The 143248-nt window shown below is 42.9% G+C and overlaps 5 protein-coding genes across 9 annotated transcripts; 3 read left to right on the forward strand and 2 right to left on the reverse strand.

The window, feature by feature from the left end:
* Nucleotides 1–242: 242 nt before the first annotated feature.
* Nucleotides 243–45815, forward strand: CTNNAL1 (catenin alpha like 1). Its single transcript, XM_081152071.1, has 19 exons — nt 243–462; nt 13968–14157; nt 15893–16080; nt 17878–17997; nt 20279–20368; nt 21418–21588; nt 24430–24630; nt 26062–26148; nt 27760–27918; nt 29684–29776; nt 31277–31427; nt 36923–36960; nt 39003–39053; nt 39154–39308; nt 42464–42512; nt 43676–43732; nt 43879–43992; nt 44654–44737; nt 44854–45815. Exons 1-19 carry the CDS (start codon nt 316–318, stop codon nt 44917–44919), a joined length of 2211 nt encoding a protein of 736 aa, XP_081008197.1. The 5' UTR covers nt 243–315; the 3' UTR covers nt 44920–45815.
* A 654-nt stretch (nt 45816–46469) lies between these two features.
* Nucleotides 46470–52129, reverse strand: ABITRAM (actin binding transcription modulator). Of its 3 annotated transcripts, none has more exons than XM_081152073.1 (6): nt 51861–52129; nt 50053–50104; nt 49341–49470; nt 47952–48028; nt 47803–47863; nt 46470–47705 (listed from the first exon to the last, which is right to left on the reverse strand). In XM_081152073.1, the coding sequence occupies exons 1-6, from the start codon at nt 51991–51993 to the stop codon at nt 47568–47570; spliced, it is 591 nt and encodes a 196-aa protein (XP_081008199.1). In that variant the 5' UTR covers nt 51994–52129; the 3' UTR covers nt 46470–47567. The 3 variants fall into 3 exon arrangements, with proteins under 3 accessions (XP_081008199.1, XP_081008198.1, XP_081008200.1); XM_081152072.1 differs by having other exon boundaries at nt 47803–47872; XM_081152074.1 differs by having other exon boundaries at nt 47803–47824; nt 51861–52059.
* Nucleotides 52130–52312: 183 nt separating this feature from the next.
* On the forward strand, nt 52313–108630 carry ELP1 (elongator acetyltransferase complex subunit 1). 3 transcript variants are annotated; one of them, XM_081152069.1, is made up of 37 exons: nt 52313–52396; nt 56222–56384; nt 64550–64702; nt 66279–66360; nt 66676–66756; nt 69770–69855; nt 71176–71272; nt 71630–71720; nt 72773–72896; nt 73856–73949; nt 75448–75678; nt 76769–76939; nt 80049–80148; nt 81838–82020; nt 84532–84638; nt 85154–85257; nt 86360–86413; nt 86502–86607; nt 87636–87751; nt 88116–88189; nt 88891–88969; nt 89056–89135; nt 90304–90441; nt 90637–90722; nt 91016–91164; nt 92607–92730; nt 93624–93721; nt 94220–94421; nt 96973–97034; nt 99490–99552; nt 99936–99996; nt 101374–101487; nt 101982–102093; nt 103191–103318; nt 103790–103941; nt 105148–105223; nt 107331–108630. In XM_081152069.1, the coding sequence occupies exons 2-37, from the start codon at nt 56235–56237 to the stop codon at nt 107396–107398; spliced, it is 3996 nt and encodes a 1331-aa protein (XP_081008195.1). In that variant the 5' UTR covers nt 52313–52396; nt 56222–56234; the 3' UTR covers nt 107399–108630. The 3 variants fall into 3 exon arrangements, with proteins under 3 accessions (XP_081008195.1, XP_081008196.1, XP_081008194.1); XM_081152070.1 differs by having other exon boundaries at nt 52315–52396; nt 56180–56384; XM_081152068.1 differs by lacking the exon at nt 52313–52396 and adding an exon at nt 54555–54612.
* A 3584-nt stretch (nt 108631–112214) lies between these two features.
* On the reverse strand, nt 112215–113540 carry ACTL7A (actin like 7A; the record flags this gene model as incomplete). Its single annotated transcript, XM_081151183.1, has 1 exon — nt 112215–113540. The coding sequence occupies exon 1, from the start codon at nt 113535–113537 to the stop codon at nt 112215–112217; it is 1323 nt and encodes a 440-aa protein (XP_081007309.1). The 5' UTR covers nt 113538–113540.
* Nucleotides 113541–117289: 3749 nt separating this feature from the next.
* Nucleotides 117290–118558, forward strand: ACTL7B (actin like 7B; the record flags this gene model as incomplete). The annotated part of the gene is made up of 1 exon (XM_081150841.1): nt 117290–118558. The coding sequence occupies exon 1, from the start codon at nt 117305–117307 to the stop codon at nt 118556–118558; it is 1254 nt and encodes a 417-aa protein (XP_081006967.1). The 5' UTR covers nt 117290–117304.
* Between the last annotated feature and the right edge of the window lie 24690 nt (nt 118559–143248).

Consider the following 143248-nt stretch of genomic DNA (forward strand, 5'->3'; position numbering starts at 1 on the left):
GGCCGGCCGGGGCGGGGGCGGGGCTCGGCGGCGGCGGAGCGGGTCGGAGGCGGGGCCGTCCCAGGGGCCGGCCGGGGCGGGGGCGGGGCTCGGCGGCGGCGGAGCGGGGCGGGGGCGGGGCCGTCCCAGGGGCCGGCCGGGGCGGGGGCGGGGCTCGGCGGCGGCGGAGCGGGGCGGGGGCGGGGCCGGCCCAGGGGCCGGCCGGGGCGGGGGCGGGGCCCCGGGCGGCGCGGGTGCAGTGCCGCCGCCGCGGGCGGGCTGGCAGGCAGGCGGCGGGCCCGCAGTGGCGCGGCGTCCGGGCAGCGCGGCGGGCGGATGGCCATGGCCGCCTCTCCGGGCCCCGCCGGCGTCGGCGGCGCCGGGGCAGTGCAAGGCTCCGGCCCACCCGGCTTCGGCTTCGACTCAGGACTAGAGATCAAAACTCGGTCGGTGGAGCAGACGCTGCTCCCGCTGGTTTCCCAGGTAAAGTGGCTCCGGGCCCGGCCCCCGTCTCCCTCTGCCCGCGGCCCGCGATGGCGGCGCGCTCGCGCTGCGGGGCCCGGCCGGAGGCAGCCGCTGCCCCACATTCTCGCCCGCATGACGGCGGGGGGTCGGGCCGCGGGTCTGGGTCGGGGACCCGCCTCGGCGGGGGCGGCGGGAGCCGGGACCCTTCGAAATCGCCAGGCGAGGCCGAGTGGGCTGAGCGGCAGTGGGGACCGCGGGGCGCGGACCCGAGCGCCCGGCCAGCAGGTGCGCCGCCGGCCTGTCCCACGGACCCGCCCGGGGCCGCGGCTCGGAGGGTGGGCGGCCGAGCCGGGCCCCGGGAGGCAGAGAGGACCCCGCGGGGGCCCCCCTGGCGCGTAGGGGCCCCCTGGTCGCGGATCTCCAGCCCACTGCCGCTCACGTTGGCATCCCCAGCCCACACCCGGACTGCTGGCCGCTCTGCGGGGCATCCCTGCCCGCCTCCAGGTCCAGCGTGCTCGCCCCGAGGCCTTTGTCCCTTCCCCCTGCCGTGCGTGTTGGCTCGCCGGGCTCCCCTGCACCCCGGGGCCCCGGGCCCCTGCCCCTTAACCTGCTGGCTCACTCCAGGTGGCTTTTGTCCGGCCTCGGAAGAGTGAAGTGAAGGACTGTCTGATAGTTCATCCGGATACACATCTTTTTGCCAAATCCCATTTGGGATTTATGCTTGATTGTATTTGCTGGTCCTGGCAGAAGCCTGGAGTCAGCTAACCGACGCGCTCCGTCGCAGGGAAGTTTTGGTTACGTGCGCCAAGGTGTAGGCCGCCCGAGGGCGCGAATTCCTCGCCCCGACGGGCTGTCCTGCGCCAAGCCGGGGAGTGAGTGCGCCCTCGGGGGCGCGTTGGCGGTGTGTGACTCACAGCTAGATTTGCAGCGTCTTTGATGACTCACACTAATATTGCGAACATTGTAGAGGTAGAGAGGATCTTAAAGACTACCTGATTCTGAATTTAAAAAAAAAATTTTTTTTTCTTACAGCATCCTTGACACCTGGTCGCCAGTCCCTTTTTTAAACCTGTTCATTGATGGGGAGCCCGGAGCTGGTCCATAGAATTTTAAATGCTATCTCTTCTCCATCCCACCCCTGCAGATATCCAAAAACAGCACACATACCCCTAGATTTCTGTTATGCTGATTAAATGAACAGCTCAGTTTTCTTCACCCGGGCTCATTTCAGCCTGGCTAACAGGACAGGGAGTGAACCACACCTGACAAGCCCCCTCCCCTACCCCCTCCATGTCCGACAGAAGCACTGACTGGTGGGAAGGATTTCTAGGATCAGTTAGTAATGTCTGCACTGCTTCCCTTCTCCAAAAGACCCCCCCCCCATACAGCCACAGACCCAAAGGAGAAATACTGGAGTCGTTTTAAGAGACACAGAGATGAGAGCGGTGGAGTTCAAGCCGACAGTATTTTATTCATTTATTTAACATTGGCTATATGCCAGGCCGTGTCCTAAGCACTTTATAAATGTTAACTCATTCTCATAACAGCCCTGTGAGGTGGGTAGATGTTTATTCTCGTTATATGGATGAGGGAACTGAGAAATAGCGAGGTTAAGTAACTTGTCATGGGACCGAACTACAAGTGTCAAACTGGGGTTTGAAGCCTGGCTGCAGAGTCTATGCTCTTAGCTACACCACCTGCCGAGTCCTTTCTAGAAATTAGAAGCAGTGATGAGGTCAGCTAGGAGTAGATACAGAGAAGAGTCTACAGTGGGCAAACAAGCTCTGGAAGGTTATTGTAATCTGAAGAAATGGTAACTTTTCACAGTGTCACTGTTAAAAATGTATCAGTCCTACAGCTCTGCGTTGTGTAATTCTGGGGTGAAAGGGTGGAGAGAGTAGGAGAGTGGGGAGGAACCTATGAATCGCTGCTGAGAGTTAATTAGAGGTCAGTGCCAAAGAGGGAAATGCCAGTTTTTTTCCTTCCCTATTAAAGAATCATTCAGGCCCATGGCTGAGGTTCTGCATCCCACATGTTATGCATCCACAGCAATATCTTTAGCATAATACCGTAACTGATGATCCTAGTGATTGACTGTACTCAACAAGGAAAAAGTTAAATTATCCTTAAAATTTGTTTTAAATGTATAAAGCATGGCTGGAACAGAGAGGAAAATGTGGAGTACAATTAAGAATGGTTTTTACTATCCGGTTTGGCTCAGTGGTTAGAACATAGGCCCATGGACTGAAGGGTCATGGGTTCGATTCCCCGTCAAGGGCATGTACTTTAGTTGCAGGTTCCCCTCCCTGGTCAAGGCTTCTGTGGGAGGCAACCAGTCGATGTGTCTCTTTCACATCAGTGTTTCTCTCTCCCCCCCCCCAACCTCTCCCCTCCCTTCTACTTTCTAGAAATCAATGGAGAAAATGTCCTTGGGGGAGGATTTTAAAAAAAAAAAGAAAGAAAGAATGATTTTTAAGTTTCAGAGAATGTTAGCAGATTAAAACTGCAGCTCTCTAGAAAACATGTCCAGGAGCCTCCTTTTCTAAGGATGCTGCATTGTTACCCAACTCATGCTTCATCACCTTACCCAAAAAAAAAATATTTTAAGCATTTTAAGAAAGGATTTGTTGTGTGCTTACTAGTTGTTGCTCTTCGAGGGTCTTGTGTTCTAGTTGGAAGACAGAACATGTACAGAATAGCACGTGCCAAGTGTCAAATGAACATTATCCAAGAGAAGGCATGGATGAGTCAGGAACGATGCCACGGAGGAGACAGTCTTGAGGTGGACAAGGAGGACTAGCACTGTACAGTTTAGTGAGTTTCTACTCTGATACCATCTAACCTCTGACTCTCCAGGCGAAAACTCTGGGTCACTGGCCTTATTTTAGGAATGCAAGGTTGAGTCAATATTAGACAACTATATACAATTTTCTGCATTCACATATTAGAAAAGATACATTTTCTTATAATTAGAGGCAGAAAAAGCATTCAATTCAACTTCTAATCATGATAAAAAGTACTTGGCAAACTAGTAACAGAAAAAAACTTCTTTAACCTGATAAAGCGTATTTGCAGGAAACCTAAAGTTAACATCAAGGCGACAAGTCAAAAAATATTTTGGCCTAGCCGGTTTGGCTCATTGGTTAGAGCATCTTTCCTCGAACTCAAGGGTCCTGGGTTCAATTGCGGCCAAGGGCACGTACTTCAGTTACAGGCTCCATCCCCAGCCCCTGCTGGGGTCAGGGTGCATGCGGGAGGCAATGTGAGAGATGCATCTCTCACATTGATGTTTCTCTCTGTTTCTCTCTCCCTTCCACTCTCTGAAACGCAATGGAAAAAAGTATCTTTCGGTGAGAATAAAAAAAAAAAAAAAAAAAAAAATTTTTTTGCCTCCCTTACTTACCCCAACCGGGCATTGGGCTGGCAGCCTGGGTATGTGCCCTGACCGGGAATCGAACCTGCTACCTTTTGGTGTACTGGACAACGCTCCAACCAACTGAGCCTCACTGGCCACGCCTCAACAGGATTGTTAAAGGTAGAATTTGATACAAGTAATTCTAAAATTTATATGAAAAAGTAAAGAGCCAAGAATAGCCAGAAGGGAAGCAAGGTGGGTAGACTTACTCTACAAGAATTCTTCTTCTTCTTCTTTTTTTTTTTAATATATCTTTATTGATTTCAGAGAGAGGAAGGGAGAGGGAGAGAGAGAGATAGAAACATCAGTGATGAGTCACTGATGGGCTGCTTCCTGCACGCCCCCGACTGGGGATCGAGCCAGAAACCCGGGCATGTGCCCTGACCGGAATCAAACCCCAATCTCCTGGCTCCCAGGTCAGCTCAACCGCTGAGCCACGCCCGGCCGGGCGAGATTTCAAAGCTTATTATAAAGCTACAGCAAATTAAGACAGCGTGGGTGTAAGAATAGAGATGGACAGATTAGTGGGACAGAATAGAGAACCTAGAAACAGACCCACATGTATATGGACACTTGATAAATGACAGAATTGGCACTGCTGGTCAGTGGGAAAAGGAAGAGTTTTTTTTTTTTTTTTTAAAAAAAGGTCTGGGACAATCGGTTATCTAAATAGAAACATAAAACTGGGTTCATACCCCTAAGAGAAACTCCTGTGTGTGAATGAGAGACATGGATTGGAATTTTGGTAGTTTTCTTTTTTACTTCTAATGACCCCAAACTGGAAACAACTGAAATGTCTTTTAACAGTGGGGTGTTTAAATAAACTGTGCTCTGTTCATACAATGAGACACTGTACAGCAGTGAAATGAATGAAGCACCGGCGTCATCAATAGGGATGAAGCTCAGAAACGTAATGTCGAATGAAAAACAATTAAAGGTTCGACAGCTAGCAAAACCAAACCATCTGTCATTTAGGGACATACCACGTGCAGTAATAAGGGAGTGATGAGCAAACATCGGGACGGTGTTTTTTTCTGGGAGCGGGAGGGAGTGATGTAAGGGGGGACCCACGGGACACGTGTTGTCGGAGGTACTGGCAATATTTTCTTAAGCCTGGTGGCGGCTGCATATGTCTTCCTTTCATTTCTTTAAACCGTACGTGTATATGTTATGCCCACTCATTTGTTTTATATTTTCTAACTCAGTTTTTTAAAAAGCTCTGGGCTAGGTCCCAAACATATTTTCAGCAGAACAACTCCCTACCTTCTTTAATAATCACTTTATTCATCCTGTCAGAGCTCCCACTCCCGGTCTTAAGATGCCTTTGTGAAGGGGGGATCTGCCACTCAGCCCCACCCTAGCCGGGAATGTTATTCCACCACCCACCCGTCCTTTCCTGGCCCTGACAGGCTGACTGCCCTCGCCGCTGGCAGACCCTTACATTTCTGAGCAGCTCGCCCGGTCTTCCCGTTCCTCTCTGCAGAGTCCTGGTGGCTCTTCAGGACCCTTGTCTCACTAAGCTGGAGATACACAGGGTACACAGGGGCCCCCTTTGCTGATTGGTGTATGTGAATATATGTGCGTTTTTAATTGCAGAGGTAAACACGAAATCCAAACACTACAATGGTATAGAAAGTAAGTGAAAGTGCCCTTTTTCTGCCTCTTCAAGCATCTCCTGTGATTTGGTGTTTGTTTTTGTTTTTTTTTGTTTTTGTTTTTCATATTGGTTTCTATAGCCAATGAGCTGATTTTTATGTGTAATAATTTTAAGCATTTACTGATGAGTGACAACGGAAGAATGTCTAGCCTTAAAAAAATTATTATAGGAGTTTATTTGAGTCAAAGTGACGACAATTGGCAGGAAGCAAAATCTCAACAGATTGAGGAAATGCTCGGGAGGATGGCAGTTTTGCAGCTTATTTTATACACTAGAATCAAAGGAGGAGACACAAGGAGGGGGGAGATTGCGTGAAGTCCACCACGGGTGGTAGGTTAGGGAGGTGGGAGAAAGCAGCACTGGGAATCTCTGAGATTAGATAAAAGGCAAAACAGACGCACACGCGGTGGGCCCGGCCAGGGAACGTCTGCAGCGCCGGGAGAAGGCTGGGGGCAGCAAGGCAGCAGAGTGCTGTGCTCCCCTGCGGCTGGCTGGGCCCTAAGGGGTCTGGAAAAGGTAATTCTCACATCCCCAAGGAATGTTATCGTAGACGCGCAAAGACAATAGACAGTTTCAGAGGTAAAGACTGACCTTTGTTGTCTGAGCGCATCTACGAGGACATACCTTGGGAAGGCTGCCCGGGACTACCCTCCGTGGCCCGCTTCCAGTTGCTTCCAGTTGCCTCCAGTTGCTTCCAGTTGCTTCCAGTTGCCTCCAGTTAGGAATCTTTACGTTCAGGCCGCACTGTGGTTACTCTCGGCCTCTGGGTTTCTAAGGCCCGCCAGGCGGCCTTCCCTGGGCTGTCAGGGTGAGTGCGTGGCCCCTTTTCCATCCTCATGAGTTAAGCCCAGAGACAAACTTCTCTGACCTGGGCTGGCTCCCTTCTCCAGGTCCCAGGGAATTAAGGCTTTGTTCTTTTATCTGGGCTGCTGCCTTTTTTTTTTTTTTCTTCCCGGTCTTCGCTTACTTTCTTGCCTCCCCACAAAATAAGTAAGTAAACTGAGAAAATCCATTTCAATCAAGAGATTACTGTCAGTTACTCTAGAAAATAAGAGAACATCACAAGCATGAGGAAAGAACGGATTCTAGAAGTGTCATCGTATAAATTATGTAGTGTTTACTACATACCAGACACTGTTCTAAGGACTCTATTGACATTTATTCATTTATTCCCCACAATGACCTGACGAGATGGGCGCTCAGAGTAGCCCTGTTTTCACAGATGAGAACACTGAGTCACAGAAAGTTTCCATGAGTTGCCACATGGCAGAGCCAGAATCCAAAGCCAGGCAAAGTGACACCAGAGATCACGCTCTTACTTGCAAGGATATACTTTGTTAGAGACTGGTGCTTCATGACACTCTTTGTTAGAAGGTATCAAGTAAGCCCCGGTTCTTACACTTTTATTCCACAGCAGTTCTTCAGTGTGGCAGATTCTCTTTCTTCCCCAGGGGCTCCCTTCTCTGCCCTCTTTTCCGGTTCATCCAGGCATCTCCAGGTTGTGACTCCCGATATAATATGCCTGCTATTTTGCAGACTAATAGCTAAAATATTTTCTGGCACATTATATCATTTACAAGGTACTTTCACCAGCTGTCTTTTTCCCTTGATCCTTAGACAATCCTGGGAGAAAGGAGAAAGCGTAGCAATTAAAAGTGCAGGTAATTTACTGGCTTTGTGACCTCGGGCAAATTCTTAGCCACTTCAGGTTTTAGGTCCTTTATCTGTAAAATGAGGTTGATAATAGTATTTGCCTCATAGAGATATAACCATTAAAAGACTTAACCCATGTAAAACACATAAAATAGTGCCTGCTACTGTTGTGCTTAATGTTAAATGTTACCCATTTTTATTTTTTGCATGATGAGGAAATTGAAGTTTGATCTGAATTTTGTAAAACTGTGTGTTTAAGTATGTTTATGTATAAGACAAGACTGAAAGAATTATGCCAAAATGCTCACGGCATAGTGGAATTAGGGGTGATTTTTATTTCATTAGGCTTTTCAAATTTTCCCACTTTTTTTTTTTTTTTAAAACAACATGTATACTTTTTGAACCTCTCTTTTTCAAAGTTTGAACATCACTTTAGGATATAAGTAGACCTTTTGGTGAGGAACTTTGTAAACTGCCGTGGCTCCTCTCACGGCCCGTTTTACGGGCATGCCTGCGTTTGGACTGCACACTTCCAGGCTGCTCGGAGTAAGGGAAGGCAGCCACCTAATTATGCACCTGGGAGGATCCTCCTAGTGAGAGCAAAGTGTGTGTTTCAGGCCCCAAATACAGTTGGTATTTTACTCTAATTGCAGGCTCTTTTCTTTATGATTGAAAATTTAAAGCTTTATGTAAATAAAGGATTTAACGAACACAACTGAAACTCCTTCTCACGCCAGAGTCTCTTCCTAGGTGGTCGTTTGGGATAATCAGTGGCGATCAAATCACTGTTCTCCAGGCGACATGAAGAGTTCCTAGGCTGTCAGGGGTGGAGGAAAGCTAAGCTGGTGCTAGAGGATTCGTATTTGTTTCCCGGCTTCCCAGCAGCGTGACCCACCGTCATCCGCAGAATTCAACCTTAGCAACCCTTCTTTGACGTAATAACCTAATGGCTTTAGGTAATGTTTTATTTTGAAGAAAATGTTCTGGAACCCTCAAAGGAAAAAAAGAATCAGGAAGATTGAAAACCTCCACTAAAGGAAAGAAAACTGGGTGGACTTTGGTGTCAGACAAACCTGGGTTCCCATTCTAAACCAGGCCAATACTTAATTTCACTCAGCCTGTTTTCTTATCTTTAATAATACCTAACGATTAAATAAGAGCTAATTATAATATACCCGAGTGCTTGCCATAAACTGGGTACTTTGTCAAACACGATATGTGGATCAGTTCATTTAATCCTTTTATCAACGTCATAAGGCAGAGAAAGGCAGTACTGTGAAGTGGTTAAGAGGCTAGGCTCTGCAGTCAGAATGTCTCCTTGATGTCCAATTTCTTTACATGGTGTCCAGATTCCTCTAGGGTTGTATTTAAAAGTATGGCCTTTGCCAGCATTGCCCTATTATCAAAACCAGGAAAGGACACTACCAGGAAAAGAAACTACAGGCCAATAACCCTGATGAATTTAGGCAAAAAATTATTGTCCTGGCCAGTGTGGCTCAGTTGGTGGAGTGTTGTTCCATGTACCAAGAGGTCCCTGATTCCATTCCTGGTCAGGGCACGTGCCTGGGTTGTATCAACAAAATACTAGAAAACCAAATTCAACAGCACATTAAAAGGAGCATGTACCATGATCAAGTGGGATTCATCCCTGGGATGCAAGGATGGTTCAACCTGTGCAAAGCAATAAATGTGATACATCACATTAATAGAATGAAAGAAAAAAGATCATGATTATCACAATAGATGCAGAAAAAGCATTTGACACAATTTAACATCTTTTCGTGATGAAAACTCTCAACAAATTGGGTATAGCAGGACCATATCTCAACATAGTAAAGGCCATATATAAGAAGCCCACAGCTAACATCATCTTTAATGGTGAAAAGTTGAAAAGATTTTCCTCTAAGATCAGGAACAAGACAAGGATGCCCATTCTCACCACACCTATTCAACATAGTACTGGACATCTTGGCCAGAGCTATCAGGCAATAAAAAGGCATCCAAACGGGAAAGTAAGAAGTTAAAATTGCCTCTATTTGCAGATAACATGACCTTATATATAGAAAATCCTAAAGACTCCGCTAAAAGACTGTTAGAACTAATAAATTCAGTAAAGTTGCAAGATTAAAAAAAAAAAAAATCAACATACAGTCAACTATAATTAAAAATAAAATTTTAAAAATAGAAAATAAAGGTAGCATGTCATCCCCTGCTTGAAGATTCTTCTTGGTTCCTATAGTAATGGAAGGGAACTAGACTTTTGGTAGTGAGCATGCAATAGAGTATACAGATATCAAATTATAATGCATACCTGAAATTTATATAATGTTATTAACCAGTGTTACCTCAACACATTTAATTTAAAAAATTAACTTGCAGAAATCAGTTTTTATATGCTAACAACAAAATATCTGAAAAAGAAAGAAAGAAAAACATTCTTTTTACAATCACATCAAAGACAGTAAATTACTTAAGAATAGATTTAACCAAGGAGGTGAAAGATCTGTACACTGAAAACTCTAAAACACTGAAAGAATATAAGAAGATACAAGTAAATGAAAGATAACTCATGTTCATCGATCAGAAAAATTGATATTATTAAACTGTCCATACTACCCAAAGCCATCTATAGATTTAAGACAATCTCTACCAAGATTCTAATGGCATTTTTTTGCAGAAATAGAAAAACAATCCTAAAATTTGTATCAAATTAGAAAAGACCACAACTAGCCAAAGCAATACTGAGAAAGAAGAACAAGCTGGAGGCATCACACGACTTGATTTCAAACTATACTACGAAGCTACAGTAATTAAAACAGTATGGCACTGGCATAAAAATAGCTACATAGTCCAAGGGAACAGAACTGAGAGCCCAGAAATAAGCCCACACATTTATATATATATATACATATACTTTTTATAAGGCAGCCAAGAATACTCACACATAATGGCCAACAGATGCATGAAAGGATGCTCAGCATCACTAATCATCAGGAGAATGCAAATTAAAACCACAATGAGATATCACCTTGCACCTGTTAGAATAGTCTATTATCAAAATGATGAGATATGTGTTGGTGAGGCTGTGGAGAAAAGGGAGCCCTTGTGCACTGTTGGTGGGATTGTAAATTGGCACAGCCACTATGCAAAACAGTATGGAGGTTCCTCAAAAAATTAAAAACAACCACCAAATGATCCAGCAGTCCCAATTCTGGGAATATACCCAAAGGAAATGAAATCAGAATCTTGAAGAGCTATCTGGGCCCCCATGTTCACTGCAGCGTTATTCACAACAGCCAAGCTATGGAAACAAGCTAAGTGTCCCTCTATGGGTGAATTGATAGAGAAGATGTGGTACAAATATACAATGGAATAATATTCAGCCTTGAGAAAGAAGGAAATCCTGCCATTTGCGACGACATGGATGGACCTCGAGGGCAGTATGCTAAAATGAAATGCCAGACCGAAAAGGCAAACACCTTATGACCTCACTTATGGATGGAAACCAAAAAAACCAAACTCATAGAAAAAAAAGTGTGGAATGGTGATTGCCAAGGGCTGGATGGTGGGGGAAATGGAGAGATGTTGGTCAAAGGGTATAAATTTCCAGTTATAAGATGAATAAATTCTAGGGATTTAACATACAGCATGGTGACTATAGTTAACAATACTGCATTATATACTTGGAAGTCAGTAAGAGAGTAGGTCTTAAATGTTCTCTCCACCATACACACACAAAAATTATGTGAGTTGATGGAGGTGTTAATTGATTCTCTTGTAATCATTTGCAATATATTGTGGAAGCATTTGAACATATATCAAATCGTCACATGGTACACAAACTTACACAATGTTTTATGTTAACTATATCTCAGTAAAGCTGGACAAAGTATGGCTTCAGATTATCTGACCGAATCTTGGCTTTACCACTTAATGGGTGTGTGACCTTAAATGGGCATCTTTTAATGTCAGTTTCCTTATGTGTAAAAAGGGCATAAAGTAGTGCCTAGGTCCTAAGATTATTGTGAGGACTGAATTAGGTTATTTATGCAAAACATTATTTCTGCCTGCCAGAGATGCTAATGCTATGTTAATGTACCCCATTTCTCATGCCAGGGATTTAGAGGTCTTCTCTGATAACACCAATCTAATCTATTAAGCAAGTTATGTATATTCAAGACATTCCCCAATTAGTCCATTTTCTTCCATCTTGACTATTGCCACCTTGTTTCAAGCCAGTGTCATCTTTCACCTGGACTATTGCAGCAGCTTTCTAACTGGTCTCCCTGGTCCTACTTTTGCCACTTTAACAATCTACTGTTTCCCCAGAAGAGACTCTTCTTTTTAAAAACTTACATTTGGGATTGCATTAGTTATTTACTGCTGCAAAATAAATTACCCCAAAATTAATGGCTTACAACAACAAGCATTTCTTATTTTGGTTTCTGTGTGTCAGGAATTTGGGCGTGACTCACCTGGGTGGCTCCAGACCACTCACTCGTGTGTCTGTTGGCAGGAGGCCTCAGATCCAATGCAGCTGTTGGTCAGAGGCCTCAGTGCCCGGTCAGGCTGGTCAGTTGTCTTCCCGACATGGCAACTGGCTTCCCCTGGAGTGAATGATCTCAGAGAGAGGGAGTAAGATGGAACCCGAAGAGCCCTTAGCACCTGCCCTCGGAAGTAGCATCCTATCACTCCTGCTTTATTCGAAGTTCAGCCCAAACCAAGGAAAGAGCGATGAAGCTCTGCCTCGAGAAAGGTGAAATATCGAAGAATGTGGACACACATCAGAACCACTAGAGAGTCTCACTTTCCTGCTTCTGTCACACTTCCAGTAAAATACAAGCTCTTTACTCCAACTCGCGGCCCTAATAGCTGGCCCATGCCTACCTGTTGGGTATCGGTCTTACACTTGCCCTCTGGCCCACCGTTCTTTAACCACTTCTGGTCTTACTTCATTCCTTAGGGCACCTCCCCCTTTTTTAAAACGACGTTTCTTCTCCCTAGAATGCTCTTTCCCTGAAGTTTGCCAGCTTGGCTACTTGATATCATGTACATTTCAGCTTAAATATCATTTTCTCAATGAAGAAAGATGAACTAATCGAAGCTACACGTATACTTTCTATCACATTACCCTATTTTAGTATTTTACATAGCATTTATATTAAATTTTTTGTTTTGTTTACCTAGATATGTGATTATTGTGTCTCCCCTGATGCGAGAATGTAAGCTCCATGAAAGCATGGGCCTTTCTTGGTCATTGCTGTTTCATCATTGCTTAGAATTTTTTATTTTTAAATGTATCTGTTGATTTCGGAGAGAGGAAGGGAGAGGGAGAGAGAGATGGAAACATCAATGATGAGAGAGTCATTGATCGGCTGCCTCCTGCATGCCCCCGACTGGGGATGGAGCCTGAAACATGGGCATGTGCCCTGAACGGGACTCCGGCTGTGACCTGGTTCACAGGTCGGCGCTCCACTGCTGAGCCATGCTGCCCGGCTCATTGCTTAGAATTTTAGTTGGCATATGATAGGTGTGCAACAAATATATTTTGTTTGATTGAATTATTGTTGCTCTACTAGACTGCTAACCAAACGGAGGGAGGATTGTAAGGGTTTTTTACAGATGCATCCTCAGGACCTGGCATCTAGGAAATACTTAAAATTTGAAAAACAGTATTTCAGATGAGGAAATTTAGAGAGATTAAATAAATTTCCCTAGGTCATTTAGCTAGTAATGACAGAGTTAAGGCTCACACCCAGGCCTTCCTGATTCTAAACTATTAATACTATAACATATAAAATGCTTGGCGCATAATAATAGTGATTCCTTTCCTCTTCTCTTAATTCTCTATCTGGTCTTTGTTAATATATTTATATAAATCATTTCAAAGTTATGCTCTGTGGAATGTACTATTTGGGATCTATATTTTTTATGTAACATTCTTTAAGTGTTTTTATATGTCAGCAAAGTTCATGTGCTAATTTTGTAAGACATTTGAAGATTTATCTTTGTTTCAGCCACCTTAACTTGTCATGTTTTATTTTAGGGCCTGGAACCAAATGTTCAGATTCTTGGTATTTCATTTATTTTGAGTCCTCAACAAAACTGGGAGTAGCATAAAACATTTAGATTGTAATGGCCATTCTCGGTATCTGTTTAATTCAGTGAACATGTATGGCACACATGCCATTTTGTATAAGCTATGAACCTGCGCCAGGCAACGGAGAGGAATGCAAGGTGAAGGTGCTGTCTCTAGCCCTGGCCGGGCAGCTCAGTTGGTTAGAGCTTTGTCCCGCTAACAATCAAGGTTGCAGGTTCGATCTCCATCAGGGCACATATAGGAATCAACCAACGGGTGGAGCAACAAATCGATGTCTCTCTCCCCCCTTTCCTCTCTCTCTAAAAATCAAGAAATAAAATTAAAAAAAAGATGCTGTCTACTCTCATAGCAGCTCAAGTCATGGCAGAAGAACCTAGACGTGAAGTGCTTTGATTTTCTGTGGACTTTTTGAATGTAAGGATCTACCCTCTCCTTCTTTTCTCCTGTCCTGAAGATTTGTTGAAATATCTGGAGGGCTTCTGGAACTGTTTGCCCCAGATGTCTGCCCTTTCGTGAACTTGGAATTGTTATCAATGGAGGCATTGTCCTGCCTCTTGGTTGAAGCATTAAACTATCAATTTAGTCTGTGGCTAGTCCAGTATGCCAAACTTAATGTACTTGGCCTTCATGATATAGCTTAAAAAAAATAAGATATTGCGATAAAATTTAAACAGATTGCTCTTATTTTTTATTTTTAGATTACCACCCTTATTAATCATAAAGATAATACCAAAAAGTCTGATAAGACTCTGCAAGCCATTCAGCGAGTAGGACAAGCCGTCAACTTGGCAGTTGGAAGATTTGTTAAAGTAGGGGAAGCTATAGCCAATGAAAACCGGGATTTGAAAGAAGAAATAAATATTGCCTGTATTGAAGCTAAACAAGCAGGTATGTGGATGTTGATAGCGAAGCCTGTTTATGCCAGTTGTATTGCTTTGGATATGATGACAAATTATTGTCTCATTTTGAGTAAAGATGTGCACTATGATTTGGCCCTATGATTACAGGTGCCTGGGACATTAAAGGCCAGGATCAGCTTCTAGGACTATTGAACTTCTCGTGGCTCGAGTCTTAAATCTGAAACATTGAACTCTTTCCCTGGGCAGGGTAGGGACTACCACCATCAGCACTGAAATGTGAGAGGTGGAGGAGTGTGAGGCATGGACTCCACTCCGTCTTTGAGGAGCATCTTAGCCTACTTGTCTGAAGCTAAATCGATCATCTCCCATGCCATGCCTTTCTGATTTTAAGTACCTTTGGTTCACAACCTTGTGGCCATTTTTTTCCTTTTCATTTTTCCTTTCCTTCTTGTCTATTCAGGTACTAACTTTATATTTTCTTTTCTCAGTATCTCCCAAATTAACTCTTTATTTTATTTTTATTTTTAAAGATTCCTATGGCTTCCATCCTAGTAAGATCCTTCTTCACACCCACAGTTGAAATAGCTGTCGGATTAGTAGCCTGTCAGTCTTTCCTCTCAGGTCTATTTTATATGCTTCCACCAGGCTGATCATCCTAACCTTGACTTTGATTACCTAGCACCCTGTGCTCTGTCCATTAAAGTTCAGGTACTTTCACTCAAGATCTTTAGCTCTTAGGCGGATTCCTTGTGGGCGCATGTAATATCATTGACAAAGACTGCTTTTGTGAGAAAATCAATCCATTATGCACTCAGCTTTATTTAGGACTTAAAAAATTATCTAGAACATTACAAGTTGATTAAAAGTTGTTGTTTTTTTTAAGTTAAAAGTGAGGTTTAGAAAAAATGTACATGCTGGTTCCATTTTTGAGTGGAACCGATATTGGTATTGTTTTATTGATTGAGCATTGCTATTAAAGGTCAAAAGGTTTTGATAGCAACAGTGAAGAGCTTCTTCTGGAGGGGTGGGAGTTCACTTGGTAGAAAGGTTCATGCTGGGTGTCGTAAGAAATACCAGTTCAAACAGCAAGCCTGAGTGAGGGGCGGCCTGCGGATTGAATTCTCAGGAGGGACGCTTTCCTTTAGCTTTGCTTTTCCACCCAGAGCCCAAGCTGGCCAACAGATGAACTCGCTTATTGTTTCCCTTTGCCTGTGGATGATTTTTCTAGGCCCCCTTTTCACTGAGGATGCTTCTCGTTGGGGCCCAAAGCCCTGTCTTCTCTCCCTGGGTGTTCATAACAACTCAGGTGCCTTTAGGTGATGGAGATGGGCCGTGACACCCCCCACACATCCCCCTCCATCCGCCACCCCGGCCAAAGCCTTAGCAGCCGCTCACTGCTCTACCTTTAGGTTAGTCTTTGGTGACTGGCTCCTGGGGTTTCTCTACTGTTTTGGAGAACAGGAGGCTTTTAAAATCAGGCAGTTTGCCATACCCCTGGAATCTGAAGTTATAATCGTTTTCAAACTTGGTGAAGAGAAAAATTTGTCACGATTCTTAAGAACGTGCTGTTATTTTGTCAGTAGAGAGCTTCATATGTTCATCTTTGTGCTCATCCCGGAGCAGCTGTTTCTTGTTCCTGAAAGAAGACTCCGGAGCTGAGTTTCTGCCCACTGTGCACATTACCTTCGAGACTGGAGAAAAGTCTGGATTTTAATTCAAGTGTAATTACCAATTTGACATCTCTCCCTTGCCTTTCTTGTTAGGAGAAACGATCGCAGCACTGACAGATGTAAGCAGCTTGAGTCGCCCAGAATCTGGAGGCCAGATCACAATTTTTACAGACAAAACAGGAGTTATAAAGGCTGCGAGATTACTTCTTTCTTCAGTGACAAAAGTGTTGCTGCTGGCAGACCGAGTGGTCATCAAGCAGATAATAACATCGAGAAATAAGGTACTTGCCTTTCTGCTGTTTCTCTACCGGATCTTAAAGGGTTGTTCAAAAAGTTTTTTGTTGTTGTTTTTTTAGGTTTAATTGCAGGTAATTTGGCAATGCTTGTCTATTTCAGTTGTTTATAACTAATTGTCTATAGCTTGAAAGTGGTGTTTCTTCTATTCCTGTAATTCCTAAATGATGTGTGTACTGGGCCTAAACATTTTCTTAGAAAACTATTATGTACTTATTGAGACTTTTTGGTGAAAGCCTTTTATGTGTACAAATTCGGAAAGAAAAGCTGAACACCGTGACAATGTATATAGTAGAAACCTAGTTGATAAAAATACTGATTCCTCAGTGCCTTTTTTTCCCAAGTTAGAGAGTAACAATTTTTTAAAAATATGATTTTTATAGATTTCAGATAGAGAGAGAGAGAGAAACATCAAAGATGAGAGAGTCATTGATCGGCTGCCTCCTGCACGGCCCCCATTGGGGATCGAGCCTGCAACCCGGGCATGTGCCTGATCTGGAGTCGAACCCTGACCTCCTGGCTATAGGTTGACGTTCAACCACCGAACCACACCGGCTGGGCAGGAGTAACAATTTATAAGCTTACCCACTCTACAGACTTTCTCCATGCAAAGTCCCTAAATATTACTGAATAATTACAAGACATAGGGAATAGATTTAAACTGTTCCGGCGTCTCAGATCATGGTGATCCTCAGTCAGGGGGAAGTCGGGGGGTAGACAGCCACCTCTTTCCCTGGTAATTCACTAGGCAAGCAGGAAGGCAATTAGCCAGGGAAGGGACAGGCCCAGTAGCATTTAAGGGAAAAGCTACCTGACGGGTGTGGAGTGAATCAGAAGTGTATGTTTAAAGAGAAAAAGAACCTGGAGAGGTGACTGGACCGGGCAGTGCTAGAGGAATAAAAAATAACCTTCCTCCCTTTGGAGGACGGCGGTTCTGCTCAGGGCGGCGACCTGCCTTATCTGCGCCCTCGCCTCACTTCCCGAGCTGCCAGGGCAGATTAACACCCATCACATCCTCATTAAACATGAGTAAACACAGGATATCTGTGTTTTCTTTCCCTCGCTTGGTCCGACTGAAACTAACCCAGTAGTGTTATTTTAAGGAAAAGTGTTTGAGACTATGTTTCACGCCTGTTTACTTTGTGGAATCTAATGTCAAGAATACGCGGGACATGTTCCGTTGCCTCTGCCGCAGGTTCTTGTCCTGTGCGCCCCTGGCTGCCCAGAGCTGCTTGGCAATTAGTTTATCTAACGCTGGCAGTCCCTGTGGATCCACCCTGGTTTCCTGCTCCTGAAGCCCCCCAGCCCCTTCCTCTCCGCGGCCTGCACATCCCCGCCTTCCATGTCCCCGGAGGAACGGGCCTCCCCGGTTCCGACGGGCTCAGCCCCGAAGCTTCTGCCTGCGTCTCCGACCCTCGCCCCCTCTGCCCTCCGAACACTGGGTCACCGTAGCCCTACCTTCTCCAGAGCTCCCTACACACGTGATTTCTTCTCCTGGATCTTTTCTTGTATATGCTCTTGTACATTAGTCGTTTCTTTTACTCTTTTTCCTTTCAGTTTTCAAGTGAGCCCAAGTCTCCGCACCCTGAAAACGAATCACCCCCTCGATAGTTCTCACCTTCGCATCTCCTGCTTCTCCGAGCCCGCTTTCCGTCTTCCTCTCTGACGCCTCCTCTGCTCTCCCCCAGAATTTAAATTTCTCTCTTTTTCCCCCTCTTCTCAGCCTTGGCCTCTGAGTCTTCTTCACGCCTACACCTGATAATAAAATAGTCTCTGTTTTGCAGGTTCTTGCAACTATGGAAAGACTGGAGAAAGTGAACAGCTTTCAAGAGTTTGTCCAAATATTCAGTCACTTTGGAAATGAAATGGTGGAGTTTGCACATCTCACTGGAGATAGACAAAATGTATGTATTTACCACATTTTAAAGTTTTCAAATACATGCTTGCTTTTTTGTGCACATGTGACAGTTCTCTGTTTCCGTCTCACACACTGGGAAAGGTCAGACCTGCCTTCAAGGCCCAACTCAAGTGCTCCTTCTGTTGTGAAACTTGCCATTTGACTCCTTAACCAGGGCTCAGGCAAATAAATAAGTCATATATATTCTTACAGTATTTTGTTATAGATTCGTTATTTTCTTTCTGTGACTTGTTATATATTTTTCTGTTACTATATCTTTCTGTAATTATTTTACATTAGATCAGTAGTAATAACCCAAGCCATTATTTATTTGCATCGGCTACGTGTTAGGTACTTAATATCCACAATCCCCCTTAATTCTCAAAACACCCCTGTGAAGAAGGTATTGTTATTGCTGTTACACGAGAGGAAACTGGACCTGAGAGCATAATAAACTTTCCCAAGGTCACTCTTTTAGCAGATTGAGCTCAGTTATGTCTGATTCTAAAGCCTGTAGTTTTCAAACTAAACCATGATATTAGTTCTTCATAGGTCTGTTCCCCAATTCAGACCGTAAGTTCTGAAGTTTAGGAAGGTGGAGGACCACAGTATATCCAGGGCTGACTTTTCCCTGTTGGGGTCCCCGAGCATGAGTCTATCTAGGCAGCAGGTAGAATATACAATAATTGACCTTTTGTAGATGTGCTCTGATACAGTCCTGCAGGCTGTGGTCTAGGGTGTGAACTTTCCAGTTGTAGCTGGAGTTGGGAGATGGGTATTGGCCTGGAAAGTACCAGACCAGATTGCGATGCTTCCCTTAGTGCTGCTTGGACCGTCTGGGTTTCATGGAAGCCTCCGCTTTGTCCTGTGGACCAGCCCTCTGAGAGATTGAGGTGCCATCTTTTGCTATCACTGGTCATCGCCATACACTACGTTGTAACGCTGGCTTATACGTGTTATATGAGGCGTACACGCGTGATGCTTTGTCAGCTAGACCCACAGGTTGTTTTGCAAAAAGTCCTGTTCAGTATGTTAAAGACAAAGTAGGAATTTTAGAAGTGACCTCAACTTTAATTTTTGATGGATTCTCATGATAGATGATATTCATAGGTAGGAACCATCCTTTGGGATGTGATCTTGGGACATGAATTAACTTTTGGTTTGTGAGCGGTTTCTCCTCTATTGAGGAAAGCTATATTGGGAGGCAAGTGAATGAGCGTGATATTATAGGGATAACTTTGAATCTACTATAGTAATTTACTGAAACAGATAAAGGGCAAATCATTCTCAAACTTTAGGCCTTCGTCATTTGTTAGAAAGGGCTTGTCGCTCAGCTCACACATGAAGAATGACTGACTGATGTGGCAGGCGAAATTTTATATAATTCCGATGCCGATGTCCACAAGTAAAGTTTTGTTGGAACACAGCTGTGCTACTTTGTTCATGTATTGCCTGGGACAGCCTTCACACGACGATCGAATTAAGTAGTTGTGACAGAGACCGTGTGGTTCACAAAGCCTAAAAATTTTATTACCTGGCCTTTTATTGAAAACACATGCTGACCTCTGGCTTAGATGGTCAGAACCAAACTGTTATGAGGAATACTTGGTTCTAGATTTGGTAAGCAACATTCGGTCCTTCTGTGACAGCGCACATTCCGGCGAGGCCGCTGTGAAGAGAAACCAAAAGAAAAAACTCAAACTACAGCTCTTGCTTCAGATTCCTAATCCAGTTGGCAGATGATACATCTATGAAACATCTTAAAAACATTTCGGAGCAGCGTGTTGGTTAAGTTTAGGACAAACAAACCTCGTGTTGAGACAAATAAGTACTTCGATGGGATTAATCAGCTATGGTCCCTGAAAGAGTTGACTTCTAAGTTTCTATTGTGAAAGAAATAATAGCCCACAGGTGCTCAATAAATAAGTCCGTTTTACTTAAGTAAAGCATGAGATGATTGTTTCTGGTTAGGAGTGAGGTGTGTCCCCAAGCGCACAGGAATGCCGGGCGTGGCAGGCCACCAGAATGTGAGCCGCTTGGCAGCCTCCCCCTCGGGCCCGGTCCCTGGCTCTGCCGCCCTAAATTAGGGCGCCTGTTTCATCCGCTCTGTTCTGTTCATGCAGCTAGAGTGAAGAGGGGACCCCTTTATTCTGTCTTTTTTTCACTTTGTCACTTTTTTAACCATGTCACATCATTGTTGAGTATTGTCATTGCCAAGTAAGTGATTTTTCAACAAGCTGGACTGTTCACATGATCCTAGCCACTCAGTGATTTCATTTCCTTCTTAGGATCTAAAAGATGAAAAGAAAAAGGCAAAGATGGCAGCAGCGAGGGCCGTCCTTGAAAAGTGCACCATGATGCTGCTCACAGCCTCAAAGGTAAGAACAGTGTTTGTTTCACTGTTGTAAATTAGAGAACCTGATTCGGTGCATCTGATGTATATATTTTACATTTTCAAAAAGCTCAGAGTGATCAATTGGAATATAGGCCCTCACAGTCCAATCTGTTCTTCAGCAAGAACGCTAACTTTCTTCCCCGGTTCCAAACAGCAATTAATCTATGAGTCTGCTTTTGCTTGGGCACCGAGGCAGAAGCTTTTGTATGAGGTGCTGGGAATGCAGGCCTGTCCCACATGGTCACTGCCCGTGGGGCTTTGCTGGTCTCGCTGGGGAGCCAGCGCACGTATCTCCAGCACAGGCGAGGCAAGTTAGAATCTGTTAAGCAGCAGCGGAGTACTAAGTCAGCCCTTACTTTGTTTATTCTGTAAATTCATATCTCTAATTCCATATCCTACTATAAGCACAACTGTCAATCAAGAGCTTGTAATTCCAAACAGCAGTTGGCCAGCAAATTGGTACAATTCAAGAATGAACTAGTCAACGTCTCCTTAGCCGTGTGTTCAGAATTGCCTTTTCTGCTCAGAATATTGACTCTCTGGGATCATCAAGGCCACAGCAACAGATTTCACTGGAGCCCACTTGGCAGCCTCTGTCTGTATCCGGCCCTTGAGTAGTTCTGCATTTACATCACTTTTTCAAAGCCAAACACACATCCACAGTCATATATCATCTGGTCATTTTTCCGCATTCTTTTTTAGTTCTTACACACGTAAGACAGCATTTAAAAATGAAAACATTTTTAATCATGATAAAGATAGAGGGTTTTTTTTCCCCCCCAAAAAACTTGAAGTAAACTGATGATTGAAGTATAAAGATACAGTTCTGCACTCTGCCTTTTTTCTTAACCTTGCTATCGCTTTTTACTCACCCTGCGTCCACTTTTAGTGAGGAGAAGCAGCTGGGGGAGCCAGGGACCCGGGAGATTTTGGTAAAGAACCATTTTTATTAGCATGACATGTTCTCTGTAAGATTTTGTGTGTTAGGATGCCGATCAGATCTTAAAATAAAAAGCTTCACTTGTTTTGAAGACGTGTCTCCGGCATCCCAACTGCGAATCTGCCCATAAAAACAAGGAAGGGGTATTTGATCGAATGAAAGTGGCACTGGATAAGGTCATTGAAATTGTGACTGACTGCAAACCCAATGGAGAGACTGACATTGCAGCTATCAGTATTTTCACCGGAATTAAGCAATTCAAGGTAAGAGCAAAGAGAATGTATTTTGATTTTTTTCTTTCCATTTTAAAGGAGTATTGCTATATGGAATATCTTTATTTTTGTGTAATATTTCAGAATAGATGCTTCATGAAAGCAGATATTCCTCTTTTAAAAATGCCATGAGGCACAGACTTAGTGATCAGTAACATTTGGCTTAGCGTGGTATATACGAAGAACACTGGCCTTGGGTTACGGCAGCTTCTCTGGCCCCGATTAGCTGTGTGGTTTGGCTGTGGCCTCCTGTCACCTGTTAGAAGCCTGTCCCTAAGCAAGCCTTTGGAGCAGTGCTGCACCATCCATGGGTGGTGACAGACAGCACATCATTCCTGCTGGAATTCCTGCTCTTCCCTGGGCTATAGGATTGATATTTTGAGCCAGTAGTAGTAGTATTTATGATAACTAAAATTTTTAAATGAACAGTAATACATGCTAACATTTGTAGAGCACTTACTCTGTGCCAGCCCTGGTCTGTGTTATTTAAATGTATTTGTATGTATAATCCTCACAAGAACTATTGTTCTTCTACCGTAGGCTGTTGAGGAGACTGAGAAACAGGGATTACATATACTTGCCAGCTAGGAAGTGCCAGAGTTGGGATTTGAAACTAGCAAGTCTGACTCCAGAATTCCCATCATTTAGGTTAGAACTTCTCATCAGAAGTCAGAGATGGCGAAGCTGCTCTTTGGGTAGGAGCTGTGTCTGAGTCAGGAGGGTCCTAGGAAATCATCTGGCACAACCCCGTATTCATCAGATGGGAAAACTAGGGCCCCAGGAAGTTATCTAAGGTGCCTGAGGGTTACCACCTCTCTAGTAGGCCGGGCTGCGACAGGAATGGCGCCGTTTTCATCTCACTGCACTTTGCCTTTTCAGGTTGCTCGGTCTGTAATGCAGTTGTGTTTCCGGTGTGGTCCTGGGAGGAGGTGAGGGTAACTTCCACCTACTCCGCTGCCATCCCGCTTTGAGCTTTAATTGTGTGAAGGTCGAAGCAGGAACATGGGGTGAAAGGACCTTTATTTTTAGGAGCTGTGCTCTTAATAAAGACTTAATCTCCAATTTCCTTTGTAGGTGGATATTATTATACCCACATTTTTAAAAATAATCTTTTTTAAAAATTGATTTTAGAGAGAGAGGGAGGAGGGGGAGAGAGAGAAAGACATCAGTTTGTTGTTCCGCTTACTTACGCATCTTTGGGCGCTGCCCCGACCGGGAACCGGACCCACAACTGCCAGTGGTTATGTTTTCGGCACCTCACTATTTTCTCATGAAGAGTATAATCTGTAGAAGGAAGACTTTTACTGTATTTGGTACTGTGAGTATGTGGGCAGATCTTCTGAAACCATAACAATGAATGGCCTTCAAAAAATAGCGCTAAGTTACTATTTAAAAACGTGTCTATGTTCTCTCTAAAGAGAAATAAAAAAACTTAACATAAATGGTGTGGTCAACTTGGCTGATTTTTATGTTGTAGTTCTGTTCACATTCTCATTCTTAGATCCTCATTGTCCATTTCATACCTCACCTTTATCCATGTTCTTTCCTAGCTTTAAAAAAAGTCCTGTCCACCTGTGATGGAGTGATACTGGAAGGGAAGGGACAGCGGGCAGCGGGCAGGCCCCTGTGGCTCGTTTTTATTGATTTGAGAGAGAGGAGAGGAGAAGGAAGGAGAGTGAGAAACATCAGCTGCTTCCTGCACACCCCCTGCTGGGGCTGAACCCGCAGCCTGGCCGTGTGCCTGGGAATCAAACCAGCGACCTCCTGGTGCCTGGGATGGTGCTCAGCCCACTGAGCCACGCCCGACAGGGACCCTGTGGCTCTTGGTCTTCCTAAATCTTAGTATGTTCATGGGTCACTTGTAAGGATTAGCTTGAAATAGTATATGTGAAGGGACTTCAAAGTGCCAAAGGAACGTAGGCCATTCTACTCAGCACCTTCGTTGTGACCACAGTCTCGGTCATCACCACTTGCTGCCCCCTGGCCCCCGTTGCTTCTGTGACATATGTCATGGGCTAGAGGTTGCATCAGGTTGAGGTGGCACAGTGTGTCTTAGAAACAGAGAGGAAGCTTGCCCAGGGAACACTGTCCCACAGTGAAGGATCTCTAAGCACCAGGTGGCTGACGTGAGTGTGGGGGGACATAGCTTGTTCGAGAGGTGATAAAGGCAGGACCCTGGAGAATTTCTGTGTTTTACAACACAAGTTTGGGCTTAATGTTATAGGTGGTGAGGAGCCCATTCGAGGGAGGTGGCAATATCAGAAGTTTTACCCTTTAAGAAAGGTTACACAGGCCCCCTGCTAAAGGATGTTTTGGTTAGGGAGGTGCCGTTGGGGACATAAGGCAAAATGTAGGGAGACCAGTTTGGTGACTGGTAGGGTTTTGCTGAATTAATTAAGGAAGAATTGATGCCTTTCCCAGTCCTTCCCACACCCTCCACCCTCCACACCCTTCCCCTGGGCTCAGTACATATGCATACTTGGGTGTAGCGTTTCTAGGACTTTGCCTCAGTATTTTCTCAGATGCAGGTCCTTTGCCTGGAGGCTGGTTCATTTTCCTACCGGTTGCTACATGATAATGCTCTTTCTGCCTTTGCGTTCACTGGTCTCACAGGAATGCTGCCTTAACAGCTATGGGAACGAGGCTGTGCAGGGCCATCGGTGGCTCCTGAGCACTGTCCTCCCAGTTAGTGGGGACTGTGGTCATCTCCCCCGAGCCCTCAGACAAGGCAGGGAATTGCTGGCGTCTCCCTGGGCACTGCTGGCAGCTACAGTCCAGTTTGGTGCGGTGGGAACACCGACTCATGTGGATGTGTGTCCTCTCTGTTCTCAGATGAATATTGAGGCTCTTCGGGAGAATCTGTATTTTCAGTCGAAAGAGAACCTGTGTGCGACGCTGGAGGCGGTCTTGGAGCGCACGGAGGACTTCACGGACTCTGCCTACACCAGCCACGAGCACAGGGAGCGCATCCTGGGGCTGTCAGCGCAGGCGAGGGCCGAGCTCCAGCAGCTGACGTCTGTGTGGGTCCAGGCTGTAAGAACCTGTTTTCGTCGGAGTTAATTTTATCCGCTGACTTCCCCCTGCAGCTCTGAGAGATGTGGAGGCTAACCCCGTCACCGGGGACGTGAGTGTGGTCGGAGGGAGGGGAGGCTGTTTCGTTCCTCGCCTCCCTCCTACTTGGCCAAAGTAGCCTTGCGGCCCACCCGGCACTCGCAGGACTTAACATTTCCAGGCCCGTTTCTCATCCTGGCCCAGGTGGAGTCTGCGCCACCGTCACCGTCACTAGGTCACCAAACCCACCTCGGGAACATTCCTCCCCAGAATGCTTCTGCAGAGTGAAGGCAGAGGAGGAGACCCCCACCTAGAGGTTCTCGGCACCCGGGTCTTATGCCGGAGCCACTCAGATGTGCACAGTTCTTAACTCTGAGGACAGCTGATTTACAGGCACGATTTAGAAACTCATTGAGGCCCAGAGGCAACGAAGACGAGGGTAGATCCAGCTGCCTGGTGCAGGATTTCTCACCCTCGCACAGGTTCCTAGTCTGAGATCGGTGGGCAGCCTCTTACAGAGCCTTAAATAGGCTGCTGGCTGGTATGCTTAAAACCTGGGCGCTTATCTGGGTAAGAGTGGTAAAGACCGAGCGTCTTTTATATGCCAGGCACTGGCAGTCTAACGATGACGAAGGTCACATCTTTGCCTGCAAGAATTTTGCAATGTAGAAAAATGTGGGAAGGGGCGAGGCGAGCACAGAGAGCTTTGTAAGTGTCCAGAGAGAAGGTACAGACCGTGTACTGAGAAGCCTTGAAGGAAGATGGATTTTTATTTAGGGAGAGGAATCAAGATGTCTTCCTGAGGATATTGACATTTAACTTTGATTTGTTCATTCAAAGAACTGAATACTTACTACCTTCCCTTTGCTGTGCCAGGTATTGTGGATTCAGTGGCGAGCAAAAGAAATGTGATCCCAGCCTTCACGGAGCTTACCAAGGCCTGGCGGGGAAGATAGACATTAGACAGACAGACAGACAAATCTAAAAGTCAGTATGTGGGACGGTTACTCAGAGCGAAGGCTAGAGGGGGGACAAAGAGGGTCTCATTGAGATGTGCGACCTGAGAGGGTCTGGCTGAGAAAGAGCCGCTTATGTAAGGCCTTGAAGAGGAGTCGCGTTTTATTTTAACTAGGTCCAGAGTGATGAGATAAATAGTTTAGTTTTAGACACAATACATTTTTATTAAAGAAAGTTAGATTTTTAGAAATTAACCTGTTTATAGTTAGAGTGGGAAAATATAACTACTTAAAATTCTATTTTCTATTCTAACCCTAAACAGGTGGATTTTTAAAATCTACTTTTCTTATAGTGCATAGAATGATATTAAAAATTTATTAAGAGGTATAGTGCAAGTAAAGTTGCAGTCACCAGATGAAAAAGATGAGGTAACCCTACACACTTTAAATTTTTTAGCAAAGCAAGAGAACAAAAAGCATCGCCGAAGAGCTGGAACTGAGTATATTGAAAATCGGTCATGGCCTCAATGAACTTAAGAAGGAAGTAAGTATAGTTTGAAATCTAGCCCCTTTTAGTTTTTTGCAAATTTTCATGTTGTATGTGGTACGTAGGAAATGCATTATATGGCCCTGTGCACAGAAAACGGTTTTTAAAGTTTCCTTTGGCCTAGTTATTTCGAAGCCACCGTTTTATCGGTGCCACCAGTCTCAAAGCTTGTGCACGAATGTTCATAACAGCTTCATTTATAACGGCCTGAAATCGGAAACAACCCAAAATTTCATCAGTGGGAATTGATAAACGAACTTCGGTAGAACTAAATTAAATATTATTCAGCAATAAAAAGGCAACAATATGGAAGTCACAGTGTTACACTGAACATAAGAAGCGGGCTGAGTGGCTTTCCACAAGCTTCAATTTTCTTACCTTGGAAATAAGTAGAGCAACATTAACGTAGGATCTTTGTAAGACTTGAGGGAGATAGGCCTCTGCGGCTGCGCGGAGCAGGAACCTCGTGCTGTTCGCTCCTCCTCCCGTGGAGTTGGTAATACATTGTCTCTAGAACCGTTTGTAAAATCTGCCTGACCTTGGACAAGTTGCTCGACCTGCTTCATCGTCTGTGAAATAAAGGGCTGGCATTAAGGATTGTCTAAGGCCCTGGTGGCTAAACAAAATCTTTTAGGATTCTCACGTTTCCAAAAGAAAGGGCGTTTTAATGTCTCTGCTTCTAACTGTAATTATTCTTGCTTCATCGCTGAATGCGGACTACCTATTGTTAACTTTGTAGCAAGAGCTGTAATTTGAGTTGACATTGGATTACCTCCAAGGAGGGGGGGGAATCACCTCATTCAAATAGGCTTAATTCGAGGTCAGATATTTCCTGGGGACAGTGTAATTAAAAGTAATCTCTTTCTGGAGAACCCCCAAATAACCTGACACATCATTCATTTTCTAAAGGCCAGGATAAGGAGATTTTGGAATTAATAATACCCAAAGATATCCACCGTGAGTGAACCATGCTTAAAATCCACTTTAAAGTCAAATGTAACCTTAGGGGTTTTGTTAGCCTTTTATATATTGTTTCTCCTGTGACCCAAGTGTTAAGAGTAAGCTTCTAAGTAACAACTGTAGATAGACAGCAGCCTCCTGAGGGAAGGGTTGTGTCCCACTCGTATGTCCAGGCTCTAACCCAGTGCTTGCCATGATGCACGTATTTAATAAAATTTTGGTGTTTACCTAATTGACCGAATCCCACTTTTTTCAAAAGTCTGATAAAAAACTCACTCACCATCACAAACTACCAACTGATTTTTTTCCCTTGAGACTTGGAATACCAGGCAGTTCCTACTGTTCTGTTCCTCACTACCTTTAAGAGTAGCAGAAGCAGTTTTTGAGGAAAGAGAGAAGTCGTGTGGGAAAGAGCTGATTGATAGTAGCATGAACAAGTGATTGAGTTGGTTTTCTACAGTTCACATCACCCCCGTCCGGGTCCACACAGCCGCTCCCGTTACCGCGGGGAACTGCACTTCCCCGAGAGGTTCCAGTGCGACTGTGTTGAGGTCGCTGCTCTTCGGTTTTTAAAGCGATTCTGAGATGCTTGGTCAGAACGTCTCACGGCCTGTTGTCCTTCTTCCACCCCCTCACCCCCACGTGCAGCTTCACAGCACAGCGACCCAGCTGGCGGCGGATCAGCTGAAATACCACGCTGATCACGCGGTTCTCAAAGCATTAAAACTTACTGGAGTGGAAGGGAATTTAGAAGGTCTGGCCGAATATGCCTGTAAATTCTCAGAACAGAAAGAACAGCTTGTCGAGGTGAGTCATCCGTTTGCTTGTTCATTAAATGGTGGTTTAAGGGTGGCTGTGTATCCTCAGGGACTGAGCGCGCAAATGCCGCTTTGGGATAACTCACGGGAGCGTTTGCTCTCTCCTTTGGAATTCTAAAGGTATTATGTTTATCTGCTCTGTTCTCACCACAGAACAGAACCAAATTGCTAGAGCCCACAGATGCATTTCTTAATCTAATTTTCCTTACTCTCTGAGAGATTAGACTCTGAGCACTGCAGTGGAGACCCACAGCATGGCCTTGTTTCCGTTTGAATCTGTGGGGTCTCAGCAGCAGAGAGATGGCACAAAGTAGGACCATTTAAGGAGGGCTTGATAAAGGAGCTGTTTACAGCGCACAGGCGGGGTGCGGGGGAAACCACGGGACTGCGCTAGCTGGGCTCAGCGAGAGCAGGGCTGGGGCCGTCCCTGAGCCCCCACTGGCAGGGCTCAGTGGTTGCTGGAAACAGGAGGGGCATAGGGTCTCCCAGAGAGACGCCTTGAGAGGTGATTTGGGGACTAGACACAGAGACAGCCCAAGGCGACCCTGCAGGAAAGAGCATGGGAATGAAGGCCCTTCCTCATCCCTGCGGGTCTATTCCTGGGGCTTCTCACTGCCAAACAGAGCTGCAGACCACGTAGGTCAGTGTCCCAGGACAAAGGCAGGCTTGAGAGAGGAGGGGAGTGGCGCGGAGGGACCGGGAGAAGACGCCCAGTACCATACGCCTCCTCTGGAGCAATCCTGTTCCTCCCAAGTCCCTGTTCCGTGTTACTGGTGCTTACCTGCCACTTGGTTATAATTCCAATTGTTAATTGATATTCTAAGCCTTCCACCGACTGAGAATGTCAGATGTGTGATCTGCTAGTAAAAAATATATATATATATGCTTAACCTATGTATACCTCGTATATAAAAGGTATGTCTTAGCCAGCATGCGTATCAGTGCACAACTGTGAACCAACTAGCTATCTTTAGGTCATCTAATATTCCTTGCTCACCAAATCTCAAAGACTGATGGCTGGAGGAACCTGTAGATCAACTGGACTAGCTTCCTCTCCTTTACTCGATTATATCTGAAAATTGCTAAGGAGCATTCTTAAAATGACTGTAGGTACATCCCCTTTTAAAAATAGTTTTGATGCTGTGTTGTTGGCAAACCAAATATTATGACTGTAAGCAAACTTGCTAATTATAGGAATCCTGCAGCAAATCTTTTTAAAAAAGGAAAGAATATATTTTTCTAATGTTCTGTTTTAAGCCTCAGGGTTTTCAATAATTTTCACTGATGTAGGCTCCTTACTCATTACATCGGTCTTGCCTAAACCAGTGTTATCTCCATTGAAAGGTGTGTTAATTAACTGACCAAGAAGGAGAGTGGTTTTTGTTGACAGAATGTGTAGCTTTTATAATTGACCTAGGTTAGCCAAGAGACCTTGGGCAAGTCACTTCTCCGAGCCAAGTATCTCCACACATACACTGTGTGGGCACTGCTAGGTCCTCTCAGAGACTTCTCCTGGTCCTACTAGTCTGTGACCACCTAGCCATGATCAGGTAGGAAGTGAAAACAATACGCCGTACCCTGATTTGTTCCTCAAGAATCTGTTGGTAACCAATAGAGTATTATAATTTCTCCTTGATGTAAAAATGTATTTTTATGGGTTTTAATGTTTTATTGTCTCTATGAATTATAACGTGAGACTGTGTCTTGTGGAGATGAGAATGTGGAAGTTGAACGGTAGAAATGTTTTCTTGCAGACCTGTCGATTGCTGCGACACGTATCAGGGACAGAACCTCTTGAAATAACCTGCATCCATGCAGAGGAGACGTTTCAGGTGACTGGCCAACAGGTACGATCAACAGTAGGTTGTTTCTTCTATATGAAGTCTTATCTGAGCGTCATAACAAATTGTGTGCAAGGAAGGTAAAGTGGTTCTGCATAACTGCAGGCCAAATCTACCGAGCGAAAGGGGGGTGCTGGAATTTTCCTAGGTAGAGTCCGGAACATAGCTGACATTCCACTGGGTTATCTGGTCTCCTGGCCAACCTGGAGATTGGCCCATTTAAGTGAAGCCTAGTTTATATCTATTTTAATGAAGCTGTTTACAGTGTGGGCTGTTGTAACCTGTTTGAAAAGTAAGCTATGATCATGTAACAAGCCGTAAAAATATTCCCATGTTTTGACCCAGTAATTCCTAAGGACATAAGGAGATTCAAAACAACAACAACAACAAAAACCGATGTTTGTTACAACATTACTTCTACTAAGATTCCATTGGAATACAGGGTGGGGCAAAAGGAGGTTTACAGTTGTGAGTACATGAAACAGTTTATTCCTGTATTATTGATTAATCATTGTATCGTTTTCCATATAAACAACTGTAAACCTCCTTTGCCCCACCCTGTACAGCTACAGTGTATCCATAGGCGTGTGCATGTTACTACTCCTCTGCCGCCACCGCCACCACTAACTATGTAGCTACAGCTACTGCCGATGCCAACACTGCCGTGCCAGCACCACTACTGCTGCCCACACCGCCAGTGCTACTGCTGCGACGACCGCCGCCACTGCCGCTAACCGGCTGCTGCCACCGCCTCCCTGCTCCTGTTACTGCCCTGACTGCGGCCACCGTCCCTTTGCTACAGTGTACAGCCCACGCTTGGTTGTCTGAGCATAATGTCGAATTATGCTGTGGAAAGAACTGCTGAGACAGTTTTCCTTGAGTAAAGGCAATTGCTCCCTCGTGCGTTCTCCCTCCTGGGAGCACTCCCGCATCTTTCCCTCCCCGTTCTCTGTCCCCCACAAGCGTGCATCTCCTAAACTCTAAGGGACCCCTCGAGACTGGCAACCAGGGGAGCCATGGGCAGTGGCAGCCCGTCCAGGGTTAACCCCCGGAACCTGTCCCCAAGGCCCCTTTTTCTCTGACGCCAACGAGGGGACAGCAGCCCCACCTTGGCTCACCTCTTTCCTATTATATTTCTAGAGAGACAAAGCAGCCCCAGCTATTCTCTCCTGTTGCTGCTTCTGTCCTAAGCTCTTCCTTGTCGCACTGTCCCCCGCTTTGATAAACGTACTCTCAAAATAAAAAACACACAGAGATAATTGCTCCCTGAAGAAAGGTCTGTGTAGAAGAATGCCTACTGTTTGTAGATAAGACTATAAGGAATAGTAAGTTTCGTTCTACCACGTATCTCCACGTTGGCCAACGTGAGGCTTCCGTGTGGAAATTACTTCATAGCTGTTTATTGGGCTGATTTGGACAGGACACACTTAAGTGTTGGTCTCCCATGTGATTCGAAGAGATTCGAAGATTTTGAAATTCACACCTGTTCATATTGTGTTTCTTCAGATAATTTCTGCTGCTGAAACTTTGACATTGCATCCATCTAGTAAAATTGCTAAAGAAAACCTAGATGTGTTTTGTGAAGCTTGGGAATCCCAAATTAGTGACATGTCAACGTTGCTAAGAGAAATCAACGACGTGTTTGAAGGAAGACAAGGTGAGAGACTGTCCACATATTGAAATATATTATTATTTTAATGCAACTCAGTTTTCTAATTTCACACTTCAGATGCAAAATGAATTATCTTGTCATATCCCAACTGCATTATTTTTATAGTAAAATATCTTCAACAAGAAATCATGAAAATAGTATTTGTCCTTTATTTAGTAACCAAACAGTAAAATTTGTTGTACAACAGCATAGTAGATTTATTTGAATTAATATTAACATTCCTATTGAAATGAAGTCATTTTATATTCTAAATTGTTTTTTAGTTTTAGTAAAAATTTCCTCTGCAGCACAGTGATTATTTGACTTAATCCTACTAATTTCATAATGAAATGAATGTAGTTATTTGATTTTTGAATTGCTTCCTTCCACTTGGATGGAACCTTTTTCCTTGACGACCATCTAATCTTGGACTATTTCCTATGGTGGGTAAGTTCATTATTTCTACAACATGTAGAATAGCACCGTACGATGTCCGGGAAGGCGTCTTTTTTACCTTTTATTTTAACATCAACTGGGAATTTTGTTTATTTCTCATTGTACTGTGTGTCCTGTTATTTATGTTTGTGTTTTTATATGTTTTTCCCTTCCCGCGGCTTCTGTTAGTGTCAAGCATGCTTAGTTTTTAAAATAAAATGGCATTTAAAGTCAAAATAATATCAAATTACCTATTTTTACTGAATATGAACATTTAAACATTTCATATTTTTAAAAATATTATTGTAGAATAATTGCCGATATGCTTAAAAATCAGGGAATGGTGTAGACTTTGTAGATATAACACTATTTGTAAAGTATAATAAAAGTTTACCGCGCTTCTGCATTTAAAGATTCCTGTCCGAATGGTGTGTGGTTGGGATGCTTTGATGAAGTATTATAGTTACATGGCTTATTAGGTGAGACAGGCTTCATAGAGGAAAAGGTAAGGCGATGTAACCGATCCGCACTCACAGAAGAATGATCGCTTAGCCGGACGACCTGTTCCGGAAAGGAAGAGAAGCGGCCTGCCAGCCTTTCTCAGCGCTCGAACCCCCAACGGACAGGCCAGACTCAGAGCAGGAGAAGCCACAGGCTTACGTTCAGACCCCAGGGTCACTGTGGTTTCTTCTCCTCTAGGCTGGAGACTGTGCGAATGACCTGTCCTTTGGGTCTGCTGTAGGTTTGGGTGACGATCCCCGAGAGCGCAGGAGTGCCTTACCCTCCTCGGGGCTGCACGGAAGTTCCTTCCCGGGGGAGGCTGCTGCGCCCAGTCAGTGGGACGCTGGTCGCCCAACCGGTGAAGACGCCCGAGGCCATCATTCTGTGGGGCCGAGGCGGAGCTGCTCGATGTCTGCAGCGCCTTTCTTTCTCTTTTTTCTCGTGAAGCTCGTGGAGCAGCTTTTTCCGCGGAGAAGTCCACCTCCGCGCGGGCCACCCCCGGGCGGGCGGAGTCCCGCGCCACGGCGCCGCTCTCCCTGTGGCGCGTGGCTGTGACAGGCCTTCCTTTCACCTTGCCCCGCGCGCTGCTGGCCCTACGGAGGGCAGCGGGTACCCTGCCCGTCCTGACTTCCCCGCGGCTGCTATGACTCAGGGTGTCACTGTTACCGAAAGGCCTCTGCTGTACTCCAGCCACCTTCGTCTGCTCTGCGTGTCTTGCCTCTCCCAACGGGAAAATGGCCAGATGTGTTCGCAGGTATCACTGAAGCAGGCAGCCAGGGGACGACATGCTAAGCAATGAGGAGGCGCAGCCAGGGGACGACGCGCTAAGCAATGAGGAGGCGCAGCCAGGGGACGGCGCGCTAAGCAATGAGGAGGCGCAGCCAGGGGACGACATGCTAAGCAATGAGGAGGCGCAGCCAGGGGACGGCGCGCTAAGCAATGAGGAGGCGCAGCCAGGGGACGGCGCGCTAAGCAATGAGGAGGCGCAGCCAGGGGACGGCGCGCTAAGCAATGAGGAGGCGCAGCCAGGGGACGGCGCGCTAAGCAATGAGGAGGCGCAGCCAGGGGACGGCGCGCTAAGCAATGAGGAGGCGCAGCCAGGGGACGGCGCGCTAAGCAATGAGGAGGCGCAGCCAGGGGACGGCGCGCTAAGCAATGAGGAGGCGCAGCCAGGGGACGGCGTGCTAAGCAATGAGGAAGCGCCCTCAGTGTTCTCATACTGGAAGTGGGTCTGAGAGCCGGGTCACTGTCCTCCACTCGGGACGCTCAAACATCTCAGCAGGGCCTCCTGGGATTGTTTGAGGAACGCCAAAATCAGCATTTGTCTTCTGGCCCTTTTGTCTTTTTGCCCAAACTTCCAGGGAGGCCACGGTCTTCGTATTAGAAGGGACCAGATAAAAAAGACTTCACTTTCCCTTCGTGATGAATATGTATCAGCACTCGGAACTTGAGATTATTTTCAACAAATAAATGTCAAAAAACCTCCTCTCATAGCTCACAGGCTCTGTCCCTCCTGTAAGGAGGCTGCATTTCCTTTGTTCTCTTTGACCCGTTTGGAGTCCCGTGACTAAGCTCCGTGTTTAAGGTTGTGGGTATCCCTCTTCATAGCTCTGCGCATGACTTATCACTCGGCAGGTGGGATGCGTGGGGTGCTGGTCACGGACGTGGGGAGTGTAGGAAGAGGCACGTGCTTGTGGGCGCATGAGCCTGGAACAGGGGAGTGATCCGTCCAGACGAGATGATGGGGCGATGATAATAGAAATGGAAATAAGAGGACTGAAATGAGGAAAATTTTCCAAATAATATTGGTAGGATTTGGTGATTAACTGACTGTAGACGAAAGGGAGGGTTTGAGGTTGGCAACTGGGTTTGGATTAGAATATTTCATTCCCACTCCTGAGGTTAGCCAATTATCTGCCTCGCCTTTAGTGGTTAGGGATTCAATGCAGGGGGTCTGGGGACATGGGCCCTTTTCTGATTGACCAGGTCATGTAGAGCCCCTCTAGAACCCCAAAGCTAATTAAATTTCTAACAGGGAATAATGCAGCGAAATAACGAGGCTTACATGTCCTTGGGGAATTCATTTTATTTTGTAGAGATGCAGACAAGCTCTGAATATTGGAAATGAGAACAGTACTCCTCAATTAGGTTTTCATAGAAATCATTTTGGAACTCTCATAAGATGAGAGGGCCTTTGGAACTTAATTAATCTTGAGATATAAACTCAGAAGATGGCACAGTTGTGGTTTGATTTAGGGGGTATTAAACAAAGGATTTAGTGCTTTGAAAATAATTCTGTAAATCAAATATCTGTACCCAGTATGTTTTCCCCAAATATTTGTTTTTCCAATTGCTTCTAATGTTTATAACATGTTTTCATGAGAGATGCCTCTTTAATTTGATGTAATAGCAAAACATAATTGAGTCAATATATTCCTGCTCTGCTTCCAATCCATGGCAATAATTAGGCTGATATGGAAAAAAACTATAAAATGATTCAGATTCATCTTTTTGGGGGGTATTTCATCAACTTACTTGGCTATATTAGATTTGGGAGAAAGAGGGACAACTTTGCCTACATAGCATTTGGAGGAAAACTGTCTGAAGAATGATCAGTTTTGCAATGATCTTCAAATTTTAAAGGATTCTGCGTCTACCTGAAGGCTAGAAAGAGGGAGCGAAGCCAAGTACCTGTCAGAGGGCTGCAGGCCTGGGAACTGCCAGGCAATTAGGAGCTGGTGGATGGCAATGTAGCAGACCAGTTGTAGAAAGGCTCTCTTCTTATCGTATTTATCTCTCCCTACCTCCTGGTTTCTTTAACTCTGTTGTATACCTTGGAGAAATAAGAAATACTGAAACAGTTGGCTTTTTTTTTTCCCTTTTGGAGAGTAAATGTGAACATTTCAGGATCATGGGCACTATGGGGATCACAAGGGTGGATAATACAGGATTGCTCACCGAAGCTAATTATACTTAAGTAATGATTATGCCCTCTTCTCAAGCTTATTAAGACCACACTTTTTAAGGGGTGCTGTGGACAGAATTCACACTTTGAATGAAGACAGATGGGGAATTTTGAGGGTCTGAGTGACTTGAAGACAGTCTCCTGTTAATAGTCTCACCCCTAAATCAGGCACTTTTTACATCAGGGTTAGGAGACAAGGCATGGAAATTCCTACTTCCTCCTTAAAGTTTTCTTTTTCTCTCACAAGTCTGATGCCAGAAAACCATTAATAAAATTCCCTTACAACTCTGACATTACGAAGAAATGATTTGAATCATAAAGCTATTCTTTGTACCATGAAGGCTGACCCTTAATGACAGTTTATTTTCTAGATCAGCTCTGTTCAGTGGAAACAGAGTGCAAGCCACATATGGGATTTAAAAGTTATAGGAGGCACAAGAAAAATTTAAAAAGAAACAGGTGAAATTCATTTTAATACTATTTTTTTAACCTGACATATCCAAAATATTATTTCAGTTTACAATAAATATTTTGAAATTATTGAGATCTTTTACATTTTTTTCTTTATATTAAGTCTTCAAAATCCTGTATGTATTTTGTACTTACAGCAGCACATCTCAGTACAGACTGGCCATGCTTCAGGTGATCAATGGTCACGTGTGGCCAGCAGATTCCAGATTCAACAACACAGTTCTAGATGAAATGTTAAGTATGTTATGAACAGGTTTGCCCTGTTCATGTAACAGTCATTCTATAAGGAAGGGCATGATTTAGTGTTTTGACATATTACTGGCTTTGATTAGGTGGAACTATATGAAATTGCTATTTTTGTATTTCAAAGTAGTTGAGTATCAGCAATTTTATATGGTTCCACCTGATATATTATAGCTGCACACTCTCTCCTTGAAATCAAGATGCAATTACTGTTCAAGTCTTATCTTGAATTTTTATTCCAGATAGAATATACTAGCTTTAAAAAAAAAAAGAAAAAAAAGTATCATTCATTGTAATTTGACTTTATACATGACCCAGAAGCCGGAAAAATAAAAGGGCAGTGATGAAGCGGGTGTGACGGGTCTCCTTTCCTTAGTAGCTGTGCTTCCTGCCTCGTGTTAATTCCCAGCCAAGAGCCTGTTGTCTGCTTTATTCCACCTTCCGAATGTCTGTACACTCGAGCTGTCGCCTCCCTGCCTGGGGCAGTGAGCTAGGAGAGTAGCTGTGCATGATTTGGCCCAGGACTTACAGGACACAAGCACCAAAGACTGGTCCTGAAGAGCCAGGTCTCACTAAGGCAGGCTGCTGTGAAAGCGTTCACTGTGAACGAGACTGGTGGGACGTGTGAGTAAATGGCACTGAGACAATTTGCCTTTTTGTTTTCTGCCATTTCGTTGGAGGAGGTGGAGAGTCACCAACGTAGGTAACTTACAGATACAACCGCTCACTGTGGTCACCGATCAAAGTACAGTTTTATTTCTGAATCATATGCAATTAATAGACAAAATTATGAAAACCAATAGACTGACATTCCTGTTTATTTAATATTTTTAAATGAAGTGTGAATCATAGAAAATTTGTTTTAAGTTATATATGTTATTTGTAGGAGAGAAGTATGGCTACCTTTCACTTCCAAAGCCAATGGTAAGTAGAAGAGTTTTGTACATTTCAGAGTGTTTTTTGTTTAGAATTCAGTTATGCTCTTGCTGCCTGTTGCTATCCACCCCCCAATAATTGTCATTAAAAAAATAAGATATTAAATGTTGATTGTTCATAGTTGTTATGCTGAGGGACAATCTAGTTGCAGCCCATACTGTGATTATTCGTGTTGGGTGTGGAGGGTTGAGGGAATAGGTAACAGATGGTATGATTAATAAGCCATAACCTGAAGTCAGGGGGTCTTTTTGTTCCTCATATCTTGGATCTAATTCACAGGGTCATGTGGGAATCATTTTCTACAAGCTAGGGACTTTCTTAATATTTCCTACCTTGATGAAAATATGCCACGCTATTTATATTTAGAGACTTGAAATGCGTAGCTTTATATAACTGAAATTGATGTGTCTGACTGCTTCCCAAAGTGGTGTCCACTAGGTGGCAAGCTTGGGTGCACCGTTACAACGGTTTCTGTACCCTTTCAGGCCCTTCCCTTCCTATCTTCATCAAACACTTTAATAGTAATTTGTAAAAGTAAAGCTAAAAATAATGAAAACACAACTCAGTTTAAAAGAACACATGGAACATAAAATTCTAAATAAAATAAAACCTAAAAACCTGTAGGGTGCTCTTAACTTTCATAAATGCTTTCTTAATAGTTTTGTAGTCTGCTAGACGAAGGGAGAGAATCCAGGTGCTGCGCCTTCACCAGGAGGAGCCAGAGAGCTCATTGATCACCTCCATTTACTTTCTAATGGACATAAGAGGCAGTGTGTGTGTGTGTGTGTGTGTGTGTGTAACCTCACAGTTTCCCTGTACTTGTTTTCTGTCCTTTAACTTCTCCCATTTCTCCTGTAGTTAATGGCATTAGAAAATCTCAAAAGGGCTCTGTCAAATGAGCAACTGTAAACTATGGGGTAGGGAAAAAAGGAAACATTGAGGATGCTCTGTCCTACAGTAAAACTGGTGACACAATAGCTGGTCAGAAGTAACAAGTCATGGTAATAACGAGGCCACAAAAACGGAGGTACACATACACCTAGAGGTACTGGTGATGATCTGCTTCTTAGGCTAAGTGAGCACATGCGTGTTTTATTTTATTGTAATTTATACTTTGTGTACGTGTGTGAATATGTACTCAGTGTGTGTGTGTTTAAATAAATGTTTCCTTAAAAAAAGGTTTCCTGCATCTCCTGGCCCCTTTATGTCAGGAGCCCCAGCTGTCCTGGAAACACCCCCCCCCCAACCATGGGGGTCCCCAGCAGATCTCAGAGTGAGAGGGATGCCCAACCTGGGCTCCCATCTCAGAAGACTTCTGAATATATTTTTCAAAGGCTCACAGCTGTGGGCAGTGCTTTCTATCCTCTAGTTAGTAGGCACCCGTGGGTCAGCCCGGTACCCTGACTAGTGTACAGTGTTTTCTGCTTTCTCGGGGGAAGTAGCTTCTGACTTCCAAACAGCTCACATAGGAACACACTTGCTGTTTCAAAGATAGGGGCCTATCCAACATGTCGTTTCAAATATTAAACCCCAAATTCTAGGTATAAACTCCTATACAACCTGGGTAGAGGACTGGGGATCAGGATGCCAGTGAAACAAGGGTGCTAGAATTTGGCCCTCAAAGGGCACATTGGGCAAAGGCGGTGAATTCCGGAGTCATTACATTAGGAACAGATGGACCTCTACAGATAGTGGCTGATTTTATTATATCATTTCAGAAGAATAACTCACAGAGGGGCCAGAAAGCTTTGGAGGTATACAACTGGGCTCTGGCAAAATGCCGAGGTCCTTACGTCCTTCTGGGACCCCGCTCTGCCCCCCTCGCCCAGGTTTCCAGCTGACTGCCTGCTCCGAGCTGAACGCACATGCTCGCAGTAGCGTGCTTGCAGTTAGTTCTTAATAAATTTTAAGTGTGCACTGCAAATGGTTAGATTAAAATCTTATTACGGGTGTTTTGTTATGCTTCCCATTACTGTCGGATTTCCTCATAATGAACCTAATCTTTCCTCTTAATCTTTTTATTGTCACAGAAGAATAGCACGAACCTGAAGTCATTAAAGCCAGACAAGTCCGACTCTGAGGTAAGACCTTATCTGTGATCACAGTCTTACTTCTACTCTCCCTTTGACATCAATGATAACAGAATCGTGGTGATTAAAATGTTTTCTCCGTATTTTGTAGGAGAAAGCCAAGATTGCAAAGCTTGGGCTTAAGCTGGGTTTGCTCACCTCCGATGCCAACTGCGAGATCGAGAAGTGGGAGAATCAGGAGAATGAGATTGTTCGATACGCACGGAGCATGTCCAGCTCGGCCTACTCGCTGTATTTATTCACCAGGTAAATACAGCTCGAGCTTTTAAAATCAATTTAATATCTAGTGTAGAGAAAAAGTGCCATGTTAAGTCACTGATAGGTTAAAGTCAGTTTCGTATACATGGTAAAAAGCCTATATATGTCATTCTTATGTCAATTAAGTGAATGCAACAAGAAGACATTTAATTAAGATTTAGATGTAGAAGGGATCCTCTTCTAGGTTTGTATCCTATTTTTGGAATTTTGAAATAATTTTGCATTCTGCTTTTTTTTCATTCTGTACATCAGTGTCTCTCCCAGCCCAGCATCAGTAGTTTAGAAAACATGCCTTTTGAATCTTTATACAAGTGGTTGATTAGACACAGATCAGACAATAGAGCCATTAGGCCCAGGACCTCAATAGAGTCCCAAATCTCTGTGAATCAGTATTTATTATGTATCATAGATTTTCCCTAATTTTGCAATTGTCTGACCTACATTCTTTGTCTTGTCCACATCATAAGACTCTGATTAAATGCCTTGTTGAAGTGAATGTTGATCACATTCCAAAATCTTCCATTAAAAATAATCTCTCTCTATGGTATAGTAATGAATATATAGATATGTCATAAATAGTAATGATTATGTATATATGTATGGTAATTCCATATTGCTAAATATCAGTTATCTGCTCATAAATCTGTCCTACAATATTCTTAAGGAATGACTTCAAACTTTCCACTAATTTTCTGAAATCTATCTTTTTCATTTTTGAAAACCTGGAAAATACTAGATATATCCAATGTTATGGCCCCTCTTTTACTCATTTTGAGTTTGAAAATATTATCAGCAGTGGTTCACATCTGCAAGTTGGTTCAGTATTCTGAAATGTGATCCATTTGACCTGGAATCTTAAGCTCGATTCAAGTAGGTAGGATCTTTACAACTGTGTGGACATGGGGGCTGAATAAATAGCACCATTTCCCTACCTAGCTTCTGAACAAAATGAAAAAATAAGCAAAAGAATAGACAGATGGGGGTCAGTCACATTTATACTGAGAAAGCTGATATTGTACAATGTCAGTTCATATCCACAGGCCGGTAGGTTTTTACAAATGATCTCTAGAATTAAGTAATCTTACTCCACAGGGACAGAATGTGTCTCTTAAAACATCTGAAAGAGCAGGTAAATCCCAAAGGCAGCTTTACTTTCAAGAGAAAAAGAAAAGAAAGGGCTACTATATTTTCACAAAGTCACCGGAAAGACTGAGAAAGTAGATAAACGTCCACCTCTTCCATGGGGTGGGGTGAGGGAGAGAGCAGAGGGGGGGATGCTGTGCTGGTGGGAGGAAGATGGGGACTTCGCTTTCGTTTGGAAGAAGCACCATTTCCCTCTCGAGGGTGTCTCCTGCCTCTCCAGGATAAACCGTTCTTCTGGAGGGTGAAGGAGAAATGCTAGTTGAGCGGTTTTGTCTGTGTGGAGCAGTCATTTGTTGACACCTTACCGTATTTTCCATCATTGGTGATCTTTCCTCTCTGGTGGTTTCCTTCCTTTGTTTTTAAATTGTTTGAGCAGCTTCTCCTGGGATTAAGTGTTTCCAGCACTAACTTTGACCTCCTTTCTTAGTTTATATCTTTAAAAAATCTGATGAGTCAAGTCCACAAACGAAAGTAAAATGGAACTCCTTTGTTTTCACACAAGAAACTGTGCAGAGATTAATTGAAGTAACAAAGATCTTTAGTTTTGGCTGAAATCATGCTAGTTACCTCCTGGTGATAAAAATCAGATCTTTACTTTGACTGATAGAAACTGGAGAAATGCATTATTACTTAATGAATATAATCTGATATATAAAATCTTCCCAAACAAAAGTTTCATGAGTAGATTTTTTTCTGTTTGTAATTCCCCTTTTATTTCTTGTTTCTTATTTCAGAATATTTCAGGACGGTATGGTCCCCATTTTTGGCTTTGGTTAGGGATGACATGCGCCCCACAGAGGTGGGAGGCTTGAAGGGTTGCGTTATGAGGGGTAGGAAAAACTAAAGTTCTGGGGAATGAGACTTGTTGCTAGAAGATGGTTATTGGACAGGAACACTGAATTTCAGGACAAGAAAATCGATTCTCTATGATGGATCACACCCTGTGCCATATCAGCAAGTCTTGGTAATAGAATTTGAAAACCTCTGTTTTTTTCTCCAACAATATTTCCTGTTTCCCTTAAGACTGTGATTTATCAGCCTCATAGAGTTGCTTCTTTCTGAGACGCATCTGTTGGCCTTTACAGTATCCGGTTTTGTAGTTTTCCTGGGTAATTTTATAGCTCTTCTTCCAGCTAGTGTTTGATGTTGTCTTAACAGTTAGTTTATATACATTTCTTAATAATTTATGTTTAATTAATTACTCATATTTCTTAATAGTTTATGTATTTTAGATTTTATATTGCCTTATAGTTTAAAAAAAATTCAGTGTTACCAGTGCCTTATAGTTTTTAAAGTGGTTCCTACTTCATAATTTCATTTGTTCCTCACAACAGTATGTCAGAGAACAGGAAAAATTTGCTCACATCTCATAGTTGTTAAGAGGCAGAGCGGGCTGCTACTGGATTTCAGATCTCCTGATTCATGCCTAGTCCTGATTCAGGCATTCGGCGGCTCTTTGTGGTCATTCACTGTTCATTTTAGGGCCTAATTCTCGGTGGTTTCAATCTGATACTCCCTAACCTTCTGATGAGAGGTACACAAATATTATTACAATTATTTTATAGACTCAGAATTGAAACTTAAGTGACACCCTCTTCCCGCCAGAGCTGAAAATGGATTCAGAAATGAGAATTTCCTGACTTTCAGTCTGATCCTCGCCTTTCGGTTAAGACATATTATCAGATTTTATATGTTTAATTTATGAAGCAAAATGGAAAAGGTTAAACAGGAAAAGTAAAACTTAAATATAACTTGTTGGTTTTAAATTTCTTTACATTGTAAAATTAAGATGTATGATGTTTACTTAAAGATTTTAAAAGTGCCCAAGAAGTAATAATTAAAGTTGCTTTAAGGCTACAAGCACAATATTATTAATCTATTCAATATTCTTCAAAAATTGGGGTCTCTTAATATACAAAATGCTCTAAAATTTTAATATTGCAAAACCAATTTCCAGGCAATAACTTCTCCTTACCTCCTTAATAATTCATTTATTTCAGGGGAGAGGGGCCACTGAAAACTTCTCAGGATTTAATTCATCAACTAGAGGTATGTTTTATTTCCATTTACTGAGATAGGGGACACTAAGGGACAGCACCGGATCTAGAAGGTGGAAATCAGGCACTGATTTGCTCAAGTGGAATATGCAAGACTGGTGTCAGGGTAGCTCAGGAACGGGGAGAGAGGTTTGGGAATGGTCAGCTTTGAGGTGGTTTTAAAACCGTGACGCTGTGAGACATATGGATTTTGCCCCCGAGGGGTTTCCAGGCTAGAAGGGAAGAGAAGATACTGAAACAGAAAGTGGTAACGTGGAGTGATGAGGAATTTGTGGGTGAGTGAGTCACTCTGTTTGGTTAGGAGCTAGGTGTAAAACTCACTGGTTTTCCTTTAAAAGACAGGGAAGGGTGCAGAGCACGATTTGACCTTGAGATTGGTTTATACAACGAGAGCAAGGTGTTATGGCTCTTGGGCAGTGGACTAACATTATCCCTAAAATTATTGCCTCATTCATATTCTTCATCTAATTTATTACCAAAACCTGTTTTTTCCCTTCACAAATCATTCTCAGATTCCCTGTTCACTTCATTTTTACTGCTGCCACCTAAAGCCAAGTTTTCATTCCTCTCCTCCCCTGGAATCTTTCACTTATCTGGAATATTCTTGTCAGTCCAACTCATCCGTCACTGCCCTTTCCCATCACCCTGTTCCCCTGCTGAACTGCCAAGCGTGCGAAGACTCAAAACCCAATCTGTGTTGCTCCTCTCAAGGGGCCGGCTAAGGAACGTGCGTGGGTGACAAAGTCTGTCCCGCTTAGCTGGAAGGAGGAAGTTCTAACCCTTTGGAGCTCGTGTTCTAAGATTCATCACCCTTTTATAACTGGGAATATTACAAGATGAGCTTCGGATCCCTTCAGAAGCTCAGACATAATTTATGTGGCTAAGTATATCATACTTAGCCACATAAATTATGGACACCTGCACACCTCTAATTACTCAAAGACCCTCCTCAGGGATTGATGCTGCAGCTGGTTGGGGAAGCCGCCTCGGAATACTGTTAAAATCTTGTGTTTTCCTGGGTACAACAAAATATGTAGGTGTTCCATGGCAGACCTTTATCTTTAGGCTTCAGCTTTTATATTATCTGTGCGTATTTTTCCTACCAACTATCCAGATGACCTACATCTAAAGTAATGGTTTTTTTCTTTCCGCCAGGTTTTTGCTGAAGAGGGCTTGAAGGTTGCTTCAAGTGCACAAGCTTTCTCAAAACAGGTAAGGCAGGCCTACCTGCCTGGTGGTGGTGGTGGTGGTGTCATGGGCACCCGCTTTGGGGGGTATGTTATTAAGGTGTAAAGGTATTTAAAGTTTAAAGATAGAGTTTTGTTGGAGTTGTTATAAGTTCCTAAATTATATTTCAGCTGAAAGATGATGACAAGCTCATGCTTCTCCTGGAAATAAACAAGCTAAGTCCTCTTTGCCACCAGCTCCAGACAATAACTAAGACTCCTTTGCAGAGTCAAGTGTTTCTGAAGGTAAAAGTGAGGGTGGGTTATCCAGGTAGGCTCTTGAGGGATTTTGACACTTTATCAGGTTAGCTTCCAGCCTCTTTCCTTCAAATAAAGGGCTAATAACCACAGAAGAGCAACTTATTTCCATTTTTTTGTGCCATGACTACAAGAGTCACTATCTGCAGTTACAAATGACCCCAGGGAGCAGTAGATTCACCAAATAAATTGGCTTTTTGACATGATTAATTCCATAGCATGAAGCAGCTTCCCTTAAATGCCAGTGTCGTCACATGACTGACTAGGGCACAGACTCCTCAGAGAATGGGCTCTATTCATAGGGAATTGGAGAGCAACAAAGCAGAGTGCGAGGAATCACAAAATAGGGCTTTCACTGCCACTATCTGAAGTACTTAGAGAAGCCCCAAAACAGCCTGAAGTAGAACGGGTTGATTTTCCATCTGTTCTTCTTGGGAATTCATGAACTAGGCGTGAGACCCGGCAGCAATCCCTGCATCTGTGTTCTGGGGCCCAAGGTTATCAAGCCAGCTCATGTGTTCTAATCCATATACCCTTTGAGATCCCTTAGAGTTTCATAATTGTTATCATTTTAAAATTGAATAATGATAAAGTCTTTTGAAGTACCCCTTGCAAAGGAGTTTGATTTGCTCACTTTTTGTCACTATAGGTTGATAAATGTATTACAAAGACAAGATCCATGATGGCTATTTTGGTCCAGCTTCTCTCACTTTGCTTTAAACTGCAGAAGAAGGTGAGACCGTTTTCTATCCTACACTGACATTTTAAAATCTAAAGGACAATGTAAAAGAAAATAGTTATTTAATTTTGCAATCTTTGAGAATAAAGCAGAAATTGTCTTCTTTCCAGCTTCAGATGGAAAACAACAGATGGGCCTCAGTCACAAATAAAGACTCCTTGGATGGTAAAACTTAAGAAGTTTCTGAGGGCAGATCTCCGGAACACCATATGGCAAAGCTGACATTTTTAAAAGCAAAGATCCTTTATATTTTTTGAAATTCAATAATTTTATAAAGAAAACACTGAAATCCTGCTTTATTTTCTGATCATGAAACTGGATTGTTGCTTTTTGACAGCTAATAAATGCTATGGTAGTTGCTAGAATTCTAATTGCAGTGTGATTTTAAAATGAGACATTGCCACCAATATTGTTCTTTAAAAGTCAAGCCAAATATCCCAACTGTCTTAATGACAATTTAATCCAAAGAAGCTATTTTGAATGTATGCTCTCACCTTTGGCATATTTACCTTCCCCTCTTCCGTCTTTTATTTAAGCTTATCACCTAGAACACTAATTTTCAGCAGAAAATACACAGTAGTCTGGTTGAAAGCAGTTTTCCTTAAGCCTGTGGACTCTTCAATCCCTCTGTCCAAGTGTGACCTGGCCTCTTGGCCACCCACTGTCATAGATCATCCATGCAAATTGCACACATCTGTTTTCTAACAAGCATTTCACATAGTGCAGGCCATCTGTTGTGATGCAGATCCCTCTCCCATCCCCAAAAGCAGGGTCATGGAGCTCACTCCAAGGAACCCTGGAGGAACTCACTAGGAGATGGCTTTTAGTTGTAGTTCTAGCAGAGCTGGCCTGTCTGCCCTGAACACTAGCTGGAATCCTAAACCTAACTTACTGGCTTCAAAAAAGTAGTTTTTGAACTGTCTTCAGTAGTGACTGATGGAATGGAAGATGGAAGACAGAAAATGATAGAACTAAGAAGCTGTTTAAAATAAATTTTGAATAATCGTACATTTTATATATGTGCCTTTGGAATGTTCATTTTAAAACAAATAAACATCTTTATTCTTTTTAATTTCAGGGTTTAAAGCTTTTGTTTTTGTGAGCGGGGATTTGATGCAAAGATCTGGTTTCTAGGTCCTGCCCTTATGATACAGTACAATTAACTTTGGACTCCTTTGATAGTGCTTGTATCCCAGTGCTTTGAAATCTAACAGGACACGTCAATTGCCAAATGGCTATAGTTACGCAAGCTTGTCTGATGACTCTTATCTGGGTCAACCATCACAATATGCACAAGATTCCCAAAGACCCACAGTACGACCAGTTAGGTAGTCAGTATTTTATTGAAGGAAACTTGAATTGTATAGGCGTCAGGGGGAAATGGGTCGCACTCAGCTTGGTTAATGATCTTTATGAAAGACTTCCTTATAAAAACCATTTATTCCCTGAAACCAAAATATTCTTTTAAATTGCAGTAGAGATAATGGTGAATGATGTGAGGCAATGTTATATGTAAAATAGATAAATTTGTTTACTATCTGTAGTAGCTTTGTTTTATGACGTCCTTGGGAATCATTGCGCTGCTCAAACTGGGGGCCTGCTGGTTTTTGCTATACTCAGTCCACAGCACTGTCAGTGTAGTTTGTAGTTACTACCTGTATCATGTCTGGTGCACATACCTGCGGACAGTCATGCTGGCACTGAAGAAGTTTTTGTGAGTCAAAAATAATTTTTAAATTTTATTTACAACATACTTTTACATACCTGAAATGAGAATATTCTCTTATTTAACTGCAGGTGGGAGTGGGGAAGGGATAACATGACTTCTGCGTCGTAAGACAGGGAACTAAAGGAATTTACATGCCAAGTGATTTCTTCCATATTAAACAATTGATTTAAAAACAGATATTTAAATGTACATGTGTTATAGCCCTTAAAAAAAATAACAATTTTTAAAGTCTTTTATTTAAAATTCAGTGTAAATATACACTCTTAAACCATAAATTCAGTGTTTTTTCAGTTCAAATGTGAAAACTTTTGTTCTATTCAAAGGCCTCTGTGTCTCTGAATTATAGCAACTTCTCCTTTGCTCATTACCCTGTAACTAGTGTGAGACTGAGGGACTGTACTGTTTGTACTGCATTATAATACTTCCATAAGTTAGGAAAGCCCTTTGTAGTTTTCAAAGCCTTTTCATGCTGTCCCTCATAAGAAGCCGCAGTGTCAGAGTTCTGCTTTCAGAGAGGAAGGCCATCCAGCAGCTTAAGGACCAGGGAAGGTACACGCCACTCACTGCCTCTCCCCTATGACCTAGAAAGGAGTTGGGGCAGAAGCGGTGGGACTAGACTTTTGATAGTGCCACACTGAAGCAGACTGGGTAAGAAAGGCCAGCTGTTGTTTCTTTTACCATCAAACTGATGGAAGTTTGAGCAAAAACAATCATGCCATAACATTCAAACAGAAGTATGTCAAAATGTAGTATTTACTAATGAGTTACAGGATGATGGGTAAATTATTTTTACTTGCTACTTAAAACTTTTGTCTTTTCCAAATTTTCCTCCAAGTGCTCTGCTTGTTTTAATCAGAAAAATAGCCCTTGCTTGTCAGTTTTGAGGAAGAGAAAAGCAAAAGAAGAGCAGAGTGAGTCTATGCAGGTCAGATCTGGGAGGCTAAAGACAAAATGAGAACCCAGGCTTGTTATGCAAGAGAAAGAACACCACGCTTCCTTGCAGACGGCTGGCTGTGAAGTATGCTTCTGCCATATGCTGGGACTTCTTTAGTGCGCTGATCGAATGCCGCATTGCTTTTCATTCCATCTTAGTCCTCATGACGTGGCAGCTGTGGCGTTACTGCGTTTTACCACAACTTCTTCATATTGTTTTTGTGTCAGTAACCCTTCTGTTATGCTTTTACTTTCTTCAAATTTGGGCAACACAACTGCAATGTAACCTTCAGTGGATGGCTAGAAAGGAAATAGGACATTCAGTACTGTCAAATGACCACAATCAGATGAAAAGTATGTGGATGGGATCATACTCCACCCCCAACCCCCTTCTTACCTTCTCTTGAAGAATAGAAGGCCTATGGAGGATATTTTCATTCACTTCCATCAACCGTCCTCTAACACAACTATTGAAAAAAGAACTGTTTTGAAGAAAAATAATACCTCCCTTTTTTCCTCCTAAATTGAGGTTAAAAAGTAACTCACCTAGATACGGTATATTCTTCCCCATCTGAGCAGTAAATCTTACACAGAGGTGCGAGTTCTGTTAGAAACTGTGCCCCCTGATAATGAAAGGGAAGAGGTAATTAACTGATGGACATTTTCACTTTCCTCTGAGAGGCAGCCATTGTTGTTATCATACAGTACAGTCCTGGAATTAGTGTTTTGAAAACTCTGGGCCAGGCACCAACATATGTTCTAGGGGGAAAAGCAAACTAAGACACATATGATAATAGCTAGTTTAAAAATTAAGAATATATTTTATTAACTTTAAATGAGAAAGCTGCATATAGCCAAGTATAAAGATTTCAATAAGGAAAGTTCATCAATAAGCAATAGAATATTCAACATGATAGAGTGTGACAGCAATACTGTGCAAAGTTAATTTCATTAAGATTCCTATCTTCTCTAAGACTTTTTGAAAAAGGGATTTTTTTTTTAATTAAAAAGAAATGAACTTTGAGGAAAATTTGGAAAACAGAAAAGTTTCGAGTAGCAAGTAAGAATCATTTACCCATTATCCTATAACCCAGAAGTAAATACAACATTTTGACGTATATCTGTTAGAATGCCATGGCACATTATTGTTTCATGTATTCCACTCTATGGATATATCTGGGGAGTCTGACAAAAATCTACGAGGAGTGAAGAAAAATCAATACTCACAAGTCATGTTATTAGGGGATTTCAGGCCTACAAAGGGAGTATAAACAAGGGTCTCCTAGAACAGTGAGGGTTATTAGCAGAAATTGTTAGTAGGAACTCAGTAAATGAAGGACCCAAATCATCCTCCATGACGAATCTACTAAAAGTGATACCACCCTTTAATAAAATGTGTCCATCCTGCCCAGAGTTGTAGAGGGTAGAGAGAACATTTTGTACAGCTGAGCATTATGTGGAAGTAGAGGGTGTGGCTATATGAGCATGAAACGCAATGGAAAATGATAAGGAGGAAACACTGTATATTTTTTCAGATTGAATTTTTTCACTACCTCAGGAAATATTTTTAGTTTTTATTTACATGTGGAAATATATGGTAAAGAGTTGATCACCTAAATTTTACAGAGCTCAAAATACTGGTTTAATAAAACTGGAAGAGACAAAATGTCTCATTATACTGTTATTAGTGTTGTCCTTTCAAAGGCCCACCTTCCCCATCCTCCATCCTGGGGATGACAGGGATGGTGCTACAGAACCAGAAATGAGAGATCCTACACCGCCCGAAATACATTTTTTTGGTCTGGGACTTTCTCTAGGGTTAATGTCAAACAGCCAGGGAAGGGTGCTGAACATACATCACTGGATTCTAAAGACTGAGTGGACCTATCATTACTATGACATAGAGGACTTAAATAGAGAATTATAGGAACATACCCGTTTAAATTTCCCAGAGACCTTGTTCTGCAGTCTGCTACAGTTGGTACTGATTTGATATGAAATGCTTTTAATTGTTTTTCCACTTTGAAGAACTGGATGAGATTCTGCTAACGTAATGACACATATTCTAGAAGGAGCAAAAATTGATCCTATATTATTGTTAGTATAATTCTTCCTTGTATAGCACAGTATTCCTACTGACAAAAGAATATATGAACTGAAATTTGTTTAGTCAAACTATCATATCCCTCATTTTCCTCTGGTTACTGTAGAAGGTAATGCAATAATAAAATAGGAGAAAATGGGATTTTATATCCCAGAGAAGGGAAGAGTACCAGGTCTTTAGGTAGCACTGAGGTGGAAGAGAGTAGTAAGGCTGCCTGTATGTACAGGATACCACCTAGGCCTCCACCCTAGCTTTCTCCATGGGCTCTGGTGAGTCAGTGGTTAAGCACAGGCTGGGTACTTCAGGCAGTAGCGGGCTGAGGGCATGGTGGTCCATTTGGATGTTTGGGTAATCAAGTTTGTTTAACGTGAGTAGGCACTGAAAGGCTCATTCTTGTCAACCAAACTTATATAATAAATAATACTATTTCAACACAGTGGAAGATAATCAGTTAATGAATATTTGTTCAATCCAAGACGATACCAGGCTACCATACCAGAAGAAAGTTTTTTTAAAATAATTTAAAATTCCCAATTTGCTTACCGGTTAGAGTGCTGCAGTATACAATGGTCCTCACAGGGTTTTCCTTTGACATCTAGAAGAATGAATGGGTCAGGTGGTAGGAAGTCAATATTTACTACCACTGTATAGCACTTTCTTTGGTCCATAGAGATAGTTAATTATGAAGATTGTACACATACTGATCATTTGTATCCCTTCAATGCTAAAAAAGATATACCTAAAAGGTTTCCTATAAAGAGACATGGCCCAGATGGAATCATTCCATTCATCATTGAAGTGATTTCCCTTCGCTCCATCTTGCTTTATCCTCACTTTAAAATGAGTACACATTATTTCTATTAGAAAAATGCAATTAGCAATGCATTCTTTATACAATACAGCAGTGTATATTTTGTCGGTCAATTTTAGAGGGATCACCTCCTCCTGGTTTGCCTAGAACTGTCCCGATGTTAGGGCTGAAAACCCTCAGTCATTGGTAAACGGGAACAGTTAGTCATCCAAAATTTGGCTAGTAAAACCTATGCTACAATATTTTAAAAAGTGAGTACACCTGTTATCCCTGAATGAAAGGGAGCAAGTATGGGGTTAGAAGAATGTCCCCAGCGATGCTTCCACCACTGATATTTACTGGGTACACAAACAACACAAGAGAATACCTACTTATTAAGTGGCAGATGTATATAATACCTGCGGCTTCTCTTTCAGGAAAACTGTGGGATTCTGGCTCCCTCTCCCTCCCCCCACAGCCATGATCTCCTAAACCCTAAGGGACCCCTGGAGACTTGCAACCAGGGGAGCAATGGGCAGCGGCAGCTAGTCTGACCTGACCCTATCCCCAACGTCCCTTTTTCTCTGACTCCAGTAAGATGACAGCAGCCCCGCCTAGGCTCAATTTTAACAATAAGGCTTCCAGAGAGTCAAAGCAGCCCCGCCTGCTCTCTCTCCCATTACTACTTCTATCCTAGGCCCTTCCTTGTTTCACTGTCCCCAGCTTTAGTAAACCTCCTCTCTCTCTCTCTCTTTCTCTCTCTCACACACACACACACACACACACACAGATTCTGCTTTCTAAATGCCTCTATTCTAACCCACCCTCTTCTCTCCATCCCTACAGCCTCTGCCTTAGTTATGACCTGATCACTTCAGTCATTGTATGTAGTGCCACTCCCTAGAGGACTGTGCCCCACTCCCTTAAGGTACTGCAGGAGACTGCAATCGGGCCCCTGCCTCCCTCGGGGCCTCACCTTAGACTAGGGGACCTCGCCTTAGACTAGGGTGCCTCGCCTTAGACTAGGGTGCCTCGCCTCAGACTAGGGGACCTCGCCTCAGACTAGGGGACCTCGCCTCAGACTAGGGGACCTCGCCTCAGACTAGGGGACCTCACCTCAGACTAAGGGACCTCGCCTCAGACTAGGGGACCTCGCCTCAGACTAGGGGACCTCGCCTTAGACTAGGGGACCTCGCCTTAGACTAGGGGACCTCACCTCAGACTAGGGGACCTCGCCTTAGACTAGGGGACCTCACCTCAGACTAGGGGACCTCGCCTTAGACTAGGGGACCTCACCTCAGACTACGGTCTTGCCGCAAGCAGCCCACCCAGGGATTCGCACAGCTCTCGCCAGCCCCAGAAAGCGCCCTGCTGCATTTCAATCCTCCACGCCTTTGCAAATGCCCATTCCCTCCTGCTTGAAGGCAACAGAGAGGTCCAGTTCCTTCTAACGTGGGGATGAAGGGCCGGGAGGGCGCGCGCGGCTTCTGATGGGTCACCGCAGTCCCTACGCCATCAGGCCAATGCGGCCGAGGAGAGACCGACCTAATTCCCCACTTACCCGCTTTGTACCAGCGAGTGAAGTAACGATCCACAAGCGATGGCACCTCGGACTCCGAGGCCCCCGGCTCGGTAGCCATGGCGACCCCGGGCGCCGCCACCTCCGCCCCCGGAGACGCCGGCGCTTCCTCCATGCTGGCTCAGGCGGGGGCTGTGCTTCCGGCGCGCGGCCAGCGGCTGGCGCACGCGCGCTGCGTACTGGCCCCGCAGGCTCCGCCCCTGACGCCAATCACCGGGCTTTGGGGCTGACGTCAACGTGGGGGATCAAATACAATAGTCTGGCCGCGAGGACAAAGCCTCTCTCTCTCTCTGACTGGAGCGGCCCCGGGAAAAGCCGGTCACGCCCCCTCAGTCTCGTGACGTCTTTCCCGCGCCGCTCGGCTTGCGTCTGGCCTGCTCGCTCGCTCGCCGTCGTCCCACCCGCAGCCTCTCCGCCCGCTTCAGCCGCTACCTACCCCCGGGCTCAGGCGGCCCAGCGGCCCGGAGGCCTTGCGTGCGCCGCCACAGCGCGAGAGCTCGGGAGCCGCGGACCGAGAGGTGCGTGCGCAACCCCGGGGGCTCCCGAGGCCAGCTGCGCGCGGCCCGGGCGGCGAGGGTGGGCGCTCCTTTGTCTGGGGGTGAGCCCGGCGTCAGGTGAGCGTTCGGGGGACTCTTCCTGGGGGCTCACGCGACCCGTGCTGAGGCCGGGAGCCCCCGAGCGCGCCACCTCTGCCTGCTGCAGGCCCAGGAATGGAGGGCAGCGTGACCACCGCTGCCCTCGAGCCTTAAGTTCTCGTTCTGCCGGCGTGTCTCCACCTGGGGCCATGGGGTGCGCGGGGGCTCTGCCCCCCAGCTGCACACTCACCCGGCCTGCTGAATCCTTGCAGGAGTGGCCAGTACCGCTGAAAGCGAATCAATTAGTGCGCGGTGGAAGGTGACGGTTAGGAGAGGTTCGAAAATTGTGGCGGTTCCCTTCTCGTGTCTGCGCCTTTGTCGTGGAGATGTTGTCCCCTGTGCTTCTCCACCTACTGTGGCATATTATGTGGTCCTCTCCACCGTTAAAGCTGTGACCTCCGTGGGGGCAGTGACTCTTAGTCATCTCTTGTCTTCAGATTTGAGCGCTTAGCAAGTGCTCATTCGGTGTTTGATGTGGGCCACAGACCAGATCGGGGATCGACTAGGCGCTTCCTGTGTAAAGGATTCAAGCTGTGTATTGACAGCCTCGGAGGCAACCAGCGAAGAGTTTAACATGAAAAGTGTGAGCAGAAAGCAGGCAGACTGTTTTCAAGTTGGCAAACAGAGTAGAAATGCCAATGTCCCCAAATAGGGAAAACATTTGGGGGGGAAATAGCAAGTTCTTACTTCATTTTCCAGGTTGCATTTGACATGTTTCTGAGACATTCCTGTGATAACATCAGGAGGTTGAAAATGTGGGTTTAGCGTCCAGGATAGGGAGGGTCAGGGCTAGACATTTACATCTCCGAAGCATATTAGTGATCTGCCTGGTACTTGTAGTCAGTGGTATGATAATTAGCTGAGAGACAGATGGGTAAAGGAGCAAGGGAAGAAAATGATGAAGTTGTCAGAAATTTTGGAGAAGATCAGGAATGATCTCTGGTATAGAGAGATGTTTACCACATGTAAAGGCTGAGAAAAGAATCATTGAGGGCTGGGAGTTGGAGATTGCACATGTAAAAGAAAGGGTCCTAGTAAGTTGTGCTGGGGAAGTTTGGAGGGTACTCCTTTCCTATCCTTGCAGAGGCATGGGACACTCGAGAAGGTAAGGGAGTGAGGATGGTGGGTGTGAAAATTCAGAGAAGTTCTTTTTGAGACTGGGAGAGCTGGGGAGGGAGGAGATGAATGATGAGCTCACATTGGCGGGTGATTCTGGAAGGTCAGTGTTTTGAGAACTTAGGTTGTTTGCTGTATTTGTCAGTCAGGGTCCAGTTGGGGAAGTAGAAGCCACATATTATTTGAACAAAATTTAATATGAGGGACTGGTTAAGTAGCTGTTGGAGCAACAAAAAGCAAAAGGGAACAGTGAAGTAGCATAAAAGGTAAACTGATGAAGTAGCTACAACACTTAGCGAGGGCTGGGTCTCAAAACAAGGGAAGCCCTTGGGATTATCACGGCCTAAACTTGGAGGAGAGGCATTGTAAAGCTGGAACTCAGACCTCTGGTGTCAGTACTTCCAGAATTCAGAGGAGGAGCCCTTGTGTTGTTGGATTTCAGAGGTCTGGAGAGGGTCTGCCTGGTTATTGCTGGTGTCTCTGGGGATTGGGTTGATGACGCTGGTCTTGGGAGTGCTAGAGACTGGGACTAAGGGCCCCTGCAAGGGGGAAGCCCCATTGCTGGAGTAGCAGTGATGGGAACAGTAAGATAACAGGAAATAGCCCCTCTCAGGTCTTCCTGCCTTTACCCTCCAGATTCTTATCTGTGGTCGTTCCATGGACCTCAGAGCACCACAGTTTATTGGTGAATAGAATCCAAGTTCATAGGGAGGGAAATGAAGAGAGAGAGATATATATATTTAAATGTTTTTTAAGAGGGAGAGGGAGAGAGAAACAGCAATGATGAGAGAGAGTCATTAATCGCCTGCCTCCTGCACGCCCCCTGCTGGGGATGTATCCCGCAACCTGGGCATGTGCCCTGACCAGGAATTGAACCTTGATCTCCTGGATCATAGGTTGATGCTCAACTGCTGATCCACTCCAGCGGGGCTGAAGATATTTTGATCATCTGATCATGGCAGCAGTGACAGCATGATGATTAGGTAAAGGAGAATGAAAGACAGACAGGAAACTACACATTGGTCCTCTTCTTGCCTATTCTTATCTCTTGCTACTGAAACGCCTGCTTATTCCCCTCTAGCCAGACATGCCAGGCATTCTCTCATCTCAAACCTACCCATATTTCACATCTACCCATCCTTTCAGATCTGTATGTTTAAACAAAGATAAAAAGATGTAATTTTTATAAGCTTTGAAAGGCCTAAACTTTCTGTATAGAATTGGATTTAAGTTTAAAACCTTCATGGTGTCCTGTGGAGTGGCTCAGCAGTTGAGCATCAACTTAGGATCCAGGAGATCACAGTTAGATTCCTGGTCAGGGCACTTGCTGGGGCTGCAGGCTTGGTCCCCAGTAGGGGCGTGCAGGAGGCAGCCAATCAATGACTCTCTCATCATTGATGTTTCTCTCTCTCCATCTCCCTTCCTCTATCTGAAATCAATAAAGACATTTTAAAAAAAATAAAACCTTCATGATATAATACAGGTTCAAATAATTTCTATAAGTTCTTGAATATAAGTATCATCGAAGCTTATAAAACCATTGTTTGCCATGATTTTTTTCCTTGCTTCCTCCATGTATGGTTTTGCCTTTCTTTTGACTCACATTGTATGTTTTATCATTCATATTACAGTTAACATTATCTGCTTATAGGAGAAGGATTAATGCAGCTTTTTCAATTGCAAATGTATGAAATGCCAAGATGAGAGAATTCACCTTAGAATATGGTGGCATTAAGGCCATTGTGGTCTGTATAATTGCAACCCCTAACATAACTTAGGGACTTCCAGTTATAAACTTTAAAGGGATGAGCATGTAAACACCCCACACATTAACATTTGTTTTTCTCCTACTTAGATAACACTGTGCATTACAGCAAGTCTGATTTTGCCAGACTGAAGTAGGTTTCCTATTTATCATTCTTATCTCACCTTTCTATTGCACTGGTAAAAACCAGGCCAGGAAAGCTGAGTTACATGAAATAAATATACCAAGTCATCAAGCTCCCTATATGTTGGTCATCATTTTGAAGTAAACTGTTACAATTTTACAGGTCTTATTTTCTCCCTTAGAACAGTATATACTTTTATTTATTTATTTATTTATTTATAAAATATATCTTTATTGATTTCAGAGAGAGGAAGGGAGAGGGAGAGAGAGAGAGAGAGAAACATCAATGATGAGAGAGTCATTGATCCGCTGCAGCCCGCAACCCGGGCATGTGCCCTGACCGGGAATGGAACCCTGATCACCTGTATCCTAGGTCAATGCTCAACCGCTGAGCCACGCCCGGCCAAGCTATTTCTTTTTTTTTTTTTAATTTTAATGTTTTAATGAAAATGTCCCAATATATAAATAAAAGTACATAGTGATATTAAAGTAATTTTACTCCAGATTTTCTTCAAATATATATATATGGGTTTTACATGATTTTATATTATAAATCTATGTAGCTATAAAGTTATCCTCATAGTTAAAAATAAAATGTTTTTCCACTCATTTTGTTCAACTTTTCTGAGGAAAAACTGATGTTAAATCTTTTTTTCTCTTAGACGTGAGTGCTCCATCAAGGAATCTTTGTACTTTACTTTCAGGAATTGCTTCATCATGAGAAATCTGAAGTTACTTCGGACCCTGGAGTTCAGGGATATTCAGGCTCCCGGGACACCTCAGTGCTTTTCTTTCAGAACTGAGCAGGGCACAGTGCTCATTGGCTCAGAACATGGACTGATCGAAGTGGACCCTGTCACAAGAGAAGTGAGTTATTGATGGAGAATGCGAGCATTTGGCATGACCATTGACTTGTCTTTTTCCAAACTTGCTTCCTCCAGATAGTCTTTAAATTGTACTGAATTTCTATACATCCAAGTAAGAGCTCCCTTTGCTTTATATTGATGTCATATTAGGTGTAACTTAAACAGTAATGTACCTTTAACTTTGCTATTTTAAATCTGAGTTGGCAAAACTCTGACCTTATATTTTGTGTTGGTGCCCTATGTTTTACCCTTTCTACCCTGTACTGTTTGCAACAGTGGTTCTGAACTGGGGATGCAAATGAAAATTGCCTTTTTAAAACTGTGCTTCAGCCTCCATCCCATACCAACTAAATCAGAATCTTCACTTCTGGATCTTGTATATATATATATATATGTATATGTATATATGTATATATATATTTATATCGTGGGTCAAAAGTAGCTTTGTGGTTGTTTATATGGAAAACAATATAACAGTTAATAATAATACAAGAATAAGTTCTGGATGGAAGAAAGAAGGCCAGAGACCACACAGAGACTGGAATAGGAAGGGTGGGTTGGAGAGGTACTTGGGGAGCTCTCAGGAGCCAGGGCCCAAGGGTGAGGACGGTTCCTGGGATAGGGGCTGGATGAGCCAGAGAACTGAACCAATGGACCCCAGGCGCCCACACAGCAACTGGGGGCCCGGCTTCCAGCAGCAAGAGAGCTGAGTGCCAGGCAACAGGCCGCCCACGTAGCAACCAGCGCCAGGCTTCTTAGCATAGGGAAGGAAAACCACTGGGATGGAAAGCCGCTTTTTTTAAGGCCAAGCTCTCAGGAGTTTCCTTCCCAGTTATCCTAGGTTTTGGCAGAGGGGGGGCAGTGTGGACTGGAGGCCCCTGAGGAGAGATGAGGGTGGTGGTGAAAGGATTTGGGGAGAGTGGCAGGGAGGACAACTACCAGCTTACCTGTGCCTCATATTGCAGTGGCCATTGCTTCTGAGACACAAGCCCCTCCCAATAGTAGAAGCCTGGGGAAAGGCAAATACTCAGCCCCAGGAATACAGCTCACCCTAACCTAAGGAATCCTGCTGGCACCACCCTCTGGAATCCAGCACACCACATACTGCACCAGGACCAGAGCTGAGGAGGTAGCAATCTCAGGAAGGTGCAGTCTCAGGGAACATCAGTGGGTGGGTATGGGGCATGGACATTACCCCCACATTCTTAGGAAACTCGCTGGCAATTTCTTCTCACAGGAGAGCTGATAGAAACTCCTGGCTTCTAGTGAACCCAGCTGGCCTGCTTAAGAGGGACTGTGCCCTGCCTAAGAGGGATTCAGCCCTTCTGAGGACAAGGAATGGTCTGGGTATACACCCTCCATCTGCCTTAGAGCCCCATGCTGCTAATAAGCAGGCTTAAGAGCTCAGCTTGGTCCTTTCCACGGGCAGACAAGCCCAGTTAAGGCAGCCCGAAAGTGGTGGATCACTTGAAGCTTTGAACAGTGAGACAAGAGGCAAACTTGGACAGCTGCTGACATTTACTATCACAAAAGTACCTCCCAGGAGGCCCCAAAATCAGCATACAAACAGCCTCAGACAACACAAGAGCAAGATCCAAAGGGAAATCCTAGCAGGCACTAAAATCTGCTGAGGCGAACTTTACTTGGTGGTTGGTTTGTTTTCCCCCATTATATTTTTTCTTTTTTATTGCTTGGGTGTTATTATTTTTTTCTCTCTTGTTTCTTTCATATCTCTTATTTTCCTACTTTTACTGTATTTTTTCTTTTACTTTCTCTTCTTTTCACCTTTTCATAATACTTTTCTTTCTTTTCTTTTTACTGTTTCCCTTTTCATATTCTCTACTGTTAATTTTTCACTCTCCCTTTTCAGAATTTTTTTCTTTCCCTTTTCTAGTATTTTAATTTTATTATCTTTTTCTCTTTTTTTATTGTTCTCTTTCCTCTTTCCTAGTTCTTTCTTCTTTTGGGGTTGTTTTTGCTGTTGTAGGGTTCTTTTGTATGTTTCCTGTTTTGTTTTGTTTTGTTCTGTCAGCACCTGTATAGCAGCTCATATGATGTGTTTGGGGTTGAGCATCACAGCCAGCCTGAGAGGAGATCCTACCCAGGAAGGGAGCAAGAACAGTTAAGACCCAATTACAACAGAAGAGCCCAAATAACCCACATTAGGATCACTCCTAGAGCATACAGCCCAGAAGTTTAAGGAAATCGCACCACTGGGTCCCACAGGACATTTACTACAAAAGGCCACCTCACAAGGACTTGGATTTATGGTCGATATATCTGATACATAGAAATAAACACAAAGATACAAGTAGAATGGAGAGACAAAGAACCCCCAAATGAAAGGAAGAATCTCTAGAATCTCTAGTAAATGATCTGAATGAGACAGAGATAAGCAATTTATCATACATACAGTTCAGAGTAATGGTTATAAAGATGCGCTAGAAACTTAGAACAACAAAAAGCTTAAAGGAAACTACATCAGCATGAAAAAGACAGAGATCATGAATAAGAACCAATTGGAAAGGAAGAATACTGTGTCTAATATCAAGAATACTCTGGAAGCGCCCTGGCCAGTGTGGTTCATGTTAGAGCATCAGGCACTGCACCAAAAAGTCGCAGGTTTGATTCCAGGTCAAAGGCACATACCTGGATTGAGGATTTGTTCCCTGATCGGGGAGGCACCAAAGGCAACCAATTGATGTGTCTCTCTCACATTGATGTTTCTCTCTTTCTCTCCATCCCTCCCTTCCACTCTCTCTAAAAATATATGGAAAAAGTATCCCCGGGTGAGGATTAACAACAACAAAAAGAACACACTGGAAGGAATTAAAATCAGGATTGATGAAGCAGAGGATCGAATCAGTGATTTGGAAGACAATGTAGAAAAGCTTGCTCAATTAGAGCAGCAAAAAATAAATAAAAACACTTAAAATGCATTAGGAGAATTAAGGGAACTTTGGACATGATGAAACAGAACAACATCCATATCATAGGGCTACCAGAGGGAGAAGAAAGTGAGGAAGGGGTAGAAAACCTGTTTGAAGAAATAATGGCAGAAAACTTTCCTAAACTGGTGAAGGAAAAAGTTACACAAGTTAGGAAGCACAGAGTCCCAGTCAAGAGGAACCCAAAGAGACCCACAGTAAGACACATCATAATTATAATGACAGACATTAAAGACAGAGATTCTCAAGGGCTGCAAGAGAGAGATAGTTACCTACAAGGGAGCTCCCATAAGGCTGTCAGAAGATTTCTCAATAGAAGCACTACAGGCCAGAAGGGAATGGCATGAATTATTCAAAGTTATGAAATGCAAGAATCTGAAAGCAACACTACTCTATTCAGCAAGGCTCTCCTTCACAATTGAAGGTGAAATACAGAGCTTGCCAGACAAAAAAAGGCCGAAGGAGTTTATTACCACCAAATCAGCATTGCAATAAATGCTAAAGGAACTGTTGTAAGAAGAAGAAAGAGAGAGAGGAACATAGGCATAAAGAATAAAATGGCAATAAGTACCTATTAATAATAACCTTAAAGATAATGAATTAAATGATCCAATCAAAAGACATAGGGTAGCTGAATGGATCAGAAAACATGACCCATATGTATGCTGACTACTGGAGACCCACCTCAGAACAAAAGACTTACACAGGTTGAAAGTGAAGGGATGGAAAAAAATTTTCTAAGCGAATGGAAACGAATAAAAGTGGGCGTAGCAATACTTATATCTGACAAAATAGACTTTGAAACAAAGGCCATAACAAGAGACAATGAAGGTCACCACATAAGACTAAAGTGATTGTTCCAACAAGAGGATATAACCCTGGTAAACATTATGCACCCAATACAGGAGCAACTAAATATATTTTTAAAAATTGGAGACTGTAAGAGAGAGATAGCAATACAGTCATAGTAGGAGACTTTAACACCCCATGACATCACTGGATGGATCTTCCAGACAAAAAATCAACATGGGAACAGTGACTTTAAACGACACACTAGATCAGCTGGATTTAATTGATATTTACAGAACATTTCATCCCAAAGCTGCAGAATATACATTCTTCTGAAGTGTACATGGAACATTCTTAAAGATAGACCACATGTTAGGATACAAAACAAGTCTCTACCAAGTTCAAGAAGATTGAAATTATATCAAGCATCTCAGATCACAATGGCATCAAGCTAGAAGTCTACAACTAAAAAACCAAAACACTCAAACGTATGAAGGCTAAATTGTATGTTGTTAAACAATAAATGGGTTACTAATGTGATCAAGGAAGAAATAAACTTCCTGGAAGCCAATGAAAATGAACACACAACAATGCAAAATCTGTGGGACACAGTGAAAGCATACCTGAGAGGGAAGTTCACAGCATTACAAGCCCCCCTCAAGAAATAAGAAAAAGCTCAAACAATCTAACCCTACAACTAAAAGTAGAAAGAGAACCACAAGAAAAGTCCAGAGGAAGTAGAAGGAAGGAAATTAAAGACATAGAAACCAAAACCCCCCCACAAAAAACAATACGAAAGATCAGTGAAACCGAGAGCTGGTGTTTCAAAAAGATAACAAGAATGATGAACCTTTAACATGGCTCCTCAAGAAACAAAGAGGACCCAAGTAAAATCGAAATGAAAGAAGCAAAGTAACTACTGACACATGTCACAGATATGCAAAGAATTCCAAGAAAATACTATGTACATCTGTGTGCCAACAAACTAGACAACCTGGGCAAAATTGACAAGTTCCCAGAAACATAAAGTCTTTCAAAACTCAATCAGGAGGAATCATAAAACCTGAATATGTTAATAACAGCTAATGAAATTGAAGCAGTAATCAAAAAACTAGCAAACAAAAGTGCTGGACTGGATGGATTCACAGGCAAGTTTTACTAAATATTCAAAGAACTAACACCTATCCTTTTCAAATTATTCCAAAAAAATTCAAGAGGAGGGAAGACTTCCAAGCTCTTTTTACGAGGCCAGCATTAGCCCAATTCCAAAGCCAGGTAAAGACACTACAAAGAAAGAAAATTACAGGCTAATATCCCTGATAAGTATAGATGCTAAAACCCTTGACAAAATATTAGCAAACCGGATACGGCAATATGTTAAAAAGATCATATACTATGACCAATAGGATTCATTCTGGAAATGCAAGGCTGGTACAATATTCGCAAATCAGTAAGTGTGATGCATTACATAAACCAAATGAAGGATAAAAGTCATATGTTCATTTCAGTAGACTCAGAAAAAGCCTTTGACAAAATGAAGCACCCATTTTTGATAAAAACTCTCAGGTAAATGAAAATAGAGGGAGCATATCTCAACATTATAAAGGCCATACAGTGGAACCTCTGTTTTCTAATGTAATCTGTTCTGGAAGACCGTTCCGAAAACTGAGGGATCCACAGCCAACAGCTAGGCCTCAGGATCTTGCACTCAGCGGAAGCTGTGTGGCATGTTCAACTTCCGAGGCATGTTCGAAAACAAGCATTCCAGGTTTACAGCGTTCGTAAACCAGAGTGTTCGTCAACGGAGATATTTGAAAACCAAGGTACCACTGTATATGACAGACCTACAGCCAACATCATAGTGTGCAAAACTAAAAGTGTTTTCCTTAAAAACAGGAAAAGACAGGGTTGTCCACATTCACCACTTTTATTTAACATAGAACTGGAAGTCCTAGCCACAGTGATAAAACAAGAAGAAAAATTAAAAAGCATCCAAATTGGAAAGGAGGAAGTAAAACTGACATTATTTTCAGATGACATGATACTGTACATAGAAAACCCTAAAGAGTCCACAAAAAAGCTACTAGATTTAATAAATGAATTCAGCAAAGTGGTAGGATACAAAATTAACACCCAGAAATTGATGGCATTTTTATACACCAATAATGAACTCTGAGAAAGAGAAACTAAAAAAACAACCCCATTTACCATTGCAATGAAAAATAAGAAACCTAGGAATAAGAACATAAACTTAACCAAGGAGGTAGAAAACCTATACTTGGAAAACTATAGGTCACTGAAAAGAGATATAGAGGAAGATATAAACAAGTGGAAGCATATACTGTATTCCTGGATTGGAAAAACTAATGTCATTAAAATGTTCATGCTACCCAAAGCAATATGTAGATTCATATCAATCCCTATTAAAATACCTTCAGCATATTTCACAGATCTACAACAAATATTCCAATAATTTATATGGAACCAAAAAAGACCTTGAATAGCCATAACAATCTTGGGACAAAGTTGGAGGGATCATAATACCAGATATTAAACTATATTACAAAGCCAGTGTAATCAAAACAGCTTGGTACTGGCACAAGAACAGGCATCTAGATCAATGGAACAGAGACCCCAGAAATCAACCCATGCCAATATGGTCAACTAATATTTGACAAAGGAGGCAAGAGTATACAATGGAGTAAAGACAGTCTCTGCAGTAAATAGTGTTGGGAAAATTGAACAGGTACATGCAAAAAAATGAAACTAGACCACCAACTTACACCATACACAAGAATAAATTCAAAATGTTTAAAAGACTTAGAAGTAATTCATAGGCAGTAAAATCTCAGACGTCTCACATAGCAGAATTTTGGAAGATAAATCTCCTAGGGCAAGGGAAACAAAGGGAAAAATAAGCAAACGAGACTACATCAAAGTAAAAAGTTTCTGCACAGCCAAAGAAACCATCCACAAAATGAAAAGGGAACCCACTGTATGGGAGAACATATTTGCCAATGATACATTTGATAAGGGGTTAATTTCTAAAATATATAAAGAACTCATACAACTCAGCAAAAGGAAGACAATCCAATTAAAAAATGGGCAAAAGACCTGAATGGATACTTCTGCAAAGGAGACCTACAGTTGACCCACAGACATAGGGAAAAATGCTCAACATCATTAATCATCAGAGAGATGCAAGTGAAATCTACCATGAGGTATCACCTCACACCTGCCAGAATGACTACCATCAGTAAGTCAACAAACAAGTGCTGTTGAGGATGTGGGGAAAAGGGAACCCTAGTATACTGCTGGTGGAAATGCAGAGTGGTGCAGCCACTATGGAAAACAGTATGGAGTTACCTCAAAAAATTAAAAATGGAACTACCGTTTGACCCAACGATCCCACTTCTAGGAATATATCCTAAGAATCCCGAAATACCAATCAGAAAAAATATATGCACCCCTATGTTCATAGCAGCATTATTTACAATAGCTACGATCTGGAAATAGCCAAGTGCCCATCAGTAGATAAGTGGATAAAAAAGCTGTGGTACATTTACACAATGGAATACTATGCAGCTGTAAAGAAGAAGGATCTCTTACCCTTTGAGACAGCATGGACCTATAGATTGTTATGCTAAGCGAAATAAGCCAGTCAGAGAAAGACAAATATCACATGATCTCACTTATGTGTGGAAATCTGATGAATAAAATAAAGTGATGATCAAATAGGTCCAGAGACATGGTAGAATGGAACAGACTGACAGGTCTCAGCGGGAAGGTTTGGGTGGGTTCGAAGAGATTAACCAGAGAACTTATATGCATATATGCATAGCCCATGGACACAGATAATAGTGTGGTGAAGGCCTGGGATGGGGTGGAAGCCAGGCAGAGGGGTCACAGGGGAAGTAAGTGGGGAACATTTGTAATAACCTCAACAATAAAAATAAATTTTAAAAAAGAATAAACTGTCACATATTCACAACTGTAAACCTACTTTTGCCCACCTCCGTATATTTTTAAAAGCTCTTTGAGTTGATTCTAATATCTTCCATTAATTATATTTTGCTACTAATGTATTTTAGGTGATTAATTTATTAGTCCCTTTCCTCCATATAATAGAAATATTAGGAAACCATAGTTATTAGCTTCATGTTTTGTTGGACATTTTTAAAGAGACCAGGCTTAATTTTGTTTTATGTTTGCTTGCCAGAAAGGTTGCATTAAGTATTTTTCTTGTTAAAGATAGGGTTCTGAGAGTCCTAAAGTGAAAGATTTCTAGATTTTAATCTGGACAAAACATTTTGAAAGCTTTTATATTATAAAATAAGCATTAACAAGTATTTTATTTCTGGCAATGTTAAGAATTGTTCTTGAAAATAGAGATTGGCTTAATTTGCTTGTGTGTTTGTTTTGATGAAAGGTGAGAAATGAAATTCGTTTAGTGGCAGAAGGCTTTCTCCCCGAGGATGGAAGTGGCTGCATTGTTGGTATTCAGGACTTGCTGGATCAGGAGTCTGTGTGTGTGGCCACAGCTTCTGGAGATGTCATACTTTGCAATCTCAGCACACTCCAGGTAAGTGTAGGAGTCCATTATGGAGGAAACCTCAAGCATCCTCAAATAAGATCTTATTTTGCGTAGAGGTCCAAAAATTCAGGAGCTGTATATTTAAGCATTTTTCAAATTAGAGTCTTTGCATTGTATATTTCTTTACAAAAAATTGTTGGCTTGGCTTCGGCTATAATTCAGGATTCTTTAAAACTCAGTTTTATGTACTGCATTTGTTAATCAGAACAATTACAACTTGGGGAAAAAATCCTGGACATTCTTGTGTGGGCAGCTCACCTCTTACCAAACTCTAATTTTGAGTTGTAACCTATATTTCTCAATGAGAAAGTCTTTGAAATATTTATTATTGCCAGAGGAGATAGATTTCAACATTAACCTCTTTCTCTACTCTAGCATAAGGTTGACTTTCTGGATTTATTTCCTTACCTTTTTAACAGCAAGAGTTTCACACTAAACCTGTCTGATTCTTTTTAAACTTTTTCGATTCCTCCATTAGTTGTGATCTCTTTAACATTGATCATGCAGTCAGAGTTATAGTATTACTAATAATATAATAATAGTAGTAGCTGACATTTATTCAATATTTACAATGTTCCAGGCACTTTGTCAAGTGCTTTTCATGCAAAATTTTATTTAATATTCACTGCAATCTTATGAGGTATATTGTTTTCCCATTTTTTAGAATTGGAGGAAGTGAGGCCCAGTGAGCTTAAGTAACTAGGCCGAAGTCATACAGTTACCAGAGGGGATATGAACCCTGGCAGTCTAAATATGACACCTTCACTTTTAACCATTCCATTTAGTGCAATAATAAACCTTACTTTTAGTTTATGATAAATACCAAATTCATGAAGTACAACTTAATTAGTATTTCTCATGTTTTAAAGGTATGCTTTTACTTTCAAAACATTTTGTAGCATTTTTTCCCCTGATTATTGAGCTCCTCCTGTCCATTGATTTAATCAAATGGTGCTGATTCTCCATATTTGTGGCTTCTCAGGGTCTGCAAGACAGAACCCATGTTCTTTATAAGACTTCTTACTATCTGTTCCCCAAATCCCTTTTAGCTTCAACCCTCCCCCACCACTCCTGTGTGCATATATATATATATATATATATATATATATATATATATATATATATAGTGCTCTACTTACAGCTCACTTTTATGGCTATTTTTATAATTTTGTGCCTCAATACTGCATTTTCCCCAGATCTCTTTTTCCTGGCCCTATTGTCACCCTTCAAGGCACCTTTCCAGAAAAGCTTTCCTCGACTCTCCTGGGCCACTAGTGATTACCTAATCTGAGCCCCCACTTAGTTCCCAGAAACCTCAGTTATAGTACTGATTTCACTGTAGAGTTCTCTTTTCATCTCCATGAGACAACACTGGGAGGAATGGCGTGTCCATAGTCACGTCCACTTCCTGTGCCCTGTGTCATGTCTAGCGATACTGAATAAATGCTTCTTGAATAAATTCACATTTGTGTGTTTTGCTTTTAATTGTTTTGATTAAGGTTGTAGTAAATATTCACTGAGACAGTGGGGTTTTGAAATCTTTATTTTTCTCTGTCTGTCTCAGCTGGAATGTGTTGGGAGTGTAGCCAGTGGTATCTCTGTCATGAGTTGGAGTCCTGACCAAGAGCTGGTGCTTCTTGCTACCGGTAAGCTTGTGATTGTTCTCATCTGACTTTTATAAAACATGTCTCCTAATATCTTCCAAATTTTTTCTTTGAACAGTTATACCAGCATTATACTTTGGAGAGGACATTTATGTTAGCTTACGTATATAAATAGTGGGGAATAAGCACCACATCAAAAGCACTTTTTTTATGAGAGTCAAAACATTATGAATGAATTCTGTCTGCCTTGTTCTGACATAAACTCCTCCACGCCAGCTCTGTAGCTACCAGTGCCACTGATACCTGTGGAATGGCAAATTTGTTAAATGAAATCATTCTTGTTTGTGCCCCTCCAAGGTCAACAGACCCTGATTATGATGACAAAGGACTTTGAACCAATCATGGAACAGCAAATCCACCAGAATGATTTTGGTGAAAGTGAGTATAGCTTTGTTTGGAACATTCTGTAACCTGAGGTTCCACTCAGGTTTGATCCTTTTCTTGCACACTAATATCCATGTCATAGGCCCAAAGGACTATGATGCCTGATCACCCAGTTCCTTTAGCCCACCCCCTATCGTAAAAGGCATACCTCTGATGCCTCTCGAGTCTCAGAGTTGGCTTTGTCAATAACCTGGGGGATAGAAATCTGCTTGGGGTCACCTAGATAATGTTGCCCAAAACCCAGGAAAAGCTTAGGCTGGAGGTTGATGAAAGGGACTGTACACCAGCTAGAATGAGGAGAGCATTTCTGGGATACGACTTTGGGGACAAAAAAAGAAGTCAGATAGAAGGCTGATTTTTAACTTTTGCTAATGTCTTACCTCATGCCTTCTTGTTCTACCAACTCTGAGAAGTCATTTAGAAAACTGTTACTTGTTTATTCATTCAAAAGTAATTTATTTGTTCAGTAATAACCTTTTGAATAGGTATGAACCCAGCAGTGTTTGGTCCTGTGGATAATTTGGCATTTCTCTTAAGGAGTCCCAATAGTTTAGTAATTACTTGATGTGCAGGTATTAGGGTAGCATAAGGGAAGGAAGGGAGTAATGGAGAGAGAGGACTTCTCCAATGAGGTGACTTGAGCTGAGTCTTGGCTGAATTGGTGTTGGGTAGATGAGGGTTGAGGGCAGGGAAGTGGTCCAAGTAAGTGAATAAGCCCATTCCAAGGCAGGGTGTTTTCCAGAAGCCTTTGACATATGGCTTATTCAGACTATGAATACTTAAGCATTGATACTTGGCTGGACATTGAGTGTGGAATGAAATAAACAGGATGGATTTTGATTAAGTTTGGTAGGGAATTTGGACATTGAGTTACAGGTGATCAACTATTAAAATTTTGATAATGCAAGATAGAGTGATTTATACAGAGGTGATGTGGTAAGAAACTGCTATAGGAATACCGGTGAGGGATAAAGAAGGTGGGTGTGGGGCCAAAAGAGGAAATAAATTCAGGAAAATTTTGATTCTCAATGAGGATGGGAGTACAATGTTTGGAATTATCTGAGAAACTTTTTTGGAATATATGTGTATGGTTCCTCTCCTGCCCTAGCCAGTTTGAGAAATACCAGTTTAGAAAGTGAAATAAGTAGGCTTTGGGTATGTAAGGTGAAGAAGAAAGTTTAATGGGACTCCAGCCAGTAGCTCAGGTGGTGGGAATAAAGATGCCAGGATCTGAGAGGGAAGTTGGGGAAGTGCTGGTCTGTAAGGGGTAGGTGGTGAGTTCTGTTTTGGGTTTGTTTCAGGGCCATATGACATCACCATATGAAGTAGTCAAATAGGAGGGCCTGAATCATTGGCAAGTAGGAATCTACAATCTTGGGAGTAGATGAACTTGCTCAGGGAGCAGGTATGGTACTGGAAGAGTGCAGGATCCAAGGTGGAACTCTAGGCATCCAGCTTTGAGGACAGTCATAGAGATAAACAGTACCCAGAACACCCCTTTAAAAAAAAAAAAATTTTTTTTATTGATTTCAGAGAGAGGAAAGGAAAGGGAGAGAGAGAGAGAAACATCAATGGTGAGAGTGTCATTGATTGGCTGCCTCCTGCATGCCCCCGACTGGGGATCGAGCCCACAACCCAGGCATGTGCCCTTACCAGGAATCAAACCCCGATCGCCTGGATCCTAGTTCAATGCTCAACTGCTGAGCCACGCCCAGCTGGACTACCCAGAACACCTTTGCATGGGAAAGTGTCCTGAGCCTGGCTAATCCCACCCATTTTTTCAGTACAAAACAATCACTTGTGAAATGGTGGACAGATATTTTCCCTCTAACCCAGAGGTTGACAAACTTGCTCTGTGAAGGGCTAGATAGTAAATATTTTTAGCTTTGCAGGTCATGTGGTCTTTGTTGCAACTACTCAGCTCTGCCGTTGTAGTGTGAAAGCAGTAATAGACAATACATAAAGGAAAAGGCACGGCTGTGTTTCAATAAAAGTTGATTTGTCGAAGCACATGCAGTCTGTAGTTTGCTTATCCCTGCGGTAGCCCCATCACTTACTGTCTTGATCCCACTGGAAAAGTTCTCTTGCTTCACACCTTGGCCCTTTGTCTCTCTGTGGAAATTTTGGGGTGGAAGCCTAGGTGTGTGCACAGAATAGCACTGCCATTTGTACCCAGCAGCAAGGTATGCTTTGAGGTGCCAGGTACTTGGATGTGCCCATGCAGAGCAGATAGAAAATAGTCATGCTGACCCATAATTTATAGAAATTATAAACAGCCCCGCTTCATCAGAATCAGGACCAATGGTGGGAAGGAGGTATTGAGTCCTGGACTGGCCAATGCTTTGAGGGACATCTCTGTAGTACCTGTTTGCAGGTGGATACCAGATCCTACTTCCAGGAACAGGGGCTGCATTGTTTCAGCAGTTCTGACTTCATATTTTATGTAAGAGAAGCATTATGATTTAGAAAGAACCTCTCCTGGAAGGCAGATGTCCTGGGTCCTAATTTTCGCCTCTGCCACGAGGGGTCTTAGTCTCTGTCTGTGTGAGGGGTTGAAGTCCATAATCTACAGTCCCTTTCACTACTACCAGGGAGGCTGGAAACATTTAGTGAATTGAATGCTTATAATTGGAATTTTATTCCCAGTTCTTATTTTGAGTTTTATGTCTTGTTATCAGTGGACATATTGTGTAAATTCTTCATGTTTGATTCTTCTTATTGTAAAGTGGGGATGGATTGCTGAGTGTCATCAAGGGAATTTAGAATATAAATGATTGCAGTAAAGCTCTTTCCAAAATAGGGACACTTCAGAGTCTTCAGAATCACATGGCATATAATATGGAACATAAGTTTTTCAAATATTGACTGTTGATCAATTTATTGAGAGGTCTCAGAGCACCCAAGTAATTACCAGTCTCCAACGTCTTAAAAACTAGCAATGAAACTTTCATTTCATTTCATTTAGTGCACTGATTGTCTTGCATGTTCTCAATCACTTGTTCTCTAGGCAAGTTTATCACAGTTGGATGGGGCAGGAAGGAGACCCAATTCCATGGATCAGAAGGCAGGCAAGCGGCTTTTCAGATGCAGATGGTAAGGATGAAGACACTTGAGTGGAACAAATGGAATTTCTGTCACCCACCAGGAGCCCTTGGCATCCAGTTAGAGGCTAATAATAGACAGATGCCTTGTGCTTTAGTAAAACTGAAGCTGTTTAGAAAACTTCAGGGAATGAGTCATCTTAGAAAGACCCTTCTTTCTTTTTTAATGCCAAGTTGCTTCGTCATTTTTTTTTCAGTGTACAGAATAATTATAACCAATGTTCAGTTTAAAAAATAAATCACAGGTAGAAATAAAACACTGTGAATCCCTTCCTAATACAGAGAAGGAATTGTTTTTATACTTTCCCTACATATGTAGATGTTAGGTAGCTTTTCCTCTTGGGTGAAACTTGTTGTTTTCCTTCTTTCTGGACACATTTTGAAGATAGAGCTACAGGATTTATTAATAATAGATTGGGTGTGGGTGTGAGAGAGTGGAATTGAGGATAATTTTGGGCCTGGGCAAATGGAAGCATTGTGTGTATATGTAGAAAGTTCCATGAGCTGCCGCCCTTCTAGGATAAATGAGTCAGTAATACACTGCCTACTATTTACATTTTTCATCCTTCATTATTTCTGGCTGCATTTTGTGACTCGTATTTCATCTCTTAGCCCTGCACTAGAGGAGGTTTGTGTTCTATACGGTGGGGCAGTTTCATCTAGAATAGATCTCGTTAGGCTGCCAGTGTATTCCCTGGTGTGCAGACTGTGGCACTAGCACCAATCTTACTTAGTCACAGGAATGGGATGGTGGCTGCTTGGATGGATTTGTACCCAACCCTGCAGAGTTGGTTTCCATCTTGAAGGCCTTCAGGATTGAGATAAAAGTGGCACTGGAAACCTTCCTTCCTCTTGGACCATGAGCACAGAACTCTTCCGTGTTCTCATCATTGCTGCTGCCTTTATTACCTCTGGCTCAGCTCTTCTGTGTGCTGTTCTGAAGCTTATGCAACAAATAAAACTGTCTCATATTTAGACAGACAACATTTATTCTCATGTTGTACTCACCTGGTAGATTCCTCAACTTACTGGTATTACTATCTAGATCTGTAGCTCTTTTCCCCTGTTGTTTGGAGGCTGCTTAAAATTTTTTTTTTTAATTCCCAAAGAAGGATTATTTTTTAAGTTCTTTTCTGTTCATGATTTCTGCACCTAAGGGTCCTTTTATCAGAAGAGTTCCTGAGGTTTTTATGAAGCTGGTTTTCTAGACAGCTTAACCTCATATAAAAGATTGACATTTAATAGCCCGAGGCTTGTTTGATTCTGGGCATTTAAGGCCCCCAGTGACATTTGTCTTTCATCATCTCTTTAGCTTGAGTCTGCTTTGCCCTGGGATGACCAGAAACCGCAAGTCACCTGGCGTGGTGATGGACAATTTTTTGCTGTGAGTGTTGTTTGCCCAGAGACAGGTATGGAAATAAATTGCAGTTAAAAAAAATTTTTTTTACATTATTAAGTTCAGGAAAGTTGTTTCTCTTTTTCATTGAGGGTTTTCTTTTATTATATATATGAGGTAAAGATACGTTTCTTCAGATGTTAATGAATTTAGAGCTAAGAATCAGAAGAGTTCTTTGAGGCTATTTTATCCAGCCTCCTACCTGTTGGACACAAATTTTTAATAAGATTAATTGGCTTTGTAAAACTATGACAAATAATTTTTATTAATAAGGGAAGTGTTTAAAAAGTCTAACTTGACAACATTTATTGTAATGCTTTAAGTTTGTTTTTCGTTTTGTTTTGTCCTTTCCCCTCTACCTACTGCATAGGGGCTCGGAAGGTTCGAGTGTGGAACCGTGAGTTTGCTTTACAGTCAACCAGTGAGCCTGTGGCAGGACTGGGCCCAGCTCTGGCTTGGAAGTGAGTGGGAGAAGAAAACTCCTTCCTCAGAATTTCTTGGAACTGGGGTAGGGGTGGTGGTACCTGTTGAATCTGGGTGTTTATATAAAACAAAAAGAGAATTACTTTTTTCAAAATTTGGCTGTAAGCCTGCATGTTTCTTTCTTTTTTAGTTCCCTGAAGTCTGACTTCAATTTGAATGGTAGATTCTGAGCTTCTTTACAGATCTCATCATTCCAAGGCCCATTTTGTAGGTTATAGGCAGGGTCTCCATGAAGCCATTGTATAAAACAGAAAACAGTGCTTAGAAGGGCAGTCACAGTCCACACAGCTCTGTAGGGCAGTGGAGCCCTGGTAGGACTAGGAAGAGGGCTTCATTCCTCTGCACAAACTCCCTCACTGAGGGGATGTGTTTGCGAGGAACCTGCAGGCTGGATTCAGGCCTGATTCTCCTCTTGGCCCAGCAGCCTGTGTGGTCACAGCCTGCCTGCAATTGCAGCCGCCCTGATTATAGATAGAAGAAATGTCTCATCCGCTGACTCAGTGGCATCTGTTACATGCAAATCCACTAGGTCTCTAGGTCTTAGACATATTGTTTTCCACCAGTATATGAGTGACAGTTGGATGATAGAGCAAAGAGAAAAATGTAGTTGAATTAAAACCTAGAGATGATGTGATTGAGAAGTCTTTAAAAATACCTGCCTGTGCATGGAATGTTTGCTGAAGTTATCTACTTGAAGGAGAAATAGGTTCCGGTTTTATAGGACATTACACATGGAATAATTTAAAGAATGTATTGTTTTTTTAAAAAGTCACCCAAGTGCAATCTAAATCTGAGGCTTTGTGGACAAATGGAGGCTTTGTGCAAGTTAGGCAAAGGCATTCTTTCCTCTGGGCAGGTATAGCCTCACACTAGGGTGACTGCTTACCAAAAGAAACATGGAATTTAAAACTTCCTTGGATGCTTGTTTTTGTTTTTGCTGAAGAAAAAAAAATCATTTCTCCTAATTTTATCTTGTTTCAAGCCAGCTGCATACACTTGGGAGCCTTCTAATACACTTATTTGCTTTCAGGCCCTCGGGCAGTTTGATTGCATGCACACAAGATAAACCCAACCAGCAGGATGTGGTGTTTTTTGAGAAAAACGGACTTCTCCATGGACAGTTTATGCTTCCTTTCCTCAAAGATGAGGTGAAGGTAGGTGCCTGAGTTATTTCACCATCAAATTTAGAGGACTTTCCATAGCTGTAGAGGTTTATATTTGATATGGGTGTGTAAATAGAAGCTCCAGTGTAAATAGCAATAGAAATAATGGCTTCTTATAACTGAGTTTTATTTTTGTTTTTTTCCTTAAAAAAGAGAGATTCTTTTTCTTAGAGATTTTTAAAGAAAAATGGCATTTCTTTCCCACCCTATATAAAGCATAGACAGGAAATAGAAATGCTAGTTTTTATTGTTTATTTTGAAAAAATAATTTTCAAAATTTTCAATTTTTCCAGTGATAAAGATGCTTGTCATTTGTAACATTTAAACCTTAGGCAGCTTGTGTACCATTATCATATTTGTTGGAGCAGATACACATCCAGTGGTAATCTTTAATTAAATACACTAGAAGTGGAAAGAAGAGGTTAATGAACTCCCATGTACCTGTTATTTGTAAGATACCAACATTTTGCAAAATTATTTTTATCCACTACTCTCTGGCCTACACACATACGCACACATTTTTATTTCCTAGAATTTTTTAAAATGTAGAAATGTATTTTTTGTATTTATTTCTAACAGTTAAGAACATTTTTCTTTAACCATAAATAACCACAATTACGTTATCACATTTTACAAAATTAGTAATCATGCCTCAGTATTATCAAATCTCCAGTCCATGTTCAGATGTTTCTGATTGTCTAAAATGTCACTTGCATTCAGTTGTTAAGTCTCTTTTAATCTTTAAGCATAATGTATCTTATAAAGTCCTCAGCATATAGTGGCATATTACACAGATTTGTTTAATGACTCTGTAGTTAATAATTTACAGCTAGGGGTCACCTCCAGGAGTGGGATTATTTGGTTTGGGAGAGCAGGTAATTCAGCTGTCATAAAGATTTTGAAGTAAATACATAGTTAAAGGACAATGACAGGCCTTTTTTCCCTGCTAGGTAAATGACCTGCTCTGGAATGCAGACTCCACTGTGCTCGCAGTTTGGTTGGAAGACCTTCAGAGGGAAGAAAATTCTACTCTGAAAACCTATGGTAATAACAGCTGCATTGTCTCTGCCTTTTGCCCCATCAAATGTATTTGGAAGTAGAAGATGTGGAGTTGCCCTTACTCCTTCTGCTTAGTCCTGCAGTGGAATCAGAGATGACGGAGGGGGGTAGATGGAAATGGGCGAGTGGCTAGGTTTTGATTATTTATAGTTTCAGTCTTGCGTCAGTTAGGGCTCTGTAGAGAAACAGAATTAGGGCAGGCCAGCAGGCTGGAAATTCAAGTAGGAGCTGATGTTTCGGTCTTGTCTGAAATTTATAGGACAGGCCTGCAGTCTGCAGACTGGCAGAATTCTACATTATGATGCCCACCTTCACAGAGTATGAGCACATAGAACTTACCAACTCACTGCTAGGGAGAAGTACTGCGGTAGCCAGGTTAGAGAACTAGGTTAGATTTGCTGCGATCGCTGAATTAAGAATTAGTGAGCAGGGAGATGTTTAAAGAAAATAAATTTCATAATATAATCAAGACCTCCATTTATATGTGTCATCTGTCTAATAAAGGTTAGTTTTGACATGATTAGGTCTTTTTTTTTTTTTTAGCTTTATTGAGATATAATTGATATATAATTTTACAGTGTATGATTTGATACATGTAAGATCAACTCTCTTAGCAACTTTCAAGTATACGTTACTGCATGGTTAGCTATAGTCACCCTGCTGTACATTAGATCCCTAGAGTTTATTCATCTTATAACTGAAAGTTTGTACCCTTTGACCAACATCTCCCCATTTTCCCCACCCTCCAGGATGAGGTCTCATGCTTTTAATGTATGTTGGAAAAGATAATTGCTTGCAGATCTCCTTTGGACAGCTAAGTCGCAGTTAACACCACAGAACCTTGCACATAAATGCATGAGAGCACCTTGGAGAAAATAATAAGCATCTTTTTTTTAATAAAAAAAATATGCCTTTATTGATTTCAGAGAGAGGAAAGGAGAGAGAGAGAGAAACAGCAATGATGAGAGAGTCATTGATTGGCTGCCTCCTGCACACCCCCGACTAGGGATCGAGCCCGCAACCCGAGCAGGGGCCCAACCAGGAATTGAACTACGATCTTCTGGATCATAGGTCAGTGCTCAACCACTGAGCCGTGCCAGCTGGGCAATTATAAGCATCTTAAGCTTAATAGAATATAGTGATGCTAGTCCAGTACTTTTGGATTGAGTTTTAACCTTTTTTCTAAATCTTTTATGAAAACAAACTCACTAGAACACTGTCTTGTCCTAGCAGCCTTCCATCCTCATGATCATAAAGTTTGAAGGTAGAGGCAAAAATAAACATGTGTTTCTGACCTTACTGAGCTTGACATTTTGTCTCCATGGGAAATTGCCTTTAACAGTTATTGTTAATATTATTTTAATGGAGAGGCTGAGCAGGAAGGGTCATTTGAAAAATAAAAGATTGCTCCGCTCCCCTCTGGCAGGTGATATGAGGTCTAGTCCTCCAGCCTCTGAGTCCTTCCTTTCCTTTTCCCTTGCAGTTCAGCTCTGGACTGTGGGGAACTATCACTGGTATCTCAAGCAAAGTCTGTCCTTCAGCGCCTGTGGGAAGAGCAAGATTGTGTCTCTGATGTGGGACCCGGTGACCCCATACCGGCTGCATGTTCTCTGTCAGGGCTGGCACTACCTCTGTTATGACTGGCACTGGACGACCGACCGGAGCTCCGGGGATAATTCAAGTGACATGGCAAACGTGGCTGTCATTGATGGAAGTAAGCAGCTGTAAAAGGTGTCTGTGAGCCTGGAAGGGGCCCCTGAGCCTGGTTCCTGCACATGTGGTGGCTTGGCTGAAACAATGGGGAACATTTATTTGGTTGGTTGGTTGGTTGATTTTTTACTTATTGTTTTGTTTGGATGGGAATGCCCATAGGTGGGACACACACTCTCCTGAGGACCATAGTCCCTCTTCCCCACACACATCCTCCCACCCCAATTCCTCATTGTGCTGCATCCATGGTCTTCACCTATTTACTGGTCCGGCCTTTGAAGACATTGAAAATTTTGACCCTGTGTAGAAGGGACACAGTATTGTTGTAGCTTCGGGTGTGTTAGCCTTGTGTTTTGCCCGACTTCGATTTTCATTAACCCTTGCATTATCCTACCTGTGTTTATTTGTTTCCTGATGAAAGACTTATCAATTACATACCTCTCCAATGTGTTCACTTCAAGTCACAGACATCTGTCTAGCATGAAGATTGACTTGGTGTTTTATAAGTAGGTTGAGGGGTGTATTTTTTTTGTTATTTTTATTTTGGTGAGGGGGAGGAAATTGGGGAGAGAAGTAGTCACCCAAATAGACATTTTACTTTTTGCTGATAACAGAAAGGAAAACTCGCTTCTAAGATTGTAGTGTGAAGTGCTGGTACTAATTCATGTTCTATGTAGTAGTCATAATACAGATTTAATAATCATATTCTGTTTAGAGGACTTAATCACATATACCTCATTACCAAATCCACACAGAGGGAAGTGCTTTAAGGATTTTAAAGGTATTGATTCCCTTGCTTTATTTGGCTTGGTTGCAGGCCAAAGCTAGAACTCTGACCACTTGACCTTGTCCTAGTCCCTGGCACCTGAAACCTCCAAAGCCAGAGAGGGACTTCTCCAGTTTTGGAGGTGACAATAGCCAGATATATATAGACAGAGTATGTGATACTTCCTTTCCCTCTTACACGATGTTTAAGCTTATTCATGATAAAAACCAAAAATTATTTTGAAGAATTGATGTATATTTCCTACCACCATTTTATAAATTGAACATCCATGTGTCTGATCTTCCTCCTTCGTGTCTCCCACATGCAGACAAGGTATTAGTGACAGTCTTCCGGCAGAGCATAGTTCCACCTCCCATGTGCACCTACCGACTGCTGCTCCCAGAGCCTGTGAATCAGGTCATGTTCTCTGCACACCCTGAGAGGAGTAACGACCTTGCAGTCCTCGATGCCAGCAACCAGATTTCTGTTTATAAATGTGGTATGTTCAAAACTGTTACGAGATGTTCTGAATCAGGTTTCTCCTCTAAAAAGCAAGGTATAATTTGGTGTTGTCTTTGCTCTAGTGTTTCTAAAAATTTTGAAATTTATAATTAATATCTTTATCATTATGATATTTAATTGGCTTGGAGTTTTTTTGAGGAGGTTTCGGTTTTACTCTGGCTTATAAGAGCTATGCCTTTTGCTTTATTGAACTTGAAAGGTCAGTTATTAAAAGTATAACGTTCAACCCTGGAAATAAGATGGTATCTTATTACACCTTTAACGTGTTTTACAGTTTTCATTGCCTTTTCACATATTTTCATTTGATCTCAGAGCACTCCTAGGAGCTATGTCACAGGTGGAGTTTTTCTTTTTTATAGATGAAAGCACGGAATGCCAGAGGGTTTGCAATTTGCTTGAGCAAGAATGGACAGGGAGTCCATCTGAGGTGTTGTAGCTTCTCATCCAGTTGTCTTCCACAGCCCCGTTGCTCTCAGCTCCTAGTTACTTTCCTGATAGACTGGGAAACCTGAAACTTGTTTTTAGTTGTGATTGTATGGTCACGTCATGAATTATACTGGCAAATGGCACTGGTGGCCTTGTTTTCAAATAACTTCTGAATTCTCAGAAAAAAATCTAGATAGTTGCTAGGAGAGAGTAATCAAAACTAACTAATTTGTATTGGAATTCCCTGCTTGCTTATCAGCTTTTCTGTTAAATCAGCAGCCTGCTGTTTATAGTAATATTACAGTGGGTCCTTGTTAAGTTCAATGTCATTTTGTTATAACGTTGATGAGATGTCATAGGAACTTAACTCTTATTTATATCAATTAGCTTATGATAAGATGAATTTCATTACACGTTTTGCTTAAAGTCATAGAACCTATTGATGGTTTTAAATGAGGACTTACTGCACTTGGATATGTCTCCAGCTTCTCTGATTTTAGTTTCACTCTATAAAATGCTTTTAACAGTCCTCCTTAAACTTTCTATTTCTTAATAGTTTTAAAAAATAATAGTAATGCGTTCATTGTTAAGGCAAATCAGAAAAAGCAAAAATTAAATGCTTTTCAAAGTAGATTTTTCTGTCAACCAATAATATCAAAAGTAAACAAGTGATTGCCTTTATATTTGACTACTGTTTGAATATCTTTCTACTGGTTTTGTGAGATGAAAAGAATCAGATGTAGAGTAAGTTTTTGTATGATACTAAAGTTTGTATATCGTTTTTACAATGTACAGAATATTTTGTCCTGCATTCACTTAAAAAAATAGTTTTATTCATACCACTCACCCATTTAAGGTGTACAATTCTATAGTTTTTAGTATATTTACAGAGTTTTACAACCATCACCACAGTCAATTTTAGAACATCTTTATCTCCTTAGAATGAAACCCTATAGCAGCCTACATTCATGGTATTGATACTTACAACTCCCTGAGATCAGATAGGGCAGGTTGAGACCTCTGCTCTCTCTTGGATGATCTATCAGGTATCAGTATGCGGGGTAGGCCATGGGTATGGGCACCTGGAGGCAGACATACCAGTGAGGCTATTGCAGAGTGTGTAGGCAGGAGATGGTGAGAACTTGAGCCAGGGGAGTGCCTATAGAAATGTACAGAAGAGAAAGGTCATACAAAGTCAGGAGCTAAAAGCCTTTGAGAGTTATGGAGCATGTTGTAGAGTGTTTGGGTATAGAAGAATCTGGAAAAAAGTGGTGGGAGTTGTTATTAGAGCATAGGATTTAGAGATTAGCCTTTCAAACACGGAGTGGTCTCATATGATGGCCCTGGTGTGGACAGCTCACATGGAGTTGAAGCTGATGGATGCCAGCATTGGGCACCTGCTCAGGGAGCACAGTGGGAGGGCAGATGGGCGAGAGATTCAAGAGTGCTCATGTGGAAACAGCAGACGTCTGCCTGTGCAGGAGTCAGTGAACGTTGAAGAGTAATCCATTTTATTGAGATCAAAAGGAATGAGAAGAGGAAAGATTGGAAGTTGAGGTCAAAGCCAGGATATTCCAGGTTGAGGTCTTGGAGTGGACAAGTTAGAATACTGATCGAGGCTCAGTGCCTAAGCTGAAGGGAAAGAGCTCTTGTTACAGACGAACAACCTGGAGGTGAGTAGTGGACATCTGAGTCAGGTGGAAACAAATTAGATGCCAAAATTTTCAAAAGAGACATTTGCTGAGTCCCGAGTATTGTTCCTTTTTTCCCCCTCCATGTTTATTGATTGTTTGATGTATGATAGGTTTTATTCTAGTCCATTCCTTTGTGGAGTTTATCTTCTTGTTGGGGAGAAAGATAGTAAGTAAAAGTTATAATCTGTGAGATGGCAAATGCTGTGGAGAAAAATAAGCAAGGTCCCAGTGTGGGAGAGCATGAGGATAAGAGCCAGCAAAGGAAGGCAACTTTGCATTTAGGTGGTCAGGAAGCCTCTCTGTGAAGGTGACATTTAAGCAGAGATCCAGTGGGAATTGGAGAGGGAGCCATGCAAACACCTGGGGTGAGAACATTCCAGGCAGAGTAGAAAGCAGCAGCCAAGGTGCATGTCATGTGTAGGAAATAGCCAGGAGTTCTGGGTGCCTGTAGCAGAGCAGGTGAGGGGAGGGTGGGGGGTGGGGTCAGAGAAGTGACAGGAAACAGCTCTTGTCAGACCTCTGAGGCTCTGGTAAGACATTAGTGTGTGTTCTGTGTGAGACAGGAAGCCACTGGAGGGTTTGGAGCAGAAGAGTGAGGTGGTGTTTTTTAAAGGGTTGTACTGGCTGCTGTGTAGTCACTCGACTGGATCAAGGATGGAAAGAGAATGTCTTTAGATCAAGGATGTGAGGTTGGTTTGAGGTGGTGGGATGGTGGGAGGAAATAGCACTGGGGTGAGAGCCAGGCCCTCCCCCGATCTTGCTGAGGCTTGGTGAGGATTGTAACTGGTGTAGTATGAAGGGAAAGCAATATGAAAGGTAGGCAGAGATTTTCAAAAGAGTTTGAGATGTGATTGTTTTCTAGATTGCTTTATTTGTAAAGTAGTTTGACTTCTAGAACCCCATAAACTTAGTATTAGGAGAGATGTTTATAGTTTACTTGATAGGATTTGCAATTTTGTTTTCTAGGTGATAGTCCAAGTGCGGATCCCACAGTGAAACTGGGAGCTGTGGGTGGAAATGGATTTAAAGTTTCCCTTGGGACACCTCATCTGGAAAAGAGATACAAGTAGGTGGTTCTTAATTATCTGGGACCTCTGGGAACAGAAGGAGCCAGCACTTACTCCTAAATTTACCCGACTGTTATCCTGTGCCTGTGGCCGAGTGGAACAAGTAGATACAACACCGGGTGCTGGTTTTTCAGCCTCACTGGGGAAGCCACTTGCTGTATTCTGAATGTCATGTATGCTGGTGAGTGGCAGGAGAGCCCAAATAATAAATGAACCTAAAACCCATTCCTCTCAACAGCCCTTGGTTCTCTAGGGAAAAATCGCATGGGAAAGTTAGAGACAAAGATGACAGGGCAGAGTTACATTTGCGTACCTAAATGAGGATGTCTAGGTTGTTAACATATGGCTGACCTACCTACTGCAGCCTCATGTCTTTGCCTCATCCCATACTCCAAAACCTCTGGATGCTGTGTCTTGAGGCTCTCAGCTTGGAAAACAGAATGCATTTTCCCATGGAAATAATAATAGAAATGACAGGTTGTAACTGAATGCCTCAAGTACAAGATAGGCATTATAAAATGACCCAGAAGCCAAATTACTCATTATAACGCCATTCCTGTGAGAATCCAGGATTTGAATCTATTTTGTTTGATGAGTCCATGTTCTTAATTACTGCAGTATTCTGCTTCCTGGGAGCATTTATTCCTAAGTTAATAGGAATAATAAACTGGCTAGAACAAATAACTGAACGTTTCTAAAATATATGCACTGTATTTCATAAATGCATATATGTTTCTAATCTGTGTATGATTTGGGGGTTGCCTATATAATACTTCATAGTTTTCAAAGAGCATTGACATGGATAGGTTTATTTCAAACTTGAAACCACTAGAGGAAGAAAGTATAAGGCAATGTAGAGTATAGTTTCATTCTTTAGACATCAAGAGGTTGGCTTCAAGTCATTGAGAGAAGACTTCATGAAGGACATGAACACTTAGCTCAATCCTTGAGGAAGGGCTAGGTTAGGAATGTAGAGAAAGATTGGGAACATTGGGTATGGCGGGCGGAAGAGTGTTGGGGAGAACCAGGTGGGGCTGCTCCTACATGCGGCTGAGTGCAGGGGAGACCGAGTCCTGGGAGAGCTGGTTGAGGAGAAAGATTGGGCTAGTGTAGTGACCCAGCTCCTTCAGTGTGCGCCAGGGGTTTGCTGCTTGAGCTCAAAGGCAGGAAGTAGCCATTATGAGTTCCCTCGTGAGGTGTCAAAAAGTGCTGTCCTGTGGTGTGTAAGTGCTGCAGAAGGAGGACATTAGAGGAAGGGAAATTCTCAAGCTAATTTATTCATTTTGATGGGAGATGCTCAGGAAAGGACCCATTCTAGTGAGATCCAAATATCTGCTGCAGTTTGGCTTGAATGCTGTAAGTGAGGACAGCGGAAAACCTCTGGGGTTTATTAGTATAGGGTTGACCTGAGGCAGGTCATTTTCTTGTGTGGTCAGATTCATGAAGTGTTCTCTTCAAATCTAAAGATCTCAGAATGTAAGAAACAGATAAATAGAAACCACATTTTAGGGCCAGGCAAACAGTATTTTTGAGTTTTTTAGTATTTGGCATCACTTCAGGTTTTGTCCCTCCAGATAACTAGGTGTTGACTGTATACAGGTTGGTTTATTTCTTTTTTTCGTTCAGAAAAATCTCAGTGGTATTAAAGTTTCACTCACGTCTTGGGTGTTCTTCAATATTTAAAACAGAATTCAATTTGAGGATAGTGAAGAGCAAGAAGTGAATCCACTGAAGCTCAGCTTTGTCACCTGGATCCAAGAAGACATCTTCCTGGCTGTACACCACAGTCAGTCCAGCCCACAGTCTGTCATTTACCGTCTGACCGCGATGTCTTCTGAGACAGATGACGAGCCAGGACAGCTCACTATCAGGTTTTCCAGCACTTCCTGCTTGTGCTAATAGATGGAGTTATGCTTTGTCTGTATGAGCAAAGGACTGTTTTGGGCTTCTAGTGAGCTAGGCTGAGGGGCAGTAGCTTCCTTGTTAGACACACTTAGCAAGAAGTTAAGGCTAGTTTTGAGTCGTGTCAAAATACAGGCTAAAAATGTATCAAGAAGTGGTGAACAATACGACAGATACTAGTAGATGAGGCAAAACACTTTAAGATGTGTTAAAAATTTTTTTTTTAATTTAATTTTTAAAAATATATCTTTATTGATTTCAGAGAGAGGAAGGGAGAGGGAGAGAGAGAGGTAGAAACATAAATGATGAGAAAGTCATTGATCGGCTGCCTCCTGCACGCCCCCGACTGAGGATCAAGCCTGCAATCCAGGTATGTGCCTTGACCGGAAATTGAACCGGTGATCTCCTGGATCCTAGGTTGATGCTCAACTGCTGAGCCATGCCCGGCTGGGCGACGTGTTAAAAATTTTAATTGAGCATACACTTGTATTCCAGAAAGGTAATTGCTAGCACATGAGAGTCAGGCACTCTGATTATGTGATTACCCTTGTTAGTTATTAAAATCAGTTATAAGATCTATTTCTGTGTGCTGCATTTTGATGTCTGGCCTCTTTTTTACATCCTTTTTGGCATATGACTACATTTACTACTGGAAAATCTTCTCTATTTTTCTTTTTAATCTTCTTTTCGTTTTTATTTTTTAATTTTGTAGTTTCATTGAGGTATAATCAACATACAACAAATTGCACAAATTGATTTGTACAGTTTGATAACTTTTGACATATGTATACATCCATGAAGCCATACAGTCAAGAAATAGAAATATACTTTCCCCGCACACGTTTCCTTGTGCCCTTCATAGTATATCCCTCCATGTCCACCACCATCTCCAGTCAACCAGAGATCTGTTTTCTGTCATTGTAGTTTGCATTTTATAGGATGCCTCTATTTTTCTTTGCTAAAATTTCACTGCTCCCTGACCCTGAGTTTCATTTTGATTCCCAACTGTGACTTTGTCATGTAACAGGTTCATGATGCTGTTTTCTCTAATGCAAGCCCTGTTGTACAGGAGATAGCATTGTCTGGACAGCTCTGGGAAATCCTTGGGTTTCCAGTGTCAAAATTTGGCACCTTAGGCATACACTGGTATTAATCTCCAGCTTCATTTGTAATGAAAGATCTGGTTAGATTTAAACTCTGAAAACCCTTTTAGCAAAATTAGGAACCTTTCCTTATTGTATAGGTAAACATATTCTGTTGCATCATTAACTCCTAATCTTTGATTCATAATGCTTTATATTTTAAAAAGCTTTTTGTGAATATGTCTGGATGCAAAAAGCGTTGTAGCTACATGGAGTAGCACTTAAAGATAACTAGGGATTTACTTTTGAAAAGCAGAGCAGTTTTCATTAGAAATGCCTAACTTATGCAAGTTTCTGCTTTTCAAATTTTAAAATTCTTTATAGAAAGAAAAGCTAGATGCAGTCATCTCATTTACTGAAAAGGGAATGAGAAGTCATTTAAAATATTCTGTTGCTTTAGCTTTTGTTTCTCAAAAAAAAAACTGGTTAGAAAATGTCAATGTTTTTGATGAATATCAAGTCCCTCAATTAGCTTACTAGCTTACATTTACTACAGCTTGTGCTCTGTAAAAGGCACACTTCTGAGTGCTTTACCCATATTACCTCACTTATTTCTCACAGTACCTCTTTAGAGTATCTGCTGTTAGCATTTTACAGCAGAGACAGCTAAGGAACAGGGCACTTAAGTAACTTGCCTGAGATCTTACAGGTGAAGCCGGATCCAGTCCCAGCAAGTATAGCTCCAGAGTCTGTTCTCTTAACTTACAGATAATTTATCCTCACAAAATTTGGGACATATTGGATATTTCATAGTTTGGTTAAAAACTGAATAAATGTCAGCATTGGCACCATTTGTTTTTATCACTACCTGTTTCACGTCCTTTAAGACATGTCTACTCTCTGTTCATTGACTCAGGAAGAAATATAATGGCAATAGCAGATTCTCCTCTCCCCATGAATGAACCCATGTATTTCCCTGAATGAATATGGTAGCGATAGAGAGTATTCTACTTTTCTGCAGACTCCCTTCTTCATTAATGCAGTTTATATTTTGAGAAGACAGAAATAGTATTGGTACCAGGCATGTCTAATGAAGGTGATAAGTTGTAATAAGTTATAATGAGTTGCTGCCAGAATAGGAGTGATGACTTCATAGTGTAGACACCTGGCTTATTTATATTGTGGAAAATAGTGTGATGTGACAGGTTGCAGTAGTTTATCATTGTGTGTGTGTGTGTGTGTGTATGTATTATGTATATATTGTATTGAAATAAGCAGAGCAGCACCAAAAGGAAATTGCTTGTTTCTTTTTCTATTTTGCAAAATCAGTGAAATGTCACTACTTTTGAGAAAAATGGTCTGTTCACATCCCCTTCCTCCCTTTTTTTACTTTGCCAGTTCATCTGTGACAGTGGATGGGGTCATAATTGGCCTGTGTTGCAATTCCAAGACCAAGACAGTAGCATTGCAGCTGGCTGGTGGCCAAGTACTTAAGTACCTTTGGGGTGAGTATTAAAATGTTAGGAAAGCATGTTTATGACTTATCTGGATGTTTAATTGTTAAAAACATGACATTTCTGTGCCACATTGATTGTTAGGTCTTTTAACTGCCCTGGAAAACCCTAAGCTATAGCATAGAATTGGCAGATGTTTTCCTTTTTTTTAAGATTTTTCATTGATATTTAGAGCGAGAGGGAGGGAGAGGGAGAGAGAAACATCTATTCGCTACCTCCTGCACACCCTCTACTGGGGATTGAGCCTGCAACCCTGGCATGTGCCCTGACCAGAAATTGAACCAGCAACCTTTCAGTGCATGGGATCATGCTCCAACCAACTGAGGGCAGCAGGTGTTTTCTACCTCTGTTTTCTTTTGTAATGAACTGGAGGACTCAGTGAGTTCCCAGAATACATTTGGAAAGTAATCCAAATTGCATGTTAAGTGCTTTAGTAAATATTAATGTGACAATTTCTTACAAAGAGCAGATCAGCTCTTTGTAAACCTCATCTGCCAATCCTGCAGAGTCACCCTCTCCGGTTGTTGAACCCTGGAAGAACCCGGGTGGATATCCTGTTCAAATTCCTTATCCGTGCACACAGACTGAATTGGCCGTGATTGGAGGGAAGGTAAGTGAACACAGGGCAGAAAAGTTCACCACTTAAGTAGTGACCCAGGATCTGACAGCATTAGGTAGAAGGGTAGGCCTTGGAGATAGACCTGAGTCTCCACTAAATCTTGAGTCAATGAGAAGTTATCCATTTCCCTGAACCTCAGCATCTGGCATCTAGTGGTTAATTCCTTTCCTTGGAGGTATAAACTTAGAATACAGTCAGTAAACTTTTATCCCCAGTTGTACAGAACAGTCAAAGTTAGTTTTATTAAATACCTTTTGGGGACAACAGAAATGTAACCTTGAAAACAGTATTCAGTAGGTTGTCATTCATCAAATATTAAAATGCCTATAATTGTGGTGGGTGGTAGGATACAATTGTTATAAAGCAAAGAGCTATTTAACCCCTTGTTCTGGACTTTATAATCTATCAACAGATTATGTAATTAGCCCCTCCATTGGGAAAATGAGGGAAATGAGCTAATTGGAGGGTGGTAGCTGTGAGGATGGGGAGACCTACTTTGGTGGAAAGCTCTATGATGTGGTGGTGCGTGTACTGAGCTGTGAAGAAAGAGAAAGCTACGTCCCTAAGAAAGAGAGTGTTCCAGGGAGAAGGAACTGTACACACCTTGAGCTTGGAAAGAGCTCAGCTTATTCAAGGAACTGAATGGAAGCAGTGTGGCTGGAACTCAGTGAAAGGCCATAGGAAGGAGTGTGGATTTTTTTAATTTAACAAAGGTAGTAAAATTATTAATAATTTGTAATTAGCAGAATAATATGATTTGTTTCATAGTTTGAAAGGTTTTTCTGGCTGCCCAGTGGAGAGTAGGTTGGAAAGGAACGAGAGTGGAAGTGACTGTTGGAGTGGAGGCAGTAAGGGCAGAAAGGTGATGTATTTGAGATGTATGTAGGAGATAGGAATGACAGGGCTTGCTGATGGATTGGATGGCACCATTCTCCATTTGGCCCTGGACCAACCACATCTTACATATCTAAATTCAGTCCTGATTACAGAGACCTAGATGTGAAATCACAGGTCAGTAGAACTGTATAATAAAAAGGTTAGGTTTAACTAGTTTGGTTAGAATTGTTGTAATTTCAGTTTTATTTCTTTTCAGGAATGTGTCCTTGGTCTGACTGACAGATGTCGCTTTTTCATCAATGACAGTGAGGTATAAGGCTTGGTTTGGTGCCAGATACTCTTCAGTGTTGCCTCCAAATAAAAAGCTAAATTCTCCCTTTGCCTCCCTTGCCTTGTAGGTTGCTTCAAACATCACATCATTTGCAGTATATGATGAGTTTTTACTGCTGACGACTCATTCTCATACCTGCCAGTGTTTTTGCCTGAGTGACGCTTCGTTAAAAAGTAAGTTTTCAGTGTATAAAATAGAAAATAGTCCCTCTTCTACTATCTTTTGTCCTTTGAAGTCTTGATGACTTTCAAGTTCTTCACTTACTTTGGCTTTTCACGCCAGAGTCCTAGACTGGAGAAAACCACTAGAGTTCAATTACTTAGTCCCTTATCTCAACATGATACCGCAGTTAAATCATTCTACACCAATTAGCAAAGATTTTCAGAAAAGGAAGTCCTTAAGCAGAATATTCTAAAGTTAAAAATTGTTCAGGAAGTTTTATTATATAATGAATTGAATATTTTACTTTGAGTTACCAGTAAATACCAAACAGAAAACATGCTATGACTTCTTTGTAATCTTCCTTTCCCATTGTGGCCACCTTCCATTGTACCCTCTGAAGGACTCCTCCTCATGGTTTGTAGGAAATTGGCTCTGTTTTTTCTTCTATTCCATGCCCACCTACCCCCACCCACCCCGTGTGTGTGTTTTCCTCATTCTGAAAATCCCCACTTATTTTCTTTGCTTCTGACTTGGAAATGGAGTCATTCCTTGGTATAATTGTAGTGCTAAGAAAGCAAGAAGCTGCCCGGTTGGCATGGCTCAGTGGTTGAGCATCAACCTATGAACCAGGAGGCCATGGTTCGATTACCGGTCAGGGCACATGCCTGGGTTGTGGGCTCAGTCAGTGACTCTCTCTCATCATTGGTGTTTCTATCTATCTCTTCCTCTCCTTTCCTGTCTCTGAAATCTATAACAACAAATTTTTAAAAAAAGAGAGAGAAGCTGCCCGATCTCTGTGTTTTCCAAGTCAGTTGGTAAGTTGAGTATGTGAATATGCACAAAGGATCTGTGAGAGAGGATGAGTTCAAGGGATGAGACTGTTTATCAGAAAGGCTGATGGCCTTGAGGTTGAGTGGGTGAGCAAAGTAGCCTGGTTATTAACTGCTGTCTTCTATTTCGGATAACATGCGGTTTTGGCTGCAATTAATGGAGAGTGGCTGGTGCTGACTGTGATTCTTAAGGCCAGTGGTGTCTTTAGCATTACAGGCGGGTCTGAGCAGCAGTCACACATCTAACGGGGAAACTCTGCGGATGGTGGAGAGGGGTTCACGCATTGTCACTGTTGTGCCCCAGGACACAAAGTTGATATTACAGGTAAGCTGATTTTTCAGACCATGTTTCTGATTGTGATTGGGCAGTCAGTACCACACAATTCTTGCAGATTGTATTTTAGGCTCTCTTATCATTTGCAATAGTTTATACTAAGTATTTCCTTGCTGGGTTCTCTGTTAGCTTTATTACAAAGGAGTGTTCGTACAGGCTCTTCCCAGTAAGGCTAATAGGGAAGCTTTTCTGGAAAGTCAAAATATTGAGGACAGCTAGATTGTGCTAAAACTGTGCTCATGTTACTGTGTGTGGTAGTTCACTGTGAAGTTAGGTAAAATTGTGTATCCTGGGTATTTAAATGTTTTCTATTTAATTAAAAAACTTATTATAATCTTGAATTATTTATTTTAAGATGCCAAGGGGAAACTTAGAAGTTGTTCATCATCGAGCCCTGGTTTTAGCTCAAATTCGGAAGTGGTTGGACAAGTAAGTACCATATATATGACTAGTTAGTTTCTTATGACTTATGTGTGAAGACACTAAGGATCCTTTTAAAGATTTTTAAACTTAAAAGTCTGGAAGACCTGCATCACAGATGTCAATCTGATTCTCAGAGGCTTTTTTTCCCCCTCTTTGATTTTAATACCATATGGCGTAGTAGCCATTTCCAGCAGAAAGAAGCCCTGTAAGTCAGGGCTTCCTAGCCCAAGGGGATCCTGGTGGGCTTTAGGCAGCCTGTAAACCTGGGACATTGTGCACCAAACTGTGTCTGTATATCATTATAGTCGAAGGCCCAAGGCTTTCAGGTTTACATGGGGGCCCTTGACCCAAAGCGCCTGAGCCACTCTTAGGAGGGAAATTACCCATTGTCTGCCTCTGTTTGGGGGAAACTGCATTATTTTGTTAAAAAAGAAGGTAGACCTAAGTTCCATGACAATTTTCTTTCATGTATCTGTGAGGATGCAGTCCTCAGCCTGCCGTGGTAACAAAATTATTCCTTTTAAGAAGGTAAATGGATTTGGTAGCCAATTTTTTTTATCCTGTGGTTTCAGGGTGGAAATCCGTTAGCAGTGGTTTGGTGCTCCAGCTGTAATCTCATTAGAGCTGATTTGTATTATAATGAAAACATGCTGGTTCCAGGGAGCTTAGTTTTTGTGAAATGCCTTTTCTGTCCATTCTCTTCACAGACTTATGTTTAAAGAAGCATTTGAATGCATGAGAAAACTGAGGATTAATCTCAATCTGATCTATGATCATAACCCTAAGGTAACTCTCTGCTGGTCTCCCTGGGCTGCTTTAGATTTGGACTAATGGGACCTGAGCTAAAATATTTTGTCCTTTATTTTGGGTAGGTGTTTCTTGAAAATGTGGAGGCCTTCATAAAACAGATAGATTCCGTAAATCATCTTAATTTGTTTTTCACAGAATTGAAGTAAGTATTTTGCATAATTCATGAGTGCCATACCCTTAATTTTCTCTCTTCTGGTTAAGAAAATCAAATAGGTAGATAGCTAGAGGAGAAAAATCAGTGTTTAGTATTTTTTTTATCACTATAACTCTTTAAATGCCATATGTACTGGATTTTTTCTCTTTTTCCTTTTTAAAAACTGAGACCTTTAAAGTATGGAGGTCAAAATTATTATTTGACTTTCTTCTTAGGTGGACATAAAACTATTTGTTTTTCTTATGAGTTTAAAATAAAATGGTGTCTTCTTATGTCTGCATTGATTTTCTCTCCAACTTTTTAATGAGAAATTTTAAACAGAGAGAAAAGTTTAGAGAATTGTCAAATGAGCATCTTGTACCTCCACCTAGATTCTAGAATTTATATTTTTCTGTATTTGCTTTATCACTACTTACCATCTGTCCACTCATCTATTTTTAGACAAATTTCAAGGTAATTGGAGACATTGGTCCACCTTTATCTCTTAATATGTCACTTTGCATAGCATTTTCTACAGTGCATCGTTTATGTACGGGGTTCCCTCAGCAGATCATATTTATAGTGAAATGCACTGATCAATAAGTGTACCATTTGGTGAGTTTTGATAAGTGTATACTTCTGTGCAACCTGAACCTTTACCAAGGTCCCCCTAGTCCCTTCTCAGTCAGTCCCTGTCCCCTAGGCAACTACTTTTTTGAGTTTACCATTGATCAGTTTTACATGTTCAGGAACTTTATAAATGAATTCATAGAGTACTTACTTTTCTGTGTAAATAAAGCTTCTTTTTCTTAGTGTATATATCTTGAGATTCATCCATTTTGCACGTATACAAGTTCATCTTGCTTATCACTCAATAGGACGCCATTGTATAAATGTACTACAGTTTGTTCATTCCTTCCCTGGTGCACATCTGAACTGTACCTAGTTTGGTCTGCCTGGATAAAACACCTATGAATATTACTGTACAAGCCTTTTGTGGACATGTTTTCATTTCTCAATAAGTTTCCTCATTTTTTACCTTCTATAAGTATTTTTATAATTAAACTGTTTTCCAGAAGCTACTTTATTTATTATCAGCACACCTGGGTTTATGTGAGTGGTTTGAGAGAGGGACACATGTTCAGTTAGCAGTCTTTTAATACACACTTGTTCTTAGGGAAGAAGATGTCACAACAACCATGTACCTTTCACCAGTTCCTGACACTGCCCCACGGTCCAGGGGCCCCGAGGGGAGCAAAGTGGACCTTATCTGTGATGCCATGCGAGCCGCCATGGAGAGCATAGACCCTCACAAGTATGTGTGCCGACGTTCGCAGCCTCTTGTGAATAGCAAGCGCCTAGCTGTCGTTGCCCTAGCTGTCCTTGCCCTAGCTGTCGTTGCCCTGGCTGTCCTTGCCCTAGCTGTCGTTGCCCTGGCTGTCCTTGCCCTGGCTGTCCTTGCCCTGTTCGTTGCCCTCATCCTGGTGGTGCTCTTCGCTTCTCGCCTCAGGTACTGCCTCTCCATCCTCACCTCGCATGTGAAGAAAACCACCCCAGAACTGGAAGTTGTGCTGCAGAAGGTACACGAGCTTCAAGGTAGAGACCCTTTCGCAGACAGTGTTTTATCGAGGCCTCGATGGTCCCCAGACCTCCAGGCTCAGGAGAGCGCACTGACCAGGACCAGTGCCACAGCACAGATTTAACGTTGTGGCCTTTGGGTGGCCGTTTTAAGATCTGTGTTATTCTTTGCAGCGCTGCATGTACAGAAAAGTCAGAAGTATCTATCTATCTATTAGAAAATGTGTTACTTTGTTGTTTTGGTTATGTTGCTATATGTGTGGGCTTTCCTCCAGATGGTTTTGTTTTGTTTTGTTTTCTGACACTGACAGGAAAAGCTCCCCCAGTTCCTGATGGTGTGAGTGCTGAAGAGGCCCTGAAGTACTTGCTGCTGCTGGTAGATGTGAATGAATTATATGATCACTCTCTTGGGACCTATGACTTTGATTTGGTCCTCATGGTAGCCGAGAAGTCACAGAAGGTATGTGGAGTTGCTGCTTTGCCATCTCTGGTTCTTGTTTATATAATCGTGGTAGCATGAATCCTGCTCCTGGTGGTGCTGTGTTCTGCCAACATTGTCCTCTGAGCACAGGCCTGGAGACAGATCTGTGAGTCTTAGGGGCTCACACTTCTAAGCACCGTTCTCTATCGTAGCTCTTTGTTTATCAAAGTGTTTTGATTGCTAGATTGAGCAAGTGAAATAAAATTATGTGGTACTTTTAAGACTATAGGCTGCAGTTCAGAAGCCATAATGTTACTTGAACACTCTCTGTGATCTGTTCCCTGTGTGTCCTCATCTCTTCACGCTGTCCCCTGTTCTCTGCCTGTGGAGGAAAGGCAGTGCTTTTGTCCCAGCCACCATATGCCTTTGCAGATAACATGACTTTTGCCTCCCCCGGGCAGATGGGCCCCCACCGCTCTCACCCTCCTCATTCACCTGGCTAATTCTCGCTCATCTTGGTCAAAGGATGCCAAAGTGGCATCTTCCCAGTAAGCCATTCTTTTTCTTTTTTGGTGCCCTGACCGGGGAATGAGCCCACAATCCCAGTGCATCAGGACGACACTCCAACCAACTGAGCTACACTGGCCAGTGCTCCCAATAAGCTATTCTTGCTTCCCTGCCTACACCCACGGACTGGAGGAGATGGCCCGCTGCGCTTCCACTGCATCCATTGCCTTACCCCTACATCCCAGTCTGTCTCCTCTCTTCAACTGTATCTTTCCTGAGGTTAAGGGTTATGTTGCATTCTTTGTACATAACAGATTCTTACTAAATGTTGATTGAATGTTTGGGCCTGTAGGTATCCCCTACATCACATGGGTGAATATTTGGTGAATATTTACTCTCTCGATTTTTTTTCCTATATTCTCATGCACATTCATCCTGTCTGCCAGTGAAATTGAATTAAGAACAGGAAGCATCTCTTCTTCATGAAGAAAACAATTTTCTTACAGGGCATGGCACTGACCTGGAGATGATCAGTGCCAATAAAAACTTGGTTGGCAGGGCCTCAGAGTTTTATGTCCAACTCAGTATAATCTTGCCTTTGCAAATGGAGGGCTTGAAATGGCATGGAAACAGCTCTAAGCACTGGGCCTTGCACTTTTAGGAGAAACTTGGACTCATTTGTTGAATAGCTTACAGATTAGAACCTTGTTTTCCTTATTAGCCTATGAAATGAGTGGCTGTTGTGACAGTGAGGTAAAAGGAAATCATTATTCCTAATGAAAATGAGTAGCACCGTATGCTAAAGCATTTTCATCAGAAGTTGTATTATGGAGTTTGACTTTTATAAGTTATATAAAAATAATATACCTATTAAAATTTTGTAGCTTTGGACTTACTGCTATAATCATTATATATTTATTTTTATAAGTGAAGATAATCACAAGCAATAAAGTTCTATTTATAATTTTTTTTAGGATCCCAAAGAATATCTTCCATTTCTTAACACCCTTAAGAAAATGGAAACTAATTACCAGCGGTTCACCATAGACAAATACTTGAAACGGTATGAAAAAGCCATTGGCCACCTCAGCAAATGTGGTAAGTATGAGGGTTAATGTGTTTATTTCTGCTTTAAATTTTTTTTGGAACTAGGCAGGGTATAAATTAAAACAAAATGTTAGTTTATAAAGAGACTGATTTCAATTTCCACTCCTGAAATCTTTAACAGTTACATATGTGCACCTTATTTTATATGTTCTGAGAAGCCGATGGTAAAGCAAGTATTTTTTAAAGAACTGAGGAGCTCTGTGGCTAAAGCAACAGAGCAGATCCTTTTAGGGTTAAGAATGATCACCTCCTAAATTCACTTCATTGTCTCAAAATCAGAATGGTAGATAGTTCACTCTTCCCATGGTGTTTGCAAACACCTGTGGGAAACCTGGTTTATCAGGAGCTAGATGTCCCCCGACCATGGCCTGAAAGCCTCAGTCTTAGTCCTTGTGCCAGGTGCTCTGCTCCACCCCGTCCCTGTCCCGGGCTGCAGCCTCTGGCGTCAGCAGTTGCAATTCTTCCCTGAGGGTTGGGATGGGGACAAGGAAGAGTCACCTGGGGGGCTTGTTAAGCTCAGCTTCTGGCTTCCATGGAGAATCTGATTCAGTTGGGCTGGGTAGTACTCGGCGTGTATATGTTTAGTAAGTTCCCTGGGTGATTCTTAGTAAGCAGGTTGAGCAAACTAGGCTGGATGGTAATTCATCAGGGATAGTGTAAAAATTACTGTAAGTCGAACTCTGATCCCAGTCAGTGCTTTTAATACCTCGGAACCAACAATGGTGCTCATTGAAATTCAAGTTGCTGGATTCCACCCTCCAGATCTCTGATTATGCAGGTCTTGAAAAAGTCCCTTGTTTTTGTTTAGGGATCATTGGTAAACGTGAAATTCTTTCTGCTTCCAAAGTCTTAAGCTTGTGTGTGTATGAAACTTATTTCTGCAGGACCTGAGTACTTCCCAGAATGCTTAAACTTAATAAAAGATAAGAACTTGTATAACGAAGCTCTGAAGTTATATCCACCAGACTCGCAGCAGTACAAGGTGCGTTGTGTAAGAACGAGGCTCTCCTGGTTTCGCTTTGTGCCTTAGTTGGAAAGGGGTTAGGGTCCCGAGTCCATAACACTGTCCTTGGTTTCAAGGTTCATCTTCAGGCAAATTAGTTCACCTCAAATTTCTTATCTGGGGCGGTGGCCCTGACTTGTTCCTCTTTTGAAGAACTTGTGCAGGCCGGAAACCTAGCCTTCGTCCTACAGAGGGCAGATTTTTTTCATTTATTTCAGGATAAAGGGATAACATTTGGTTTGTTTGTTTAAACAAACATCTGTTTAGCTTTTCTTATATGTCAGATACTTTGCTGAGTGAACAGATGACACATCATCAGTAAGGTTTTGAGTGGAAGAATGATTGAATTCACTGACTAACCGTAAGGTTTTCCTAAGTAATTCAAGAGTTTGAAGTATAGCGACTAAGGCAACCTACAATGGAGATTTAAAGAGTGATCGTGACCCTTCCTCACCAACCCTATACCTCTTGTCACAGGATATCAGCATTGCCTATGGGGAACACCTGATGAAGGAGCACCTCTACGAGCCAGGGGGACTGGTGTTTGCCCGCTGTGGTGCCCATGAAAAAGCTCTTGATGCCTTTCTGGCAGCCGGCAGCTGGCAGCAAGCTCTCTGTGTGGCAGCGCAGCTTCACTTGAGCCAAGAACAGTTGGCTCGCCTTGGCAGAGATCTGGCAGGTAAACACTGTCATTTTAAGTTCTCCAAAATGAGAGCTTCTCCAGAGATTTTTTGGTTTCTTTTTTTTGTTTTATTTGGCAACTTTGCAAAGAAATTTAGAGCTGCATACCTTAAGGCAGTCTCATACTCAATAAAAGTTAATTTGGAATGGTTTACTAAAGGTTAAACTGCTACAACAGGAGCCCTAAGACACAATGGTATAATAAAGGAAGCACTTTATTTCTCTCTCTTCTGACAAGTCCTTCCATTGTGTGGCTCTGCCATCTCTTGGGCAGAGAGCTGTACCTGCATTCCATTCCTTGGGGAGGGGGAAATCGAAAGTGTGGGCGCACACTTACCTTTAAGTTGGAAATGACTTGGAAATTACACTATCACTTCTCCATCTCATTCACCAAAACTAGCATTATGTGGCCATGCCCTGTATGAAGTGTACTGGGTGGCCATGTGCCCTGTATGAAGGTAAAGATGAATTTTGAGGTGAGGCCATTCAGGTATAGACAACAGGTTATTGGAAACTATAATAGTAATTTCCAGAAATGAGGTAAGAGAAGAGGCCAAATGTATAAGCATTTGCTGTTTAGAAATAAAGGCAGATTAGGTGTTTCAGGGTCTAAGGATTGATTGGACCAGAGGTGTATACTGGAGTCTGATTTCTCAGAGTGGAGGAAAGGTTAAGGTCTGCCTATGAGAAGAGACCAGTAGGGGTCCTGTGCTGGAAGTGATTGGTTGGTATGTTTTCCTCTTACCCTTTTAGGAGACTTGTAAATATTATATCTTTATTAATTATTATCTTTAAGGAAAAAAAGCATTCCTGAAAAAAATTCCAAATTACGTCCTATTAAATGTATATACGTATTCTCTGTAGTTATTTGAATTAGTCTTTTCCTTGGGATCATAGAAACGTGTAAGATTATCACTTTTCTTTTTCTGGCATTTTCTGGTTATTAGATCTGTATGTAGGCTCTTCGATAAGTCCGTTCAGTTTCCAAGCTGAAATCTTTTACAAGTTTGAGAATTTTTTATTTTAGGCCTTTTAGTTATTCATTCTGTCTCCATTGTTACTTCTGCTTTAGAAACTGATGTTATTGGTAGTTTATACCTTCTAGTTCTATGATCAGTGATCTGTGATTCTTTTTTTATATTCTTTACAACTCTTAGCTTGCTGTTTGCCTTACAGTAGAGTACACCTAGTTCTCCCACATATTTAGCAGAAAATGGTGGGGGAGGCAGTGGCCAGAGGTTTTTGAGAAATGTATGGTGGAGTCATTTTGTGTGCACATTAACAGTTAATTTACATAAGCCAGCAAAGGAAAGAAAAGACAGCTGTTTAAATCGTGGAGGTGACCCTACCTGGTTTTGTCAGTGATAACGTGGCCTGGAGTTAGCATGAGATAGGAGCATGAATTTGCCAGCCTCTTAGTCAGCCTTGGGTTCTGTGTGCCTCTCCTAGGGTGATTATCTCAACTGGGCTGAGTATGATTCTAGGATCTAAAAATACTGCCTGACCCCAAACATAAGCCAACTATCTCCACCTAGTGCTCAACCAAGCAAACAGCAGTCTCTCCTATTAGGAAAAAATGGATAAGAGATACTAGGACAGTTACCCATATGCATGCCTATGTAAGCATTTTTCTTTTCTTTTTTTTCCAGTGTTTTTATTGATTTCAGAGATAGGAAGGAGGCGGGAGAGAGAGAGAGAAACATCAGTGATGAGAGTCATTGATCAGCTGCGTCCTGCATGCCCCCTATTAGGGATCGAGCCCTCAACCCAGGCATGTGCCCTGACTGGGAATCAAACCTCGATCTCCTGGATCCTAGGTTGATGATCAGCCTCTGAGCCATGCTGGCCAGGCCCATAGAGACTATCTTGAATGGTAGTTACAATCTAAATTTAGCATGAGATGTGAAAGTCATTTATAGTCAAAATTAGCCATGAAAAATGCTTACACAGCCTGGCCAGCATAGCTCAGTGGTTGAGCATCAACTTATGATCCAGGAGACTGAGGTTCAATTCCCGGTCAGGGCACATGTCTGGGTTGTGGGCTCTATCCCCAGTAGGGGGGTACAGGAGGCAGCTGATCAGTGACTCTCATCATTGATGTTTCTATCTCTCTCCCTCTCCCTTCTCTCTGAAATCAATAAGGACATATTAAAAAAAAAAAAAAAGATAGTCTCCACGGTATCCCTGCTTCTTTCCCTCAAAGAAATTCACAAAGTACGTAGTTTGATACATAATGAAGACATATTAATGAAAAAGTTGAGCAGAAGAGTCTGTTTAACTTTGTTTTATCCAGTGCTTCCCAAACTTATTTGATCTGAGAATGGTGTTTTGGTACTTTTTTTGTTATCCTATGGAATAGCCTTAGTACTTTTGAAAATGCTGTTTTAAAGCAGTTCACTGTGAATGTATACTCTGTGGAGTTCAAACTCCAATTTCTATGAGACCATTTTTACTTAAATAGTATTACCAAAAACCATTTCAACTTGAGTTTTGGTAAAATTGTTGTTAGCAAGCCAACTATGGTCAAATGCTTCTTGTTCTCTTTGCAGGAAAGCTAGTTGAGCAAAGTAAGCACAGTGAGGCAGCCACAGTCTTGGAACAGTATGTCCAGGTAAGCTCAGTTCCTTCCTCTCTTCTAAAACTCTCCCATTAACAAGCAAAGGACTTTGTAGTTGTACCTTATGAATCATGAAAATTAAAAGAACGGTGGGTAGGCCCCGGCCGGGTAGCTCATTTGGTTAGAGTGTCGCCTCAGTACACCATGGCGCATTCAAGAATCATCCAATGAATGCATGAATAATAAATGGAATGACAAATTGATGTTTCTCTCTCTCTTTCTCATTCCCTTCCTCCCTTTCTCTAAAATCAACCAATAGATTTTTTTTTTAATGGAAAAAAAAAAAGTATTGTGTGTGGGTAATTAGGACATTCAGAAATAGTTTGCCCTACAGGTCTTCCATCTTGCTGACTTGACTCGGAAATCTAAATTCAATAGATCTCTGTATAAGTTCTGTGACGTAGAACACCAAAGAGCTTTACTAATCCTGTAATAGTGGTTTGACCTTAGTAGAGTGTACTAAATTAAATCTCAAGGAAGTCGTACTTTTTATGTTAACTTGCCAAGTAGAAACAGTGAGAAAGGACCATTGTAAAACAAAATGATTGAACTTGACATACTTTTTTGGCTTTTCACTTACTCTCTCTGTTGGAAATATCTCTTTTACCTTAGGTAGCCTAGTGGGTTCTGATTTTTTTCAGCAGATTATAAAGATAAGTACTTATACCAACTTTCGATGGAATTGTAGGATTTATTGTGAAAATAATGAAACTATGCACTGACACTGGCCACAGGCTAACAGGACCCATGCACACAGTTGACACCAGAGATTATTGCCTTCTAAAATTTGGGGCCTTTGGTAAGAAAGTGTTTTTACAGGTGTTACTAGTGGGCAAGCTTGCATAACATAATCATACTTTTAAAATACTTTACTGTCTTTTATGTAAGAAGGGTGAGTGAAAAGAGATAACTAAAATTTCATTAGATCCTGGAAAGAAAATATGTTCAGTGATTGGCTGAAAACGACGAGTAAAATATGCATTATATGCATAATGCAGCAAGAAAAGAGGAAAGAAGACTAAATATGAGATGGATTGGCTCCATAAAAGAAGCCATAGGCATGAATCTGCAGGAGCTGAGCAGGGCTGTTCAGGAGAGGACACTGGACATTACTCATTTATAGGGTTGCCAGGAATCGGAGCCAACTCATCAGCACATACAACAAATAAAGAGGTTGCAACAGAAAGATATACCAAGATATACTAAGAGGGTTAATTACATGGATAAGATGTCACCATTTTTTTCTTTGTAAATGAAGATTAATTCATATATACTTAATTTATATATTTATATCTATTTAGTTAGGATGTCGTTTATATACAATGAAATTTACTAATTTTAAATTAACAATTGGGTGAGTTTTGACAAATGTTTACAGTTGTGTAACTACCATTACAGTCACGATATAGAACATTTCTCATACCCCAAAAAGTTCCCTAGCTCCCCTTTTTTCAGTCAGTCTTCTCCCCCCACTCCCCGCCCCTATCAAGAAAGCACAACCCCTCATGTGCTTTCTGTCACTAGTTTTGCTTTTTCTAGAATTTCATGTAAACAGAACCATCTGGTATGTGGTCTTTTTAGTTTGGCTTTCTTCACTCACATAATGCTTTTGAATTCTAACATCTCTTGATTCTTTCTTAAAATTTTTATATTTCTGTTTTATATGCTTCATAAATTCATAAATTTAAAATAAATATATTGGGGTACAGGATCAAAATTTTTACTGGTATGGGTACAAGCATCAAAAATGTTTGAAGACTGTAGGGAGTTTATTATACTTATTTTTCAGTTTTCTGCAGGTTTGAAGATTTTTAAAATAAAACAAAAAAATAAACATTAAAAGAGAAAAAAAAAGTTTAGAAGATTACTATTCCAGTCTTTTCTAAGTATGGATTTGTTAATTCGGGAGCCCACTTAAACCTGCTGAATCAAACCTCGTGGTAATGCTAGGGAAATGGGCTTTTTGGGTTTTTTTTTAATCCTCGCCTGAGGATATGTTTCTTTATTGACTTAGAGGGACAGGGAGAGAGAAACATTGATGTCAGAGAGAAAAACATTGATTGATCGTTTGCGTTCCATACATACCCTGACCAGGGACCTAACCTGAAACCTAGGACCGGAATTGAACCTACAGCCTTTTTGGTGTACGGGATGACGCTCCAACCAACTGAGCAAACCCCACCCCCACCCCCCACCAGAGGGAAATGCATTTTTAACAGACCTGTGTGATAGTTTTGATGCTCAGGGATATAGGGTGATGGTACTTGCCATGTGCTCTTCATTATTTGCAGAATGCATGCCCTCCTTTGTCTTTTGGATCAGTATGAATTGAGCATGTACCCAGGCATGATGCTAGAACTGGGACTGTAGGGTAGTTGGCAAGGCAGAGAGAGGCATTTGACACGCTGGCTCCATTAATCTGCTATTTGCCTTGATGTTCCTTCGTCAGGATTATGAAGAAGCTGTGCTCTTGCTGTTAGAAGGAGCTGCCTGGGAAGAAGCTCTGAGACTGGTAGGAGAACTTTTATAATCCTCCCAGTGTTAGGTGCTAAGCAGAACGTGAGTACAGGAGGGACAGAGTCAGCTGGAGGCCCTTGCCTTCTGAGCCTGTGAAATGAAGTGGTAGTTCAGGTTCCTAGTCTAAGGACAAGCAGTGATTTTGAAACTATTTTAAAAATTTATTCTTGGTGTTGGGAACTAGTTGGTCCTCTAAATGTGAAATGTTGTTGCTTTCTACTGAAATGAATTGCATTTCCATTGGTTGTCTTATAGGAGGTTTACTCTTCTGAAAAACACCCTGATCATCTCTGAGAGGGATCCACTTCTTTCCAAGTATCTTACCTTTCTGGCAACTTGACTTTTTCCTGCCTAAAATCATTATCTTTTTCCTTTTAGGTTTACAAATATAATAGACTGGATATTATAGAAACCAACGTAAAGCCTTCCGTTTTAGAAGGTGAGGGTTACATTTCAATAGAATTTCTCATTTGGAAGCATAGAGATGGGGAGGGGCGAGGTGGGAGAGTGCTCCCTGTGTTATTACACCCTTGACTCCTGTGTTAAATGGAGTCAGTCAGAATTCTCCACTGGTGTAATACTCAGTTCTGACCAGAGTTTTTCATATGCTGACCAGTTAAATGGTAACACATGAAGTATTTGAAGATTATAAAGCTGTGATAAGATAAGATTAAGAGTCTTTGCATTTAGGAATAGTTTGTTAACTTGAAAGGAGTAGTATTGTGTCAATGCACAATTTCCTACATTTAATAATTACGTTTATATTAGATAATATTAAATAATATCTTCATTCTTAAGAGAGAGCAGCTGAAGTATTAAGGAGGTATCATATCTGCAACTTAGTCTCCAAATTTTTCACAAAAATAATGGTAAGAGAGAGTGTGTAGAAACAGAGTAAGCCCAAAATATGTCAAAATGTTAAGAATTGATAAATCTAGTTTCTGTGTGGGGTTTATGTATGTACATTGAACTATTGCAACTTTTATATGGGTTTGAAATTTTTTCAGAATAAAAAGTGAAAGGAAGAGCCTTTGCAAATGAAGTCGATGGTTCCTAGAGAACAGATGAGTGTTACCAGTTCTAGAATACTCTGGTGGTTGCTGTGACCCCTTATAAGCATAGCTGAAAAGGAGGACATGAGTTTGACTTCTAGAAACCTTTGGGAGCAGGGGGCTGACTTACAGCTCTGCCAATTTTAGCACAGCCTACATAGAAATACAGTCTGGCCTTCCTGACATTGACATGTATTCACATTTGTACCCTGCCTGCTCCCTCCTCCCCCATCCTAATGTAAACTGTGGGAGGGTTCTTTCTGTACCATTCACTTTAGGTGCCCATAACTGGGCACTGAACTCATCCTTTCTGGCCCACAGCAGAAATTCCATTAGCCAGCTCTTACTTAAGTATTCTCCACTATAGAAAACCTAGAAAAGTGCTGACAGTTCATCTGCAGAGGCCTAACACCTGTGTTTAGGAAGCATCTCAGTGACTTTCCTCCTATTTTTTGTTAACAGCTTCCTGTACTGTCCTTTTCTGCTTTGGGTTAGATATTAAGTCTTTGTTCAGGTGATTTTGTACATTTAGTGGTAGAGAGTATTCTGGCAGGATGTTGATGAGCTCTAAGGTCTGGAATTTCAGTCTCTAGTTCATTCTCCTAAAACGATGTAGGTTAATACTCATTAAGGAAAAAATCTTGCCTGGAAAACCTAGTAACCTATTTCTTTTTGGTAAATTCCAACTCTCTCACTCCTCCTGCTCTAGTTTTCTCTCTCTGCTTAAACATCATGCTGAAATTATTTTCCATCTGCACCCCCAGCCCAGAAAAACTATATGGCATTTCTAGACTCTCAGACAGCCACTTTCAGTCACCATAAAAAACGCTTATTGGTGGTTCGAGAGCTCAAGGAGCAAGCACAGCGTGTCTACCTGGGTGAGTATTACATAGAAGCCACTGGTGTTGGGGTGGGCGGGGCCAGTGGACAACATCATGCTTTGTCTTAGCTGCTTATTGTGCCTCCTGCAGGGTGCGCACTGTGTTGTGGGAAGTCTAAGGCCTCTGTGAAAGCCCTTCGGGGCTGTGTGTCTGTGTGTGTCAGGAGGGCTTGGGAGCAGGACCAAGCACAAATGGGAAGAACTGTGCCAAACCTTCCCCTCACCCCACCCAATCAGAGTGGTTTACAAAATGAGTCTCCTCATTTCTAAAAGTTCTTTTGCTTTAATAAAAAGGAAGAAAAGACTAAGGAGGTTAGGTACTGGTGTACTGGTATATATAATAACTGTATTTAATATTTCATTTTGAGATCAATTTTGTAATAATTTTCATCTATCCTTAGATATGCCCTAGTTAACTATAATCCACTTACCCCACTGAAAAAAAACCCATATTATCAGGGAGTTTTCTTTCCGCATCTGGTTCTTTTCTAGATGATGAGGCATCCCGTGGTCAACAGTCTGACCTCTTCTCTGAAACAAGCAGCGTCATGAATGGCAGTGACGTGAGTGGCAGATATTCCCATAGCAACTCCAGGATATCAGCGTACGTATCATGTTTATCCATCGCACCTGTCTTGCCCTGGGTCATGGAGAAATGGTGGGTCCAAGTAAATGGTGGGTCGATTTTCCACCAGGACATTGCGGCAGGAGCCGGAGGACATTCAAAGTCTTCTGGAAGTTGTGCAGGGACTGTCCCAGCACATCCAGGAGATTAGACTTGGTGATCATGTGTTTATGCTGCAGCTTCGTGGCCTGTGTGCTTACCCAGTGCCCACAAGGACCTTACACTGCATACTCAGTTTATAACACATCTGATTTTATTCACTTAATAAACATTAAGTGACTTTAATGGATGGGCACTGAAAAAATAAAAAGATTATAAAGAAAAAACATTTTAGGCTTCTGTAATTCAAAATAAGGATTGAAAGGAAATAAATGTAAGTGATCACACTTTTACTCAGTGTAGCAATTTGTAGTATTTATTGAACACACATATGCTAGTTGTAGAAGAGGTTATGAAAAACTTTTAAGGAGATATGAGTTATAAGAGCTATAGCCTTACTTGGGAGACTGAAGAATGCAAGATTATATATTTAAGCTAAATTGATCTTGAGGATGTGCGGGGCGATCAGAAACTACAAGAAAGACAACTAGAACTGGGCTTTTAAGAGTTGGGGTGAGAGAGTCCCAGAAAAAAGAAGTGGCATATTACAGACCTTTGAGGGTGGAAAGAATATGGGATTCATATGTATTTTATTATATTCAAATTCCAATCTAGTATGTCTGTATCTTATTTAAGCTTTATTTTGTTGCCTTTAAACTTGTTTTTTATTATAAAATTCAAGTTCGATGTTCTAGTAATTGTTCCAGCTCTTATTATCATTTTACTTTGTATATTAATTAAAGCATCAAGGCCAGACATTACTTTTTAGGGTTTTCCTTATTCCTGCCTGTAAGGCTTGCCTCTCCCAAGTTTTATTTTTTTATATCACTTTAACACCTCATTACCATTTCTCCCAAATACATATATCATCTGTAGATGCCTGGTTTCTCAGAAAGTTAGTGGCCAACTTGTACATTCATTTCAGTATGTTCAGCACAAGGAGATCTCTTATAAAATATCTCTCTAATTTCTAACAGGCGATCATCTAAAAATCGCCGTAAAGCAGAGCGGAAGAAGCACAGCCTCAAAGAAGGGAACCCCCTGGAGGAGCTAGCCCTGTTGGAGGCTTTGAATGAAGTGGTACAGAGCACTGAAAAATTGAAAGGTATTTACTCAATACTGACTGACGAGTCTTGCCCACAGACAGTTAAGTAAATGGGCAGCCCAGACAGACAGAATTCAGTACATAGTAAAGATACAGTTTCCCCGACTTGAGGAAAAGACCAAAACTGTCAGCATGAAGTGTCATTTTAGGGCACATTCCTGAAACAGCCCTTCCCAGCTGGTAACGTAGAAGCCTTCTTCTTTTGCTCTCCATGTACTCGAGCTGGGAGAGCCTAGAGCTGAAGATAAAGGACTGTGGAGACTGCTTCCTGCCTGGGGCCTCAGTGTGTTTGCTTTTCCTTTTGTGGTAGATACATTGAATGACTCCAGCATTTGGGAAGAGAGAGGGAAATGTGGGAGATGGCAACCGTAGTGTGGTATTAAATGGTTTTCGTTTGAGAGAGAAATTATGTTATGATTCTAGCTTGGAGCTGAGGACACAACACACCTCTCTCACATTTCTGTTCTCTAGACGAACTACACTGCATTTTAAAGGTGCTCTTTCTCTTCGAGTTTGATGAGCAAGGAAGGGAGTTACAGAAGGCCTTCGAAGACACTCTGCAGCTAATGGAAAGGTCCCTTCCAGAAATTTGGACTCTCAGCCACCAGCAGTCAGTTACACCTGTAAGTTTTCCTCAAAGATGGAATGTGCATTTTTTCATCATTTCATACTGTGCCACAGTTCAATTATCCGAGGCTTATGTTGAAGCTGTCACTGAGATTTTATGTTTGACTGTACAGTGACTGTTACACTGTGACCTAGGTGATGTTCACTTTCATTTCTCTCTGCGTGGTAAGCTATCATGCAGAAGATGATATGTTTTGAATGTTAGATAAGAGCATAGATGTAAAAGCATCTTACAATTCATAAAAATAAAAGCAACTAAGAATCATTACCCTCACAAATACTTGAATTTACTGTAATAGGTATTTCCTAGAAGAAAAGTGATCACCTTTAAAACTCTAGTAATTTCAAAGCTAGCAATTTATAGTGCTTCCTTATGCCCTCCTCTGCCCTCCCTTATTCAGATCACACTAACTTCTAAGTCACCAACTTAATGAGTCTTTTAGGGAAAATGACCAGGAATATTGTGGTTTTGCTTTGGTTGCTAAAGTATGGTGATGGTATACGTGCAGGATACCATGAGTCACGAGCACATGCCATTGCTGCTCAGGGTCCCACCAAGGGGCTGCCTGCAATTCACCCTGCAGAACTGAGTGGAGGCAAAGCAGGGGGCCTGGCGTGCACACACTCAGGCTTGTGCAGCTGTGGAATTCCTGTGAAGTCCCTTGTTTACCCTGAACACATGTGCAGAATTGTCATTCTAGTCCATGGTATGTGCCTTTTTATCTTAATATAAAAACTCCCACAAGTCTTTGAGAACAATTTGATATCCTGTGTATTCTATAGCCTCTTGTAAGATTCCCTCTTCCCCACAGGGTCTGCTTGCTCATTTGGAAAGGATCAGGCATATATTGTTGTAGGTTTTCTTTCTTTTTCAGCAAGAGAAAACCAAATTTAATATAGACATACATATCGGAACCCTGCATACATGAGCGAGTCGGAGACCTCACATGCAGGAGAGGTTCCTAGGTTTTCTATTAACCCCCATCATTACCTTGTTCTTTTGATACAAAGGAGATTTAGAGGTCTGAGTTGAGACTGGAGAAACGGGCAAATTAAAATAGGGAAAGAGGATTACTGTGTTCGCCACCATACCAACGAAAACAACGGACTATTTACTGCTGGCAGAGATCTGGCCTTGGGTACTGCAGTCACAGAAGCGTAAGATCGATCATCTTTGCTGATACAGTTTACTTTCTGCTTAGGTTTTGGGTCCCAATTCTACTTCAAACAGCATCATGGCTTCTTATCAACAACAGAAGACTTCAGCTCCCGTTCTTGGTTAGTATTTTTCCCCTCTAAATTATTACAGCACTAAGCAGAAAGTTGTACATGTTGAGAAGTTCAGCAGTATAAGGTGAGATTGGGTATTGACTATAATATTACCTTAATTCTAAGACTACATCTTCAGTAAAATTAGTTTAATGCTTCTAATGTTGGGAAGCTGGGGTGGTGGGGAAGAACATGACATTAAATGTGTAATTTTTTTTTTTCAGTTGTTCTGACGTACACTTCTCAATACACTGGCATATTCTTGTCTATACAGGCACATCACAGTTGAAGTTTGAGTCTAAACAGTTGAATTTACACATACATTTTAAAGATTATCCTGAATCATAATGTTTGCCTACTGGCAGTTACACGTTTGCATCTTGGGGATGTTTCCATAATCTTTAAGAGCTGGACCTGCTTAATCTTTAAGATCAATGGTGTAATTTGAAAGCAAATCCAAAGAACATTAACATTGCATGTGGATTTCCTATTTACTTATACCTAAAATGTTTTGTTAGTTGGCAGGAGGTGATTCTCAGTTCGAATACATATCCATCAAAGTTAAAAGTTGTAAAGGTGCCCAGCCAGCATGGCTCAGTGGTTGAGCATTTACCTATGATCCAGGAGATCGAGGTTCTATTCCTGGTCAGCGCACATGCCCGGGTTGCAGGTCCAATCCCCAGCAGGAGGGGACAGCCAATCAATGATTCTCTCATCATTGATGTTTCTAGCTCTCTGTCCCTCTCCCTTCCTCTCTGAAATCAATAAAAAAAAAAAAAAAGTTAAAAAAAATATGAAAAAGTATCAGTTGTACGTCCATATTTTTAAAAAAAAGTCTTAAAGGCTTTCTTTTGAAAGTTGACTAGAAACTTTTGGCAGATCAATTTGCCATTTAGATGGATTAGTCAAGGATACCAGTCTCTTAGCTTTGAAAAGTTAGCGATAGGTTTAAAATGTTAGTTTTTACTACTGTTATACATTTTCTAGCATGTGACAGACAACTCTCTGAAATTTTTTGTTTAAATGCTGCACTGTAATAGCATTTTGATGCCATTTGAAGTAGACTTTGAGGCTTCAAATTAAGTTTAACTTTAACGGCTTATGTTGCTACCAGGAATAAACTGACTACCTTCCATCCCAGCTAAGCACATATATCTGGACAGTAACTCCTGCATCCCTGGCTCCCCTTCTTCCTGGGAGAAGCCGCTTCCTGGCAGGCTGCTTTTGGTATCAATCCCAAAGCATACTTGTTTCTGAGATGCTGTAAATTCATCTTAGACCTGAGGCAGTTTAGTAATTATTTAGTTTGTAGTGTGTCTAATCCAGTTGTAATTTCTGCCCCAGTTTCCTTCTTGCTGGTATAGGTCAAGTTCAGTCATACCTGTCCCTGGAGTATTCTAGGTGGCTTTATTTATCCAAGAATACTTCCATTTTCCAGCTGAGCCTTAAAGACTCTTAACATTTTGAGGCTCCTCCTTATCTGAGTATGTATTATCAACGTCCGTGTGGTTATAAGATTGTGTAGGAAAAGAGAAGTTCTCATAATCCCAAAACAGGCAGATGAACTACTCACAAAAGTAGTTCCACTCTGATATTCGTCAGCTACTCCTCTCCAGCTAACAGTAGTAAAGTTCACTCCTACATCCAACGCGTGGGACCAGTGACTGATGGGGCATTTTCTCTAATTGTTTCATGTTTACAATGCAGTGTAACATCATGTAGATTGACTACAAGTCTTGCAAAAATGCAGGATTTTAGTAAAATGTACAGATTTTAGGTGTACATAGTTTGATGGGATTTAATATAATATGGCCTTGTAACTACCACCACCCATTTGAAGTATAAGACATTCTTTCCCTTTGAATCACTTGGTGGGCATTTTTCTGCTACTCTCCCATGTGCCTGGAGTTATAATGAAATTCCTCTTCCTGGCCTGGGCCTCCCTGCAGCATTTGCTCTGAGTGGGGGTTATAAGGTAACAGAAACATTAACTCTGCTTTTTATGGTCGTCTTGTTGGTGCAGAGCCCAGTAGCCTAGTTTTAGATTAGAGTTACTGCCTCAGCTCCCACCACCAAGAAAGTGTGTGTCTATCACAGTCTCTTTTCTTTTTATTAGATGCTGAATTTTTGATACCACCGATGATCAACAAAAGAACCCAGTGGAAACTGAGCCTGTTAGAGTGACGGATCCCTGTTAGGAGGGCTCGGCAGAGAAGACCATTTTCTTTACCCCTGACTCCTTGAGACCTGGCTGCCGAGAACCAGGAAGAGTAAGACAGTGATCTACCTTAGCATTGGCCAGAACTGCTCTGTGCAGCAGACCTCTGTTGACACCAAGCAATTCTCTTTTATTTTGCATAGAGTTTTAATTAGCAAAACTTTAATCTTTCATCAGTGTAGCATCATTTTGTAAGATTTACTGATCTTTTATTTAGTGCTATTTGAGAGCATATTTCTGGTATTTCTGGTAGTCAGGAGATGGAGTTTCATTCCCAGTTACAGATCTAATTCATATTGGGACCTTTTATAAGTTACATAGTTAATTTGTGCCTCAGCTCATTGGGAATAATGTTCCATGGCTTCTACCTCAAACATTTTAAATTGCTTTATGTTCCTGGGGAGAGCATTGTACATAAACAACATGGCTATTAGTTCTACCTACATTTAGTCACATTTAATCACTTAATGACTTTTTCACCTTGAACTTAAGCAGAATGAAAAGCAAGATACATCCTTTGAAATTCAAAGCTTTTCCATGCTAACAGCTGTTATTTTGTAATATCATACCTGGTCATGTGCTTCCAGTTATAACTGGGTTGAGCCTCCTATCACTACAATGTCCACAGGGACTATATTGACTGCCTGTGAATTTTTGCTCGAGAGTTAGCAGAACAGGTGAGAATTTCTGAAATGCATCATGCACGTTTGTTGTGGTGAGCAGTGTTCATCAGATGGCATGCACTGTCATAAGTTACTCCCTCTTCTCCGAACACTGCTGGTTTTAACATACTGTTTTTGTCAGTGTCTAGATCATTTCCTTTATTTTTCTGTATGGTATTTAACTGACCTCTATCTTTTAGTTATTTTCTTTGAAAGAAATGAGAATGTTTTCTTTTTTTGGTCAGTCTAGAAAAAGCTCATTTATTTTGACACTAGTTTTGAGGCTGATTCTTAGGTGAGGTTAAACATTTCTTCCATGCCTTTAATACCAGAACCAGATCTTCACTACTATATATAAACTAACTGGAAATGCTACTTTTGATTCTCAGAGGATACATTAATCCAGAATTGTAACTTAAGACTTTTCTTAATATAGCAAAATGTTAGCTGTAGAACCTAGGTGTGTTCACTGTATAAGTCAACTTTTCTGTGTGTCTGAAAATTTTCACAAAATAAAAGAGGTACGAAGATGTAAAGACACATATCTCCTGCTTTGGAGAGATTGGCTGTGCGACTCAGACCCGTACGGATTTGCTGTAATAAAGTTCCCAACCCTGAAAGGCCGAAAGTGCTCGGTTACTCCTCTTCAACATGGGTACACGAGCATGGTAACGACAGGACATTTTAACCAGCTACAGCGCTCGTGCTGTGGATGAGTGTAAAGGGACTTGCTCCTGGATTGAAAATACAAGTAAATGTGTCTGTTGATTAATAGTGTGACTTCACGGATGATCAATTTTCTTAAAATAATGCATTGAAGCAACAAGAAAGAATTTGTGTGAATTCTTCCGATTCAGACTACTATCAATTACTCTCTCATCAGATGGGGTTTTATTCATTTGGAGAAGCAGCAGGCAGGAGCAGACCTTCCAAATTGAAGGCAAAGCCAAGGACGAACTCATGGGGGGAAATGCAGCACATGGGCAAAGGAGAGGCTCCTGGGAGTGATGCATGCTTCATTTTGGGGAAAGGGTCTGTCAACTTTTAGAAAAGAGTGCATAACTCTTCCCCCCAATTTGGACTGTGTCCCAAAGCAAGTTCATGCTGCAGTGAGCTAAAAAGCCTTCATTATTTTATTGATTTTGTTGAGTCAGCTTTGTTCTTAGATGCTCCAGATATCAAGAGGCAACTTGCAGAGGACTATCTCCTAGAATCAAAGTGCATTTTAAATTTACACTTCTTGAAAAGAAAACTAAGGCAGGAGCTAAGGTTTTTGTTATGTCTTTGTGAATATAGCTTGGCATATTTTAAAACATTTTCCATATTATACATATACATACATATATTTCTTTGTGTGTATGGGTGTACATATGTACACATTTGAGGGAGTTTTAATGGCCATAATTGAAGAAAGTTTTTTTAAAAATAAAACTGGCGATTTTTTAGTAATTTGAGGTAACTACAAGTTTGGGAAGCAGTATTAGCTCCCTGCCCTCCCCAGGCTGTGCTGGCCCATAAACCTCTGTGCTTCACTGGAAGCACTACCTGGACAAGCCCTTGGGGGTCTTTGGTTGTCCTTCCTTGTGTATCATGTTTATTAGTATCGGGTGAGCTTGAGCATCTTAGGCGCTAGGTACCCATGAATATCCAGGACGCTGTAGACCAGCCAAAGCTAATCCTGGGATGCGTGGCAGTGCTGAAGACCTCTGGATTCCTGCTTTCTCTCTGCTCCCCATGCGCATGCTGTGCCTCATGGTTGGCCACTTCATCACTACTCCTGCTGGCAGTGAAGTCCCAGGAACTTCAAGTTCCAGAACAATTTTAAGATGTCCTCCTGGCATGCAGGAAAAAAACAAGGCCATGGGTCCATCTATTTTAGTGTCCTTGGACAAAGTCATTTAATCCTACTGAATCTTGCTTTCCTACAACCTTGTGTGCCCATTGGGTTTCTCAGCCTTGGCACTTTTTTTTTTTAAAATCCTCACCCCAGGCTATGTTTCTTGATTTTGGGGTTAGGGGGAAGATGTGAGAGAGAAACATTGATCAGTTGCCTCCCATCTGTGCCCTGACCGAGGTTCAAACCTGCAACCTAGGTATATGCTCTGATTTGGAATTGAACCCACAACTTTTTTTGTTTGGGGTGTATGAGACTCCAACCAACTGAGCCGCCTTGATACTTTCGACACATTGGGACATGTCATTCTTTGTTGTAGGGGGCTGTCCTGTGCAATGTAGGGTGTTTAACCACATTTAGATGCCAGTGTCGCATACCCTCCACTCCTGTTGTGGCAGCCAAAAATATCTTCAGACATTGCTTATGGCCCCCATTTGAGAACCACTGGGCTAAGATGACTTCCAAATACTTACTAGCAGTATTCACTTTGTGAGGAGGAAGCTTTTTCTCTACAAGGGTGATTGAGTAGGATCAAGTGAGAGAATGCCTAAAAGGGCTTTGAGAAGACTACACAGTTGGTTAGCCTTATGTTAGTATTTTTTATTTTAAAATACAGCATAGTGTTTAGATCTAGGATGGCCTGGAGATTCCCAGCCTCCAGAGCCACCTCTCATGCCTCCCCTTCATCAGGACCCTCATTGGGGCGGGGGGATCTTTTGTTCAGAGACCTTTAAGGGATCTGAAGATAGTTTATTTCTATGTGATTGTTTTCCTCTGTAGTCCTACTTTATTTTGTGCATTTAAAAATATTTAGAGGAGAGTACATAGGTTTTATTACCCAGCCAAAGAAGTCCAAAGGTTAAGAATTAACCTAATTCAATCCACCCATCAGTGAATGTTCATAGAGTGTTGACCCTTGAGTGGATTGGGCAGAAAATGAGATGAGCAGTACATACCTCTTTCTCATGTCAGTGTACCCAACTCCTAGCTGATCCCCTAGTACCCCAAGGTAAAGCCTGGTCATCCTTGTTGAACTGTAGGAACTCCAGATGCCGGTCTGTGGCTATCTTTGCATCCCTACTCCAGCTTGCTAGTGCCAGCCAGCTGTGCTTACTCACCAAGCCTGGACCCAGGGTCTGCCATGTTGATCTTTCAGGGCTGTCTAGGCAACCTTGAGGCTCTCAGGGTGGTTCTGTAGGGCTTCTGCCTGGGGATGGTAGAGATGCCATAGCTCTCCTATGAGTGCTTGAACGTGTGCCTTTGTGGGGGTTGGTGGGGTACAGGAGACTCAAGACCATATAAGACTTTTGGGCTCCTGTGTAAGAGATAGAAGTCTGCAAGATGATGCTAACCCCTCTTGTGATCCCCTCCTGGAGACCAGACACGTATTCAGGTGCTTTGTGGGTGATTGAACCTTGACAGCATATTTCCTATTGGTGTTCATCAAAAGGGATCTTCTTGAACTTATATGCATATATGCATAGCCCATGGACACAGGCAATAGTGTGGTGAAGACAATAGTAGGGTGGGGAGGGGGCTGGGGGAAATGGGGACATCTGTAATACTGTTAACAATAAAAAGGGGGGTCACCTGGCCAGGCATGGCTCAGCGGTTGAGCATCAACCTAGGATGCAGGAGATTGAGGTTCGATTCCCAGTTAGGGCACATACTGGGTTGCGGGCTCCACCCCCAGTCGGGGTCTTGCAGGAGGCAGCCAATCAATGACAACTCTCATCATTGATGTTTCTATATCTCTCTCTCCCTCTCACTTCCTCCCTCTGAAATCAATAAAGATATTTTTTTTTTAAAAAAAAGGGGGATCTTCTTATATGTCACAACAGCATATAATCAATCTGTCATCACACTCCCCTTTCCAAGCCGATCTTAACAATATACTAGTTCTAAAGTGGGAAACACAATATAAGAGAGCATCATTTTAGAGCTAGTTTCTCCCAAGGATGTTTAAGCAGTTATGAGATTCATGTCTCTTTCTTCCGTCGTCCGCCCCTCACCTCCACCTTTGTGTTGGCAGATGTATATTTTAAGGCAGAGCTGCAGGTATGAAGTTCTCACTAAGCCAGGAAAGAGAGAAACGCATTGTGGAGGGGAACAGATTGTTTAATACTGCTGGAGTGAACGTGCTGGCTCAGCTCCCTATGTGCGGGGTGGGTGCTCACCCGGCAAGGCTGACACATGGCAGCCACAGGGACCATGCTTTGTCCGAGTTCAGAAGCACCTTCTGTAGAGGAAGAAAGGCCCATGTTCCTCATACTCAAAGCGGTGGACCCACAGTGGTTGGAAGCCCTGAAGCGATGCCAGGATGGACCCTCCTGTCCACACTGCAGTTTCTCTTTCAGGCAACACGTTTACCTGGGGAGTGTCATTGGGACACAAGCTGCTCAGCTCCCTCTGCAGGCGGTTAGGGAAACCGCTGAGCATAGTGCTCCCCCCGCAGAGCAAGATACTCCCCATCAGGTCCCGTTTGAGGGCGATGTCACACTTGTTAAGGCAGGACACTGTCTGGGTGTGGAGGCCCAGCTGCATGGACTTGATCAGAGAAGGCTTGAAGAATATCTCTGAGCAGAGGAACCTTTCCTGGCCCAGGTGTATCTGCTGCCCGTCTGGCAGAATATACTGGATCATATGCTCAGTATCTGGGACTTTCTTTTCTTCGATGGGGTCCAGGGCCACAAAGCAGCATTTCTTCTTGATGTCTTCCACAATGCCCATCTGGTCCTCAGTGAAGTGTTTTCCCGAACTGTTCAGCAGGCCCATCAAGTAGTTTGTCAGATCAGAGCCCGCATAGTCCAGCCGTCCCGTGATGCTAGGCAAAGGGTAGCCTTCATAGATGGGGACTACGTAGGACACACCGTGGCCTACCTCCACGACCAGGCCAGAGGTCCTTCCATAGGAGTACATGGAGAGGCGGGACTGGTAGGCGATGTGCATCGCAGGAGTGCCGAAGGTCTCAAACAGCATTTCGGCATACTTCTCTCTGTTGGTGTGCGGGCTCAGTGGCGGGTCTGAAACCAAGACCGCGTGCTCTTCTGGGGAGATCTTCATCTCTTTTTGGAAGAGATATTCCCAGATACCCTGCACTGAGTCCCAGTCCACGATGATGCCGTGCCGCAGAGGATTAACTAGCTTGAGGCGAACCTCTGGATTGACAAGCTCCTGCCCCACATATGTCTCTTTGCGGCTGTCCCCAGTTTTGGTGGTCTCCATGTAGGGCTTGCCCACTGTCGATGAGATCTTGTAGGAGGGCTTTGGAAGCCCTGCAAAGCCACATTTACAGTAGCCAGTGCCAAGGTCCACGACCACCGCTTTGGTCACCTTTACTTCGGGCCTCTCCTTGGCTTCTGCTGATTTAGTAGGCTCTTCTGGCTCCGAACAGTTATGGCGGACCCACACTGCGCGCTTTGCTGGACCACTCTTTAAGGAGGCAGTCTGGAGGCCCTGTGCATTCAGGGAGGCCTGTTCGTCCTTTCTCTTGGCAGGGCCATCCCCTATGACTGCTGTCTGTGGAGCCCACATGCTATGAAGAGCCATCTCACTCTCAGTTCCTTGATCCCACCAGCTTCAAGGCTGAAAGGCTTAAATCAGGGCAACTTGAGAATTTCCCCACTGATGACATCACTGATTATGACATAATCCAGTGACCTGGGGCTTTCTAGCCACTGGGAAACTTTGTCCCATGTTAGGGTTGATTTGAGTAGTGTTTAGTGGTGATTTACCTTTTTCTAAATTTTGTAATAAACCTGATTCATCCAGTCAGTATTTATTGAGTGCTTGCACTTGTTCAGGCAGCTAGGAATACAAGGCAGAAGTAAGAAAAAGAAAATTCTCTGCCCTTTTGGAGTTTACATTCTACCCATTGGGAGTTGGGAGACACAGACAATAACAAAATTATACACACACACACACACACACGGTGACCCAAAAGATTTATACACACTTTGACTAATTATTAATTCCAATTGTTTAAATATGAAAAAAAAAATTGGAATTAATAATTATAATTATTCAAAGTGTGTATGCATTTTAGAGGGAATATATATATACACACACACACATATATATATAATGAAGATGTTAAGGGCAAAAGAGAGAAACAGCAGGGGTATGGGGAGGGTGGCCATGTAATGTGCCTGGGCAGGGCTCCCTGAGATGGTGACACTGAGTGAAGACCTGAAGGAGGTGAGGGAGTGCCACGTGTATATCTGAGCAACAGAGGTAGAGGGCTGGAAGCAGACATGAGTCTGATGAGTAAGAACAGGGTCTGCAAACAATGGTCTGCAGCCTGTTTTTGTAAATAAAACTTTATTGGAACATAGCCACTGTCTATGGCTGCGTTTGTTGAATCATTGCAGCAAAGACTTGTATGGCTTGCAAAGTTGAAAGTAAATATTGACTATCTGGCCTTTTACAGATAAAGCTTGCCATCCCCCCAACTTAGAGGATCCCAAGAAGATGAGTGTGACTGGAGTGGAGGGAGCGAGGAAAAGTACATGAAATGAGGGAACTAAGGGGACAGGGAGGGCAAGCAGCTCACACTGGGCGTCACGGGCCATTGCTAGGACATTCACTCTGACTCTGCTTGAGGTCAGAAAGCCCTAGAGAATTTTGAGCAGGGAGTTGATGCCATCTCATTTAGATTTTAGCAGGAATAATTGCTGTTGTGGTGATTGTACCAAGAACTTATGTCTCATTTGTTCCTTAGGACAATCTGCAGAGGAATTATTTTTGGGAACATATTTGTACACATATTTATCTTTCATCTGGGTCATTGGGTCAGCAATGAAATTAGACCCTATGGAGTCCCACTGATGAGAACACTGAGACTCTTAGGTGCATAACTCATCCAAGGATGGTCTGGCTAGTAGTAGCCAAGCTCTCCTGACTATGACTTCTTCCTAAGGGTGTGCTGTGGACACACCTTGATGGGACCCGACACAGGTGTCTGAGGCTGCTCAGCCACCGTCTCGTGCCAACTCTGAAGCTGGGCATGTTGGTCCTGACCCCTGCCACCCTCGAGGCAGCCAGAATCCAACCTTATGTTGTGCAGCCGCGTGCTCTTCATAAAAGAGGCAGTCACCGTAATGGTGGGCTTACCCCTTAAGGAGGTTACTGGGGGTGTGCCTAGCTCATTGTGTGCTGTGAGAGAAGAGAGGGACCGAGTCCAGTCTCATGAGCCTTGTGACTCTCTGATGGGGGCGGCCAGGCTGTCATCTCAGAAACAAAATCTCAGCTTCTTGGTTCATTGGGTAGATAGAGGATAAGATAGCATAGAATTTTGAAAGAATAGGAAAGTGCTTTTCTGTATGCCTGAAAAATAGTTTACTTGCCTTTGCTATTCAGGGATTTCCATGGCCAATTTGGATTGCTTGACTTTATTTGAAAAGATCTTACATGATAAAGCATACTTAATTTAGAATTATCTATTTTCCTTCTCAACCCCCCTCTTGAATTTTGAGAAATCTGTAGCTGCTTAGTACATTTTCACTGCCCTGTGTTTCTGGAGGGGCTTGTATTAGTTTCCTATTGCTGCTGTAACAGATTACCATAAACTTAATGGCTTAAAACATAAATGTATTATCTTATAATTCTGAGATGAAGGTCAGAAATCCAGTTAGTTTTAGTGGGCTAAAATCAAGGTGTTGGCAGAGTCCTGTTTTTCCTGGAGGCTCTAGGGGCTAATTTATTTCCTTGCCTATTCCGGGTCCTTGAGGCTGCCTACATTCCTTGGCTTGTGGCCCTTTCCTTCATCTTCAAAGACCTCTCAGACTTCTGCTTTTTTGTTATATCTTCTCTGATCTGACCCACCCGTCTCCCTCTTATTAAGATCCTTGTGATTCCTTTGAGCCCACCTGGGTAATCCAGGGTAGTTAACCTCCCCATCTCAAGCTCCTTAACTCTCATCTGCAAAGTCTCCTTTGCCATGAAAGGTAACATAGTCACAGGTTCCAGGGATTAAGATGTTGACATTTGGGGGGGGGGGCATTATTCACCCTGTCACTCAACCTGTGCATCCCACTTCACTCAGATACTCAAAGCCTAACGTGCTGTTTCACATGCTCCTCCCCCATTGCCCATGCTCGCCCACCCTTCACCCTTTCCGTCGTCATGGGTGGGAGAGGTGCCGTGCTGGCATAAGGCCAGTCACTCCACTTAGTTTGTCAGGTCCATGAGCACAGGGGCTCTTAGGGGCCAACCTTTGGGCTCAAGCCAGTGGACGCCTTTCACTCCTTTTACTTCACCTCTCAGGATATCACATGCTTGATACACTTTCTTAATTGAAATAATTTTTCAGTTAGGAAAGTATCAAGCTTTCATGTCACCCTTTGTGTCCCTTCTCTGCTTTCTCTGGTTGGCTCCATGATCTCTCTAGTTTTATCCACTTTTCTAAACACCTTAACAACAGGCAGTTCCCCACCATGCCCCCCTCTGAGTTTTTGCTCAGGCTGTGCTCTTTGCTGGGCATGCCTTTCCATCCTCTTAACTACCTGCCAGGTACTCACGTATCTTTCAGTACTTGACTTAAGCATCACCTCTCTGGGAACCCCCTGACTCCCTCCAATGAGTGCTCCCTCCTTTGTGCACCTCTGCTCCCCCAATGGACTTTCACCTGCAAACTCTGCATCCATTACATCTTCTTCCCACCTACACTGGGCACTGGTTGTGGCCAGGCTCCTATCTATCACCAGATGGGCTGGACCCACCACAAACCCCAGTCAATGCTGAAAGAATGAAAGTACTGTTGGGGCTCTCCCACTCTTTAGGAGATCTGGTACATTGGAGTCAGATGAACTTGGGTTAAAGTACAAACACTACAAGAGTTTTCTGCTCATGGGCAAGTCATTGGAATTCTGAGCCTCGATTTCCCCAGCTCTGCCTAGCTCACGGGATTCTGCGAAGTAATCTGTGAGGTGCCTGGTACAGTGCCTGGCTTACTGTAAGGACTCAAATATGCATCGCCCTTGCACCCAAGAAGCAGAGAAGGAAAAGGTGTGCCGTTAGTGAGCAGGGGGTCAGGAGAAGGGTGTAAGGGGCAGGAGCCTCCGAGACCCCAGTGTGCTTGGGTTTCTAAAACTGCTGGCCACCTGCTCTGTCCTGAGCAAAGTCAAGTTAGGCTGATGGGGGTGCAGGTGATAGATCACGGGCGCTAAAGCCAAGCCCTCCCCTCGTTGCTGGAATGGACCAGCCCCGGGTGACATCACAATCCTGAGTGGTTGCCAAGGCAATGTTGGAGGTGGACCCTCATTTCTCTCCACTGAGCTCTAGGATGTGGATGTGAGGAAGGCGAGCAAGGAAGGCAGATGGCGACGAGGAACAGCCAGAACCCCATGCCCATGGGCACGGCTCGGGGTGACCCTGGAGAGGCAGGAACGCGCTCAGCTCCTGGTGCTGGCATTCGGGACACAAGCTCAGCCACTCAGCTGAAGATGAAGCCCAAGAATGTGCGCAGGATCAAGGCCCTCATCATCGACCTGGGCTCGCAGTACTGTAAGTGCGGCTATGCAGGAGAGCCCCGGCCCACCTACTTCATCTCCTCCACGGTGGGCAAGTTCAGCTCCGAGGTGGCTGACGTGGGCGATGCCCGAAAGGAGACCTACGTGGGCCACGAGCTGCTCGACATGCAGACCCCCCTGAAGCTGGTTAACCCTCTGAAGTACGGCGTTGTGGTGGACTGGGACTGCGTCCAGAGCATCTGGGAGTACATCTTCCACACGGCCATGAGGATCCTCCCCCAGGAGTACGCCGTGCTGGTCTCCGACTCCCCGCTCAGCCCCAGCAGCAACCGGGAGAAGTACGCGGAGCTCATGTTCGAGACCTTCGGCATCCCCGCCATGCACGTGACGTCCCAGTCGCTGCTGTCCATCTACTCCTATGGCAAGACCACGGGGCTGGTGGTGGAGAGCGGGCACGGCGTCTCGCACGTGGTCCCCATCTCGGAGGGCAACTTGCTGCCAGGCCTGACGGGCCGCGCCGACTACGCCGGGAGCGACCTCACCAACTACCTGCTGCAGCTGCTCAATGAGGCCGGCCAGAAGTTCACTGACGACCACCTGCACATCGTGGAGCACATCAAGAAGACGTGCTGCTACTCGGCTTTGCTGCCCGAGAAGGAGGCCTGCCTGGGCCTGGAGGAGCTGCGCGTGGACTACGAGCTCCCCGATGGCAAGCTCATCACCATCGGCCACGAGCGCTTCCAGTGCGCCGAGATGCTCTTCAAGCCCACCCTGGTGGGCAGCAACCATCCTGGCCTCCCTGCGCTCACGGCCTCCTGCCTGGGCCACTGTCAGGAGGCAGGCTTCAAGGAGGAGATGGCCGCCAACGTGCTGCTGTGTGGAGGCTGCACCATGCTGGATGGCTTCCCCGAGCGCTTCCAGAGGGAGCTGAGCCTCCTCTGCCCTGGGGACAACCCCACAGTGTGTGCCGCGCCGGAGAGGAAGACCTCCGTGTGGACCGGCGGCTCCATCCTGGCATCGCTGCAGGCCTTCCAGCAGCTCTGGGTCAGCAAGGAAGAGTTTGAGGAGCGGGGCAGTGCAGCCATCTACATCAAGTGCTGAGTGAGGACCCCCACAGCCAGGCCTTGTGGGCAGGCGACCTCAGGCCACTCTATACATTTACAGGATTTCACATAAAATTTTAACACGATAGCTCTTGTCTAGTCTGGATCTCTTGCTTCAGTCTGATAGCAAAAGGTGGTGGGGAGTTGGGTTTAGAGGTACCAGCACCTTTTACTCTGCTGGTGGGGGAGCAGCAGGGTTGGGAGTTGGGTGGGAGTGGGTAGGAGGGGCTCCCCTCACTGGCCCCTCCCCTCATAAGGGTGACATCATCTCAGAGTCCAGACTGCGGCTTCCTGTTCCACTAGCTCCTCAGGGTTCAAACTCCAATTCAGCAGACTTTGCTTGCTCCAACTCACATTGCTTGCTCGCCCATGGACCAAGGGGGAAATGAAGGCTCAGATTAAGGGACTAGCTTAGGTCTGTAGTTAAGTGGTGGGGTGACAATGACAACCAGGTGTCTTGACTTCCATCTCCTGTTTCTGCCCATAGCTTCATCACTGCTTGATTGCCCCAGGCTCCCTCACTTCCCACACTGCCTGCCCCCTTCAGAGGTGCAGCCCACAGGTGTGCGCCTCCTGAGTGGGAGGGGCCATTTCTACCCATCCACCTTCCAACTTTGGCCAATGTTGCAGCTTTTTTTGAAGTCACAAAGTAGAGGCATTGAATCCAGAGGACGTCAGAGGAACCAGGGGGTCCTTTGGAAATCATGTGGTTCTCTCCCTCCTGTAGTGGTGGGGAAACTGAGGGCCAGGAGGGAGGGTGCCATGTCAGTGGGTGAGTCCAGGTCTGACTCAGGTCATGATTATTTCCAGAAGGGCAAACATGGTTGCTTTAGCTTGGGCTGCTATAACAAAATGCTACAGACCAGGTAGGTGGCTTATAAACAACAGCAATTTATTTCTTGCAGTTCTGGAGACTGGAGGTCCATGGTTAGGGTGCCAGCACAGCTGAGCTTTGGTGAAGGCCCTCTTCTGGGTAGCAGACTGCTGACATCTTGTTGTGTCCTCACATGGTGGAAGGGATGAGGGATAGCTCTTGGGCCTCTCAAACACTAATCCCATTTCTGGGGGCACTACATTCCCCCAAAGGCCCTGCCTACTACTGTTACCTTGGGCATTAGGTTTTCAGCATATGAATTGGGGGAGGGGAGGATGGGGGACAAACATTCAACCTATATCAATGATTTTTTTCCTTAAAGAATAGTTTATTGATTTTTAGAGAGAGAGGAAGGAAGAGGGGAAGAGAGAGAAACATTGATATAAGAGCCCAGCATCAATCAGCTGCCTCCTGCAAGCCCCCTACTGGGGTTCGAGCCCGAAACCGGCATGTGCCTTGACCAGGAATTGAACCTGCAACCTACTGCTGCACAGGATGATGTCCAACCCACTGAGCAACACCTGCCAATGATTCTTTTTTTTTAAAATCCTCACCTGAGGATATTTTTCCCATTGCTTTTTCAGAGTCAGTGGAAGGGGGAGAGAGAGAAATATCAGTGAGAGAGATGTGTTGATTGGTTGCCTCCCTAATGTGCCTTGACTGGGGCTGGGGATCAATCCTGCAACAGAGGTACACGCCCTTGGTCAGAATTGAACCTGGGACCCTTCAGCCTGCAGGCCTACCCTCTACCTACCTAGCAAAACCAGCTAGGGCAATAGCAATGATTTTTTTTTTTTAATATATTTTTATTGATTTCAGATTGAGGGAGAGGGAGAGAAAGAAACATCAGTGATGAGAGTCATTGATCAACTGCCTCCTGCACGCCCCCCCCCCCCCCCCCGCTGGGGATCGAGCCAGCCCAGGCATGTGCCATGACTGGGAATCAAACCGAGATCTCCTGGATCATAGGTCGATGCTCAACTGCTGAGCCACACTGGCCAGGGCTATAGTAATGATTCTTAATGATTAGCAACTATTAAACACTTGCCAAGCATCTACTATGGCCAAGGCCCGGAGCTTGAGACCAAGAAATGACCAGAATGTGGCCCTTCCCTGGGATCACTCAGGCACAGCTAGTGGGGAATTCAGCGGACAGCTATGCTGGTAAGGACACGAGGCCTGAGCTCAGTGTTCTGGAGGCGGGAAGGTGGGTGGAGGTGGTTTGTTAGAAAGCTGTAAATGGAGAAGTGCTAGGCCTGGTGGCGACTTAGTGACTCTGGGGCTGAGGGAGAAGTTTCTGAGTCTTGAGAGGTTTTAGCTGGTGAATGACCATCTACCTCGAAGGTGGTGCTTCCTGTCTCTCTTACTACCCTCACCTCCTGATGGAGCCTATGACCAGGAACCCATGACCAGGTGTCCATGGGACCAGACATTGGTGAGCTGGGTAATCTGATGGGCTCCCCAGTGTCTCTGAGCCACCTCTTACCTTAGACCTGTTTGGGGCACTCTGAGGTGCCTCTGTCCTGGGCCCTGTCCTGGGGCTGCAGACTTGGGAAAGAACCAGACAGTTTCAGTTGCCTAGCGCCTTGCTATCTCGTCCTTCCCCACTGCCCAGGATTGGGCTTCTAGCCTGGAGCTTGAGCTCCCCTGGGCCGGCAGGGCCTTGGTGCTATGCAGGAACGTGGGCTCTTTCCTGTAGAGAGGGGCGCAGACTGGAGGCCCGGAGGCCGATGGTGCCAGTACACACACCTTGTTTGGCCAGCACAGTGTATACATTTTTTTCTTTAATGCAATTTTTTTTCCAGCGGGGCCTATACTCTTCAGGTTGTCAAAGCCTCTACCCGCCTGATGTCATCCGTGCTTGCTGCTTCAGCCTCTCTTGCTTAATCAGGCAGCAGTCACTTCTACGGGTTGCAATCCAAGAGCCTCTGATCAGCACTAATCCTAAAAGCCCGATGAGGTACAGAGAGGGAAACACAGGCTTCTAGAGGGGAAAGTGATGTGCCCCAAATCATACAGGCAGTGAGTCAGCGCTGCACGGGGACCCTCTCCCACAGGCTGGTCCTGAAGGTCGCCCCAAGCTGCCTGTGCCCGCCCCTGCCCGCCCCGCCCCCCCGCCCCCTCACCGCCTGCAGTCCCGGCCTCGTGCCCTCGCCCGCCGACGGAGGTGGGCTCCGCCAGGCGCCTCCCCTGGGCGGCAGAGCCTGGAGAGCACCCGCCGCTTAGTCCTGACCTCAGTGTCCGTGGGCCGCCCGCGGGCAGGACAGGAGGCTGCGGTTTGGGTGAAGATGTGGGAGAGCGGTTTCGGTTTATAAAAGACGCCTGACCGTGTGTTCATCTCCCCTCCCTCCTGACACCGAAAGCGGTAGCAGAGGAAGAGATGTAGGACCCCACCGCACGGGGGTCCTGGGGGGCCCCCCGGGGCTGGAGACCGCCGCCGGCTCCGGAGGGAGGAGAGCAGCTGGGGCGCGGGGGGGTGCCCCCTGACGGACGGGAAGAGGTCTGGGACCCGAAATGCCCAGCGGAGGAGGAACAGGAACGAAGGACGCGAGACCAGCGGGGCGAGGGAGGGGACGGTAACCGATGGTCGCTATCCCAGAGCGCAGCCCCCCCCCTCCGCGCGGGAAGAGGCCGGTAACGTGACCAGCTTCCCAGCGCCTGGTTCTCAGGCAAAAAAAAGTGAAGAATCCTCCACGAAGGCGGTGCCGCCACAGGGACAGCAGAGGAGCGTGTGAAGAGCAAGGCCATGAACCCCGCCTGCGTCCCTGTGTCCCTCCCCCCGGCCCCAGGGGAACCTGCAATTCGCGTCTCCGCGTCCCCGTCCTTCCCTCCCCGCATCTCCCCATTTCTCTGCACCAGCGGCGCACGTGGCCCAGGGCCGACTTCCAGGGGCGGAGCATGTGACCTAAGCTAAGCCAATCAGAGCGGGCCACCTTGTGTTTGGCCACAATGATTGGCTGGGGGTGAGCACGTGACTTCAGCGCACCTGCGCAGAGGAACTCGCAGGCGTTTCGCTTGGAAAGCTGCCGCGAGGTTGGGGTGTGTGGCCTGGAACTGTCGGGACGAGGCTCTTCACCAGGCAGGAGGCCAGCTGGAGGCTGACCCCCCGGGAGTGTGGAACTCGGACAGCTGGTCCCCCGAGGACAGAGCGACCTCCGAATGACACCGCGCCTGGGGCGCCCTCTACCGCCCGGCCTTTTGTTCCCGCGGATCCTTGCGTTCGGCCTCGTGGCTCCTCAGGTGAGTGCGAGTTTCGCTGTTTGCAGCCGAGACCTTTCTACCTGCGTGTTTCTCAACGACGGTGTTCCCCCGGAGCAGTTTCCGCCGAGGAGGGACCGGGCCTAGAGAGGCCTCTTATAATTGAAATGTTAAGACCAACACTTCGTTTATTTCCCAACAAAAAGGTACCGCGCGTGACGACTTTTTATCGAGGTACCTGGGAGCGTCAGATAGCTCCCTGAGCCTCAAGGGCGGAAACCTAAGCGGCCTGCCCGCTGTTGTCCTGTGTCCTCTGGTTGAGATGTTTGTTCTCGAGGTCGGACTTGGAGCTTCTTAAGGGCAGGAACCTCGATTCCCTTGTCCCCGTCGTCGTGGTGCCCAGCGCAGGCCCTGGCGCAGGGCGGATGCTCAGCGCGGGCAGCGGGGCCGGGCGCGCTCGGGCTGCGGGGCAGAAGTCACAGCGCTTTCTCCCCCCATGGCACGGAGGACGCTGAGGCTGGGAGAGGTGAGGGGCCTCGTCCGTGTTCCTCCGCCTGGTAAATCAGTCTTGTGCTAAATGAAAGTTTTGTGAATCCAAATGCCTCTTTGTCCTGATCACCTCTCTTCCTGGAAATGATCGATCTCTTTTACAAGAAAGAAAAGACATGCGAAAATGGCTTTCAAGTCCTGAGCTACAAGTGTGATGTAATTTCATAATCATCCTGAGGTATGAAAGTTAAAAATGCCAGCCTTTCAGCAAAGGAGAGACCTCTCGCCCGAGAGTTCCAGAGACATAAATAAGCAAGTATTAGAGCGACACCTTGTGGTGAAGTCCAACTATTTAGACTTGGCAGGAGGTCTGTTATCCTCACTGCCTGTTTGGGCAACCCGATCGCTACTCCCCAAGTGTTTATTACCAAGTTTGCTCGAAGAGTTATGTGCATAAGGTGGGCTTAAGCAATTAATTAATTAGTTTAATTACAATGCAAACTATTAATGCTGTTCTATTTGATGGAAGGTGTTTTTTTTTTTTTTTTTAATCCTACATTTTCTTGGAATATAGTGGTTCTTAACCAGTGGGAAGAGGGGAGTGTGGGGTATTGGTTATGCTGGAGCTGGTTCTTTTTTTTGTTTTTTTAGTATGTTTTTATTGATTTCAGAGAGAGGAAGGGAGAGGGAGAGAGAGATAGAAACATCAATGATGAGAGAATCATTGATCGGCTGCCTCCTGCACATCCACTACTAGGGATCAAGGTCGCAGCCTGGGCATGTGCCCTGACTTGGAATTGAACTGCGACCTCCTGGTTCATAGGTCAGTGCTCAACTACTGAGCCACATGTGCAAGGCTGGAGCTAGTTCTTAAATGAGAGCCCACTGTTAACTATACAGGAATTTTGCAAGCAAATAGGACTACATCAAAATAAAAAGGTTCTGCACAGCAAAAGGAATCAGCATCAAAATGAAAAGGGAACCCATTGTATGGGAAAACATATTTGCCTATGATACATCTGATAAGGGGTTAATTTCCAAAATATATAAAGTATTCATACAACTCAACAAAAAGAAGACAATCCAATTACAAAATGGGCAGAGGACCTAAATAGATACTTCTCTAAAGACATTGAATAAATGCTCAACGTCACTAATCGTCAGAGAGATGAAAATTAAGACAATGAGGTACCACCTCACACCTGCCAGAATGTGATAAATAATATCAACAAATCAACAAACGACAGGTCTGGCGAGGATGTGGAGAATAGGAATCCTAGTACACTGCTGGTGGGAATGCAGACTGGTACAACCACTATGGAAAACTGTGGAGTTTCCTCAAAACATTAAAAATGGAGCTACCATTTGATCCAGTGATGCTATTTCTAGGAATATGTCCTGAGAATTCTGAAACACCAGTCAGAAAGAATATATGCACCCCTATGTTCACAGCAGCACTATTTACAATAGCTATGATCTGGAAACAGCCTAAGCACCCATCAGTAGATGAGTGGATAAAAATCCTGTGGAACAATTACACCATGGAATACTATGCAGCTATAAAAAAGAAGGATCTTGTACCCTTTGAGACAATAGGGAGAGACCCGGAGAGTATTATGCTAAGCAAAATAAGCCAGTCAGAGAAAGACAAATATCACATGATCTCACTTATATGTGGAATCTAATGAACAAAATAAACTGACAAACAAAATAGATCCAGACACATGGAAGCATGCAACAGACTAACAATTCTCAGAGGGAAGTTGGGGGGGGGGGCGGAAGAGATTAACCAAAGAACTTATATGCATATATGCATAACCCATGGACACAGACAATAGTGCGGTGAAGGCCTGGGGAGGGGGTGGGAGTGGGAAGGAAGGGGTCAATGGGGGGAAAAAAAGAGAACATCTGAAATACTTTGAACAATAAAGATAAATTTAAAAAATAGTCTTTGATAAAAAAGTAACCCAAAACCAAAAAACAACAATAATTTGATTTTAACATTTATATGGAAAGGTAAAATTACACCATGGAATACTATGCAGCTATAAAAATAGCCAACAACACTGAAGAAGAAAAAAGTTGGAAGACTGATACTATATGACTTAAAAACTTACTGTAAAGCTACAATAAACAAGACTGTGGTATTGGTGAAAGAGTAGGCAGCATAGAGAGCTCCAAGATAGACTCACACAAATATAGTCAATTGATTGCTGACAAAGGAGTAAAGGCAATTCTGTAGAGAAAGGATCATCTTTTTAATAAATGGAGCTCGAACAATTGGAACTCCTGTTGCCAAAATATAAACCAAGACACAAACTTTACCTTTCACAAAAATGAACTCAAAATGGATCATTGATCTAAGTTTAGAATACAAACCTATAAAACTTCTAGAAGATAACATAGGAAAAAAAATGAATAACTTGGACTGTATTAAAATGAAAAACTTCTCCTTGAAAGACACTATTAAGAGAATGAAAAGACAAACCACAGAATGGGAAAAAATATTTGCAAAGCACATCTGAAAGAATTTGTAGCCAAAGAACTCTTAAACTCAACAATAATAAAACAGCCCAGTTTGAAAAATGGGCAAATGATCTGAACAAACATTTCACCAAAGAAAATATACAGATGGCAAATAAGAATATTGAAAGATACTCATCCTGTATAAAAGATGCAAAATGGTACATCCATGTTGAAAGGGAATTTGGCAGGTTATTTTATTTTATTTTTACCAAGCTAAACATATTCTTACCATGTGATCCAATAATCACACTCCTAGGCATGTACCCAGTTGAATCGAAACTTATGTCCACGTAAAAACCTACACACGAATGTTTATAGCCGTTCTGTTCATAAAACTGAAAGCAACTGAGATGTTCTTAAACAGGTAAATGGATAAATGGTGGTACATCTATACAACAGAACATTATTCACAAATAAAAACTATGGACTTTAGTTAACAACAGTGTGTCAGTACTGGTTTATAATAATAAATGTGCCACTCTGATGCAAAATGTCAGTAATAGGGAAAACACAGAATGGGCCTGGGAGAAATGAGTGAGAAGGAAAGAGCTGTTTTTTCCCTGTAGTTACTGCTGAAGTGTTTCAAATAAAGGACAGACATGGGCCACTGGGGTATTGGAACAGGGAATCAGGAAATGATCTGGTCAAAATGTTTTGAGATGAGAAAACAGAGGCCTAGGGTTGGGAAGTGACCCGCCCAAGTACATAGCTGGCGATTGAAGGAGCTGAGACCATTGGGAGATTTCCTGACATCTGATCCTGCACCCTCCTTTCCATATCATGGGAACTGCTAGTTCAGCTATGTGCAGCTGGGCACTTTCAAAGCATTTGCACTGTGTGCTTTAAGGATCATTTAAAGAGGAACAGACTGGTATGCAGATGCCAGTGACCTGGCAGGAGCACACTCCTTGCAGGAACAGTATTGTGCTCCCTCTGCAAAGAGCAGGGGTGCGTTCTTTCCAGTAACAGCCAAGTCAGTATCTGTCTCTCCTGACACTGGGGGAAAAGTCCTTGCACATCTGATCCATATCTTGAGAAGACACAGGTGGTGCTCTGGGAAGAGCCCTGGCCCTGGCCTGAGCTCTCAGAGCTCCCTCTTTGGGCCCCAGCTTTTCCAATAGCACATTAGGGAGCCCAAGTGGCCAATTGTATCTCACCAGCAGGTTTGATGGCATTGAGGAGACTTCCCCCAACCAAGGCCTAATTTAGTAAATGGCAGGGGCTCACAGCTAGACCAAGAACAAGCCAAGCGTTCGTGTGGAAGATAAGCAAAGCAGGCGGAAGGCCATGGCAGAGAATGACAGTTGTCCAACAAAACATTTCTCTTTGATAGGATTTTAATCTGGACACACCACTGCCCATGGGACCACTATGCCTGTCAACCTCCCTTGTAGCTAAGTGTGGCCACATGACGAACTTCAGGCCAATGAGGTGTGAATGGAAGAGCTACATGCAACTTCTGGGTCATCTTCAATTTAGAGGGAGATGTACTGGAGCAGCTCTGCCTTTCCTCTTCCCTTGAGCTGGGACATGGATGTTCCTGTGACCTGCCTTTGACCATGTGGACAAGGATAATGCCCTGGGTGATGGCAGAGCGTTAGAACGGAAGGAACCTGGATTCCTGAATGGCTGCACCAACCTGGACCTTGGGCCATGAGTGACAAAAGCAAATCTCTATAGCCTTTAAAATATTTTTTTGGGGGGGCTTTTGTATATAGAAGCTTATCCTTTGCTCTAATTATAATGAGGAGAGCACAGTAGGAAGTGGAGGATATTCTGAGCAAAACTGAAAGGACCCTAGGGCAGAGCAGGTAAGAATCCCATTCTCTTGGAGAACTGGCTGTTCTCCATCCCTTTACCTTTTCTGACAGTTTCCTAAGTCAGCAAGTCAGCTTTCTCATATAACCCTTATAATAATCCCGCAGTCAGGGTTTTCTCCCATTTTGTAGTTGAGAAAACCGAGACTCAGATGGGGAGGTAACTTGCCCAAGATCACGCAGTTAATGAACGATGAGAGTATGATTAGATCTCGGGTCTCTGTGACTCCAGGGTCTGGGTTCTTTGCTCTGTGGCATGGTGCTCCTCCCAATAAGCCATATTAAGTTTCTGAAAATAAGTGCTCTCTATGCCTTGGTGGGTTTAAAGTTTTAGGATCATAAACAGAAAGGCCTTGGTTGTTTCCTATAGGTAGAGGCTGACAGGAAGCTGTAATTTCAGGCTGTACTCAATTTATAAATGACCAGTGATCTGACAATTCACTTACATCCCTGTTGTTTGGAACTCAGACCATGTTTTCCATAGAATATGATTCTTGGTGACACATGGCCAGGCCAGCTCCCAGACACCTTATTACTGATAGCCTGTGGTCTGGGTCAAAGTAGGGATTGTGATTCTCTAATTACCAGATACCCCTATGCTTCTGCCCTCCCTTGCCTCCAAATTGCCACCTCCCCTGCATTTCAACCAAATCCCCCCAATCCTCAGTCTAGCTCACTTCACATAGGAATAAATAAAGCAATGTGACTGATCTAATTTACACTAACACGATTGTTAGCTAAGAAAATCTATGCCAGTCACTGTGGTAGACTTAGAAAAACTAGCTTTCTCTTCAGGGCATTTTATCACAGTGCAGTTGTGGTCTACAGGCATACTTGGATCAGGCCAGGGAATTAGGTTATTTTATTGACCACATTTAACTCTTGCAGAGACTAAGTTGCATGTGGACAGGTGTAAATGGATCTTAAAGGAGAGTGAGGTTGGGAAACACTTTCACAAGGGAATCAGATGTGTAGCTACCTAGTTTGGACATAGACAGCAAGATAATAATCTAGAGCTTTCAAGGGCCCTAATCCCACTTAGGATTAATCCCCATCTAATCCTGATCGCCTCCTGAAGGCCCCACCTCCTAATACTGTCATATTGGGAGGGAGTTAGAATTTTTAACAGATGAATTTGGGGTCGGGAACATAAACATTTAGTCCATAACATAGTCTCTTTTGAGTTTCCTTTTTCTGTCTTTTCTTGGTCTACCTCACTACTGCCACCCAAAGAAATCTGGCAGTTTTTTGGTTCTAATAGTTAAAATAGTTGCTTTTTTCTCTCTTCAGATATGATTTTGTTTAGATCTTCTGAGCTCTGTCCCAAAGTATTATCATATATTATTATTTCTACATTATGTAAAGATTTTTAAAAGGGCCCCAAAATTGTGTGTTGGTCTAAAATTTACACAAGTTGGTCTAAAATTTTAAAGTCCCATTAATCTCTTAAAAGATAAAATATTCTGAATACTGCTCATATTCTGACTATTTACTATGAACCAGGCATTTCACATGTTATTGCATTTAATCCCTAGAACATTTCCAGGAAATGGGTATTATTATGCTCATTTTCATGTGAAGAAACCAGTCTCAAAAAGTCTAGGAAATGCCCCAGTATGTGGATTTGAACCACAGTTTCTTGTTTCTGTTCTTCCCTGCTCCTCATGTTCCTTCTATGTCTTGAGAAAAGAAATAAGTCATCATCATCCCAAAAGGGTTGGAAGTAAGACTTCTTTAAATATAACTTATTTACTTTTGACTTTTGAACTACATAAATGTTTTATATTTTTTGAAAAAGAACATCAACAGGGAAAATAAAGCTAACCCTAAAATTGAAGCTAATAACCTTAGCTCTTTAGCAAATTGGTTCCATAACCACTCAGAGAAAAGAATTATTTCAAGTGACTTTGGAACATGTTACTCTGGTATACATTCTTGGTGGGGTATATTCCAAGGAAAAAAGGAATTGCAAGTAATTTCAGACTTCACTCAGTAGGTTTTATTATTAGGAGTAATACTTGTATTACAGTTTTGGAAGTACTTATATATTAAGATAGACTAAGAATGTTAATGTTATTAAGATCCAAAATTTGCATTGTGAGAAGAATGCAATACATACAAAAAACAAAACAAAAACCCTGTGTTAAGTTTGAATTGTACATATTAATATGAACTCATGGTTTACTTTTTCCCCCCAAATTATAAGAGAAAGTTTATTTAGAAAGTTACAGAGGTAGTAGAAGTGAGCCAGCTGGGCTGCATGGGCTCAGGAAACAAGTTACAGAAGCAAAAGAAGAGCCTTTGGGGCTTAGGAGAGAGAAAGGCAAAGGTAAGGTGCCTGGGGGAAGAAGGTGGCTGGGAAGGCACAGGCGTGCTTCTGAGAGGGAGAATGCTATTCCCCCCACCCGCCCCTTTTTCTGTTCATTAAAAGGACTTAAATCGACAATGTCCCAGTAGCAGTGTTTACTGAGCATCTATCCCCTTGATAGTTTTGCTGCCAGTTCTGACAAAGTCTGGTCACATGGATAGGAAAGGGTTGGGTGCCCTGGGCCGAGACTATTTTGGGTAAGGAAATAATTCAGTGCTCATTCAGCAGTTAGAAACTTTGAAGTTATTTGCCAGGGATGAGGTCTGCCTCTGGCAGTCTCCATCACCCTCAAATCATCTTTTGTAAAGGCTACATTGCTCACAAATGCTTTTATGTGCAAGTGGACCCTCCTGGGTGAACGTGCAGGTGGGGTTGTGTCCTGTGTCTGGGCTGACACAAGGCAGGAAGCTGGCCTTGAGAACAGAGGAAATCCTGAGAATGTAAATCCCTGGGAATTAGCAAAAATTCCTGGAAGAACTTCATTGTTAAAGTCTGTATAACTGGTAGGTGGGCTCAAAGCCGAAGTTACCCAGGGGTATCTTCAGTATCTGGGTTGTAGGAGGAGTGAATAGAAACCAGCACTATTATTTATGATAATAGTGTAGCTGTGGTATGTAGAAAGGATAGAATTAGAAAATACTCAGGCCCAGAGAAGGATGGAAGGATCTGGAAGGGCCACGGAGGCATAGAGGGATCTCCTTGGCTGGATGCTGTGAGGAGGGATTGTGGGTTCACCATCCTCTTTTAGGGCCTTCTCCGTGAGGGGGTGGGGGTCCTGGTGCTCCAGTGGACAGGGCACCTTCTCAGTTCTCAGCTGTCAGAGGCTGATACACACACGCACTGCAGAGAAACTGCTTTCAGAGGCATCTCAGTGAGTCTGGGACACTAGTTCCATCTGCTACTTCTGTGTAGTAGGGGGTTCCTGTTTCTGGTACTCCACTGTTTACAGAGGAGTAGAAATTTATCAATACTTGGGGAAAACAGACATTAATTGGGCCAGCTCCCAGCAGACATTAACCTTCCTCTTCCTCCTTTTCTAAATCAATTATGTTGACCCAGAGAGCCACCTGAGATGGAAATTCTCAGGAAAGATTAGAATGTCATCACAGGAAACAAGGCGAGGGTAGGAGTGGGAAATCGGGCTGATATTAGAAGCTCACAGACCCTCTGACTGGATTTGGTAGAGGGCCCCATAATAAAATCCTGACCACAATGAGTCACAGACCATGGGTCGGATTATTAAGAGAGTTTAGGATACCTGTAGGAGGACAGGACCCTTCAACTCTTATGCATCAGTCACAGTCTCAGCTCAGGTGGCTCTGGGCCAAGGTGTCTCATATCCCTGTGTTAGTTGGTCTGGAGAACATTGCTCTGAGCCTTTGAAAACCTTGACTCAGGTGCTGGAACCAAGTTCTGAGTGCTCATGTGCCTGCCGTTCTGGGAATCTGTGCCCTTCATCTGCAGAGACAGGGACTGAAAAGGTCAACTCGACATACAGAGAACCCTTCTTCAAGTTCTCAAAGAAGGAAAACTAGACAATATCTCTATCTGCTTTAAAGTGAGTAACAGGGATGGATCACAGAGCCCTATTAATTCAATATAGAAAATCAGATTATCTATGAATAAGGAATAGCTACAGGTGCCTGTAGAAAAGACAGTGAAAATACAGTCCTAGCCACTCACTCTAGTCCCTTAAGGTCAGTGCAGAGTCAAAAAGAAGAACAAAAGAGTAGTATTAAAAGGTAAGGTTTTTTCTAGTTAACCCTGGGCTACCCAAGGTTTAACCTTAATCTCACCTTTCCCTGAGGGCCCAGGTCCAGTTTCTGAGGATGACAGTTCCTAGAGCAAGTCCGTTAGAAAACAGAGCTCTCAGAGGGGTGACTCACAGGAAGGATTCAGATTCCCTCTTGAGTCCAGTGTCCATTCAAATAAAAGAATGATGAAGCTGGGCCACACTGGTGGCAGTGTTAGATGTATTGGAACCATTATTGGTTCTGGAGGCAGAACTTCCAGGTCCTGATTTTGGACAAGCTGTTGAACTTGGGTCAGAGAGAGATAGAATATAAGAAGAGAAGGGTTCAACCCTCCATTGCTGGTTTTGAAGGTGCAGGATAGGGGCCACAAGCCAAGGAGTGTAGTCACCTCTAGGAGCTAGGAATGGGTCTCAGTAGATAGCCAGCAAGGAAATGGGGATCTGGCTGCAACCACAAGGAATTGAATTCTGCCAACAACCCAATGAACAGGAAACAGATTCTTTCCTAAAGCCTCCAGAAAGTCATGCTGCCTGCCAACACCTTGGTTAGTACAGGGAGGCCTGTACTGGGCTCCTGACAGATTTGTAACTGAACACATTGGCCGTGTTTTAAGTCACTGCATTGGAACCTGGAGGGCCAGATTCCCCTTCTGCAGTAACACCTGGCCTCCATACCTCACAGGATTGTTGTGAGGATCAGATGAGATAATGTCTGTGAAAGGCTGTACTATTACCGTCCTGGACTATATTAATTCTGGTACCTTCAGAGTCTTAGTTTCCCAAGAGTCTCCCCCAAAGGACTTTACTCTCAGTCCTAAGATACCCCTTTGCTCCTCTCCTCACTGGAAGTGGCCCAGAATCTTGGATTCCTGGGTTAGAGAGGCTGACTGAAAGCATCTAGCACAGGACAGGTTCTCCCAGTGAACAGGAGATGAGCCTCTCTCCCCTCTTTCCCGTGTCCCTCTTCCCAGGATGGTTCATGCTGTTTCAGGGCCCAGTGCAGCCTAGGGTTGACACTGGGGAGGAAACCAATGGGACAGGGAGTGTGAAAGACAGCCTTTGTGTGATGAATTAGAGAAGCACTGAGAAGTCTGGGATGTGGGGGAACACAGTGTGTTTCCTGCTCTGCTTGGCCCCCAGCCATGCCTTCTTAACTTTAGCTTATTCCCCTTGTCTTTTGCAGCCTGTTCTAGGCAGTTGGTAGCAACCATTTGGTCAAGGTCCCTGCTGTGCGTTGTGTGACACAGTGGCTGTGGATGCTGACATCCTCCTGTGTAGGGAGCATGTGGAAGATGCCACTGCCTTGGAGTGCCATAGCTCCATCTTTCTTCTGAGGGAGTCAGCTATGCCCTTGGCCTCTCACTGACACTCAGAACACCCATAACTAGTCCCTCTCTTAGCCCCTGTACTGCTGTGGTTTCCACCTCACTGAATTCTATGGGCTCTGGAACATTGGCTTCCATCTTTCCCGTGTACTCTCCAGAGTACCCCATGGGGCCCATCTTCCCTCCCTGAACTCTTGTCTCTTTCCCTCTCAACTGTGTCCTGTTTTCTCAAAGCACCTCCTTGTCACTCCTTTCACCCCATCACTGGCTTTCCTTTTGTGCCAATTTGGTTGGATAAGCTAAATTACACAAAAGTTTCTGAGCATTGTTTTGTTTAGGACCCAAACCTTCCTTTCTATGTATGACATGATAGGGCATTTTAGAATTTTGATTTCTGGCCTATTACACTATTTTTCGTCCCTAGATCACTTCTTGGTTGAGTCTCATCACCTAGGAAATCAGCTGATTAATTCTATGAAAATTGCTATCAAGAGAAGTTGGGTGGCACCCAAAGAAAAGGAAGTACAAACTCAACACTGTAATTGCATACTGAAGCTGAATCATGAGCAAACTGCAGCCTGGACTCACGGAGGAATGGCTCAGTGAATATTGAGGATAAAGACCTCAGAGGTATCATAGTTAATGGATAAGAAATGTCAGCAACTTAAACCTTAGCTTTGCAGAGTGAAGAACAAAGAGAAAGAACAAAAGCACATGCAGATTGCAGCATGGCGATCTGGCGCTGGTGGTCTTGTCTGGTGGGTCCTGGGAGATGGGGATATGTCCTGCAGCCAGCAGTTTGGTCCTGGTGGTCTTGGGTGGAAAGTGCCATTTCCTGCAACCACCTGTTTTGGAGGTCTCAAGATGACCTTGCAGTGATTTTGAGTCACTTATGTCTTTTGACTGGAGCAAGGGTTTTACTGTTGTGTTAGTTGTTAACAGTACCTGGGGCAAGGTCCTTCTCAGTGAGGTTCCACCACAATCTTTCTTTGCTGTCTGACCTAGCAACTTAGACAAAATGAGAAAATGTGTGTTATTATTCAAGAGACTGACAGGAGGAAGAGAGTTAACCGAATATTTTGGTGATTCAGAAGAAAACTCTGTTATCTAGGTACCAAATAACTTGGTCATTTTATGGAAGGAAAATTCTAATTTTACTCTTTTTTGTGTATCATCTGTATTACAATCAGCAGTAAAAGATCTGTAAGCCTTTTTCTGTGAATAAATCCATTAACATAGAATATACCCTCAAATTTGTCATTTATAGAATTAAAATAAATTTAATATACTTTTATTTTTTAAGCCTTTGTAATTAAATACATAATGCATATATAATAAAATTTTAGTTTAAAAATATAATTTATATTAGCATATTGAAACAAATGTATGTATTACATTTAATTATGGTTTAATAAATCCTTAGCAGACAAGCGATATTCATTATCTTGCATATACATTCACATTCTTCTGTAATTATTACATGAAGAATCATCTGAGTCATTTTTATTAATAACCACATTTAGCTAAGGTACCAATTTTTGTTTTCTCCAGACACGGAAAACTAGAAGGCAAGAAACCAAGAACTATCTAAATTTTTTGTAGTATGTGTTTTAGATTACCTTTTATCTTTTTAGGAGGCAGAGTAAATACATTATCCAAAGGCATTTACACATTCTATTAATTTATAGTCCTTCGTATAATGTATATGTATAAGTATATATTAAAACTATATATATAAATTTTTTAGCTTAGAAACTGTTCAGGTATCCAAATAATATATATCAAGTAACTCAACATTTTCTAATATCTTAGCATTTTAATTATTTGGAAATTATAATTTTAGCTAGAACGTTAAGTCCTCATGATTTGTAGTATTGTCCGAGTTTTACAAGAGCAAACCTCTTTAAAGGACATCTGTTTTATGATTTCATTTAAATACAATTTTATATTTTGTTCCGACAATGATCTTTTTCTTGTCCTATAAAACTAATGTATAAAATTTAGAAAGTTTAAATCTTCAGAAGTTTTAATCTTAGTCATATATAAACTGGAATATTGCCTTAGCATTCATTTTATATAAAAAATAGGCAATATAGACATATAGGTGTCTTTAATAAATATGATTAACTCATTTCAATTTGTCCAAAATTTATCAGAAATATTACAGGATACTTTAAAATATATACTTTCATAAATTTTGTATTCATGAAGCAAAATTTAAATAATCATAAAAGATATTTAAAAACTCATAGAAAAGCTAAGATCTTTTCTTCTCTCATAGCTATAACACAAAGGCTATTTAAATACATCTGTACATTTTATATTGTAAAATATATGATTTATTGACACTTTTTTCTTAGGTATATTCAACTACTTAGTATGCAAAATAATGACAATGATTTTTTTCTGAGTGATTAATTTTAAAATTTCCCAAGTGATAGAAAAAGAGAGGGATAGAGCAACAATATCTACAAAAATGTGTGTGAGAGAGATAGTTTTAGACAAATATGAAATGACCACTGTAAAAGGTTATCGTCTCTGTTAGTTCTCGAGAAGTGAGAACATCTAGATGCAGGAAAATCTTTTTCATGTAGACACAGATACAGAAGAGAAAGTCACTGCAGCTGGTTTCAACAATAGTTACTCAAGCCTGTCCTGGACAATTTTATCAAGCCATGCAATTAAAAGCCAGTGTTTATTAATACCCAAAGAATGGACATGGAGGGGAAATCTCCGATATTAATCTCAGGGACCTCTCTCTTTTAGAAAGACCAGCTATACAGTCTCCTCTTGAGAATTTCTTTCCCATTTTGCCTCAGGCACTTCTCAAATGAACATTCTTGTTCATGCCAGAGTTCCCCAAGTGACTACTAGAATTTTAATTTATCCTCAGTGAAGTTATGTCAGGAGGTAGCCCAAGCTTATTAGTAAAGCCCATGAAAGAGTGCTTGACTATTGATCAAAGGTAAAATATCACTTGTGTTACTTGGTAACTTGAGAAACCTGACTCAGGGAATGTGTAGAGAGCTCTTTCCCAAAGCCAATTTCTAATACCCAGAGAAGGCTGGGGAAAGTTCTCACAGACAGAGGACGGTGGACAAATGGAAGATAAAGAGACGGTGTCAAAAGCCAGCTTTCACTAGGGGACACCAAAGACAGATTGGAAACCAAAAGTTACAGGAGACAAGTAGTAAACTGATGTTGAAGGACCAGTGTCTAAATTCAGTGCACAACCACACAAAGAGAAAGGGACCTTGAATGTCTTGAGACTCAAGAAGTCTCAGATATGCACATTATTACTGAGTCAAGAAGGCCAGTCCTTGGTAGGGAGTCTTGGGCAAATATCAAGAGAACCTTCAAATGTCCTAATCAGGACACCAGGAGTAAAACTATAGTCCGACAAAGTCATTTATTGGTGATGAAGGAGGTCACAGAACAGAGGAACCATGGGATATGTCATCAAAAGGAGAAGCTATGATATAATTTTGGGGAAGGGTAGCATTAGGTGAAATTGATATGAAACAGTATTTTGATAATTTGAAGCAAATAGGGTTGTGTGTAAAGGGGCAACATCAGGTCTGGATAGAAACTGCAAAATAAGATATATGTGGAACATTATATCCCAAACCCTCGTACCTGAGCCTGCATCTGGCTTGGACATCAAGGTGGCTGCTCTGTGACAAACTGAGTTAGATCCTGCAGGCAAGGGCAAGAGATTTTTTTTTTTTTTTTAATATATCTTTATTGATTTCAGAGAGAGGAAGAGAGAGGGGGAGAGAGAGAAATATCAATGATGAGAGAGTTGTCATTGATCGGCTGCCTCCTGCATGCCCTAGACTGGGGATCAAGCCCACAACCCGGGCATGTGTCCTGACTGGGAATTGAACCGAGTTCTCCTGGATCCTAGGTCCATGCTCAACCGCTGAGCTATGCCCGGCCAGCAAGAGCGAGAGATTTTATTCTTACTGAAGTGATTTCAAAAACAAAGTTTCTTATAAACTGTGATTTTAGAAAACAAGATTTCCTTGGAACAAAGTAATAACAGTCATGCTACTGTCATTAGGACACTTTACAGATGGAGTGTTTCCTTGGGAGAAATGTAATTTTCTGCTAACTTTGCAGCTGGCTTTATGTGTGTGCTGTGGTCTGGCTGCCCAGATTGATGAATGACATGGTGGATTTTCATTTTCTCAGGCCAAACTAATTTTCACTTTTTCAACATGTAATCTAGTTTTGTTTTACCAGTCTGTGGAAGTTGCCAGAAAGAAGCTATGGTGGCCTGGGACCTTTCCTGGAAGTGATTAGTCTCTTCCCTTCTTTCCTATTTGCCACTTCCTAGCATGGGCTATGCAATTTTAGGGCCCCAGTACAGCCTGGGATTGTTCCTGAGGGAGGAACCCTTAAGGAACAGAATGAGAGAGCAAGCCTTGGAGTGAGGGATAAAGATGTACTATGAAGTCTAAGACATGGGGGAAGGGGAAGGGGCAGCATGCTTTAGGTGCCCTTACTCTTGCCAGATCCTCTTGCTCCCATCCTGTTCCTGGCTGCAGCTTGCAGCCTCTTGCAGTTTTGGTAACTGCTGGGTCAAGATCTGTGCAGGGAGGATTGGGAAAGCATCACTGTGCAGTCTGACCTTCTGCTTTTGGGAAGCCTATGAAAGATGCTGCTTCCTCTGTCCCCTTTGGTTCCCACTGCTCTCTGCCTGAGCCCTCTTTAACTCTGGCCTCCACCCTTTTACCAGCCCTTCTGTCTGAGGCCTTTCACCCTGGCCTACTTATTAGCCTCTCTTCCCAGGACCCTACAGTGACTCTTCTTTCCTGCTGTGTCCTATCTTGTGTCTGACTCTGCTCTTGCATAGTCTGTTTTCTTCTTATTGTGCCCTGCCCTTCACAACGGATCCCTTCACTCCCTCACCACTCTTCACCCCCATTACTGGCCTGCTCTCTGCCAGCAGAGGCTCTGCCACTGGCCCCCACATTATTACTCAGCTTTATCCACTTCTACAATGGCTTTACCTCCTCTGCCTGGGAGCCCTCTCTGCCTTGGCCTCTCCTAACCTTTCACTTATCCCTATTTCACCCCCACTACCAGCTTTCTCATCTTTTCCATCCAAGTTCTCTCTGCCTTCCACCCCCCTCCTCCAGTCCCCTTAATTCAGTCTCAATGTTAGGAAACAGATCTCTTTTTGACTCTGAGCTACAACCTTAACGGAAAGTCTTCTAACCCATTTATCCTTCCTCCTGTCCCCTAGAACATACTCGATGCTAGACCCTCTTCTCTAGCCAGATTCCACCTCCTCACATGATCCTACCCTTTTTATCAGAACCTCAACCTCTGATCTCTCCCAACTTCTTATTCACTCCACAAAGCCTACTGATTCATTTATCTGTCACTGCACCACCAAATGTCTGTATCCCACCATTGCTGGACTCTACTTTAACGATAACTCAATTTGGCTTGATTTCAATCCTATTGAACACTGTCCTAGAGACCTCCTCTTCGGAAAACCCCCTTTTATTTGGCCACTTCTGTTGCAACAGCAGGCACTGACTGCTCCAAAACCTTGCCCAGCTCAACCTTCTCCTGGTGGCAGGTGTCTGCCAAGGACTCGTTTCTCCCTACCTTCTCATACTGTGATTTCCAGTAAGAGCTTTTTTCTTCCATCCATTGAGCTCTGTCTCTGGGGAGATCCTGCAAACAGACCTGTGGAAGCAGGTAGTCTCTCTTTCCTCAGTCCAGAAGCTCCTGGAGATACAAACCACAAAGAGTGTGGATTTCTAGATTTGGGAGAAGAAAGGGAAGAGGTCATTTCTAAAACAGCGGAGGACATACTACCAACTTATTATTCTGTGACTCCTTTAGCATCATCTGCTTTTGAGCACTGCTCCACAGCCCTCTGACCCTTCTGGAGATATGAAGGCCAGTCAGAGTAACTGCATAGTCCATATGAACTTCCAATCCCCGAACACTGACTGTAGCAGAAATGCAGCTAGCTCTTCAGAGGGCTCCCCTCTCTATACAGGGACGACGACGCTGCTGGCTCCTCTCCTCTTCTCTGATAGCCATCCTCCGCCAGTCTCCCTTTATCTTAATTTCTAATGGCCTCCTTCCCCAACTCCAATGCAGATAGTAAGTCTCCCATTGCTTCCTAAGGTCTCAGACCTCGCCCTTCCCATAAAGCCTAGTCACAGCCATTGGGGGAAGGAGCTCAACGAAGAAGAACAGCACCTGCTCTGCATTTCCACTTTAGGAGTATGGTGATGGAGGTGAATTTAGGAATTCTTTCAAGTGTTAAACAGTCCAGGGAGGTAGTCAAAGCTAAGGAATCCCCAGCACCGGAGCAGCTGGGTCAGCAGAAGCCCTGTGTTGCTAAGCTTCAGACCCCAGGGCAAAGGCAGAAAAAATATAGCCCCAAAGGATGAGTGAACCTTGGGAGATCCAAAGCATAAATACATCAGTGAGGGAGTTAGGATTAGGGACTTTCCAAGCTAGTCGCCCTCACAGACCAGGGGCTTAGCTGATAACAGTGAATAAGACCCCTTGTTTTTGCCCCAGATGGAACAGACTTCTACACAAAGTCACTTGGGGAAAAAGGATGAGATGCTTGTTTCATTGGCTTTGTCCCAGGAAACAAGGCAAAAGGCAAGAAGTTTGCTTGCAAAAATCTACATCAACTGTGCCTGTCCACGTCCAGGGGAGTCTTTGGTTAAGTATCATGGTCATTGTTCCGAGCATTTGAGACACATTAGAAGGAAAAACAAAGCTCCCTGCCCTGTGGAGCTTGCTTGGTCGTGAGTCAGCTCCCTCTCATGCTACTCAAAATGCATCAAACTTTCACTTTCCCGAAGAGCCCTCACACCCCACCTACTCTTCAGATGAGAACTTTTCATTATCAAATCTTCAAAATTGGTTGCATCCCACCCTCCTTCCCCCTTTACCTACAGCTGCGTGAAAGAAGGGTCCTTGTGGGAGGCCCTCCTTGACCCTTCCAAGGAAGGGGTCGGTGCCCATCCCAACTCTTGTTACACTGTGCTGTACCTTTGGGCTATTACCTAGCTTCTCTGAGGACAGGGGGCCTTCTCCACCTTCCTCACCGCGGGCCTGGTGCCCCTAATTAACGGTCAATAACCGTTTAGGGAAATTAACAAGGAGCGTTGGGCAGAACCTTTGCAGAAGAGGCCCCGCCCAGCCCACTTTGGGGCGGGGCTGCAGCTGGGGGCGGAGCAGCATCCGGGGCCTGCGCCTGGGCCTGGATCGGGCCTGATGAGGGTTCGGTCCTGCTCTCCAGAGGCGTCCTGCCCCGCGGCCCTAAGTCAGTGCCGGGACTCGCACCTGAGATTACTCGGGAACTTTCTGAGGGGACTTCCTACCTCCCTTGCCTGCGGTGCTCCCGCAGCTCGTTCACCTCGGTCCACCCGGCGTGGGCCAGGCCGCAGCTCCCGAAGGCCCTGGGCGCGGGCCCCGGGCTGGCCGAGACTGGCAGCTGCCACGTGGACTTGGCGAGGTCAGCGTCTCCGGCCCCTGCAGCAGCAGCAGCCACGCCGTGGAGGGCGCCCACCGCGTTGTTTTCGAAGGAGCTGCCAGGAGGGCCTTAGCGCCTTCAGCAAGGCCGGAGGGACTGGTACGCGCGAGCCCCAGGGCAGCGCCCATCGGGCAGCGTGCCCGTGGAGGAGACGCCGCTCCGGAGGGGCAGGGCCCCTGTGCAGACTCCAGGACCCTGCCTCTCACGGCTGGTGCTGCGGCCTCCGGCGGACTGGGGAGAGCTGCCGTCCCAGCTCAGGTATGGACACCACCATGCTTTTCCTGCGAGCCCCCTGTGGCAGGTCTGCGTTAGACAGGAACTCTGGCGACCGTGGTAGTCCCTAGAGATGGAAGGAAATACTGTGTCTTTTCTGTTTTTTGGGGGGGACAGGTTTTCTTCTCTTGCATAAGTATTATGTAGTTAATTTGAAAGATATAGAACAGTAGATGGTAGTACCCATAGGGTCCTAACCTCAAAACAATATTAACATTTTGATGTATGGGATTTTCCAGACTTTGCATATTTTACAGTGTTTAAATAATATATATATTTCAAAGGTAACAAAACACAACATTTTTTTTTTTTTAATATATCTTTATTGATTTCAGAGAGAGGAAAGGAGAGGGAGAAAGAGAGATAGAAACATCAATGATGAGAGAGTCATTGATTGAGCCCGCAACCCGGGCATGTGCCCTGACTGGGAATCGAACCCTGATCGCCTGGATCCTAGGTCGATGCTCAACAGCTGAGCCATGCCCGGCCGGGCACAAAACACAACATTTTATCACAAGCAATTTCTGCGTTATTGTGCACTCTTCCTAAACATTTTAAATATCTTCCAGATTAATTTAATCACAGACCTTGACATGTTTGTGCATAGTTGTCCTTGCTTGTGAACTGTCTGTTCTAAAATCATAAAGCTTTTCCTGAATTTAAGACTATTTTCTAATCCAGGGTTTTGCCCTTGAGTCGGTTCTCTCTTTTTCCCCCCTATAATCTCTTTGGGTGAGATAGTTACCCATTATCTCAGTGCTGACTTCTCCCTTTTGCTTCAAATTTATGCATCTAAATGCTTGCTAAGCATTTCCCAGCCTTGATTTCCCACAGGTACCCCAAACCTAAAATCTGTAAGTTTAGCCCTTCTTTCCTTCTACCAACCACTCTTGCTCTCTTTATGCCTAGTCTCAATTAGTAACACCTGTTCGCCACGCCACGCACTTAAGAGCCTTCCTGTGCTCCCCCTTCATACAGATTAATTAGCCAATAATCAAATTCTGCTGATTCTGCTATCTGTTTCTCAAATTCCATTACCTCAATTCTTACTACCACCCTGGAAGTTCAGGCCTTTATCATCTCTCACCAAATTCTGCAGTAGCCTCTTAACTAATCCCTTTATGCCTTCACCTTTGTCCTTAAGTTCTTCCCCTCATTACTGTCAGAGCTGTCTACCTAAGATAGATGTGATCGTGGCTTTAAATCTTTCACTGACTGTTCCCTTCCACATGAAACCTGTGCTTTCCAACATGGTGAAGTGAGGCCTCTGCTTGCTCATCTATCTCTTCTTTAGCAGTTTCTGCTACTCTCTGCTATGCGTTTTTCTACTCCAGTAATACATGCCTGTTTTGTTCAGTGCTTCCACGTCTATGCTCATGATTTATCTAGAGTTCCTCAGGCAGGTCAACGCTGGAGCTCTCACCGTCTACTATAGTAGGTCAGGGGCTGTATTGTTCTTCAAGGAATTTGCCTATTTTATCCAAGTTGTTGAATTTATTACATAATTGTTTATGATATTTTCTTATTAGTCTTTTAATGTTGGTAGATCTGGTGATGTCCTCTCTTTCATTCTTGATATTGGTAATTTGTGTTTTCTCTTTGTCAATCAGTCTGACTAGAGATTTCATTGATTTTCTTTATTTTTTTTGGTTTTTATTTCAGATTTCTGCTCATGTTTTTATTGTCTTTCCTTCTGTTTGCGTTGGGTTTATATTGCCTTTTTCTAGTTTGTTAAGGTGAATACTTACTAGATCATTGATTTCAGACCATTCTTCTCTTTGCGATATACACCTTTGTTTTTGATGGGAACATAACCTCATTTTATTTTATTTTATTGCCTTCATATTAAAATAGAAGATGAAACTCAGAACTGGCTCATTTGGTCCTTTCTGTTGTATCTCTTCCCAGTTCAAAATGCGTGCATCTCTTAATAGCCAGCATTCTCTTAAATCTACAGTTGGACTCAATGTAGTAAAGCCTCAGCACAGTCTTCTTTGTAGTTGTAGCCTTTTCTGGAAAATTGGCTTAGTTTTCTCACCATAGCCATTTTGCTTCTTGTAGTAACATTGCTTTCCTTGGACACATGAGAATCCTTACCCTTCTTGTGCTGTGTCATTTTGTGGGACTGTGCTTGCCGTACTTCTTATAGAAAGTCTGATGGGTTTTAGGAATACTTACTATGTTTTTGGGGGCACTGTCGCTATAAACTTTTAATGCTATGAATTTTCCTGTAAATGATGATTTATCTGTAACCCAACAAGTTTTGATATGTTGTGTTCTCATTTTCAATTCAAATTATTTTATAATTTCTCATTTGACTTTTTCTTTGAGTAATTTAGAAGTATGTTTTTAAATTTTCAAATGTTGGAGAATTTTATGAGTATATTTCTATTCTTGATTTCTAATTTAATTCCACTTTGGTGAGAGAAAATACTTTGTACAATTTCAATGTTTAAACTGTTGAGATTTGTTTTATGACCTAGTATATAGTCCATCTTGGTAACTGTTTCATGTATACTTGAAAAAAATGTGTACTCTGCTGT

The sequence above is a fragment of the Miniopterus schreibersii genome, assembly GCF_964146895.1.
Source record: "Miniopterus schreibersii genome assembly, chromosome: 11".
Lineage (NCBI taxonomy): Eukaryota > Metazoa > Chordata > Mammalia > Chiroptera > Miniopteridae > Miniopterus > Miniopterus schreibersii.

Coding starts and splice junctions, on each gene's coding strand:
- CTNNAL1 (XM_081152071.1), top strand. CDS start 316: ATGGCCATGGCCGCCTCTCCGGGCCCCGCCGGCGTCGGCGGCGCCGGG. Junction 27,919..29,683: donor AGAAAGAACAGCTTGTCGAG/GTGAGTCATCCG, acceptor GTTTTCTTGCAG/ACCTGTCGATTGCTGCGACA. Junction 31,428..36,922: donor CGTGTTTGAAGGAAGACAAG/GTGAGAGACTGT, acceptor TGTTATTTGTAG/GAGAGAAGTATGGCTACCTT.
- ABITRAM (XM_081152072.1), bottom strand. CDS start 51,993: ATGGAGGAAGCGCCGGCGTCTCCGGGGGCGGAGGTGGCGGCGCCCGGG. Junction 47,873..47,951: donor GAAGAATATACCGTATCTAG/GTGAGTTACTTT, acceptor TTTTTTCAATAG/TTGTGTTAGAGGACGGTTGA. Junction 47,706..47,802: donor CTTCTATTCTTCAAGAGAAG/GTAAGAAGGGGG, acceptor TTTCCTTTCTAG/CCATCCACTGAAGGTTACAT.
- ELP1 (XM_081152068.1), top strand. Junction 66,361..66,675: donor GCTGGTGCTTCTTGCTACCG/GTAAGCTTGTGA, acceptor TGCCCCTCCAAG/GTCAACAGACCCTGATTATG. Junction 93,722..94,219: donor CAGACTCGCAGCAGTACAAG/GTGCGTTGTGTA, acceptor CTCTTGTCACAG/GATATCAGCATTGCCTATGG.